The sequence below is a fragment of the Gymnogyps californianus genome, chromosome 7 (assembly GCF_018139145.2).
Source record: "Gymnogyps californianus isolate 813 chromosome 7, ASM1813914v2, whole genome shotgun sequence".
In the NCBI taxonomy this organism is placed as follows: Eukaryota; Metazoa; Chordata; class Aves; order Accipitriformes; family Cathartidae; genus Gymnogyps; species Gymnogyps californianus.
Genome location: NC_059477.1, coordinates 27,935,783 through 28,079,961, shown reverse-complemented (window position 1 = coordinate 28,079,961; position 144,179 = coordinate 27,935,783). Strand labels below are relative to the sequence as shown.

General features: G+C 45.1%; 1 protein-coding gene across 11 annotated transcripts; it reads right to left on the bottom strand.

The window, feature by feature from the left end:
* Positions 1-34,096: 34,096 nt before the first annotated feature.
* Positions 34,097-137,000, bottom strand: BIN1 (bridging integrator 1). 11 transcript variants are annotated; one of them, XM_050899532.1, is made up of 18 exons: positions 136,892-137,000; positions 91,824-91,904; positions 84,091-84,145; positions 83,531-83,625; positions 81,543-81,638; positions 76,831-76,938; positions 74,015-74,107; positions 68,662-68,747; positions 66,708-66,783; positions 64,622-64,704; positions 56,848-56,998; positions 52,686-52,814; positions 49,669-49,776; positions 47,818-47,841; positions 44,102-44,194; positions 43,223-43,333; positions 41,030-41,131; positions 34,097-37,551 (listed from the first exon to the last, which is right to left on the bottom strand). In XM_050899532.1, exons 1-18 carry the CDS (start codon positions 136,973-136,975, stop codon positions 37,444-37,446), a joined length of 1,683 nt encoding a protein of 560 aa, XP_050755489.1. In that variant the 5' UTR covers positions 136,976-137,000; the 3' UTR covers positions 34,097-37,443. The 11 variants fall into 11 exon arrangements, with proteins under 11 accessions (XP_050755489.1, XP_050755490.1, XP_050755492.1 ...); XM_050899533.1 differs by lacking the exon at positions 74,015-74,107; XM_050899535.1 differs by lacking the exons at positions 47,818-47,841; positions 49,669-49,776.
* Positions 137,001-144,179: the final 7,179 nt, after the last annotated feature.

The window sequence follows — 144,179 nt, the reverse complement described above, 5'->3', positions numbered from 1 at the left end:
CAGTTTTTTCTGCTGCGGTAAATCAACACAGCTCCACAGGATCAGACCAATAAAACACGAAGCAAGCTGGGGGTCTATTTCCTCTGCTTGAAGAGTGCTCCATCACACCAAGCTATGATTACTACAGCCCCACGCCAGCAATCTCTTCCATTTCTCAGGTCCAGTCTCGGTAGCGGGGTGTAGGAGCACATGGTTGTTTGTTTTAATCTAATCACCATTTATTTTCAGTTATCCAGGGAAAAGAGAAAATCTTTCACACACACAAAGCCCTGTATTTCTTTTCTTCTGGCTATGAGTGGGCCGACTGCAGAAGGCCACACAGGTTCTGATTTGGGCAAAAGATGGAAAATGTGTTAGTGGGCAAGAAAAGTAGAAAAAAGAGCATAAAAAAGCAGAGAAAATGGCAAAAAAAGGTCTAAGATTTCTTATGCATACATATATATGTATATGACTTCATATATGTAAAGTTGCTGTGTACCTATGTATAAAGGTATGCATCTATGTATAGAAAATGACTCCCTCACCACGTGTGGGGTTCATTAGGAAAGCCATTATTTTCATTCTAATCTGTGAGGGAAATATGCAACCTGGTGTGATTTTTCAAAGAAAGTAGGGGGAACATTTGAAGACGCTAACTCCTACACTGCCTTCTCCCGCTTTCAGTGAGGCTTTTTTCCTCACTCAAAGCTGTCCAAAGGAGTCACACATACACACACACATATGCTTATATCTTTGCTCAGATGCTTGAAAGGCTGTCCTGGCCAGCAGCTAGCATCTCAGTCACAGGGAAAGGTTGTCTTTTAGCAGCAAACTTTGTGAGAGGCTTCTGGATTTCCTCACTGTTGTTTCAGGTTTTGTTACTTTTTCTTATTTAGCTGCAGAAAATGGTTAAAGAGAAGAAGTCCAGCTCCTCACAGTGCCTTTCAAAAGCATTTCAAATGTACCCCACTGGGCTGAGACAGCTGTTTCTCCCTTCTTAGGGAAAAAAAAAAAAAAAAGAAAAAAAAAGGGGGAAAGAGAGTCCTTCTGCTCCTTTTTTCCCACCCTACAGACTCTCCTTTAAAAAGCCACATCTGTTTCCACTTCTGACCAAAGTTTCATGGCAGAAAGGCAGCATCTCCCCCACCGCCAGCAGCCTCCAAGCCTCACTGTTCCATGGGGAAAGGCTGCAGAGCTTAAGGCATTACCTTTGTTTCTCTCTGTACTAGCTGGGGGCAAATCCCAGTGTAGCATCACAGCATGTTACTCCTTGTCACTGGAGAAAGAGAGGTTACGAAGGCACTTTCATTTCAAGGTCACAAAGTCAAGTGTACTGTGCGTCAGGACCGGCTGCTGTCGACTCTTTGGAAACCTATCTGAAAAAGCATGGTGGTTGGGCTCCTAATCCGTACGTCCTAATCCATACCACAACTACATATGCTCTTGCAAAAATGCTCCAGAGAAACGCCCAGGGTCAAGTGAGCGCAGTGACTACCTATACTCCTGGGATGGGCAATCCTGCCAGGTCCTGCCTGAGGGACCCATTAGGTATCAAATGAAGTTTCTCACAGATTTGCAGAAGAAATCAGGTTGTTTGCAAGACCAAGTCCTGTGCAGGCCACTGGATCTTGGGCAGGACTGGATTTGACTGTGGCACCTGATAAGGCCGCAGAACCCAAAAACATATACAGAACCAGGAATCTATCAGCTTACACGGGGCTACCAGGCTGATGAGCAATCTGTCTTGCTGCTATCCAGCTTTCTTTTTTGAGGACTCACTTCTCATCACTGGCGTGGGATGTCCCCAGCTTGCACCAAGGAGATGAAACTCTCACTAATTATGGTTTTGTCAATTAACCCTTCAGACTCCAGTCTTAATGGGGCTGCTGCTGACATCAAGAAAAGGGATAAGGGGTGCTGTGGGATCAGCCATTTCTAAACCAAGGGCCAGATGAGTGGAATTTTAAGGCATTGGAAAATTATATCAAACATGATTTATAACCGTAGCTGTTACAGAGCAGCTCCAATTAAAAAAATAGAACTGTTTTGACAGAAATAAAGGCAACTACAAAATAACCTTTCTGAGGCACTAGCATTCCCATGTAAGAGCCTGAAAGTAAATCGAGACTGCAAAGAAATAGTTTTCTGAAAAACCGTGCCACAGTCCATTGGCTGGGTCATGCACATGAACTGAACTGTGACTCTTGGATCTAAAGGCATCAGTCACTCCTGTCAGAGCAGCTTTAGTTGTTGTGAAGCAGGAACCAGGATCTGATCCCTGCAAGGGGACATAGACAAGTTCGGTCAATATATTATTTGCTGTGTCTACACTGACAGCTGGATCGGATCCAAGCCCCCTGGCCACCCTCTGATTTACCGGAGCTTTTTAGCAACCGCATCTCTGCTTTAGCACAGTGGTGCGCCAGAATTACCAAACCCTGCTGAGATCCCCAAAGAAGGGCTGGAGTAGGTCAGGGCAGCAGTAGCCATGGGGAGAAAATGGCAGGTTTCTGTCAGTGTCCAGTTAGAGGGATTATGGCAGCTCTGTAGGAACCTTTTCCTAAAATGTCATGCCTCTAAGGCTGATTGAGCGTCTGTCCAAGAACGCTGTCACTTGCAATTGGATGTAAATAGTTACAAAGAAGAGTTCTGTAGCTGAATTAAGATCCTTTCCTCTTGGCCAGCAGTGGATACTCGCTTCCTCATCTTCTCAGAGAAACTCCTATACTGGATTGCCGAAGGACCAACATTGTGTTCAGCTACAGTGTCCCTGCAGAGACCTGTCTTGGTTTATTATGTCAAAAAGTCACTCTGGCCCTGCTGGAGGCTGTCACATCCTCCAATCTGAAAAAGAACAGCACAGAGTCAGGGCAGCAAGAAAAAAGATACTTCATGGAAAGTCCTCCACAAGCTTAACTAAAATGCAGCGAGATGTGAATCCACCCAAGGGACACTCAAACCGAATCACACTCAAAGCTCAGGCTCAAAATCAGGTTGGAGCAGAACATCAAGTTGCTGATCAGTACATTATTACGCAGCAGCTGGGCTACAGTAATTGTCCTCCTTCTTAGCCCACGGTAACATCCCAGATAATACAGCATGGCTTATCCCCAGGAAAAAAAAAAAAAGTTACATCATGCTGCACCAGTTGCAGAGTAAAAACTTGTGAACAGAGGGGTAGTCACCAGTGCCCAACTGCCTCCCAGTAACACGCTGAGCTGGTTTAATTTGGAAAATTGTCTAAGCCCCGTATTTCACAGTATCTCTTTTAATATGCATGCTGGAGGCTGTTTCTGATGTTAGGCTGTGTAGCTTAGGGCTCTTCTGTGGTCTCTTATGGAGCACAGTTTATTAAGTTTCCTGACAGCACCCTGTGCAGGTGCTGGGAAGGATCACAGGCATTACTCTCCACGCCAGGAAGACATGCACTGGTCCTCTCAGACCATCTTGCCAGCCTCTCCAATTGTACAGGAGTGGTCCCTATGCTGTTTTATCCATTTTAAAGTCCCATTAAGGCTGACACTTATGCAAATGTAAGTGTCTCATCCTTATTAAAAGGGACATTTAACTCTGAGCTCCTAAAAGAAGAATACGTGTGTGCTGTAGCCATCCGGGAGCCTCTCACACACCTGTCTGCTGAGAAAAATGGGTCATTTCCACCAGCCACCCACCTTCTTCCCTGTGAGACCACGGGCTGCCTGCACAAGAGGCTGAGGAAAGCCAGAGACATATCGACACCGACTGACTTGTTCTGAGCCTGCACCAAGGAAGGACGGACAGACATTTTAATCTTCATTAGCACAGAGCCCTGCATCTGAAAGAGAAAAATTGAACACTAGGAAAGGACAGGAGAAGCCTGAAAAATTAACATAGGGCCACCTTCCCACCCCTTTCTTGTCATATGAGGAAAGGATACTCTGTTCAGGACTGTAAAGGGAGCCCCCCTTTTGTGAGAGATGTCAAGATGAGCAATTTTTCCCCACATGCTGTCTCTCACAGACGCCACTAAATGATAGTAATGGAAAGCTAAGCTGCCATCCCTTTCCTGGAGCGATTTCCAGTTACTTTGCCTACATGGCTGGTTTTGGTCACATTGCATACTTTGTTAAGTGATCTTAAAAACCTTTTCGAAAGGTGACCCCTAGCACTGGCATCCTTGCAGAGAGGAGGAACTGAGGCGTATCATGGTGAGGGACCTTGCCTGTGGTCTCAGGGATTAGGAATAACTGGAGCTGGTTTTGCAGCCAGAATAATTCAGGCTACATAGTCCAGGCTGGTGCTGGGTAGCTGCTGGCACTGTCAGCTTTTGTTCCTGCAAGGAAACAATTCTTTGATCAAGAGATTTCTCATACACATATATCTGGCATGTACACATGGAATTAATTATAACTGCCTCCAATCTAAGCCACATGAAGTTGTTAAAATTCATTCCAATTAATGGCAATGAGCCGAAAACAAATCCAACACCTGCAAGCCAGAGAGAAATCAGCAGTTGCAATACTTTGCATATGCAACCCCACCTTGGAAATTTGGTGGAGCTTTAATGTGCAGGATGTGAACTGAAAATGAGGATTTCTCTGCTCAGACAGATCTTCCCAGCTAAGGAGTCAAGAGTAGAGGAGCCAGTGCCCGGTTAACCTCATTGTGGCACACTGCATGAGCGGGTCCAGAGGTAATTGTCTGGGGAAGTTTAGAAACCTTTCACTCATCTTACAGCCCAGGGAAGTGAAGCACAGAAGGAAAGGCACGATGGCACTAGAAGTGGTCTCTTCTGAGTCCCACCTCAAGGAAGGGCACGCACACAGTTGTTTACCTGATCAGGGCTGGACAAGCAGGCAGACTCTGCAGTCCCACTAGCCCACGCTGCTTTGTCACGGAGCTGGGAGACAGGAATAACCACGAAACCCAGCTGCCAAAAGCAGGCACGTGCTGGTGGTGAGAACAACCCAACAAGCTGCTGAGGTCCAGCTGCAGCTGCCAACCTCTGCTCGAGACCTCTATCGATCAACTACAGCCCCCTGGGTAGGGAAGAGAGCCTGAAAGCACGAGAGCACAGAGGTTATTTGCAACAGACCACAACATTGCAGCCTCTCCCAGCTCTGCATCAGCCTCTGAACTAGCAGGGATAGAGCTGAGTCCCCTCCACACAACCATTTCCCTTCCCAGGGTGCTCCCCAGCTCTGGAAAGGTTAACTCACGGGGACTTCACTTTAGTCTCACCCACATGAATATGCAAACTGCAATAAAAGTACCATTGCTTTGTGTCACTCCATCATTCATAATCTGGGCTGATGGAGCTTTTGGGGAGGGAGGCAGGAAAAAAAGAAAAGATAAAAACTTCTGACATTCATGTGAACTATTTCCTGTGCTTTTGTAACACAGCAGCACTTCAGAGACAGAGCACACATTGTGTTCATTCCCTCTCCTATCTGCAGCACTGATATTTGCTTTAATGATCGTTTTTCATTTCTTCTCTGGGTGTTCAGTGGGAATCATCTGCATCTCTGTTTCCCTACCAGGAGTGAATGAACCACGAGTGCGTTTTGTATTCAACTTAACAGATTGATTGACTTTAGACTAAGTCTCACTATTTCCCATCTGACTTTCATTACCTAGAATAAGATGGTAAGTCAACCTGAACTGAAAGTAATTAAGGGAGCTTTGGAAGAGGGGAAAAAAAGAAAAGAAGAAAAAAGCATTCTCTCTTCAAACACATAATTGTACAAAAATAACACAAAATGCAAATGACTTACAGATGCGCCGATCTGGCTCTTTTATTGTCACTTTAAAGGCAGTAACTACAAAGGGCTAATATATGTAATCTGCCAATACAGTAGTACTGCTAAAATACGTTATTTAGCATCTTCCAAAAACACCTCCTGGATTTGTCTAAAAGTATCTGAAGGAAGTTTAAAACCCCTTCCCATTCAGATGTTCCCCCAAAACAATGAATCAGGCAGGGTAAGGAACAGACTCACATGGGTTAACACTCTCTATCTTGGATTTCACACAAAGTCAAGTACAGCCCTTTTGTCAGTGTGACTGACTGCAAGATCAAAGGCATATGGCTTTAAGGGCTGTGTTCAAGGCCAAAGTACCTTAAATGTACCTTCTCCAAACTTAGGGAGGTTTATGAGCTGGTAGGCATCAGCTAGATGTTAAAGAGTGCTGAGGTAATGGGTAGATGGATGGACGGACAGACAGATGTCTCTTACTGTTTTACTTACTATTTTACTTTTTTACTGTTAATGATGGGAAAGACTGCAGAAGAAAAGCAATACCTTCTAAACTTAAAGACAAGATGTCACAGACATTTGGTATCATCACAGCGAGATCTGCTTCTGGACCTGCACTTGACAGGCAGGATTTATGGTGTAGCTACAATCAGCAGCAGGAGCTTCCAGCACTAGGAGATGACAGAGGTAAAATCCCAGAGAGCTACAAGGGACATCACAGAATCAAGCTGGAAATTATCTAAATGTATTCCAGTTTGGTTTGGAAAAAAAACAGACTCATGGGGACAACATGTGCTGAGAAGGCTGGTGATGTCACCCTGCAGCACTACCTGCTTCATCCCATAAAAAGTCTCTTTTCAACAGGTGCCATTAAAACTCTGGTATTTGAGGGTAAATCAGGAATCATTTTGGTTCAGTAGCTGTTCTACCAAGCAGGGAGAGGGCAGACAGCAGAGCATGGTGCACTTTGCCTCTAGCCCAAGATAAATTATGCTCCTTCAAAAAATCACCTAATGGTGATTTCATCGGAGACATTATGTTGCTTAAACCACAGGAAGCGAGAACAGGCTCCATATATGGTCCATCATTCACGTTAACAGCGAGAGATTAAGCAGAAAAGACAGGGAGTAATGACAGGAAATCCCCAGGAATGAGGCAAGGACCAGAAGCGCAGGAGGACGAATACACGGCACCAGCTTGTTTGAGTCCTTACCTCTAACAGCTGATAAATTCCTGCCATTAAATCAGCTTTTGGTCACTCATCTAAATAATGCTTCCCATAAAGCAGAAGGCTTCAGCAAGACAGGAAGAACTAAGCTCTGATATTAAAGCCTTCCTCCATCTCAGCAGCACAACAAAATGAATTAAAGATAAAATTTGGGTCAGGGCTTTCCTTCGGGGCAGGACAAAACCACAAAGCACAGAGGTTGTCCTTCCCCCAAAACATACGGAGTATACAACAGCCATGTGACTGCTGCAGCTGCTGTGAGATGTCCATGAAAGCAATAGATTTCTGGCCACTGTGTTTTGCTCATGATGCATGGACTAGAACCACACATTGAATGTGCGTCCATAGCCTTTGGGGGCTTGCTTTTGGATAACTTAACATGAAAAAATATTTTCTGTCTTGTTTCCAGGCAAGTGTGCGCTGCAGGGGATTTATCCTCTAAACAAGCTCCTCTGTCACATTAAAAATAGTCAAACCTCTTATATCTTATTGCAAAGAATGCATCTTCAGATAGTGTGTTTAAGCATCTAACATAATGAAAGAGGATAATTTATACATCAAATAAGAAGCTGCCACTTTGCTCTGTGAGAGTGAACAGTGTGAAATTCATCTCTTGCGATACCTCCCAGCAGGAACTGTAGGGAACATGGATGTGAGCAGAGTGCCCTGGGTAGCAGGAGTCTGCAAACCAGCATCCTCTACCGGTTTTCTGTCAGGCTATGAGACTCCAGCATGTCCTTTGGAGGTTTACAAGCAAGAATTTCCATATATGAGAAACAGGCAGGAGATACAAGTGTAGGGTTGTCTGCCCACCTGGTTTGTTTGTAGGCTCTTAGTCTGAGTTTGTTGCTGGTACCTACATGCCTTCCTGTCAGGTGAGAAATAGTATGAACCTCTCTCATGCTGGGTCTTTCATCTATGCTTAAGAAGGAAACGTATTCAATGTGTTGCTTGGTCAAGAATGTGTTTTCTTCTGAATTTTATCAGGAGAGCAAGATCTGGTTTATCAAAGCTGCTGCAGGGCACCATGGTGGTAAGAACATGTTATGCCTGTAGCGGATCTGGCCTCCAGTGATATCAAAGCCATTTATGGAAATCAAGTCTCACAATTACATGGAGAGCCATTATTCTTCAAATCTAACAAAGCAAATAGTAACAGTCCATCCTAACCCTACCCATAGATACCAAATATATCTATTTCTCTACCACCCACCATGAAAAGTCCTCCTGTCCTCAGGCTCTTTCTATGTCACATCTTAGGTTCCAGCTTACATGACAAACGATCTTTGGACAGCATGCCCTTGATACAACACTGCTTGTCCTATGCGGCATGAGAGTGGCCAGCCAGCCCTTTCCCACTTTCTGCTAATTTCTAGTGATGCCAGGTCCAGCTGAGCCAAACGGACATCAGCAATTCATAGCATTAGTTCTGGAAGGAGTGGAGCCATGAATTGAAATTTTTAGCAGTGACTGCCCTCTCCTCCTACCCCTACGGTTGTCCTGTGACCTAAAGGAAAAAGCTTAAAAGATAATTTTTTTTGTGAATTATTTTTCAATTCACTCAGTTCCCTGACCCTGTTCACAGCACCTTTGCACAAGCAAGTTGGCTGTGCAGCAAAGATAAGACCAGGAACAAACAGCAAGGGGAAGGAAGGGATTGAATGCCTCACTCAGTATCATCATGAAAGCTTGTCTTGGGAAATCAAACCTGAATGTTCCCACCTGCTTCTGAGATTTTAGCAACCCTTTCCTCTCTAATTATTTAACTGATTCATGTAATTAAATCAAAGTAGGACAATTGTCCCTAATGTTTATTTGCCTGGAAGTTTGCTGCTTCTGTTTCAGACCCAATGAAAGGCTGTTGTGCCCACAAGTTCCTTAGATTTTTTTTCTTAGGTATGGCTCTTGATCCAATAATAAAAGATATTGTCCCTGTCTGTCGATCTTGTCTTGAGTATTTATGGCTAATATGCTACGAGGAGCTGCAGACTTACTTATTTGTCAATATCTGCTCACTAATTTATTTGTTCATATTTTTCTTAATTTACCTGTAAGGCTGGTTTTTCCTCCTTCTTTATTTCTATTAAGCAATAGATCTTCCCTTATGACAGTGATCTCAAGCACCAGAAGCAGGAAAGAAGGCTCACATATGAAAGTCCCTGGTTTTGGCTGCCTTCGTGATGCAAGGCCAGAAGACGGGGGAGATGTTTCTTTTGCCTGTTGTAGTATAGTAGTTTTTGTTGTTTTGTGCCCTGCTTTCCCTTGCATCCCTGTCCCTATGGTGTTCACTGACTGCTGCACCTACCCACATCTCTCACTGGGCACTTCCCTATAGGGAAATTTGACTTCTTCAGGATTTCAACTTACAACACTTAGCAGAGGCCGGTTAAACTTAAACTAAATGTAGAAAAGCCAGGTTTGGTGCAGAAACACAGATCCCTCCTCCCTCATTCCCTCTAAAGTGTGTAAGTACTAGCACATAACAGCTACAGAACTACATTTATACAGCTGGTTTCATATCCCAGTTGATGCCTTTCGGTGTCTAAATACCTTCAGAAAGCTGTCCCCAAGGCCAGTGGCTGGGAGAAACCCACTGCAGATCACCTTCTGAGCAGGACAGACACAGCCGGCAACCACAGCAGTTTCCTGTTATCTTCATAAAGAACAACCTCAAAGCAATTCCAGGCTAAACAATAGAAAAAATCATGCTGAAAGCACAGCTGGGGTTGAAGGCAAAGGCAAAATGAGACTCCTATGGGAATCCGGTGGGGACAAACACGAAGCCTTTGGGACGATGTTGGAGGATTTGGTAGATCTCTTCCCAGATCTACCAGGAATCTCCCATTTGACATTATGCAAATCTTATACAGTAAAATCCTGAAAAATGAGGTTTATGAAGGTTTAATCAAAAGGTTTTCCTTCTTTTTCACCCTTTAGTGCTGTCTGTGTCATACAAGGAACCCATGGGGCGTTCATAGGCCCTACATAGGCTTGAGCAGAGCCTCTAGCTAGAGTCTTATCGATGAGAAAATGTGGGAGTGACAGGGATATCATCCTTTCAGGTTGCCTAAATTGTACTCGGTGTAGGGAAAGACCTCTTGGCTGCAGGGAGTTTCATCTTCCATTCAGCTCCTTCACATTCCTGGGGAGCTGGTTGCCCTTCCTCCACTCATCCTGTTTCTCAGCCTGATGACTAGTTTGGTCATTTGCGGGATTTTTCCGCACCCTTCCAGGTTCTTTCAGCTGACGTAACAGAGAGACTTTTAGACAAAACCAGCTCAGCAAAAACACCGTCCTCTTTATTTTTTCAAGCACAAAAGCCCCCAAAACCTTTGATTTGGGTTTGCTTTCAGAGGACATTTGCACGTCTGCAAAACACTGCCTGAACACCAGGGCTGAGGAGAATGGACCTGCATGTTGGGCAATTACCCAACTGCTAATTTCAATAAACAGAGCAGTGTCTGATCTGAAATGCGCTGGAAGGACAGAAGCCACCAACCACTTTCGGCGTGCATCAGAGCTGTTGTTCCTTTAACTTTAGAGGAGCTGTTTTATCTCGGCGCCCCAGCAGCGAGCAAGGGGGGGAGCCATGTCAAATGCAAAATAAAAATGAGCAATGCCTATAAAAGAGAGATATCATGAGAATCTGCCACTTGGGAATAATGAAAGGCTCGAGCAGGTTGCGCTGATTGTGCAACCTACCAGAGGCCTGTCAGCTTTGATAACAATGGCAGCCATCAATTCCTGTAAAAATGGCAACAGCGTGAATTGGAAATTGTGAAGCACCATTTAGGGTTGAAATGAGATTTTCTTCAGAATGCATTTGTCGGCATGTTCCCACTCACTTGAAAAGCTCTGGACAGATCAGAAGGAACATGAAGTAGCCAGGGTTGGGAGCTTTATTTTTTTTTTATTCCTCCTCCTCCTCCTTCTTACAAAGCAGTTTTAAATGCCAAGAGCTTTCATAAAACAGCGGTTTCAAATCTGCCAAAGGGCAATTTGAAAGTGAAAGGTATTCTCTTCAAATTACCTTGGAAAATGATACATGTTATGAAAGGGGTTTACTTTTTGGAGTGTTAAAGAGATACCAAAAATCCAATTTTACTGTCAGATTACGGAGGCAGGCAGTGAGGGGGGAGAGCTGTGTAAAATTGCCAGAGCTCCTCTTTAGACTCCACAGATGTCTATTTGCCTTTCACAGACACCTACAATGAGGTATCAGACAGGACTGAAAGAGACAAAAAAGTTGTGATTGTTTGGAAAATCTTTTTTGTTAGAATACTAAGAAAAAAGTCAGAACTTCCACAAATGGTACATATTAATAGTGGGGAAAGCACACAGCTTGAGACAATGCTGGTCAAACTTCCTGGAGAGACAGAAATTCTTGTATTGGCTAAAGGAAGGTTGAGCTAGAAGAAGAAAATAAGTCTGTAACCATCCTTGTCAGCTCTAGATTACAGTATTTAGGATGCAGATTTTTTAAATGGTTTTCTCCCCACACCCTTTGGTGCATGGAAAAGTTTTTTTCTTTTCATTTTTCTAAACACCATGACATCTATTATTCCCCAAGGGAAAGAGCAAATTAAGTCAGCCTCTCAAATGTACATTTTCTAACTGTAAGAGTGGTTGGATGGAAAATAACAGTACAGGCCTTAGAAAAAGGAAGAAAAATTGAGTCTGGAATCTGAACAGGATGAACGTAATCTCTGTGTTCAGTGCAGAGGAGAAGGCAAACCTCAGGACTGAATTTTCTCCCGAGATGAGTAGATGTAAACCAGGGGATGGGTTCAGACCTGATACACAATAGAGTTTTTTTGCTTATAAGTCCCAGTTCTATTTTCCCTCTTTTCTGTTGTCCCAATTTCGGCTGGGATAGAGTTAATTTTCTTCTTAGTAGCTGGTACAGTGCTGTGTTTTGGATTTAGTGTGAGAATAATGTTGATAACACACTGATGTTTTAGTTGTTGCTAAGTAGCGCCTATCTTAAGGACTTTTCAGTTTCCCATGCTCTGCCAGCAAGCAGGTGTGCAAGAAGCTGGGAGGGAGCATGGCCAGGACAGCTGACCTGAACTAGCCAAAGGGGTATTCCATACCATGGAACATCATGCCCAGTATATAAACAGGGGGGATTTGGCCGGGAGGGGTGGATCACTGCTCTGGCATCGGCCAGCGGGTGGTAAGCAATTGCATTGTGCATCACTTGTCTTTTCTTGGGTTTTATTTCTCTCTCTTTTTTTTGTTTATATTCCTTTTCATTACAATTATTATTATTACTATTATATTTCTATTATTATTATTGTTAGTATTACATTTTATTTTACTTTAGTTATTAAACTGCTCTTAACCCATGAGTTTTACTTTTTTTCCCAGTCCTCCTCCCCATCCCACTGGCAGGGGGGAGGGGTGAGCAGCTGTGTGGTACTTAGTTGCTAGCTGGGGTTAAACCACGACATCTGTGTTCTTGAATCGCTTTTGATTCTTCAGAGAAAGAAGAACTGGCAAAAAGAGGCCACTTTTTGAAGAGCCTAGCACACTTAGTGTCCAGCCAGTAGATGTTTCTCCCTCTGAAATTGCAGATTTCTCCTTTCTCTTCCAGGCCAGACTGGCCAGTGACAGTGTTGTCCCTGTGGCCAGAGATGACACTCATCCACCCAAACCCAAATGTGACAGTAATGGATGATGCCCTCGGCCAGTTTCTAGGAGACAAATTCTAACTCAAGTAAATCAGAGCGGTCAAATCCAGCTCCTGCTGGGGTCAGGTGCTCAACACACTGGTTTCAGTCCCTCAGTGAGCACCAAGTAGTCAGACGAGGAGGTAAGACTGGTAAGAACTGGGAAGCCTTTTCCATCTCTCCATTTCTTGAAAACAGAAAGCAACAAGTTGCCTCCTCTTCTCAGAGAGTCCCTTTTCAGGTGGAACCAAATCTGGCGGTCCCTTCCCAGAGGACTGTCTCCCTGCATTCCCCGGCTCTGGCCTTTTGCCTGTGCTAAGTCACAAGCCCCGCTGGGAACTTTTTAAAGCTGAAGTCTGTGACTGCATGTAATTTGTTTTAAGATGCACTAGTACTTGCTTTGCATAACAGGCAAGGAGCCACAACCTTGGTTAGTGCTCGCTATGAGCCCTGTGGAAGGAGAGACTGAAAGAACATTCACCTCTAACTTTCCTCTCCACCTGTGACCCGTAAAAGCACATCTGCAAGAAGTGAGCAAAGTTGGCTTTGTGATTTCTTTGAGCTCCAAGAATTGCCTGCGAGGGAGAGAGACTGCAGTGTGAGCCTATGTTAAACACACTGTATTCATACAATCCAGTATATTGCAAGTAATCATCATGAATGAAACAAGCTTCAGACAGCAATTCACTGCATTACTTTTAACTTGTGCTTTCCTTGCTAACTAAGCTTCTACAAATGCACTAGGATTGACTGGAGAATTTCTTTATGAACCAGAATGGCCAAAAGAAAAAAAAAGGAAAAAAAAAATTGTTTTACACTTCCCATTGTTGCGTGCTTGCTTTGCTATTTGAGCTTCAAGGTTCTTTCATCAAATAGGCTGCAGATCTGCGTTTTCTGAGGATGAAGTGCACATAGGCACACACACACACAAAGTATCAATTCATTGCATCTGTCAACTGCAGCGGGCTCTTCCCTCCTGCAATTTTTGGAGAAGGCTGGGGACCGTGTTTCCCAGCCCACAGTGAAGTAAACAGTGATGTAGCTGAGAAAACAGATTCAAACTAAGGGGGATTGAAAACTTTTTTGTGAATTTGTTACATTAGAAAGATTCGTTCAGTTTACAAAGCCAAACACACCAAAATCAGGCATCAAGTCCTTCTGGAAAACAAACCCTAATTTGTAAGTAACATCTGTGCAGATATGTATCCCCATGAAGATCCTCCTACCACTAGAAGCTCTGATTGTACCTGCTCTTTGAAAGTCAAAGTTTGTTGCTTCACGACTGCAAGGGAAGTTTCTAAGGAGAAACACATCTCACTGCACGAAAATAGCATTCATGATTCACATTAGTGGCAAAATTGTTTCAGCTTGAGGGGGTGGGGGCATGGAGGGGCTGTTTCCTCAGGTGGGATATTAAAAAGCAAGATATTTGACTATTTGTGGCAAGCATGGTTTGCCAGGGGTGTTACCCGGTGAGGGCCTGAGGGTTGGTATTCCTCTGACTGGCTCTCAGCCTCCCTGATTACATGCTGCTCCCCGCTGGCAGCTGCAACTGAAGCAATTTTTTTCCCTTCATATTTTATCCTCAGATGCTGGCTCTTCAGTCTACCACGTGTAGGCAACAGATGCTTCACTTTGTGGTGAAGAACATGTTTGGCAGGTAGAGAGGGCAGCCTGGGGGAAAAAGCAGCTCCTTTTCCAACCAGAGCCCTCGGAGAGCGTTTGGGGCAGGCTGGAGCCTTGGGTACCCACCTTATGGGAGAGCCTGGAGAGACTCAAACGGCAGAGCTGGATCTCGGTGATACACACAAGTGAATGGCATTGGGCTCTCAGCACAGCAGTCATGGCAAGACATTTGCAGGAGCCAGGGACGCGTGCTCATGCCTCTCTGGTAGTAGTTGCACACCACAGTCCTCTCCCAACACATCTCTATATACCCTGGGTGTCCTGTGCCGTGCTTTGGTTGTCCTTTTCAGATCATGGAGCGATGCAGATTCAGCTCCCTTCCTCTGCCAGGGGATTTCTATTCATTTTTATCAACTCCATAAACCATCTTTCAGTGATTCATTGCCACGGGAACCAAAGGGTTTAAGCCTCCCTCCTGCCTTCGCTTCCTCATCTGTCACCCTGTGGTGGCACAGTGATAATGAATGCATTAGAGACTGGGAGATGTTCACATGCTAGCAGGATGGAGGAGAAGGCTGGCGCAGGCTTATTTCAGCCAGCTGGGAAAGAAAAGCCTTGAGAACAGCTTGGGGCTCAGTGTGTGCTTCCAGAACAGCAAGGACATGTGCTACACTATTTGCCCATCTTTGATATTCCACTTCCATCATCGTCACAAAGAAGTAATCGATTAAAAATTAATACCCCAGCTCTGAGGTAGCAGTATTATTTCCTAATAAGTTTCTTGCCAGCCACTGCAAGGCAGTAAATCTGACGTGACATGGTCATAAGAGGAAAAATATTAAATTTCACCTTTTTTTTTAATGTCTATTCAAAATTCACACCCATGCTTGCAGAAGTTTCCAGGTCTGGGGAACCTTGCCGTTCCTTTTTAAGCAATGTAAGAAGCAGTAGCAAACAACAGGTAATTGTAATATTTGGCTTGCTGAAGCCTTTTGCAGCGTTTGGCAACACCCTCATCATTAGAGACCCCTCTGTCCCCCAGGGTGCCTAAGCCTGTTCATCACATCATCATCTACCCACTGCCTGACAATTAGCTTTTATGTTAACTCTTGGCAGCCTTAGAAGGCTAAACTGAAGTGAGAAAGGTCTCATACCTTAAGTTATGGTCCTACTTAGTAGGACCTCCATTCAACCACTCCTCTTAAAAATTTCTTGCCCAGAACATTCATAACCCATAACACAGAATTTCATCCCTTTATTTCTCCTCCCTAAGGTCTCATCCTTCCCACAGCAAAAGGATGCTGGGATCTGATATGTTCTTGCCCCAAATCCTGGTGTTAACACCTAGAGCAGGGTGTTTATCTCTTACCAATCCCATACCTCCCCAAATCTAGCCTCTGCAGTGCTCAGACTGAGTTACTCAACCTGCTGTGACCCCAGTGACTCAATGCTCAGTGTCCTTAGGCCATTTGCTAGGTACAAGCAGACTCTGTTCAAAGTAGGGCATTTCTAGGCAGAGAGGGGATTTAACAATTGAAGGAGGAAACAGCAGCAGTCAAAAGAAAAAAATATTGACTTGTCCATTGTGAGCTGAAAAGTCTAATAATAACCAATAAAGTCCCTCTACTCCCCAGCCTAAAAATCTCTGCTTTTCGGATTAACTCATAGCTACTCAGGCTCCTTGCCTTCATCCCTTTAATGTTTAACCCAAAATATTAAAGCAGAAAACAATGCCCTCGGCTCTTTTTCAGGAAGCACTATGAAGTAAAGTATATCATAATCTGCCTCTTTATCGTTTCTCCAAGGGAAGCTTTGCTCTCCTTCCTTCATAAACCTTCCTGGTAAACTGGTACTGTTGATATCTCCTGCTCTCCATTGGACTGGCTTTGCCATTTGCTTCCATTTAATTCTTTTTTTGCCATGGCCTTTTTGCTCTGAGGTTCGGTCCCCAAACTCCCAACAACACACCTGCAGAGCGCTTTGGTTTTGGACTGGGCACACTGTGTGCAATCTCCTTCTGAAGAGAAGTGCTGGAGACCTTCACTCAGCTCCAACCCCTGGACAGAGTGAGATGGGAGAGGAGGAGCCATACGCGGGGAGAGATCTGACCCTTGCACAAGTGTGTGCACACATGTGGTGAACTCCTTCATCCAACAGTGTGGGCTCCTCCCGGTGTTGCTGGTCTCTGCAGGTGTCTGACAGCCCCAGAAGAAACTGGTTCCTGTTTTACACTGGAAAGTGGCAAAGCTGAAAGCAAAGACAAGCAAGGGCAGAGCGAGCATCCAGCCTCCCAAGTGACAGCCGGGCTGCGGCACAGCAGCGTGCAGAGCCCAGACCCCCTGTCTCTCAGCCCTCTGCCTAAACCACAGGGCTATTAAGCTAATAGGCATTAGTGTATGATTTTTCCCACAGGAGCATTTATTTCCTTGTGTGGTTAACAGCTCTGTCTTGTATTTCTCACTGCCATTGCTGTGTTGGCATTCTGCAAACCTCATTATTTGCTGTTCTTTGCCCTTCTCTCTTGGGTTTCTGTCTGCACTGGGATTGAGGTAGACTGAGGCGTATTTCATCTTGCCTGCCATAGTAATGATGTTTGCCATGAGAGAAAGGGTTTGATCAGGGAGAAGGAGGGGGAGGATTTCGAATGAGAAAAGCAATGAAAGAAACATAAAGGAAAAGCAACTCAGGTAGAGAGAAGAGATTGAAAATGTTGATTTGACATCTGATGCTTTGGAGAAATTCTTGGCCATGTCCACTAAACAGGAGCCTTTGTGCTCCCTTTCTAGCAGCAGCAGGGGCAGCGCAGCAGCAAATACTCGTGCTGCAGACAGTCAACGGAATCTCTCATCCTCCAAAAAAGCAACTGCTGTCCCTGCTCTGAGGGATAAAATGCCTTGCCTGGATTTTGTGGGGTTTGCAAATCCTAGAAAACTGTCTTTGGCTCCATTTTACACATTGCTACTTCTCCTTATTCTTTGTGCTTCGCCTTTTTTTTATTTCAAGCCAAAGAGTCTCGAAAGCCTTGGCAAAATATCCCTGCTGTTTTACGCTTAGGGGAAGCGAGCGCAGGAACAGAAAACGAATCTTCTCTCTGATGGAGCCGTTTCCCCTTGGGCAACACCAAGTTTGACTCCACATAGCCATAGGGTTGTAGAAAACAGATTTGGAAATAAGTGGAGATGGTCATCCACCACCATGACCAGCTCTGCCTAAGCACTGCTGACACTCTGCTTTATAAGCACGATAATTAACCCCCTTATGGCTCAGGTTATTACTTCACTGCACAAAGAGCAGATCCAAAGCACAGCAAGGGGAAAGGAGCTGGCGAGGGAAGCCTCCGGCTGGACGAGAAGCAGAAGTCATGATTCAAAAGCCAACTAACTGCCCTGGGCATTGCCAAAGCTCAGAGGAAGCCCCAATGCTGCCTAGAACAAGCGGAGACGCTTGTCTGCCCAAATCAACAAAGCTTCAAGGGTATTTCAGGCCTTAAATTTGCCACTGCGCCAGGATGGGATGTTACCTCTGAGGCTGAAATGATCCTGAGTGATGCATTACAGAGAGGAAGCACACAGCTGTATATACGTACTCATTTATATGCCGTGCCCTGCAGCAGGATGCCTGCGACAGGACACCTTCCTACCAGGGCTCCTGAAATTGCCCACCGCAAAATTGAGAGCGACTGTAAATGGGGGTGTGTTTGGATTTATGTTTCGTATATAGATACATAAATGTATTTCTATATCTCTTTACACATCCTAAGGGCTGCCTTATTTCCATCTGGGAATCCTTGGACAAATATACGTGCTTTTAACCACATGGGCCACAGGTTCCACATAAACTGCACAGAGCATCCACACAGCAGATCTGCTGTTCAGGGGAAAAGTAACTACATAGCATAGGTACCTTAAGTCAGACTACACCAGAAATCCAGGAAAAATAAGAGAAATTCTTAAAATCAACCTGGACAATTATTTTTGGGTGGATAACGTGGACATGCCTAGGAAAAAATATCATGTCCCATTGCCTTCATATCTATGTGTACAACTGTATCTAATTAGGTAGGTAGGTAGATTGTATTAGATAAATAGATTTCATAGATAACAAACTGCACAGGCAAATAAATGAAACATATTTAGTAGGAAGATTTTGCATCCATATATCAGCTGCTTGAAGTTTCTCAAACACATGAAACACTGTCAGTCATTCCCAGGAGACAGATCAGTGCCGAGAGCACAAGTGGAATAGCAACCAGTGCACCACAAGGCTACGTGTGCCACTGCTACCTCCCAGCCAGACAATGTCGAGACGAAGTGCCGTCCTTCAAAGGCTACACTCCCCTTTGGGACTAGGCAGCACTAATGATCAATGGCGTGGCATTTTACATTGCTCCTTTCCGATGCTTCCTACGGCAGTTATGCGTTTTTTTCCTTCTATCAGTTGTAGCAGAAATGTGTGTTTGGCACATGTAGTCACTCCAAACGCAGAAAATAGAAATAACCTTCTCTTCCTACAGGGCAGTGATTTAATATTGCCAGATGTGAGCCCAAACTCAGCCTTGCCATAAAGCCACTTAAATTCCAACACAGTGTGACTGCAGAGAGGTGTTACTGAATAGGGACTTTTTCAGCGTGCCCTTAATTAAACCCAGCATGGTGGAACACAGATTTCTGCAGTTTGCATCTGTGGTTTTTTTCATATGAAACCCCTGATGCTCACTCTGGGGATACAACTCCCCGTGTGTCAGCAAGAAAAAGAAATCAACCCAGGGAATGGTTCAAACCACAAGGCAGCACTGCCACCCTGAGATGTTCCTGCGGATATGCAGACCAGCAAGGCAGAGCAAGAAGTTTAGCTGCATAAGGCAACAGGATCTTTGTGTTTCCTGGTTTAGGCAGCAGCTCCCATAGCCATGAAGAAAGGTCTCAAACTTCTGGCTTCAGGAAGTCCCTTTCCTCTCTGCATCACCTATGGGTTACACCACAGAAGCCACAGATGGTTCAGGACCTCAGGAAAAACACTCCAGTCCCCTTGTACTTGCAGCAGTGTGGATAATATTCAATGCTCCCAGCCTGGCTACTCACAATGTGCAGACTCTCAGACATCTGCATCTGCGGACTGGGTTGTTTTGGAGACCTGAGCAGGGATCATGCCACTCTACGTATACCCGACTCATTCAAAGTCATCACAATGCCACACATCCAGCGCCCACATGGCTGATCCGTCCTCTGAGGGTACTTGTGTATGGCTGATTACTCATGTGTGGGGACTTACATGAGATTTCAGCTCAATATCAACAAGTGTTGGTCTTACATCAGGTGGCTGAACTGGAGTGTAAACAGGACTATCAGAAGTCACCTTTCTCCGATGATACCCATGGGGCTGAAGGGAGAACAGGTCTAAATTGGTTTAGATCTGAATAGACCTGACATGCCTAATTTGGTCGTGTGTCCACAGAGGTAGTATGACTGCTCTCCTGCTCTGTGTGAGTGCATGTACCTAAGAGGGTGTGGAGATGTTGGCTGAACATGGGAAACTTCTATCCTCCTTTATGCTCATGGAACAACTCAAACAATTCTGTCCACGCATGGTGCAATTCAGCTCCCCACACCTAACCCAGGCTACCTTGCTGGTGCTATCTATATCTGAGCTAGCTGGCTCAACTCCTCTTCAGCCAATGGGGACAACTTTGTCTGGTCTATGCCAGGCATTGTAACCTATAGGTGCTTTTCCTCTCCCCTCCTGGGCACTGGACTGCTAGCTTAGCTGTAGACACCTTCTATAATAAGTTTCCAAAGTGGACTAGATGTATCTCGTTCCTGAAGTCCAAGTAATATGTCAACAAGACATTGCACCCATATCTGCACTGTCTAGATAAAAGCCTGTCAGGTGTCAGCTGTAAAACCAGTCCATTAATCCAGATTCCCTGGTTGTTCTGCATAGACAGAAAGTGAAGAGCAAATTTGACAGACCTGTTGCTGAACCTCCCAACCTTCCTCAATGGGAGAAAGTCTGCAGTTCCAAAACAGATGAAACGTGAAATGTTTAAGGGAAAGAGACTTTGCTTGACACCATGACATAAAGGTCCTTACCCATACCTGGGCATTTAACTATAAGCTGTGGCTGTGTCTCAGCCTTGACTGTAAGACCTCCTCTCCCTCCCCACAGCGTGCTATTCCTCTTCTGCCAGGGCTACCCTTCATGCATCCTTCCCTGCTCACAACCTGCCTCCTGCAACTTCCCCATGGCTGAGAGGCCACGCTGCTCCCAGGGGACCTGGCCACCTCCTGGGGACTATTTGCTTCCTCACAGGGGCTGAGCCATTTTGAAGGAAGAAATATGCCCTTGCACAAGCGTGTCAGTAACACACACAGGTTCCCTGAAGGGTGGTTCATGGAGATACCACCCTGTCTGCAACGTCCTGTGCAACACTCAGCACACTGGCTCTTTAACATTAGGCTGAATTCAGGAGCAAAAAGAATGATATCCTTTATAATGCACAGGTCAGTGCTATAAATCTGTCCTTTTATAAGTGCCTGGTGCAATCAGCTCTTTTGCTACCTTTCAGCGTGGCTATAACCAGTCCTGTGCCTTTCACTCACCGCAGGGTGTTGCAAATGGACTACTTTGGTCCAGCAGCCCGGGCACTTCTACACCACCGAAATTTGTTTTGTCACAGATTCCATTAAGGGGAAATGGTGCTGGGCTGCAAAGCAACTCTTTTGTACCCCCGTAAAATCATATAAATCTACCAGTCTCACTGCCGGGAGCAACTGCAAACAGGCTGAGGGAGTTCTGCGGAAAGCCAGGGCTATTAAGTGCTACCGACTGGACTTTAAAACACAGGGCCCTGCTGGTTCTTTTAAACTCTGTGCTAATGGCTGTAACACACACTCCTTAGCGCCTCATATCCCTCCTTTTCATTGGAAAAGGTGGCCTCATCTTCTATTTTTTGCTGAAAAACCTGCCCAGCTGTCATTATCCTCTGCCCTTCTCCATCTGACGGCCGGACCACACTCCTGGGTGCTATCCAGCCTCAGACAACAAAACTTTTATCCTCTGAGGAGCGGGTGACACAACTCACTTCCCTGTAGTAAGAAAGCAGAAAAGAAATTACAAAGCCGGCAGCTGTAGGGCTTTATCCTAATTACAGAGATCTTTTCCCCAGCTGAGATAAGGCCTGTTAGCTTTCCTCCATCCCATCCCACAGACCAGTGACACCTGCAAGACAATTTCCAGCCACAGCGTGAGGCTGGATGTGGGGAGCGTGCCTCTTGCTGGGGCTCCACAGCCTCCCTCCTGCTCTGATTTTTTCCCCCCAAACGCAGAGCTGAGATCTGCGTGAGATGTTGCTGCTGAAGGAAGGCAACCGCAACATGGTGGCAGCAGCAGGATCATTGCAAAAGCCCTGAATGCCATAGCAGCAAGTCCTACAAGAGCTGTAAAGGAACTGTTTGCAAGCAAGGACTCACCCCTGCCAAAGCCCAGCTCCCAAGCCAGAGGTGACCCTGGTTGTAGCAAGAGAGCAAGATCTGAATGTCATAAGGAAGAATTAAGTCTGAAAGAAGCCAGAAGAGGAGGGCACCGCTTGTTCTCCATGTCTGACAGCTGAAGATGGCCTGTTGCCCTGTAAGCTCATATCTGAAAAAGCAAAGTCATATAGTGCTGTCTCTGGTAACACTGAAAGACATTTTATCCCTTCTGCAATGGCATTTACAAGAGACATGTTTCTTCCAGCCTGTCCGGAAAGGAAGATGAACCCCTAGGAGACACACATCAGCCTAGCATGATACTGGGCTTTTTGTGACAGGTTTCCTGCTGACAAAACATGAACAGCATTACTTCTGGAGACGAGAAGCAGCCCATCGCATCCCAAAGGAAGCCCCTGGCTACTTCCCAACACCAGCCAGCAGAGAGAGAATAACCATCACCCTCAGTCCGCAACAGGCACCTACAGCAGAAGGTGCCAGCATAGGGAACACCATGTCCACTTTGATGCAAAACCCCTGAATGAATGGTGAGAGATGCCACACGCGGCCACTTCCTACACAGGGCTGTTGTGTAGGTACGTTGCTTTTGAGGGGAGGTTTTGCACATGCAAAATGGCTCCTCAGGCTGCTGCCTGCCCAGTCAGGCTGAGCCCAGGCATGGGGCTGGGCTTCCCCCTGCAGACCAGAGGATCGGGGCAGATGTAAAATCTTCTGTAACAGAAAAACATATTTTATCCAAACTTCTAAAGGAGACCAATGCGTTAGTAACTCTTGATGGAAACTGTATACAGTGGCCATCAAAACCTGTTCAGGGACTAAATAGGGCTTGCGGTGAGAGACCTCTAAATGAGCCTCAACTGCTTTGTTCTCAAGAGCCTGGGCCTCCATGATCTCCTGCAATCATGCAGCAAGTCTGGGGCAGGGCAAAGACTGAAGCCAGCTCTCCCGAAGCCTGTTCCAGCTGAACTTTCTTTCCTGACCCATCTACCCTTCCTTAGAGATGATCTCTAATATTTCAAAGGCACCTGATCCAAATCCCTTTTCAATGGCAAGGACATCAAATTATACATTTATCTTGTTTACTTTACCTTGGCATTGAGTATTTTTGTAGGTGCCAGCTCTTCACGACACAAGGTATGTTACCAACATTTCCTCATAAAAATGGGACTTTCCAGAAGCATCTCGGCAGCTCCGACACCAAAGTGCCCATGATTTCAGTAAGATTTAGGCACAGAGGCTTCTAAGGCGTTGTCAATCCCCCCAGGCACTTATCTGAATCTTCCAGCACCTAAACACCTTTGAAAATCCAGCCCAAACATCGTGCTGTAGCCTCCCACTAGGATGTCTGAATCGTTTCACAATCGGCACGAAAATCCAGCAGCCTCTGTGCAATTATCCAGCTGACAGCTGCTTCCACTACAGCAGCGCTAACATTTGTATGAGTGAGTATCAAAGTGGGACAGCTTTTGTACTTCAGCACAGGAATATTTGGCCAGAAGACGACTAAGCAGCCTATCAAAGCTGATGCGTGTAACAACACAGATAACAGAAGATAGTTTCCAAGTACAACACAATGTATTCATTCACCCTTTTTTCTCCTGTTTTCTTTGGGTTTTTTTTTTCTTTTTCCACTCAAGCAACTGCCTAGTGACTATCTCGCACCTGAAGGCAGCAAAGCAGAGGTGCTTTAGGACTGCCACTGCTGTGACACCCCATGGCTGTCAGCAGCAGTGGTGTGTTGCAAAGGCTTGCCCTGGCTATCTGTCCTGCAACCATAAAACCAACCCCTCAGTTTTAAAAACTAGGCTGAGTCCAGTCCTTCCTCCAAGGTCAGCAATGGCTTGTTGAAGCATCCACATCCCTGGTCATACAGACTAAGATGTGAAAACCACTTAAATGTAAAATAAATAGTACTATGCACAGGCCTAGGAACAGCAGAGGCAGGAACTACTTTAGTGCTGTATGTGCATGGTGTATTACACCACACTGAGAAAGCACTTCAGTTGTTACAGGCTCCATACAGAATGATGCAGCCATGATAGCTAATACCTTAGGAGGTTGTGTCTTCTTCAGGCTATGCTCAATCCCTTCAGTGGCAGCATCATTTATACACCCACACATCAATAAAAAGGGGGTGTTGGAAGAACCATTCCTCTCCTTGTGCAAGTGCTTTGATGGAACCTAAATGAGGCCTTGCAGGAGTTAAAGAGCACTAGAACAGTAGAAAGTTCAAGCGGGAATGAAGAAAAGTCATTACAGATTTAACCAGCTGTGTAAAGCCCCCAAAGCTTAGAATTAAAAGGTTTTAAAAAGCCTTGGCTGGACTCACTGAGTCATCAAAATTTAAAGGCAGAATTATTCCAAAGGAGATGTTAACCAGACCTTTAACTCAATGACGGAGAAGTGGGGCAGAAGAGGATTTTAAAAAATAAAGAAGAAAAAAATCCCTTCAAAGCCACTGATAGACTTGGGCTGGTCAAGCTACTGATAGCAGTACTTCTGAGCGGCTGTAAATTCCACGCTTAATCTGCACTGTGGAGTATGAGGAAAATGCACAACTGGAAATTGTACGGGAAGTTGCTGTGAAAGGCTTGAGTGTGCTGGGTCACTCAAACAGTCCGCTTCCAAGCAGTTCGCCTCTCGAGGGCTTGCAGCCACCATGAGGTAGTGGTCCTGTGAGGTCTTTAATCCAATGACCAAAGGCAGCAGTGGACATTTAGGGCTGGGAAGGTCTGCCTGGGATTCGTGCTTCCTATGCTGTATCCACAGCTGTATCCAGGAGTCACAGCGACCAACAGGACTGGTGCTGGTTGTGACGCTGAACATTGCCTTTCATCAATTTTCCCCTGCCCTTTCATGCTCTTTAGCCTAATAAATAACAACTATTGCATTTCAGAGCTGGGTACATCCTTGAGATTCAGAAACATGGCTCAGAGAGAAACAGACGTACAGACAGCCCCAATTTTAAGACCTGAAAAGTCTCCATAGGAAACTGTCATTTGAGCATCCTGATTCATATTGAAAAGCTTGGGGTTTAGCCCTTTCTTTTTCTGGCCATTTTAGTATGATCACATATAATTGAGCAGACAATAACACTTTCTTTGCCCTTGGGTTTCTTAAGACACATTAAGCCCTACAGGATCCCCTCCTGCTGATGGAGGTGAAAATGGTGCAAGCCTGGGGCTCTTCTCCTGAGGAGTGCTCCTTTTATAAGCCAAACAAAGCTGGTCAGCACTTCTCCAGCTGCATCACCTTATGTCAAAAATGTTGATTTAACAGAATCATAAAGTTTTGTAGAACTTCACTAACTTTGCTGGGAATATTTGTCGTAAAAATGTTATGGGCTAGTGTTTTGGGTTTGATAGTACAGTTTTCACTTCCACAATAGCATCATGTAATTAAAATCAGGAAGCAGACGTTTATAATAAAATGGAGAAGTTGAAACAGGAAAATATAGAAAATAGGAGTTCTGTGTTTGGCAGAATGATATTTTGCATCAGCTCATTGAAACCAAATTTTAACTTTTCATCTCAATTTGCTTTTAAGGCAAATTTGGAAGTCTCAGGCTAGCCCACAAGTAGCAAATCAAACTTTCGTGTCAACTCCAATCCACATTCATCCCTGCACCACCTTCATCATCCAGAATTTATTAGATCAGGACAATAATGGCAGAGGAAGACCACGCTTTTGGCTTTTGCCCAAACTTCCAGCATTACCAGGCAATTCCTGTGGATTGAGAAAGCTGCAGTTCCTGCAAAGGGTCTTGGAAAATACACACAGAGCTCTCTGAGTCTGCTGCTATGGCCTCTTCATGTAGTTCAAGTTCTTTGGATTGCAACTAACCCTGTTGCAGATCCCATGAAAAGCCCACGTAAGATAATACTGCTTAGAAAGAGCTTGAGCATCAAAATGAATCATGATCAAGTAACAGGCCACAGGAATGGCACCTGAAGGGAGGAAGCCAACAACACAGTCTAGTTTCAGGCAGAGAAGACCTTCCTGGCTGTCTCACACACACATCAGGAAACCATTTGTTCATACATTATTATTATTTATGATAAATGGAGTGTGCTGTAAACCCAAGGCCGGAAGAAGCTATGCAGCTGGAATAAGATGCTCCTCAGATGGCTGCTCTGGGGAGACTGAAATGTTTTTGCAGAGCTAATTGCCTCATAAATTGGTTTTATTCTCCTGGCTGAGGCTAATGTCTTCTTTTAAAGTTAATAAAAAGAACTCAATTTGCTGATTGTTCTGGACTGGTACTAGCAAAAAGAGCTGCTCAGGGACTCTGGAGGGGCCCAGACAATTCCTCAAAGCCATTGCAGCTTGGATGCTAAGTAGTGACAAGCAAGGTGTTCCCTGCCTGCTATTTAATCTGCTTTCCAGCGATGCTGTCACGTTGGGTGCCTTGGGTATCCCCATAAATGTCTGAGGGGGAGAAATTACAATTGACAGCCTCCTGTAGCAGACCCCAGGGCTTGGGGATTGAGAGAACAGAGCACACGTTTATGCCAAAAGAGCAGGTTATCAGCAGGCATGATATGAGCTACAGTGTCACAACAGTGCTCAAAACCCAGCCTAGCCTCACGCAGCTTAGTTCATAGTATCACGGCCTTCTTGTACCCACCCATTTCATGGGTCAGTGACATCAGCTAACTAGCACACCAGTTAAAAGTGCATCCCTCCAGAGATCAAAGCCTGAGCAACTCTGCAGAGGTCTGTCAAATGGGACCCATAGAGCGACATATAAAACTGATGCTCATTGACAAAACTCCATGCGCAGGCAGGTATTATGTCCTGTCCCACCAGCCCCAGTTTTCACCCACAGCCAAAGCCTGGAAGCAAGTGGAGGAGAGAGCACCAGCAAGCACTCTTTTTTGCCCTGGTCAGGTAAGATACGAGCTATTCCCAGCTGCTGATCCTTACCCCAACAGCCAGAGTGAAGTGTGAGCCCCTCACAACACAAACTCCCTGCCTTTCTAGCCAGGAAGAAAATAAACTCCTTACCCAACACATACCTGAACGAAACTCCCAGTGAGATGACACGATCCAGATTTAAAAATCTGTGAACCTCCTTTTGACTTGTTTTCAGTATTTCTTCTTTTCTGGTGAACAAACTTGTCTTTACAGGGGGGGAAAAAGTGCCAAAACGCTGTGTCACATTGGTGCTCTAAGCAATAGCATGAACTGGTTCAGGGTGAGGTCTTCTTCTGAAGGGACACCAGGCCAATCACCAGCCCTGCCATGGATTCACAAAGATTTCACCCAAATGCCAGTGTGGATAGTAAGGAACAGTGGTTAACTGTTAAGTTAACCTTAACTTAACCTTAAGTGGTTAAGATAGTACATTAACAGCAGGTTACATTGGTTCAGTGACGGGACAGGAGAGCTTTCAACGGGCATCTGTCAGACTCCCAGCACTGCAAATTGTCGGTGCCTTTACCCATGGATGCCACACAAAGGGCCATTTGTATGACACTAAATTTGGCAGTGACCTGTTAGCAGAATATCCATGGGGCCAGAAAGCCTTGGCGGCAAAGGCAAGAGCAGCAAACCCACCATGTCTTCCTGCTGAAGCGGTGGCTGGATGCTCCACGCAATCCTTGCAGCACACTTACACCAGCTGCAGCCACCATGCATAGGGAAGCTCTTTGATAATCTGAGATAATCGGGAAGGTGTAAAACCTACACCTTCTTACACAGCCACAAATTTCTCTAGGGTTAAGCAGGGACTGACTCAGGGAAGAAAACCTTAGCACATATCCAAGGAGACTGCTTAAAACTTGAGCCCCTCGGCATTGAAAGGATCAAGTCCTCTCCTAGTGCTGAGTACAGGGAATTCAGCTCTGATGCTGAGCTTAATTAAATAGAAATATGAAGTAAGAAAGAAAGGCTAATTAGATAGATATGCAGCGTTACAGGATATGAATGCTGATTAACCTAATAATAGACAATAATGCTGTTAAGGGGAGTTAAATGGTTTGTTCAACGGATAGAATTATGTATAGTATATAATGTATAAACTACTTAACAGTAAACATTTAATTACCAACTTCAGTTGCATTTTTCTTCACTGTGCAGAGACAAAGTGTTTCATAAAAGTTACTGGATGGGTGTGGCAGGTACACCCGCCCTGATAGAGACCGAAACTTTTCAGCCACCCAGCCCGTGTGGTGACTGTGCCCACGTACATGCTTTGGTCAGTGACGACCATCACGTATGCACTTTCGTCGAAAGGCAAGGCCCTCAGCCAATGAAACGCTTCAGTTGAAAGAAACTTCTTGACCGTATATGACCACAGATCAGATTCGACTACGGTATAAATGGAGCCCTGCCGGAGGGCAAATTGAGCCAGTCCTCCTCAGAGCAGCGGGTCTGCAGTCAGGGACTCTGCCCTTGGGTCAGGATGCCACCTAAGGAAACTCCTGGAGGCTGAGAGCCCTCGTCTTTTAAGCGAGTGATATGCGCATTTTGGGTCATCATTTCTAAAGCTTAAGAATTCTTAAGTTCGTTGTGCAGTATTAATTTCCCCTTACATCATTGACCCTGTGGTTTACTAGTGTTGTCAGAGTTCTAAACGATTTTGATTGAAGAATAAATTTCATTGAGTTTAACACCTGTGTAATTTGATTGTGTGAGCTTCTGCGACAATGGGAGTAATTTACACTCCTGCAAAAACATCTGTATCATATGGGAAAGAGCAACAACGCTTCGCAGACACAGCAGAAAGCCTGAGACGCAGTAAGCAATGCTGGGAACTGCCAGATCATCACTACCTCTGTAGGGCAGGACGTACAGCCTTCCCTGCCCATGGGAAACAGGGCTTGGGAGGCAGAAGATAAGCACGGGACTTCACAAGACAGCTCCAGGAGCAACTTGCTGAGCATTTAGGAAGGTGGCCACTTATCACAGAGGAGCAAAGCCAGCCTCTGGTGTGGGTTATGGGGAAAGCTCTTGGAGGGCTGAAAGCATCTCTAGCTAATGTGATTCTTCATGTGATTAGCAAGAGCAAAGCCATGGCCCGGCCGCTAAAATTCCCTGCCTGCTCCCAGCACAGATGCTCTCAGTATGAGCTTTCCTCAGATTTCCTTAGAGGGCCCAGAAGTCTGGCATGTGGAAGGTGTTCATCTGACATTCGAGATGTTTTGTACTGAGAGAAGGCACTCGCACATTTCACGAGTGCCTCTGTGTGGCTGGATCACTGCACACCTAACCACAGCAACACCTTCAACAGCAAATACAGCACATTTTGCAAAGTCAATAGTCAGGTCTCTCCTGGAAGCCTCTAATAGAGATGTACAGTGGCAATCCTGAACATCAGAGAGGGGAAGTCACTCCAGGAGACTCTCACAGGTCTCTGAATTGGAGATAGGAAAAATTGGTCTGTGGCACAGGGGTTTCCGAACACGCTTGACTTCTGCCCTAATAGCCAACATTGTGGCAGTCACAGAAGGTGCCCTAAAGGGCAACATGATTCCCCCTTAGGGCACAGGACAACAGGCTCACACTGCTCCTCTTACAGGCACACCAGCAGCCACAGTCCCATCACATTCATTTCACACCTTGGACTGTGTCATGCTGACCAAATGACATGAATGTGTGCAATTTAATTTTAATCCCTTGCACTCCTGCTAGAGCTGTTCTTTCTCCTACCTTATTGTAAAGCAGCTGGGACAGACGTGATGACCTGCACTCGGTGGAGCTCAGCCCCCCACCTGGCAGGGTCACCTGTAAAGCACATCATTTCATCCTACTTAGATTTCAAAAAACAGCCTTGCTTGCGTGTCCTCGTTACTGCACGGCTCTGTCACCCACCCGTGCCTGATGCAGCATAGGTGGTACCTGAATTTCTATATATTAATTCATGAGAAAGTTCTGAGACAAGCAGAGTACATGCAAAGAAGTCACTCAGCCTCAGTAAGAGGGAGCGCTCCCAAATGCAAGCAAGACATGGGATAACGCCACTGCTAGGAAAAGAAAAGCTGATATGAGATTGTGCCCCTGCCAGAGAGTTGGGTACCTGGCTCCAGTAGCTAGCAAGGCCCCTTACAGATCTAGCTCCCCAGCGTCTAAAAAAAAACGATCTCACCAAATACCTATCAGCAGTGCATCAAAACAGCTTGCAAATTCTGCCCATCGCTCCTGGCAGAGGGCTGCGCCTTGCCCAATGAGAAGTGATGCCTACTCCATTACCTGCACCACGGGGCCAAGGAGAGCAGGCTGGCCATTAACTGCCCATGATGAGCTAATTAATCATGGGCACTTGCTGAATTCCTGTTCCTGCACCGTTATTAATGGCTCTGTGGATTGGGCTGTGCAGCAGACCGGCAGCAGAGGCTCCTCCACCTGCTGAAGCAGCAATCCTGCTCTGCAAAAGTCACCGGCTTCACCCAGCCAGCAAACAGGAGAAATTGCTGAGAGCTACCCCAAACTCCCATCTTCTCTTCCTCGGGGTTGCAAAGTGACTCCCAGCTCCACTCTGGGGCTCAAACTCCCTGCCACGGGGTCTTCCCAGGCAGCGTGGGCTGCCACTGAAGGACAGCCCTGGTACCAACTTCTCCCTTCATGTGGGGATACCGTGGAGCGACTGACACCAGTCAATGCCAGTCCCCTGCAGCATGTAATGCCCTGGCTTCCACCTTGCCCACTTCCAGGCACCCCAGCCTCATCTGGTGCCATGTGTGCCTCCTCCATCTGTAGAGGCTTCCTTCTCCAGCTGTGTTCCCAGAGTAAAGCCTAGCTCTCCCCACAGCATGGTGAGGGCTCTCAGGGCTGGACCCACCGGCCCCGTGAGCCTGTTTGTGCTCCAAACGCGCTGCCACAGCTCATGTGGCCACAGCCTGCACATGGCCAACAAGCTCAAGTGCCACTTGTTTGGAGCAAGATGACATCACTGGGAATGAATAATGCAGCTGAGCAGAGGCAGCTGACAATGAATTATGCACACTGCTCCCCCTCAGCTGCCTTCTCCCCTCCCCTGTTTTCTTTATATTTCTGAGTGATGGGAATGAAACTGCATGAGGAAGAGCAAACAGAAGGCGTGCACAGAGCCCCCATGCCTCAGGGCTTCACTCCTGCCCTGCAAGCTCCCAGCCCCGGCAGAACTAGCCCACCTCAGCCTGGCAGGAGCCATCATGCCAAGCTGAGGCAGAGCCTGAGTCACCAACTGCAGCAATAGTTTCAGGGGCACAGCCTGCCTCTTCCCCTCCCTCCACCACAAAATTTGATTCAGGTCCATCCCAGTGCCACAGAGGTGAGAGGCTAAAAGGCACTAAACCCTCCGGGCAGTCTGGAAACGAAGGAACCGTGCAAGCACAGTCTGGCCAGCTCCCCGTGCTGGCTCTGAGGCTTGCACACGCACATGCTAAAGCGGAGGACGCTGGCAGTTCATTCATCAAAGTGCTAATTGGCACCAATTTGCATCAGATCATATTCCAACCTTTGGCCAGCGCTTGCTATTTACACGCCGTGTCCTGTGTCCAGCTGCACCGAGCCTGTCTGGAATAAGGCATCCAAGGGAGTGGCCCCAAAACAGTCAGCTGTGAACTGTGAATCCCTCTAATCCTGTCCCTCACAGGTCCCAAATCACTCTGGTTGAAGGGGAGAAACACTCCCTTTCCACAGGTGAAGAAAACACCCCATTAAAGAGCAGACCCCAAAAGACAGCCTGGAAACTAAGAGCTCACGCAGGTGTGCCAACAGGCCAAAGGCAGCTGGGAGAGGTTTGGCCAGATGGAGTAGGGTGTCCATGCAGTGTCATATTCCCATCAACAAACTTGCCTTAGAGGTTGAAGATCACATCACCTTGGGGGTAGTAGCTATTGAAAAGCAAAGGTCTCAAATCCTTCCATACATTGCATTTGTTTGGTGTCAGGTCCTCACAACAGACTGGAACAGAGATGGCTGCTAGAAGAGTTTATTCTGCTGTTTATTCTGTACTCACTCAGGGAAGGACCAGCATCACCCTCTCCATCCCATGTGTTTGTAAGAACTCCCAGTGTTAATGGTGCCTGGACTAACCAAGCCTCTTTGAAGCTACTCACCTCTTTGAGGAGAAAGAAGTCCTGAATTGTTTCAGCTTCTTAATATAAAGGCAGGGGGAAATAAGAGAGAGAGAGAGAGAGAGAGAAACTGACACAGGACTTAGGATGACACAAATTATATTTCTGAACATTGCCAAGAAACAAAATGGGACAAATCCATCTAGTACTTGTCACTGGAACTGGGCGTCACAGCTCTGAATACAATGGGAATTGTTCAGCTTTGTTTAAACAAAACAAAAATTAAAATTATTAAAAAAAACACTCAAAACCCAAACATTTCTCAGGTCATTGTGGTTAAACTCAGAGACTGAATTAAACAGCAGGAAAAGAGATTGCCAATACATTGCCAAAGTCATTGCCATTTGATTCAGTTAAAGAGAAGCAATAAGCCCAGGACTGCATCTGGCAAGTTTCAAGTAGGGACCATCTACATGAAATGCAGACTAGGGACAGGATTAGCAGAATGCGCTGTAAAAACAGGTGAAGGAATTATAGCCATAAGACACATCAAAGTACAAGTTCATAAAGACCAGTCTTCACAGCTGTAGCTTCTCCATTTAGCTTCATAAAAAAAATTTCTGAAATTCACTTCTAGTTCTCAGCCCCCATGGTTCAGCTACAGACCCCAAGCTTTGTAAGGGCTGGTGCACAATCCAGCTCTGGGCACCACAGAGGACCCCCTTCTGTCAGGACTTTGCTACTCAGAAATGTCTAAACCAGAGCATGCAAGCAGAGAGGTGTCTGCACCAGTGCCAGGTGCGATGGTACCTGTGTGGCAAGGAATAGCTTCCCTTTGGCAGCCCAGAGAAGAAAAGCTGTTGCTTGTTTTCCTGACGTCAGGATTATCAAGCTGCACTGCGTAGGATTTGCTGATGGACACGTTTGTGCATCTTCTAGCTTTGCACTTTAGGCTGGTGGGAAGTGCCCTGTGCTACCGTCACCCCCAAAGAGCATGGGAGAGGCTGGGAAGCAGGAGGAGGTGGAGAGTGGGGGCAGACGCTGAAAGACACAGAGGCTACTGAAATCGGAGGCTACTGTGTTAGAAGCACACAGCCGTTGTCTGTGGAAGATCGGTAGCTCTTCCTAGAAGGGGCTGAGAGAGACACCTCTGCATCCTCCAGCAAAGGACATTCACTGTTTTGGGGTATGGACTGCACAGCATCCAAAACATCTACAATAGTGGCAGAGAGAACATTCAATCTGTCTGGCACAGAGCAGGAAAGAGGAAACTCTGAACTCAGTGGCCTTCGCAGGAGAGAGACACCTGTTATCGTATTGACCATGCACATCTTGACCACTTACATTTTGTTCTCAGCCCTAAATAAAGAGGTTCTGGACCTCCCTGGAACCAAGAGGTGAGGCAGTCAGCACATCAACCCAAAATGAAAAATATAACGTATCATCCCTCCATCCTCCCCCAGCATCTCCTTAGCCCTGGACCTTTTCCCTTCAAGAGGCTATTGAAAAACTTAACTGAGCTGACATCACAATTCCAGGCAGAATATGGAGCCCTCACACCTTCTCCAGGTTATAAAAGAGACACCCCTTTGACTTGGGGGTGTTTGCCTTGGCCATGGTCTTTGGACAGTGGGACAGGAAAGGGTTCTGCAACTGTGAATAAAGCTTCAAGGATTGTGGCAAACAGATCACAAAGCAGGACTAGCTCTGAGCGGCTGGAATGAAGCCTGCACAATCCCTTTTACTGCATCACCTTCACAGCCAAGAAACACAAAGGTGGTAAAAGCAGACAGCTGAGGAATGCCCACGGAAAGTAACACAGAGTATGCAGGAGTCTCGCCTGGAACAACACATTCATCTTTATCCTGGGACTTTTCCCTAATTCTAATAAAGATATATTACTGACATTGCTAAGATTAAAAAAGGGAGAAAAAGCAATGCCTTATTTCTTTCTTATCAGTTGGGCAAATGATAATTCCCACTGCACAATGGGATTAGACTCAAATTGGAGTAGCATCATAAATCTATAGTCATAAATCTGTGACCAAACTGAGACCAATAGAGCAAGAATGTCTTTCTAAGCCAGGCTACAAAACCAGTCAATGGCATGGGATGAGAGATGCTTTTATTGTTCACCCAGTAAAACAATCAAGTGGAAGATTATTAGATGGGGAAACAGCAGCTTTGCTGGGCCAGATACCAGGTAATCCCTGAAATGTGTCCAGTCTACCTGTCAGTGGAGCAGAACTGGGCGATAGGCTTCTTTGGGTTCTCTTCAGTGGATAATGTATTAATCCAAAAAATGCAGCTCAGGGTTAACTGAAACCAGTCATCAGGTTAAGAAAAAAAGGCAAAGGCAAAAAGGCTATTAACATTAAAACATTTTCTTTCAGCATTTTCAAAACAGGTTTCACATTTTTGCTTCAAAGCAACTTGTTATAGCCCAAGTCATAAAGTTTTTTAAAAAGTGAAAAAGCAACACTACAAATGAATGCTTCATTTTGGTTTCAAAGGATTTTTTTTTTTTTTATGTTTCGATTTTTCTCTTTCTAATTCCACTGGGAAAATGGAAAAAAAAAAAATTGTCTCAGGTCACCCTTACAACTTCAGGTCACCCTTACAACTTTTTCCCCCAGATTTTTCAGTTCAGCCCGCAAACTGAAAAACCACTGTGGGCACAACCTACTTCGGAGTTTACTGTCCCTCTTTCTATTTGAATCAGTTTAAGCCAAAGAAAATCAGAAGTTCATTTCACCAGGTAATACCAACCAGAATCAAGGTATTTAGCAGATGTAAAAATACTGAAAATGGGAGGACTTGTGGCTGTTTACAATGGGCTGAACATGACCCAGGAGATAAGAGATCTGGCTCCAAAAAACATTGACATCTACAAGCTTCCTGCTATGCCATCCTACTCTCATATAAGGCAATTTATAAACTGTGGGTCCGATCTTGCATTTTCAGAATCTGACTGAGATGTGCTGACACCACTTATTTGCAAGCAATGCAAGATCCAGGTAACCCACCCTACCTGCTCTAAGCAAGGGGGTTTGGATTTTGGGGTTGGGGGGAAGCGAATGGAGAGGGATGCAACATCCTCCCCACTAGCAATATTTGAGCATCACTCACGTGACCTGAAAACAACATCCCTTTTTTGCAGAGTGTTACCACTTCTGCAGGGACAATACAGTACTGGATAGTTGCTTTGCAAGCTCAATAAAATGAAAAGGCCTTACGAGGATCTTTGTTGGGACAGTCATCTGGTTCAAACACAGCAGAAGACAACAACAACAGCAAAAAAACCCACAATAAATTAGGTATCAGCACAGCTTTCTAAATGCTCTAGAACAATTACTTGCAAGACAAAAAAATCACAGCTCTGGTACTTAGAATCTTGTCATTTAAAAAAAAAAAACAATAATCCACAGGTTTTGCATAAAAATAAACATTTTAAGCTGACAGCATTATGTTAACTGGATCAACCCGCTTTTTAATATATATATTTCTATGTATATTTAAATGCATATTTTTTCTATCAATATTCTTTAAATGGGAGTCACAAATGCATAAAAATAGATATTTTGGAAGAAAGAGTAATAATAAAGACAACCCTGGTGAAAAAGAAAAAAAAAATCAAACGGCAGTATTCTAAAGCAATGGCTCACCATAATATAACTTGCGGAGTCCAGTCCTTCTGTATTGTGAGCAGTTACTCCTAAATACTATTGGGTTTTGTAACAGTGATGTAAAACATAAATTCCTGCACGTTTATTTTAAAAAAAAAAAGAGAGAGAGAAGAGAGAAGGGATTTGGGTATATAGGACAGATTTTGATGCCTGTTACATTGCTGTAAACAACTAGCACAGATCATCTCCCAAGCTGAAAGCAGGAGGAACTCCAGCAATTCTTGCATTTATAAGAATATATTTTCTAATCAAAATCCGATCTGTCCCTCTGAACTAAAATTTAAAAAATAAAATCCACTTTTGCCCTACAATGTTTTTTCTGTTGTCCTACAAATAATCAAAATGGATTGGAAAAGGTAGGATTTTCAGTAGTGTGTGTCACCATTCCGTGCATCTTTGACAAAAGCCAGCTCCTAACAGTTAGGAAGATTATTTCAGAGATTGATCCTGTCCCTTTACAGCAGGAGGTAACCTCACTGTTAAAAATCCCTTCAAGGCAAAAAGATCATGGGGGGGGGGCAGGCAGGGAAAGCCGTAAAAAATTAGAATAGCCCAACCTGCTTGCCAGCTGCATCAGTATTCAAGTAAAGTTTAAAGTACCTTTGTGGGACTTTAGAGTCTTGGAGGGTCAGACCGGCTCATTTTAACAAGTGTAATATGCACTTTGAAACAGCCTTGTCATCTGCTTGTTTAAACTAAAAAACAAAACTCAAAAACAAACAGGAGCAAAGGAAAGGTATAGGAAAGGTCTCAGCATCAGTATTAGACTGCAGAGTGTCTTCTTGACACTGACACTTTGATATTCTTGCCTTCCTTTCTAATGCATTAAAATATCATGAAGTCATGCAGCCATTTTAAATGAGTATTTCAAGAGTCCAGTTTTCATAGAGGTTACCTTGATCACCAGCACAGCACTGGAGAAAGCTGATCTAACAATATTTCACTTACAGAACTCTTTGAAGGAAAATAAGAAATACAATTCCACAAATAACAATGCCAATTAAAAATACAGAAAGCAAAGTGTTTTTTCCTCAGTGTTTTTTCTTAGACATTCTTTCAGAAAAAAAATTTTTCTTCCCTTATCTCTTTCTTTAAAAGCAAATTTTCTAACCAGCCAGATTTTAGAGCTATCTTCCATCTTCATGAATCTAAGCTTTTCTGAAACCACCTACAGGGTTTTGGGGGCAGAGGATTCCCTCTCCTAAATTTCAGAGCCATCTAAATGGCATCCGCTTGTTTTGTCTTGTTTCTCCTCTTGAATTTGTCCCTTCCCCTTAGCATTTCACAGGCCAACACTACTGCGAGAGAATTTAGGTGTCTGCATTTGAAAGAACTTTGGACTGAGCACAGCTTCATATATTTCATCTTCTCCATGCCCTTTCCATGTAGTTTCTTCTATCTTTACATGTACAAAATCACAGTTTGTGTAACATTGTTTTAAAGGAAGAAAATAAAATACACACACGCACACACACACATACATTGTATTGGTGAACACTGTACGCTAAATATTTTTTTCAACAGCATAACAAAAAGTTTGGCCTACTGTAGGTTGAACATGTAGGGAAGGCTGAATTTTTACGGTTGCCATGCAAGCCACCTTCAAGACAAAACAGATGAACCCACCCAGGAGCAAATGCAGCTTCTACTCTCAAGCCATTAGACAAATACTGCCTTTCCAGGGATCAGACTGATGTCTTGCCAATTCAGTCAATGCAGTATTTAGAGAACCACACTGAGTTGCTTCTGCATCAGTCCTCTGAATCCAAATGCTGTTAAAATCAAAGGGGGAAGAGGGTATTTGACTTGCCTTATTATTATTAATAAGTATATATTTTGATAACACTTTGAATTTCAATTTACTTCTGAAACCTTGCCCTTTGAGAAGAACACACCCTTTAAGCTGACTTTTTTTCAGACTTCTGTTCCTTTAAAATTCTCTCTTCTTTTCATTTCACTGTTCTTTTTCAATTATCTACCAGAAAACTTGCTTTCTTCCAGCAGAAACGCAGCTGGTGGGCTTGGACTTTCACTGCACCCGCTCTGTGAAATTCTCGGGGAAAACCCCTCGGCATTGGTCAAGTTCCTTATGCTGGATCCAGTCAGACTCCTTCACGCCCATCAGCCATCCTTCGTCCTGGAGGAGAAGACAGAGATCAGATGCTGAGGGATAGATGTGAGTGGGGATTTTTCTTACAGAGTGCAGGCCAAGGAGGTGTCAAGGCATTATCAAAGCCATGCTCGTATTTGGCTTGGAGACAATCCAGGAAGAGGATGGGGGAGAAGGAAAAAATGCTTTCGTTCCCTTTTAAACAGGGAGAAGGCTACATCCCACCAGAGTTGGTACCAAAACTGCTATCTGACCCAGAGTGTCTAGAGACAGTGAAATTGTAAACAATTAGCAAGTGTAATAGAAACGTCATAATTTACACCCAGTGAAGCAGGAGAAATTCTGCCAAAGAAAGTCTGTAGAGCTACAGGATGGGAATCACCTATCTCACCTTTCACAATCTAAACGTGAGGGGTCTAGCATTCTCCATAGTCATAAAAGAGATGGGCACCTCCACAGTGCAATTCATCCCATTCATCTTGGGCACAGGTCTTTGGAAAGGATGAATCATTCCCTGGAGGTGCTCATGCCCTGGCTCCAGGCAGGGCACCCGTATGATTAGCATTTTAGAGAGGTGGTACAGGCAAAACAAGTCTTGTTTGCTATGCTGAAATTCTGGTCTATGAGAATTGGGAGCTGAGTAGCTCAACCCATCTTCCCAAAACCCAGCAGCCTGTTGGGCTTGATGCAAGGTGAGGTTGGCAAAACTCCCAAACTTGCGCTACACATGAGGTAAGACTCAAGGTCTCTCACAAGGGTCCTCCCTAGCCACCAAACCTATATATCTATAAACAGGGATGAATTTTCACTGAGGCAAATGAAGTCCTGCTTGGTAGAACCTGCTCAGGAGAACCACCAGACTTTCCACCCTCTGCCTGCAGGGTGTCTAGCATGGAGATTTCTGCTCCATTCAAAGCACATGAGGGAGACGAGATGTTCTAGGTGGGAAGGCTGCACTGCTTGCAGCTCAGGTGTGCAACCACCCTATTCTCTGCATGCCTTGGAGCTGCCACCATGGAAGCACCCCTTCAGCATGCAAATACACCCGCTCATGTGAGTCATTTGCAGTGGGGCAGCCTATGGGTTAAGGCTGCAGCATGAGGCAAGAGAGCTGCACGGGGGACTGCTGCCTCCAAACTCAACGGCCTGCTCTGCATCCACTCCTCTGGGCAAAGCATGCACCAGGCTCATTTAGACATATGTTATCACATTCAACTACCTAACTTGCCAGAGCAGAAGTGCTCAGGCAACCAGATGCTCTAAGCTGTGGGGAAATGGGGCATGCGTGCGTGTGGTTCACAGAGTTGTTCTGACTCTTCGGCTTTCCCGGAACTGGCAGGAGTTACCTGGGTATTTACCCAAGGCCAAGCAATGCCTCCCTTGAAACATGTTCTTTAAAAACATACCTGCACAGTGCAGGAGTGGTGCTGCCCTCACCAGAGGTGATCCACGGGGCACGTATTGCTTTCTGCTGCCATTTTGCAGCTTCTGCCCATTTCATGTGGCAGCAGCTCAGACCAGCCATTGTATCTGAGTTCCCTGCTCCTTGCAGGCTGTACTGAGTGCCTGCAGGCTCAGTTAGCCCTTGCTGCTGCCTTAGATTTGAGCATTCAGGGGATGTCATGGGAATGGCATGAGACGGGAGCCCATCTGCAGCAGCCAGCTGCAGGGGCTGCAGAAGGACTGACATGCCATAAATCAGGAAGACAAACGACTACGCGGAAGATGCTGGGCCCAAGTGTCTGGAAGGCAGCTTCCAGCTCACAGCACGGCAAGCACAAAAGCTCATCCATTTGCACATAGCATCTGTGCCATACAGCATGCATCACTCCTACTGCATCCTGCTATGAAGGGTCTCCTCAGCTGTAGGGATTAGACATGAGGACCCAGATTGACCCTTGCCAATTTTGAACCATGTCACTTGAAGTGCCAGCTTAGAAGCGTTGCTGCCCTCAACCCTTTCTTTTATCAAGAGAGATGAATCCAGGCCTGGCTGATGTACCCACAAACTGACACCTAAGCTGCAAGATGGGGACATGGATCAGTCTATTATCCTAAGCTTCCTCCACTCACGTGCACAGTTCATGCACATGTTAACAGCCAACATTTTCTGGCTGGGTATGGTCGAGGTTAGGGAAATGAGCTGTAGTACAGGATACACTGTAAGAGGGTTAGAGGGCTTCAGTGCAGCTACAGCATCATGTTAGCAACACTCAGAGCTCACCCTCTGCAGCCTGGAGAGTCTCGAGTTCATGGCTGTTGCACCCACATCCAGCTAGAGTGCAAACATAGGGCATTGAAAAACTCTGCTCCACAAATGCCATCTCCTACCACAGAAACTAGGGGAGCTGCCACTCATTTCCCATCCAGAAAGCTTTCTGACAAAGAAACGTGCACAAATGCTTGTGCAGGGCCATCCCACTCAGTGAAGAGTCTTGTCTCCAGAAGGAATCACTACCTCTTCCCCATACAACCCTTCCCCCCAGAGCACCTAGCTCTGTGGGAACTGCTGGCACATTATAGCTCCCATTTCACAAGCAGCAGCAAGATCTGCCTCCATAATTCACAAAGCCAACAGCTGAGGCACAAAGATCATCCACATCTTCTGTGGCCAGTGAAATACATCACCTTCCCTTTACAACTTGTGGAATCCAGATCTTGTCTGGGCTTGGCCAAACCCAAAGAGCTGGTGACTACTGAATCAATTTAGAGAACTCCCTTCCTTTTCCAAACCAAACCTGGAGACGTGAGCACGAATTTTATAAAATCATCACCTCCCTCAGCCAAAGTAGTAAAACTGCTGCAGACTATCAACTGGAAGCCCTCAAACACAGCAAGTGAGGAGGATTTACTCAAGGCTTCTAGAAATAGCTCAGATTAAAGAAAAACATCACCAATTAAATTCAGGTTGGAGATGGACAGTAAGACTGTTCTCTGGGGCTGAGCAACCTGCTCCAGCCTTTGGTTCTGCTGCCATCTCCTGACCAAACACTATCTTTTGGAAATAGCCATTGCTATGCTGAAGTGCCAGACATCATCCACGGCAAGCTGCTTTCTCAGAGCTCCAGCATTTCTCAAATGGGGAGAAAACGTCATCATAAGCTGTGGGTGACTCCTGCCAATGCCACAGTCTGCACTGCAGTGGTCACAGGGAATGTGCATCAAGTTTAGGAGCAGTGAGGAGGCAAAGTATGGGCTCTGTTGTGCTCCCTGATCAAGGAAGCCATGCTATTGGCTCAAATGCCCTGATAGGGACAGGAAGCCATGGCTATTTCACATGCTTTATGCAGGATAAGGTCTTCACTTTCCAATCACAAGCAAAGTCCTCCCCTCTGTTGCAGGAAGCCAATCTCAAGCTCAAGGACAACTGGCTCTCCCGCCAGCTCCCAGCCACAATCTGATGGCTCTGCATCCAGCCAGCCGACTGTTAGTGGAGGAAGAAGCAGCTCTGGAAATCCCCTTGGCTCCTCCTAGCCCAGGCTCACACCTTGTCTTCCCCACTCACCTGCTCCTCAGGGTTCTCAAATGGAATCACAAGCACCACGTCCCCGGCCTTCAGCTGCAACTCATCACTGTCAGTGGCTGTGTAATCATGCATGGCCTGGACCTATGGGGAGAGGAGAGGATAGCTTGGGTGAGGTCAGCCTTCTCTTACCCAGCTCTGTAACAGGTGAGAAGGCTTTCCACTTCATTGATTCACTGGATGATTCAGGTTGGAAGTCACCTTTGGAGGCCATCTGATCCAACCTGCTGCTCAAGACAGGGCAAGCTTGGATCACAAATGCCACATCTACGGGGATAACCACTTCCCTTAATCTAATGGCTACATGCTTGTTCATACAGCCTGGCATGCAGCTCACCTTTGCCAGAAGGGCATCCTGGTGAGTCTCATTCAACTTGTTATGCATCAGCACCACCTCATCCTTTCTTAGGAGGGTTGAATTCCCATGGTACGGGCCTAAAAACCTCACAGAGTAGAAAGCCTGTATTCACTTGAATGGTGCCCTGGATTCTTTTTGCAGCTTGTGAGTGACTGAAAGAGTTAACGTCTGTCAATGTCTCAAACATTGTAGCAACCAAGGTACAGTCTGCATAACAAAGAGGGCCATTAGCAAGAAGTTGGCTGGCAGGGACACAGGGGGGGTGCTGGAGGGTGTGCAGTCCTGTCTTCTGGCAGAACCAGCCTGGTAACCCACCAGATATGGCCAGAGGTCACACAAAGCTTATTTGAGGAGGGGGCTTGTAGCTCCTTGGAAAGTCCCTAAGACCACCACCCCAATAAGCCACACGTGCTCAGTAGATAAAGAACCCTCTGGAACACTACTATATATGTTGAGAACTGTCTAGAATGAACCCATATAAGTCTTCAAGAGGTGTGACTGTGGACGGAGATTTAGACTATAAAAGACACAACTGCAAAGAGCCACGCTGCGCGCGCCCCTCACCGGAGGATTGCCACACTCGTCACTGATGCCGTGGGATCCAAGGGTGGTGACTCTCTCTTTTCTTTTCCCCCTCTTTTTTTTTTCCTCTCTTTTCTCTCTTCTTGTGAACGTTTTGCTGCAACCCACACTGCCCACCATTACGCCTTCCACAGTTTGGATTGTTCAAATAAAGCATTCAAAGTGATCGTTTGGTGTCGTTTCACCTTAATTTAGCCCGGGGGGATCCCAGAACCTCTATGACCCTCTGGTCTGTCCGGTCTGAGTCGTAACACAGCTGGACTGCTAGAGTATTAGAGTTATAGCCTCTCATCTCTGTCACAGCAAGCAGGGAGAGGAAACATAAGGAAGAGTATAGGTTTGGATCTTCAAGTGATTGTATCCTGCCATGTTTTCTCTTTGGTATTCAGCCTAATTCCTATCAAAATTTGCGTTACAGCTTTTCTACTTCAAACTGCTCTCCACTTCGAGCACTACAGTCTACAATGGTGCTTGTAACCAGTCTAAATGTGATGAGCCTCCTATTGTTCTTCAGGGTTTTGTCATTCTTCTGCTTTTGGTAGAACTCCCAGAAAAAAAAAAAAAATGATGCATGGACATGACTACAGCAGAAGAAAAGCATTCCTATAGCAGGAGACTATCATTTCTCACTTTCAGGGCATGATGCATCTGTGCTGTCTTGCTACCATATTCCATTATGCATGTTAAATTTGTGGCCTGTCCTCACCCAGAATCACTCCTTCCTCCACACCTTCGAAACAAGCTGCAAGTGATCTTTGGCATATTGAGAATACTCACCAGACTTCCTTGTCTAATCCTATATTTTCCCCTGTTCATCCTGGCTTTCTAATTTCCCCAAACACAAAGTTCTCTGCCCCTACTGGTGTTTCCAACTCTTCTTCATTTGCCACTTGCATCAAAGTTTCACCTTTCCAGTTTGGAGCACAACTTATGTACTGTCTAGAGTCTGTGACTGACATTACCACACCACCAGAGATAAAAATAACTGCAGCAGAGAGAAGGAGAGGATTTGCTATATAGCACAGCCAAATGTTTAGTCACTGATGCTCTTACACAGTCCTTTGAAGCATCTGGAACTGCATGAAGCTGGGCTGCTGAAGAGGAAGGTGTATCTCTCCTTCAACTTCCTTTCCCTTTCAATGCGGCATAGCCCATGGCCATGCTGAGCAAAAGTAGTTAATTCATTACAGGAAAAAAGTCACCAGGAACTCAGTACCCCACCACCACACACTCACCTTGAACAGAAATCCTGGGGGCATGTCAGCTCTTTCAGACGAAGCGCCTCCTTCCACAGTGCCATTGACGGTAGCAGGGAAAGTTTCCACAACAACAGCAGGCAGAGAGCTCTGGTAGGCAGCAGCAGTCAGGGAAGGAAAAAAAAGCCATTGAGAAAAGGTAATCCAAAATTGCAGCTCCAAGTCCACCCCGGAGGATCCATATCCCAACCCTACCCATGGCTTCAGTGAGTTTTCCCAGCACACCAGTCAGTGACAAAAACACCCTAAAGCACAGCAGAGGCAGCAGTGAGAAGGCAGGAGAGGTGACCGCTGTCTTCCTTTGCTTAAGGCTGCAGAAGGGCAGAGAGGATTTAGAGTTTTTCTGGGACCATAATGCCCAGCATTTCCCATTCACTGCAGTCACAACGCAGTTCTTGTAGAGCCCTCGTGGAACAGACAACTCAAATGCGACAGCCTATAGGAACCAAGTGGCCATGAGATGGGACCTACTCCAGTCCCCTAAAAAGGTGGCAGTGTCAGGAAAAAAAGAGGAACCCTGGATATTCAGGGGACACAGGCAGAGCCCAGAGGACAGGGTAAAGTAAATGGTGAGCAAGGAGGAATCTAGCAGACAACGCAAGCTTAGCACAGCATGGGCTGTGGGCTGGCTTCACAACACAGGTGAAGGGGCAGTTCTTTTTGTGGATCTTCCAGCAGAGCTTCTCCCTAAGCATTACACAGATAAAATGCAACGGCTAAGTCTGGCCTCTGAATAAGAGCATTGTAACTGCTGGGGTGGCAGCCACACATCAATTTTCCCAGCCCAGCCTCCCACATCTGCTGTATGACAAAGGGATGTGATTGAGGAAAGGGACTGCTGTCCCTCGAGGTTCTTACCGATCCTGAATCAGCTTCAGTTTTAGATGCTTCAGCTCCAGCTGCTGCTTCTGATGCAGCTGCTTCAGCTCCTGCATGGGCTGCTTCTGCAGGCTGCAATACAAAAGTCATCCAGGTGGACTTATGCTCATTACAGCTACGTGTGTGTACAGAAAAGTGCAGCTCAGTCTGTCCAAGTGCTCTAAGCTGTTGGCTGCTGCCATCTGCTGACAAACAGGTGAGAAACCTCAGGGTCTTGCTAGGTTTCTGTCTCCCTCTTTCTCTGCAACCCACTGAAATCCCAGTAAAGCCTGCATTCCCTCACTCCAGCCACGCAGCAGGCAATACTCCAGAGGAAATCAATGAAACGCCAAAAATCCTGTGCACCTCTTTCTTTTCACGATCTAAATCGCAGACCTACTTTACACTTGCACAGTATCTATTATTACATATAGATCGCCCACTTGTATGTGAATACAAGTCTGCTTGCATGCCGAGGGACAAGGATCTCTCAATATGCTACTTCCAAGGATCAACAACCAAGGAACATTTAAGCCTTTGCATACTCCCAGAAACAGAAGAGCATGGTAATAATGTGTCCAGATAAGGAACTTAGTCTGGACCCAGCATCTACATGACATTAGCACTGAATCAAACTGAACTGAAAACTGGGCTAACTTTCACCCAATTTGATTTTGGATAGGCCTGACAAGTCATGAATTTGGATTCTGTTGTGAATATTCTATTACTAAGAATTTGCTACGAATATTCCACATGGTGCGTGCACACATGCACATATTTGTGTTGGTGGAGAGGGGAGTTTCTAATTCACAAAAGCTGCCACCACCAGGGAGAAATATTCAGCATCACCTCCAAATCGCTGCCTGGCAGAGACTGTTCTAGGAAGCCTGGGGACAGGGGTTTCTGTGCGCAACAAAAGACCAACCAAACACCTCTGATACGCTTCCAATGGTTCAAGTTTTTATTCTCCCTTGCCTGAAGTCAGGCTAACTCTGTTTTAACACAAAATGAAAAGATATTCATTTGCCCCTCCCAGAAACTGCAGCAATGCAGGAAGTAAGTCGGATCTGGTAGCATCAATGCTGCAGATCAGCCCCTTGGGAGACTGGCCAGGCAGCACCTGGGAAGACTCCTGACAAGAATCTCAGGGGTCTAATTCGCAGCCCAAGTGTCTTCATGGCCAGTCTATATCCATTTGTTCTCTATACCAGAGAGCACACACGCCTCTTTGCAGAATCTAACCAGATACTCACTACATACTTGCACAATAGACATTACCATACAGAGATTTCCCATTTTTAATACATGTGAATAAACCAGCTTTAGCATGCCTACATGCCTCATATATTTGGTAAACCCATGTACCCCTGAATACAACCACGTTCAAAGCAAGGCATTGTCCAGATTTCTTAATGTTGCAATTCTCAGTCTCAACCCTACAAAAGCCCAGTGTAAAGCAACAACCGTGGTAACCCTTAACTCTACACCCATCTGGCTACTAGCCACACACTGGCACAATGCTCCAAGTAGTTTTCTAATAACAGCAGCGGCAATGAAGAAATAAATCCTTGATTTAACAAAAAGCCATTACTTTACCTTCAGCTGCTCCAATGGTGCCATTTAACACATGCTTTCCTCTCCTATCACATCCTTCCTCATGTCTCCCCATCACCGTGTCCACAGGCTTATATTGCCAGAGGATATTATAAACAGCAGAGCTGTTCCCATCCTGCATAAGATTCCCACAGCAGCTTTGGTAGCGGTAAGGTAAATGTATGCATATGAAATGCTACAAAGGCTTCTCCTGTTTAATTAGATTCACTCCCAGGTTGCTTTTTATTTGGATTCAGTGAAACTGGAACTGGGACAGATGCCAGCCAAACTCTATCTGGCCAAGCATAGTTTTTATGTGGACAAGTGAAAAGGAACTCAACATGAGCTCCTTTTAAAAAAAGCAGCTGATTTGCAAAACCAGTATTTAATAACCAGAGAAATTGAATCTAAATTAATCCTCTGGATTTCAACAAAGGGCATTTTCATGTCAGCTACTTATTTTTCTATTTCATGTATCTGTGGGCATCCCAAGGCCTATAAAAAACATTTACAATCATGGAAAGATACTATAGGGAGAAGAAGAATTGCTTACTGCTGTTGCCAGGTTCGAAAGCTTTGCTTATTTCAACAGCAGCATCATACATACCAAATGCAAGTTTCCTAGTCTGCAAAACTAAGCAAGTTCTGCTGCATCCAAGTTTCAGTTGTTAACCTCATGGCATATGGGACTATAACCATGCAACAAGTCTCCTCTCATCAATAGCTAGAACGACATTAGAGCAAAAACACTTCAGAAGACTTGAAGAGCAAGAGGAGAATTCCCCAGCTATAGGGAGCTCTGCTGTTTAACCATGTATGTTATGCCAAGGTGAGAACTGGCATGGTGAGGACATCTTGTTGATTAAATTGTCCTTTGGGTGAAATCAGTTTCCAGGATGGGAGGAATGGCCCAAAACACTTTTTACACCCCAGACTGTAAGCACAGCTCAATCAGATACAGTCATACCTCACCCCTGCCCATCCACATGAAAGGCACGAGATCTTTCCTTGTGAAAACAGACTTCTTTTCTTTCTTACTAAGACAGACTGACAATGCACATACAGAGGAATGACAGATGTTAAACACTGATGGCTGATAAAACACACAAGGGAAACATCTTCTCGACATGACCCAAGCTCACGTGAAGGAGAGCACTGGCCACAGTGAGTCCTTGGGCCAGGCTCTCAGCAAGAGTTAAGTCATGGCCTCCCAAGTACTGACTCTAGGTGGTGATCTGGCCGTTGAGAATGGAAAGGTTGGCAGGACTCGATAAGCCAAGGACATGTGCTTACATCTACACCATGGGACATAGCCAGCTCAAGTAGCAGGCTTGAGTACCCAGACCAAGCATTTTCTGTCCGCACTGCTGGCTGGCTGTCCAGAGGGGCTCAAAAGTAGTTGTGCTTGAAATATCTCCCAATGGGCTAATCTGCAGCAATCTGAGACCTTCCCAGGCCCGATATATCTAGAGGGCATAAATGAGGGTCTGGCTTTGGTTCAGATGCAGAGCATGTGTAGGATCTCCCTTGTCAACAAGCTCCAAAGCTGAGGTTGAGGCAGATGCCAGGTAAGTTTTGGGCCTGCACTTAACTTTCAGCGTAGACACAGGCTGAGCTATTTCACATCAGCCTTTCTGGCAACTATGGTCAATGAACAGCAAACACCACAGATAATTCCAAAAGTGTATACCCAATGGTATAGGCAGTAAGAACGAGGGGCAGCTGAGACATTTATGCATCGCACACAAGACCAACAGGATGTACAGAGTTTAGGAAATACTGGGGAGGGGAGGGTGAGGAGGATGCCATAGTGGGACTAAGTTTGAGGAGAATGTCACAGCATCATGCCAAAGGAAAGATAAGTGAGTTAGCAGGGAAAAGCAATGGGGTTGTGTGCTGGTGGAGACGTAAGTTTCAGTGCCAGACCTGACTTGCAAACATGTGGCTGCCCCTGGGGCTTCACAGAAGGTGCAAAAGTGGGTTCAGCAGCACATGGAGCGACTTTGGTTTGGGGTGTGCAGAAAGGAAAAGCAGCGAGCGAAAGGAGACGGGTATGCACACAGAGATGGCACTGGCACATGCACAGTACATGATGAGAGATGAAAGCCATATGAAGTTCTTACCTCCCATAAATCCCAAGGTAAAGACTAAGCATGTCAAAGAGCAACAAAAATAAAACATGTTTATATGTGATTATTTCAGTGAGTACAAACATTACAGATGCTGATCAGACTGAAGCAGACATACACATTCAACAGCACTTATCTCTGCACGTTTTAAAAATTTTTTTTTAGTACCTGAATTTATACACCTCTCCCCACTGCATACTCAAACGTAGCTACCAAGGTATTTGAGTAAGGGTTTTTTCTACCTCTGGTATGAAGGGAGACAGCCAAGCCACATTCTGTTGTCAATGGCAGACCACATAGTCAGAAAAAAAAACCTCATGAGTTTGTGGTCCATCAGGGTTAAATATGCTCCCATATATCCACATCCAATAGAGTTAGTATGATTTTAGAACAAGACTTCAACTGGTGTCTTTGGTTCAGTAGTAAAAGATCTTAACCTCTTTGCCATAGTGCCCACCCTATAGGAAATAAATTTGACTGCTTTGAAAACTATGTGGGTTTCGCTAGGTTTTGTACTGTGGTTACCATTAGAAAGTATTGATTTCGGGTTCTTTCTTTTAATGGCTTCTGAAGCTAATAGTAAATACATTAGAACACCAGATATGCTATTGCTAAGCAGTTTTTAAAAAACCTACTCGGTGTAATATTTGTTGCTTGCTGGAAGAGTAACAAATAATTCCATTTTAAGTCAAATTTATACTCATATCCTACACCAATATACCAAATTATCCAAGTTATAATTGGTGATTCGGGGGGGGGGGGGGGGGGGGGGGATCCCAGTAAATAAATTTTTTAAAAAAGCTTATCCTGGCATGCAGCTTGTTCTGTCAGGCAAGCAGACTCGAAATGCCAATTTGCCCACTTAAAGTTCCAGAAAGTGGTAGCTTGCCATATTGGTGTGTATCAAACTATGATAATAACTAGTATCTTGCAGATACAGTATTTTAATTTAGAAGAATCAAATGCCTAATGTTTGATCTCTCTAATAAGAGAGGTCTTATTGCTACAAAAATCTGTGTCGTACAGGCCTACTTGACATGATGATACTAGAGAAATACTGTAAACATCCCAATTATGTTTATTACAAGTTTTAACGGCAACCACAGGCAAAAAATAACCGTTTCATACATATGAAATGGAAAGTCTTGGTGCGGAGAACAGCCAAATTCAGGATGCACTTCAAATCCTCCAGCCATTTAGACATAAAATGAAGCGCAGTCCTCTGACAGTGGACAGGACCAGGTACAGGCCAGACCAGAATTAGGCATCTTCCTTTCTGATACTGCACTGCGCAGCACCATGCTCAGGGAGGAAGCTACTTCTTAACTATGAACAGAGACTACGTTATACCCAGAAAAAGAAGGGCTTCACATCTTTTGAATATCCATCTAAGCTTTATTCACCTTAAGTAACTGCAGATTATCAGAGTGTCTGTTTATTAAAAATCCCTTTGAGAGCAATTTATAGCAGGAGCACAGAACTGAGGCTGAATTCCCATCCACAAAGTAACAGTTTAAACCCATATAGAATACAGAGGATGCTAATCTAGGGAGGGACATACATTAAGTTGAACAAGTTGTCAATCAGTAGATCATCAGAGCAAAGCACAAGCATCCCACAAACACAAAGTGCCAGACTGCGGCCAGGCTAATAGCCACCTGATTCTCACTGGACTTACACATCCAGCAGAGAAGACCAAGGTGCCCATCTGCAAGGCACAGGTCTGGGCACCCAGCCCAGCCACCCACAGCTCAGGTCCACATTATCATTCACGTGGATGCAGGTCACGCCACACTTGGCAACAAGTCAGTTACGAAGGGAGAAGGAATGGTGATATGAACCAACCTGGGAGGCAGGTGTGGGGGTCTTCCCCACAGTGGCATCTGGTTTAATGGGATCAAAATCCAGATCCAACAGGCTGGCTCCCTCCTGGAAGGGCCCAGGGGCATCAAACTTGGCAGCAGTGAGGAAGAAAAGCAGTTATGAGCATTAGACACACACGTGCACAGTAGAGGGAGGGTATGTGATATCCAGGAGCTAAGGCTGCAAGCGCAGAAGACATGGTGGCAATGCAGACACCTGATGTGACTCCTGACTGCCTGGTACCTATAAATCACGGGCAGTTCGCATGGGTGCCACTGTAAACCAAACCTGAGCCTTTTCCACAGGACTCATTCATCTTCCCACCTGGCCAAATGAGCTGACATGGTGTAAGCACCTGACCTGCTGTGGTCAAAAGGATCACCGCCACTGGCAACTCGGAAGGGCTTCTCTTCTATTTGTATCTATTCTCCATAGCTCATCCAGCTGCCTTTGTACTGAAGGCCCAAGACAGACTCCCTCAGCCACATACAGAAGAGCTGCCATCCATACAACTTATCTCAGGAACATGGATCCAGGCAGAAAACCACTCAAACTGCTGGAAGGCAAGTCTGAGAGACCTCAGAGATAACCCCCAAAGCTCCTAATTCCCTCTTGCCTTCTGAGACAGAAACACAGAATATGGCACAGCTCACCCTAGCTAAGGGATTTGAATCACTCCCCAGTCCAAAAACACTGTTTTCAATGGTTTCCATTTCTGGACATCCCAGAAACGTGCACATACGAGTCTTCTAACAAAGCATAAATTTGAGAAGCTTTGTTACTCTCTTCGAAGTCAGCAGAATAACTCCCTTTGACTAACACTCTAGCTAAAGACAATGAGGGCACATTCACTGATTATCATTAATAAAACAGTCACTACAAAGGACATGAGTCATTAGTATTCAAAACTGAACTATCACTTTTGGTGTTTAGATTTAACCTAGCCACTACAAGACGCTCCTTTCTACTCAGCTTCAGAAGAAGCTGCTCTCTCCAGGAAGTCCAGGAAAATCTGCCCCTGTTTCCACTGACTTCCCAGCTCACTGGCCCTACTGCTTCAGCTACCTTTCCAACAACACACAAAGTGTGGCAGGTTGGTCTCCACAGTTATATCATAGTCCCACAATGGAAAAACTCCTGGAAAGTAGCAAGAGACACCATTTAAGAGAAAGTCCTCTGAATACAGCCCACACCACCATCATTTTCACCTCCTCTAGTTTCGTCTCACTCCAATTCTCTTACAGATTTTTCTCTCCCTTACGAACATCTCTTTTTGAGATCCACAGGGATGAGGACAAGGAACCAAGCTCTCCCATCTCACAATAATAAACCCTGACCAGTATGCAAAAGTCAACTGGCATTCTAGTATGCTCCTCCAGCACATCCAGGCCACCCATCAGAGAGGCTCCAACTCCAATCTTTAGTTTTGTTTGGTAGTGAGACATCAAAGGCTCCAGTCATGGAATAATCTTACCTGCCGTTCAAGACTTACATGCAAGGGCTATCACCCCTTGTCTTTATCCAGATCTCCCACAAGACAGCTCATTGGAGCTAAGACATCTGACAGGAATGGCCCTGGGCAACACACTGAATGCTAGTGGCTGTTGGGTGCTTCAGTGAAGATTGTTCTGGCAACCAGAGTCCTCCCTCAAAACTCCCATCTGATTGAAAGTCACAGCAGATCCCATCCTGGGTCAGAGCACTGATCAGGTGCAGAAGAGTACCTCTGACTAAGGGCTGGCATTCACATGGAAATACATGATACAAACCATGGGGCAGAGCTGTCCATTATGATACAGGAGAAGGAAGTGCAGAAAATTGATAGAGAGTTGCTCAGCTGCCTGTGGTCCCTGCCTTCCAACACTGCTCTCAAATCACCTCTCTGCTCTGCAAGCTTTATGTATTGCAATGCAAAATCTGACATGGACTTCCTTCCCTCCCCCCTCCACCTCTGCTCCTCAGCAGCTGGGTGGAAGGTGGCAAACCAGAGGCAATGGAGCAACATGATGCAAGGAAAAGTTAGGGAATGAGTCACAGATGAGCACTGATAGAGACATTACTTGTGCTTTAACAAGGATTTAGGAAAAAAATAAATATATACATATGTATATATATTAAAAAAAAGTAGATGCAGGTATCTCATGATACAGCCAGAAATCTGGTCAGGCTCCTATATACATAAGGACTGCCATTCTCCTAGATCCAACACAGAATTCCCCACTTGGGCATCCTCTCTGGCAGTGATGTAAATCAAAAGGAAAGTGAAGAGGAAAACATATAATTTGAAAATGTTTTTCCTTTTTCAGGGCTTCAAAAGGTGCCACATGACAAGAAAGAAATATTCTGACGGGAACCACTGGCTGGTGAAGAGTGACAGACTGTGTCAGCAGTCCTGAATTCACAGCAGGCACAGTCCTGCCCATCTAAACTGGAGGCACCTAATCTCTGTAAAGAGAACTTCATGCAATTCCTGTTGGCCTTTGCTGTGCAGGTGTGGGCTTTAAACCACAAAGCCCATGTGTGAAGGCACAGAGGGCACAAAACTGTTTTCTCCCAGAACTGGCACAGATGCCAGGATCAGCACTCGGGGATGTACAAGAGCAGAAAACACATGCTTTATCCACACCCAGGATCAGTGGGTCTGGAGAGAGCATATCATGGGATATGAGGGGAGCCATGATCCACGTGCATTGCTGCTGAACAAATGCAGTGATTACTTTCTGACATCTCCATGTATTCTGACAATCTCCATGCATTTCTCCCATTTCTTCTATGAATGAAAGCTCTCAACGGGCAACGTGTTAGTCAAAGCCGCCTTCTAGCCACCCTCCCCTCTAAGTTAGCCTCCTATCTAACCCTTTGTCTTCTGAGGCCCAATGCTGAGCTTGCCTTCCTCCTTCACCTGACCAGGTTTCATGGCTTGACACCTCCAAAGAGAAGAAAGGTCAAAAGGAAAAGTTCAGAGGCAGACAAATATAAGGCAGGGCATAGCAGCTAACCTGCGAAGGGGTTGTCACACTTATCTCAGGGACAAAATTGTCATCAAACAGACTGATGATGTTCTCCTGCTTGATCTCCTTGGAGGGGGTGACTTTTGGAGGCGGAGGCACCGGAGGCCCTTTCCTCAACTGCATGCAAGTGAGCACACGGCCACAGCACAGACGGCGACACCCAAAAAAACCAGAGACAGGAACCAGATTAGCCACAAAAACTGAAGGTGGGGGAAATCACAACCACAGGCACAGAGCAGGGTCCAGTCAACGCCATCTGAAGAGAAAGGGAGGGAGGGTGAAGGGCTGAATTGAAACAAAACAACCGCACGCCTCCAGAGAAGGTTTGGCATCATTAGTTACACTTCAGCCGTGGGCAAGTTTCCCTCTGCAGAGGAGAAGCGTAACACAATTAATATGCATTGACAGGACATGCATACATAATTAAAGCATGTGCAACCTTCAAAAGAACCACTGGGAAGGGAGCAGATCAATTACTGAGAACACAATTCAATAGACCAGGCCAGCACTGCCTCCCCTTGCCATACTTACCATACCTAAGGGAATAAGAGATCAGACTCAATTTGTCCTATTATGGGTAGGTGACCATGAGGACAGACTCTAATCTGCCCAGTACCGGTTCCCTGGTGCATTGATTACCAGTGTAACATAAGAAACGTCTGAAGGAGCTCTTGATGGCGTCTTACCACTTCTCAGCTTTAGGCAAGAACAATTCAAATTCCTGAGAAGCCATGACTACTCTGGGCCCAACTCTGCTCTCAGTTTCACCAATGAGCATTGACACTAATGAAGTTGTGTTTCCCAAATGGAGATCCCAGAGAATGCATAACAAAGTCTGACCCTGTAACTCTAATCCATCCTAATACCCACCATCATGCTAAAAGACTCAGCCTGACACTGCAACCACAACCCCGTGGGAAGCTGTGGTAGACTGGCCCTAGATCAACCCATCCACATCCTTTTCACATTTTCCTGTGCCCAAGGCTCAATGATCATTTCTAGATCAAATCAAACTGTGAGGAGCTGCTGTGTTGGAACAAAGCAGCCATACAAGTTCCCAGCACCACAGCAATGCTCAGCAATGACAATGCTTTCCATTTACACTGATGTTTTACAGTTACTTGATCTTCTCATCGTACCTAGGATCCCATGGCAGCAAGACTCGGAGATCTGACAACGGGCACCCAGTACATCAGTGTCATGCCCAGATCTGAAACACAGCAATCCCCGACTCCTAGTCCTGTGTTCACACTCCTCCAGCATCTAACTGAGCTCTACAAGGCATTTATTCAGATTGCTAAGGATATGCCCAGTTTTCTAGTGGGTTAACCTACTTTAGAGAGTGTGAGTGAGTATGCAAACACACATTTTCCACTGAATAGCTGGCTAGGGGAAATAATGAAAGTAGTGTGTTCACTTCCAACTTTTCACTGTTTGCAGAAGGTGTGTCCATATTCCCCAAGAACAATCCCTTCCTGAAAGTCCCCTGCTTGCCAGTTGCAAGAAGGGACCAGAAATTTCAGGGAAAAGCTATTCTCAGAACAGAGCCACCATCTGCAGAAATGGGAGGCTCCAATTACAAACTCTGAAGTCAAAAAGATCCCAAATCTTCTGCTGTTTATTTCTCTAAAATAGTCAGTCTCCTTCCTTCCAATGCATTAGTGTCTTGGAGACCACTACTTCCACAGTGTCCAGCATTACCTCCAACAGCAGTCTAAAACCACATTTCAAAGACAACAGGATTGCATATTGATGTTGAGTTACACCTGGAAATTCATCAAGCACAAACAACTTTGCCACCTAGAATAAAACAAATCCTCTAAAATTTTGCTGAATCTAAATTCAACATAGCTGCACTGATTTCACAAGTGTCATTACAGTGTTTCAGTGGTGTAACTGAGAGCGAAAGTCTGACCTTTGAAATTTCACAGACCCCTGAAGTCCTGTGTCATCATCAAATTACTCCATGCGGAGAGCTGATAGCAGTTGCTTCTTCCAAAAGACAGAAATAAGCTGGTTTTGAGAATTAAAGGACAGTAAAAGAGCTATTTTTTGGGCATAGGGAACAGTTCAAAATTTAGTTAGTATTTATTTGGTCTCTCTTGTTTTGCTATCTTACTCTCCACAGCCTTTGCTTATGGTTTGCATTAGACAGGAAGAGGCCAGAGAATTGTACTTGCTTGTTGCTTTTTGCTCTATCCTCCCCCAGAGGATGAGGCCCATAGAACAAATCACTTACCCATAGGTCAAAAGTAATGACACCTGTGAAGATTTCAGTATTAAAGTCGAGCACTCTTGAGAGTAGACACTTGTGTTTTCCAGCTGGCTGGCAAGCTGACACACACTTAGTTTCTAGACTTTACCCATACAGACACCAGGCTTGGCTCTGAGTATGAAACCCCTGTCCTTGTCCTCCCTCCCCCTGGAGCCAGCTCCATCTCTTAGCACCTAGTACAAATATGGAGTGGAGCTCTTGTTCTTCACTGCAGCGAGGCCCGGGAGAATGAATTAAATATAGATTGGGAGAGAGCTGCCAGGCGGTGGCAGCATTAGCTGCAAATACCACTTCAGTCTTGCCTGTGGCCCATCTGAGGTTCCAGCCAGGGCTGCACTGGAATATTCTGCTTGCTCGACAAGGGGTGCCTCCAGCCCCATTCCTGTGGGCAGGAAGGCAGCAAGTGAATGAGAAAGCACTTGCAGGCTGGCAAAAACAAGGCTTATGTGTGCTATTTAAAGGAAAGGAAAAAAGCCGAACTCGGCAAGACAAGTCCACAGGCAGGATAAGTGAAGTCTGCAGTGAACAGCTCAATAAATCTGTACGATTTCTTGTTCCAAATTTCAACCAAGTTATGGCAATCTCTGAAAAAAACAGGAAGGCAATTCTGGATGCACTGTCCTCTCTGCCCCATACATATACCCTACTCCAAGGTCCTAGCCAGGGGGGTGGCAAAGCTGCTCTAGGCTGTGCAATGCTGAGCAGTGCAGAGACCCTGGAGAAGTCCTGAAAAGACACTGCCAGGCATCCACACATCTCGCAGGGCTGGAAAAGACTGTTTTGCCAATGTAGAAACATCCCCTTTTTGTCCCTAGATAATCCTGAAAAATCAAAAATGCAGTGGAGAGAAAAATGCTGTGAGAGGCTATCCAGAAACAGGAGACAGCCTACACCACTGGCCTGGATTAGGAATCACGCTGCTACGTATGACAACAGCAAGGAAGCTCTGGGTTGCACTCATCTCTTTTCAGAAGCAATAGGTTTTCTCTTACCAGTCTGGCCAGAACCCCTCTCAGCTTTAATTCTTCCTGGAAGACTCCTCCCTGGTGTCCCACTTACTGAAATGCAAGGATTGGCACTAGACATAAATTTGGCCTAGTTACTACTTTTCCCTACTAAGCTTTTCCCCCACTCAGCAATAGAGGGATGGGAAGAGGAAGTAAATATTTTATTTTCCTTAAATCCCGAAATAAAACATATCATATAATATGCTGAGTAGCAGGAGCTACATCTGCTATTTTAAACGTGCTGCTGGTATCTCCTGTGTAAGGAAAGGACTAACAAAGGCCACATGGAAGGTACCAGACTCCATATAATGGACAGTCTTCTTCCTGGTACCCACCTAATTTCTTCATAGCATAAGAATATAATGCCCTTATTTTTAGCATAATATTTTATCTTGGGATTAAAGTAAAACATCATGCAAAGTACAGATGTTCTCCTTATCCTTATCAATATCAAACTTTTTTCTTTGAACCCTCCTCAGTTACGGAAGTTCTTGAGAAGAAACTGGACCATTGAATTCCACAGGTTAATTCAAATGTAAAGAACAAATTTCCTCGCCTAGCTACAACTCCATCCTCCCTAGATCTTCTTGGCCATCCTACTGGACAACAAAATGTATTACTGACCTTCCCCCTTAGAGGCATTCAGAGACAGCTTAGTTATTCCCTATATAGAGATGACCAATGAGCAACGTGCATTCTCAAGAACCTCTCAGGAACCAGTGAAAGAGAACAACCATCATGTCATATTCTCTGTGCTCAGTAACAGGAAGAGGTCCAAAAAAGCAACTAATGGATGTCTTTGACTCACAGAGCTTGTGCCATCAGTGGTCATACTGCAAAGGCATGGTCAATGTCATGGGGACACTACCTGAGATGGTGACTTTGGGATGCTTGCCCCAGGCGCTTCCAAAGTGGATGGTTCCAGCTCATGGTTGACAGTCTTGGTCTCAGGGCTGGTGATGGGAGATCCATCTGGTGGAGGCGAGGGGCTTTTATTTGCTTTCGCTGGGGTGCTGTCACTGAAGGAAATGGAGAGAGAAAGGGAGAGAGAGGGAAAGAGAAAGAGAGAGAAGAGAAGTCTGAGCCAGGCCTAGGAGGAGTTGTGCTAACCAGCACAGATCAGTGCTGGTTATTATCTCTTTGCTTCGCTGCCCAGACACATGATGAAGATATTTGAAGCCTCTACAAGCTTCTGAGAAGCATCTTTGCTGGGTCACTTGCAGTCCAACACACTGCAGCAGCATTACTGTGCAGCAGGCTACTCACTAAATTCCTACTGCACAGATATACTTTGCCTCAGACACAGAAAAACAAAAACAAAAAACCAACCAGGCATCCTTAATTCTGTTAGATTCTAACGTAAGTGCCTAACATTAAGTTATAGTCTTTTAATACTGGGGAAGCAGATGGGGGGGAGGAGTTCTGTGCAGCTCATTTAATTTTAAATTCTATAGATAAGAATTTTCCTGCATGGTGGTGTACTGACACCTGCATGGGTTATGACTAATAGATTCGCAACACCTGAACTAAGGCTGTAATCATAGAATATCATATTCCTCTATGTGGTACAAACTGGCTAAGCTGGAAGAGGGGCAAAGCAGCCAGGGGTTTCACAGATCATTCCAGACAGCAAAGAAACAGTGAGATTCTGGCTACTAATAAAGATTTCTCTATTAAGGAAAGTCTCCCCCGCCTTGTTTTCAATGATGAACCCCTTCTGCCCTTGCCTTTCCAGTTGGTCCTTATTCCAAGATTGTTTCTGACACACAGTCATGAGGGATTCTTCAGGGAATTAAGATGCAAGGAGCATATGCCAATGGCACTTGTTGGTTCATAACTTGGCTAGATTTGGACAGATTTTTTTAAAGGAATGGCAAGAGGCACATGCCTTTCCCTAAGGGCATGCCCTGGCCAAGTGTCAAGTCTGTGCTTCAAAGTATGGAATCATGACAGATTTAGTAAAAAGTTGGTTACCAGAGGATTTCAACAGGGATAAAGGTAAAACCATTTTCCCAGCCTAATTCTCAGGAACAGTTGAATCATCTTGGCTGAAATTCAGCTCCCCAAAAAGCAACTAATCAATTTATCTCAAGTCATGCAGAAGCACAGACACTGGTAGGGGATATTTTAGCCGAAGTGGTTACAGTTTGGAAAAACTATACACAGCTGAAAACAGAGTATTACAGAATATTGCAAAAGGGCTGTGCAACCTCATCTACAGGGAGTGATATTTGTCTCCACTTACAAAGTTGCAGTTCTTGCGAAGTTAAAGGCCTTGGGAGAAGGCTGAAAGGAACAGAACCTTTCCTACAACTTGAGACAATAAATCCGGGCATAGAGCCAGGACTAGAGCAACGCAGACCTGATTCTGCAGGGACATCAAGTCAATTATTTCTTTGCTCTGTCCCAAGAGAGCCCAGAGCTCCAGACATGTACATCCACTCACACTTGGATGCCCGAGGTGTGGTGGTCATTGGCTAACATGCATGATGGCCTCATTCCTAAACACTCAGGAGTAGGGGGACAGCAAGAGGAGGAATGGACAGCAAGGCATTTCAACAAACCTCCCCTTCCAAGCAAGCATCTCCCCCTGCTCAGCATTCCAGCTTTCAAGCTCCCCATCCCATTCCCTCTTCGTTCACTTCGCCCTCACCCATTCCCCCCACTTTCTCCCCATATCCACCCCCCCACGCACATTTCCCCAGAAAGCGCTTGTTCTCAGGTCCACATGCAGGTCGGATGTTTCTGATGACCCTGATGCCAGCAGCACACCAACATGATGCAACAAACCCAATGACATTCTCTGCCAGCAGCTCTCAATCAGGGGGGCACACACACCAAGGGAAAAAGAGGGAAAGGAAGAGGAAAAAGGGAAGAGGAGGGACTAAAGAACATGTACGCCAACCCCTGCAGCTCTTCAGTTTGACTGGATATGCCTACAGTGTCCTTCCTCAGAAGTCCTCAGAAATCACTTCAAAACAGTGGGTTGTGTGAAGGATTCTGCAAAATTGACAAGGTTGTGCTACAGATTAAAAGAAGAAATGGTTGGAGGGTGAAGGTGAGTCAGTCCTGCTCTGAACGGGAGTCACCAGGGAACAGCAGAAAATGACAGAAAATGTCCTCTGATGCTAGAGTTGGGGAAAAAAATACATGTTACCTTCCCTAGAGTTGAAAGCACTTTGGAGAAGATGGGGGACACAGTGATCTACAGCTAGACTGCCAGGACTCCTCAAATACCCAGACTACACTGGGAATATTGGGACTACTGGCTATCAGCTGGCCTACCAACACAAGGGTAGGCTTTTCCTTCTAGGGACCTGAAGAGACCATTTCTCCCAGTGAGAAAGGAGTTCAGACTTATTTTCTAAAGGCCATGAAACAGCTTTTTAGTGCCTTATTTCTGGCACCTGGCAGTGATTTAATTTGGAGATATATGGGTAAAAGGCTCCCAACATGAGAGGCAGCCCAGTTTCTTCCCCTCATCCTATAAGGGCTGAGAGGGCCCTGCACTAAAGCCTTCATTAAGTCACTACTGTTTACAGCTTGTTTAATGTTGGCTGATCCCCCTAGGAAAATGCCAGTGCTAATTTTGGCTGAGCCTTTTCCAGCCCCCCAAGCGGTACCTTCATTCCTGCACTTGTTGCTTTGCACGCATTTAGCCAATGCAAGCAGTGTCAAGCAAGCTTGTCACCAGGATCCTCTGTCCTTCACAGGTCCCTGGGGAGCACACACTGCCCACGCAGAGCAAAGTCCTGCCTCCAAACTGACTGCTTGCTCCAGGAAACACAGGGAAAAGTAAGAGTGTGGGGATTGTCCCCACTGACCAAACGTGAGTACCACAGTAAAAGCAAGTCAAAACAACAAGGTCATTGCTCTCTCTTTTTCCTTCCCATGAGCAATTGGGAAGCGATGCCAAATCCAGGAATATCAGGCAGGGAAGGGGGTGTCAACTTTCTTCTGCAAATAGAGAGCTGGGAACAGGGGCTAATGTGGTTACTGCAGCTGAAGGGAAAGCCAAAATCCCCTAGCCTCTTTTAGTGCTGCTGATCTCCCAGACCCCTCACAGGGCTGCCTCATCTGTTCTGGAAGAGCAGAGTAACATTTGCAGATGGGGTTCCCATGTGCTTGTAACAATCCTACATTAGAGGATGAAACCTGCTTTTCAATAAGGTAAAACCAGACCAGTCACCTCCTGCCAAGTTCTCTAGTTAAAAAGAAAAAAAGATTGGCATCTCAGCTAAAGCTCAGAAAGGGCCTTTTAGCCAAAAGTAATTTATTTTTTAGCACCAAAGCAGGCTGGAGAATTATAACAAAAGAGGGGGCAGGAGAAAGGATGAAAAAGCACCTACATACCCAAACATACGGTGGCACAAATGTACATTCTTGCTGCAGATCAAAGAGTGACCGAGTCCCAGACCCTCCTTCCCTGCACCAGGGGTTGCACATTTCTCTGTGACCCCAGCAGCTGCTCTGACAGCAGAAACCCCCAGCACAGCCCAGGTAAGGCACTTAAACAGCTGGGCCAGTTGGACTTTATCAGGGCAGAGCAGGAGGACATTGTGACTAGAGCTCATCGAGATGAGATTTACTAGCTCTCCCTCTGCTGTAGCATCCGTCCGTTCTCAGTGACTGGAAATGTTAGACCTCCTGCCTGGTGCAGGTACAACACTGGTCCAACCAAGGACCAGAGACAGACATCTAGAGAAGTACTCCTGTGAATCCTCCTATTCCTACAGTAGAAAACCTCAGAATAGTAACACCACATTGCTTCACTGCTTTTCACTTGAGGTTGTAAAAATCAAGATTTGCCCATCAGCTTCCCTGTGAAATTACCATTCTCCACCCTCCAACCTCCCACTTTACAAAGGATGCATAGAAGAGACAAAGAGAAGGGTTGTGTGACTTGCCCTAGGTCAGTGGGAAGCCAGGATCAGAAAAGCAAGCATCCCAATCCACCAGCACTTGCTTTTATTGCTGGCAGGACATCATCTTGAGAATTATAATTTTTTTTTTTTCTTCCTGTCAGGACCCCGTGGAGGGAGTACCAACACAAAAACTAAGAAAACAAAAATTAGAGGAAGTTTCCATGCCATTATGAAGCAATTCCCACTTTGCTCCAGAGCATGCTCTTGTCAGAGTCCTTGACCTTGGCTATCATAACTCTAGGCACTGTAGCAATCCAGATATTCAATGCCATCACTGTCTTGAAAGGCAAGATGCTGACATTAGTCTTTATACAAGACAACAGGCTTCCTTTTCCTTCAGCCCTGCACAAAATTTTCAATGGATGGAGCAAGATAGTGAGGATCCTCAAGAACAGAGCTATTAAGGAGCAAAGCTGGAAGTGTCCTCCTCCCACCTCATCATCCTCCCAACTGCAACAGGTAGATAGGACAGGACTTCTCAGTGTGAAAGACCTGCTTCGTGGTCCTCCCTGGCCAGGCAGGGAATGAGAACGAAGCATTTCAGACCTGTTCAAAAGGGCCAACCCCACTAGGCAAAACTAGAAGTTGTTAATCACCAAAATTGCCCATATTTCCCATGGAAAACCCAGCATCGCGCTTTTAGTCACACAAAAACAACTGAACAGACAATGCCTGAGCTTTCACGCTGCCTTCTTAGATAGGAAAAGAAGCAAGGATTCAATCCAGGCACACAAGCAGTTAATGGGATTATCCAGACACAGAGAGATCTCAGCAGGACCCAGCAGGCCATGAACACATCATATCATGCAAAGGACCCCTCTCCCATCACAAGGTTAACACGTGCCAGGCTGTTAAGAGTCCAGCAACAGCCCCTCCAGTTTTAGGAACTAAATCAAACGCGTATCGAAATGCTGCTCTCCGTACCGGTACCTGCTCATCTTTTTCCTCAGCCTGGCGAACAGTTTAGTTTTCTTTCTGTTGAGGATGGCACGCAAATCATTTCCGTTACAGGATGGCACAGTCAAACCAGGGAGGAAAAGTTACGCTCCAAGCACCCATTCACTTGGTGCCACAAAACTCACTGTAATCAAGATGACAAGATCTCTCTCTCTCTCACACACGCAGATACACACACACACAGCAACACATACACACTTCCATTGGTTCCTAGAAAGCTATGGCCTGGTTTGGAGAGGGTAGGAGAGGGCTTTTTGTGCCTGTCAAAGATCTACATATACGTGAGCAAACTAGTGTTTTCCCTGCTCTTTGTAATATGGGGTCAGAGTGCATATGGAGAAGAAAAAGGAAACTGTATAGACCAGCAGAGAACTGTAAATGTCCTTTTTTCACAGGTAATCACAGCTCTTCACTCTCCCCTGTAAATATTGGTACACAAGAAACAAGCTCCCCATTCTTTACTTATGCGATCTGTGTGCAGTCTTATACGTGGAACCTAATCAGCAGCTTTCCTACTATGTCTTTTTCCAGTTTGTCTGATCATACTAGAATAAAGCTACAGCTCTCCTAGGTCTTCTAGGCTTCTGAGCCCTGAATGCTCAAACTCTTTCAGAAACAAATCCCAAACATACGTCTGAGGTTCCCAGAAATACATCAGCTGCTCTGTGCTACTGTGCCACATAGCCAGCATCAGATTCATCAGCCACAGCAATATTTCTGTAGGACCTTGCATGAATGCCATAATGACGTGCACAGATAATTCCCTCTCTTCTCACACCTCTTCATTCATTTCCTCCCATTGTATCCATCTCCAATCCCCTTCCCAGTAGAGAAGGGTTAGGGAAGCATCTGCTCCTACTGCAGACCACAATAAGCAATCAGATCAGTGAGGGCTATTTCCTCCTGCACACTCTCGCTCCAGCCCTGCACCACAATGAGAGGCCAGATGGGCAGGAGAGACAGAAGTGCCTCACAGCATTTCCTGGTCACCGCAGAACATATTTACTACCCTGGCAAACCTTTGCTACATCCTCCTACAACACCCTGCTCCACTGCGCTCGGGAGGAAGAGAGTTGCTCTGGTGCAGGTCCGGCATCTCAGTCAAAATGCAGGGAATAAGTGATGAAGCAGCAGCACTCAGATTGCTACCCGCACAGGGACCTCTGTGTGCGTGCTCGTTTTTGGGTTTTAGGGCCATGTGGTCTTGTAGCCAGCCAAAGAACGCAGAACTGCAGCTGAGACACCCATTACAGCCCCAGATGAAGCTAGCAGTTTGTGGGGGCGGGAATTGTGAGGACAGGTAATTTATTCATTGGAAGCTCTTTCAGGCCAGAAACTTCATGCCACAACAACAATAAACATATCTGGGCCAGGCTGTCACTACAGCCTGCAATCACTTCCTTGAGGAAGAAAGGAAGGAGCTGGACAAAGCAATGGCTACAGCCTTCATCTGTCCTGTTAGCTCATCCTCTTCCAAGGACCCTGGAGGATGCTGCTATCAGAGACAACACGGCACATGGCAGCAAGAGGATGGGCACCATGGCCTCCTTGCAAGGCTTCAGTCTTGTTGGGTTGTGATGATCAACAGACACCACATGCTAACTTGGGAAGAAGATACTATTTTCACAAGAAGCATTCCTACTAGCATCTTGGAAATTTGGTGTTAGCAAAAAATTCAGGAGCCAAATTCAACTCAGACATCCTCTTTCTTTAGAGCTGGCAAACACCACACACATTGCTGGAACAAGACACGCAAGTCAGCTATGCATGACTGCAATAGGAGGTTAAACTGGGAGGAGAGACAAGGGAGCACAGAGGTCTCAACAGTTCATCTAACCCTTCCGAATCAATGCACTCAGACCGCAGCTTGCCCTTACTTCATGCTGACTTCACCTCCTCCCTCCGTCAATATACCAATTGAGGACTTGGGCTGTGCTCCTGCTCACCCGGCACGTGGGATTAGCAGCAGCTGGAAGCCAGAGCCCGACACTTTCATCACTCATGCATTTGGATGGGAGCCAGACAGCCTCATCCAGAGCCCGACCTCTCCCTCCCCTCTCAGTGCTAGAGAATGTGCAGACTTGCACTTAACCATACAGGACTGGACCCAGCTGAAGAAAGAAAACTAAAGGCCTGGAGGACACTCACTCCTTGCATACGTGCAGATTGGAAGTGCTCTGAGATCAGGAGGCCTCATATTAGTGAGGCTGCAACTACTTCCACAACACACATGGAGGAAATGCACCTCAGCTGGGTAAACAAGAGGGGCATAAGGCTTTGGCAAACAGGTGGTTCCAAGTTTGGAGGGCCAAAGAGGAGGCTGGGGAAACAAATGGGCTTTTGGTGCTCAAGCTCACAAGCTGCAGGTACATGGCAGAAGCTTTTGAGGGAAAGAACAGGACAGGTGCTGGGCAACTGGACCCAGAAGGAAGGGCAGCTCAGTATTACATGTCAGTGCATGGAATTCAACTTTAAAAAAAGCACAGCTGAGAGTCAGTTGCCTAAATATCAGCACCTAGTGAAAGTTTAGGCCTCCAGATGCTACTCTAGAAAGGTAAAAGGTATTGCATTTTGTCACCCAGCCCCAAGTGCAATCTTGGGATGTGCTCTAGGGCATCTCAGGAGGGCACTGGCTGGCTATATGCAGGTAGTGAAATCACTCCCCAACTGACAACACAGAGGTTTCAATATCTCTGGTAGAGGCATCCCTGTCCCTCCTCCCCTGCTGAGGGAAAAGACACTACTCCCACAGTTACTGACCTGGGCTGTGCTTTAACAGGGAAGGCATTGCCTGAGTACTGCTTGTCTAGACCCAGCAGGACATCATGGAGGTTTTGGTTCAACTGCAAAATACAAAAACAAAAGAAAGAAAAAGAATGAGAAAAGAGCCCAAGCGCCAGAAGAGAGCCTGGGCTGGCCTACACAGGCTGACCAAACACAGGCTTGTGCCGGGACATGTGCACATACTCAGCTATCCCAAGAGAGGACATCCCTACATCTGTTTCCACTCCTCTGTGGGGTATGAAATGCTAGAGAACTCAAACTCGAAGAGCTGCTGGCACCTCATGGGAATGCTCTGTCTCCCTTACACATCATCCTCTTTGCTTCTCTATTACCTGCCCCCACCGGTGTGCTGCCAGGTACCATTGCAGAAGCAGGCAGAGTATTTACCTAAGGGTCTATGTGCTAGAACTGAAGCTTCACTCTGGATTTGTAGCCAAAACTGTTCTTCAGAGCTGCTTATAAAGCTTAGGATATGGCCATTTCAACTGCAGAGCCAAAGGCAGATGGACTTCCAGTCAACAACAAGCCTTGACTTCACGGGCTGCCTGGGCCGTCTAGGTTTGGCCAGGACTGGGATATCTTTGCAGAAATGCAGTATTAGGGGTTAAACTCTCCCTGGCACTGAAGGCTGCAATATTCACTCCAGACACTCCTATTCTGAAACAGCCAATTCATAAACAAGATGAGATGCCAGATTTATCATTGGTAGGAGGAGGGATCCGATGCAATCGATGTTGGAGGCATCGTGCTGGCAACACCAGCAGTTAATTGGATGCTATAGCAGTAATAAGAAACAGATGGTTCTTATGGAACAAACCAAAAGCCCTGCTCTCATACAAAACTCCTCAGGAAAGAAAAATCCAAGACGTGATACAAGAAGATAATTCCTGTCTAACAAGCATCTTTCTCATGTTTTGCTGAATCTAAGTTAACAGCAACAAACTGATAATTGTAACAATCCTCCCTATTCTTAACAATCAGTTCATCCCTCAGTGGAGAAGAGCAGGCTATTAATTGGAAAGGTCCCCATGAAATGTCAGCAGGGCTCAAAACTGATGCATTACACCCAGGCAGAGGGCCCCTGACTGCTGGGAATTGAAAGACTATAATGTTGCTTGTTGCTTAGCGGCTTACTTGTTAGGATGACATTGGAGAGGGGAGGGAATACAAGAGTTTTCCAGCTGGGCTCTCAGTCGCTCATCAAGATTAACGCAACGGTTACAGAGGGCGTGCAACTCTTAGGAGCAGCGTACAGACCTAAGGAATTCAAGACTTCTCTAGCTTTTAAGTGAAAGAACAAGAACACATTTGTAAATGAAAGTGGCAATGGGGGGCTTTCCCACAGACTGTTCCTGAGGTCTCTGCTGGGCACTGGCACACAGCACCAGGATCCAGCCTGCCACCACCAGGTTACAACACTGCTTACTGCTGTAATTTCCAACTCGTGGCCAACTGGTAGCCCATGCAAGGGCCATGCTAGGCACTCAAATGCCTTCTTTTGGGTCACAGGGCAGGGAAGAAGCCAAAGCAGAGAGGTACTGCTGGGAAGTGCCTTCTTGAGGGACCAGAGTGATTGGTCAACTTGCAGATTGGCAGATTCCCTGCTGTTTTCATCCCCACAGCTAGATAAATGAGGGTTCACAGCGACTTGCTGCCAGGCAGCAGAGGAGGTGGCAAATAGATACCAGGCTGAAAGTGCTCAGATTATAGGTTACAGATCCGTAATGTAGATGAACTAAAAAAAGGCAGCAAGAGATAGGCCTGAAAGTGGCCTCCCTTCCCTCCGTGGATCCGCAAATGAGCCCTGCCAAGTGACACAAACTCCCTACTGCTGCATGGCCCTGTGGTCTCTTCCCTGTGCTCCATCCCTTTACATTACTGTCTCAGACAGCCTTTCTCCCAAGTGGCTCAGAAAAACCTAAGGGTTAACATTTTCCTCTGATGCAGGGCAAGTGTTCTGTTTTCTGTAGCCATTTTTTTCAGGTTTGTGTCATTTGTTTGTTTGTTTTAAATAACAGTGAGGAGAGGGTGTATTAGTAGGATAAGCTGTTAGTTGCCTTACCTTACTCATTTCTTTATGGAAGTTCTCTTCTAGGCCTGCTATACTCTGGAATGTGTTGACGTAGAAACCAACACGACTGCCAAATGAAAAATGAGACAGAAGAACTTAATGGACAAAATGCTCTCCCAAAACCTTTCAATTCTGCCCCTTCTGCTACCTCTCACCCACTATTCCCATTCAAACTCAACTCTGTCAGGTCTGGTACATGCTGGAAGAGAAGGGTGGCAGAGAAGCATGAAGGGGGTGATGGAGCAAAGGCCAGGTATGCGACAAACATGTCCAAGGTGAGGAGGAAGCCAGGTGGGATAGGATTTGAATTTGTGCTGGCTAAAGGGAGAGGGAGGTACAGGGCAGGGAGGAAAGGAAGGAAAAAAGGAAAGAAGGGAAAAAAAAAAAAAGGAGAGAGCCAGTGGTAGGGTGATGGAAAGGAAAAGGACAGAGGCTGTGACACAGATAGAGTGTGGGGAGAGCTGGGGGAATTGGCAGGAGGACAGATATTAATTCACTCTGAAGTCCCTCAGCACCAGAGGAAGTAAAAAAGCATGAACTGTTTGCTGCAGGGGCAGAAGAGTAAGAAAGCACAGAACAGGCACAGAAAGCAACAGGAAAGCAGAAGTATCAGCTGGATAGCAGGAACCTGTGAACAACCTGTGGCACCTTAAAATCCCAGCAGCTGCCTGCCACCCTCCTTCCTCTAGCCAGCCTGCCAGATGCCAACAGAATTCTGTACCAGCACCCAGCTGGAGAAGCAACAGCAGGAGGGAGATGCTCTCTAAGGCCAGCAGCATCACTGTTCTGCACATGGAACCACTCAGATGCCTGTATCCCTCCCAGCTCCTTCCTCAGCCAGGCCTGCATGCTGCTTTGAGCAAAGAGTCCTGACTCAGGCTGGGAAGAAAGAGTGAAGGCAGACATCAGCACTTTGCTTTCCCCGCCCTGCTGCCACCCACTTTCTGCATCCCCCACAGACCAGCATTGCCAACCCAGACATGATTACTGCATTTAAAAAGAAGAAACTGGGACACTCATAGGAGAATTTTGCCTGCTCTCCACTGCGCGCTCCCCATACACCAGCTTCTGCTGCCCTCCAGTTCATCCTCCAAGCTAAATGTTGGTCTGTTTCTTTCTCCTCCCTTTTCATCACCATAATCACTGGTATGGCAAATCCATGGTCTCTCAAGTCTTCCTATTCTCTCAGCCCATTTTCCTCTGCCCAGGCTATGTTTTGTTAGCTAGAGCACAACAGGACAGTTATAATCACTAGTTCCTCACTGGGTCCTGTGTCACATAGCCAGGAGCACGTTTAGGGGCAAGAGAAGGCAGCCACACCAGGATCCTTCCCTTGTCTTTGTTCACCCAACTGCCCAAACCCGAAAGTGGCATCCAAAGCAGAGCAACCTGTCCTCTCATCTTCCCTCTTGTGTTAAACCTGCTGCTTCACCGGGTGCTCATAAGCTTGCATGGTGAGACACAGTGATCAAGGCATTACCTCTTGGCTCTCTCCAGCCCCGGTGACTGTATAAACCCCTCTGACATCTCACCTTCCCTTAATCAGTCAGCTGACATACCCACTCAGCTGCAGATGTTCCTTCCAGCCAGCTAGCTCCACACTCAAAATCTTAGTAACCCAGCCTGCTCTGTCTGCTGTCCACAGCAGAAGCTGGGCCATTGCCCAGGGAAGTTGGGCAGAGTTGGTGGGGCAAAGGGATTAATCAGACAAAGCATAGAAACACAGTTTTTCTTTGTGATAAAACTGAGTTTTTTCATGGGAATCATGAAGCAAAGCACAGAAAGCCCAGGGTGAACCTGGCTGGGGGGAATCCTAGGACAGACTCTCTGAGATCATCCAGAAAACAAGAGCAGACACCCAGCCCAAGCTAAGGAGAACAGTGATACAAGAGCTTGGGTCTTCACTTCCTTCCAACCAGCCCTTGGGAAAACTTCCAGCACTTACCTATTCCACAGTGAAGGCAGCTCCTCCTGCAGATCAACGTTCATCTCTTCAAACACCTTCTGAGCCTTTACTAACTCTTCTTCAGCCTTAATAACAGAGAAGGGAGATTGTCAGCTCCAGTGCAGACAAGTACCCTGCAGGGCTGGGACAACTGTGTCTCTTTTGACTTACTTGGGAGACCAGGCAAAACTCTAGCATGGGGTAATCCCCATCCCAAATGAGTCTCCCAGGAACCAGGGCTGCATCACAAGTGACCTGATGCCCCTTCAGCTTGCATGTGTTACTCTCAGGTTTTCTGTCAATGGATTTCCCTGTTTGGATACTCAGAAAGTAACTCAAACATCCACTAATGTGTTTTAAGTTCTGTAAGTTTCCCTGGCTTCAAAAACTGAATGGAGCTAGTCAGGCAGTTCAGCCTCCAGCTTTGATACAGATGAAGATAATAGTGGCCCCTGCCCCTTGTCAGGTCTCTGAAAGAGTTGAAATCCATCCCAAATGGCGTTGAGGAAGAGTCCTCCCTCATGGGGACTCTCTCTGCTCAGGTAAGGTCACGCCAAAGCCCCATCTCTTCTGAGGAAGGGAGGAGGTCTGCATCCTTGGCTGATACAGCGCTCTCACGAAGCTGACTAGAGAAGCAAGGAAGGGTATGCAAAGCATGAGTGGTGCCAGCAGGAGGCCAGGCTGGAGTGCTTGAGCAGCAGGTCTTGGTTTCAGCGGTCTCACATACTCTCATTGGTGAAGATCTAATACAAGAGCAATCCCTGGCTGGCTGTTGGCCACCAACACCAAAGGAAATATGCCTTGTACAGGACCTCTTTCTCCCAGCTGAGAGTTTAAATTTGATTGGTTCATTTGACCTAGACACTGACAGACCCCAACACTGATGCATGAATTCTGCCGGGTTTCATATTCGTCCTCGGTGACCTCTTCCTCTCTTCAGTGCCCTGACTTAAAACTCAAAGCTTGCTAATTAAAACATTTCTATTCTGTAATTTGCAACAGCACAGCATTCTCCCATAACCCTGTGCAGTGGGATGCAGGACGGCAAATCCCTGCATGAGCAACTTGATGATACATCTTAACAGGAAGGTCAGCACGAGTGCCTACTTATATGTGTGACAACAGCAGGAATGTCACAACGCCACAGGTCTCTGCAAAGAGCCCGCAAGCCACTGGGGAACTGGATCTCTCTATGAGCCTGCAGTCAGATTCCTACTCCTCCTACAAAATGAAGTTTTATCTTCTTTGTGCCAGCTTAATTAAAGAAATCCAGCTTACTGCTCCTTAGTGACAGGTATAGGCAAAGATAGGATTGATGGGAGAAAGGACTTAAAAATATTTTGCAGTTCAGAGTCCTGTTCCTCACAGTGTTGTGTAGGATTCTTACACTCTCCGTTTCTCTCCTGACTTATGAGCAAGCCACAGAAGCTCCTACTTTCCAGCTAGCTCCACCTTTCAGAGGGTCGCTCATTGCTGCCAGAGGCAAGGCTAAGACTTTGTATTCAAAATCAGAAGAGAAAGTTTCAGAAACTTCAAAATCAGAAGAAAAAGACACAATTGGGAGGTATTCAAAAGTTAAGCAGATCCTGTGAGGAACATGCAGGAGGAGAAGGGGCCGTGATGCCTCCACACAGAAACCCCTGTATTTCGCTACTACACTCACTAAAAACCCTAACATTTCGAGAGAGTTTGCACAAAACAAACAAAAAGCCCATTTAAACAGACACATAGTTTATACTGGATCAGAGATGATGATCACAAAGACTCATTCTGCCTTAAAATCCCTCTACGAATGAATGTTTCTAATGTAACCATTTTAAAGGGAGAAAAAAATTCCAGTCCACCCTTTGGCTTTATCTTATTCTGATTTCCAAACTAGACTGGAACCAGAATCAACCCAGGAGATGGGATAGCTGGGAGATGAGGCACCATTGAATACTGTTAAGTTTTTCAGATATAGTGAATATTAGTAACAGTCTTTCCCTCTCTCGTTTACCTGTTCACAATGTCAAAGAACCTAGAAAGCAACATGTGAATATTGTGACATCCCGAGGCAAAGGCAAAATCAGCAACAGGCAACGTTCACTCTAGAGTAGCTGTAGGAACGAGGGCTACATTTAGTGCCTGTGGCTCAGCTAGTGCTCTCAGTCCCAGGTATAGCATTGAATTAATTCTCCACTCCTTTGTCAGCACAGGGATCTTCTCACCAGTGGGATTTATTTTGCTTGGAGGCAGGGGTCCTGACACTGGATAGCTCTGACTGCTTCCAGCTGGAGCCGAAGACAGACATCAACTTGGTCATGAGCCCTACTAGAAGAAAAGCCATCTCATGCAGTACAATAGGGAAAGGAGGAAAGACATAGGTTTCAGGGGCAGAGCCCACTGCTACCGTATCTGTGCACTTTCTATTTCAGCTGTCATCCTTGCCAACCTGATGGAGAACTGAGGCAGAAGGACGTAATGCCCAGGTCCATGAAACGTGATCTCAGAAAATTCTTCCTCTCCTCTCTCTGCCTTAAAGGGGGAAGGTTTGAGCAGGAGCTGGGCAACACAAATGCTTTCCTGACCTTCCCCCTAGCCAAGGCTCAGAGTGCCAAGCACAACCAGTTCAGTTGTGACAGGGGGGCAGTTATTCCCCATTACATTTCCTACCATCATGCATCCCAGCACTCATGAGCGTCTGGCAATATCCAGCCTGGTGCTTTCAGGCAATCCGGTGACCATTTCTCTTCAAACACTATGCTGTGAACTGTGGTTATTATGCACTGCTCAGTAAATAGTTTAGACATCCATGAGGCAGGGGTAAGGAGGAGAGCTGGGCACCCCACCCCAGGCCCAAGCCCCCACCAGTCCCAGCCAGACCTGCCTCTCAGAAGGGCAGCACAGCCCAGGACTCAACTTGCTGGCTTTCTCCTACAGACAGAGAATGATATGTACAGACAGACGATATGTTCTGTTACCACTGCAGCAGCAAGGATGTCGCTTTTTAGTCTGTATTCGGCATTTCAGGGGAGCTTAGCAAAAAGGCAAGAATTTGCTGTTGTAAGCCACTTTCCCTTTTGTTTCAAAAAGTGCAGCCACCAAAATTTTTAACGGAGAGGATGCAATAGCAAACCCCCTAGGAGACTTCACAGAAAAACCCCACTGTATTGTTTTTGTTAGTATCTGCTAAAGGCCTAAAAAGCCAGCAGTTTGCACACTGGAGGGAGGGATTTGGTTTTACAGTAGAAATAACAGGTCTTGCTGACCCCATTTTTGCTTGGGGGTTGTAAAATTATCAGGCAAGAAGAGACAGCAACAGAGCTGCTGGTAAGAGAAAGGGCTTTTTTTTTTTTAAGGCTTAACATTCTGAAGCTCTTCAATAAATGCAGTGTCATCAGCCTTCCCACTTTTATCAAGAGCTTAATGAGATTTAGAGTTGTCAGTAACACCTTCAGTCTTGAAGTCATGCAAATACAAAAACTGAAGCCTTTTTTTCCCCTGCCTGCTCATGTTTGTGAAGAAAAGCTGGGAAACCTACAGGTTCAGAATACAAACTAATCTTCTTTATTGAGATTTTTTTTTGTTAGTCCCCAATCAAAATAAAATAAAATAAAACAAAACAACAAAAAAACCCCCAAAGACTTGCACAATTAGAAACATAAAATTAAGGTTGGTGATAGTATTATTTAGTTCAAGAATGAAAGAGGAAAAACTTAAAGGAGGACTTAACTTGATTTGAAAATATCTGGAGTGACTGAAAATATTAATGCCACGTAGCAGGAGGTTAACACCCCCGCAACACAGCGGGTGGGAAGATTACATACCCTCTTGTCACAGGCTTTAGGGCAAAGTCACCCAGTACAGTGAAATTATGGAATGACTCTCAGTAGCCTAAGATCAGAGTGCAATGGATGAGGGAGCACTCGTAGGTACTGTTTCTCTAGGCAATCTGTGGGCAGTGGTATTACTCCCAGTCACCCCAGCCAGTCTGAGAAGAGGAAAAATGCCCAAGAGCCGATTTATTTATTTGTGGCTTGAGAAACTTCCCATACCTGCTTTCTAGTCCTCCAGCAATACCACCAGCCAAACACCACAGCTACACAGATCGCTCCCAGCACGGCCGGCCAAGACACAGGCAAAGTCCCTGGCAGCCTGACAAATGTCCTTCTCCCTTCAATCAAGAATGAATACTTATTTCCTCCCTTTGCTATGCATCTTAAAGCAGGACTGCTAACAGCTGTTCTTTCCCCAGGCTTTATTGATGTGGTAATCTAGTCTTTTCCCTGATCTGCAGTCATAAACTGACTGTGAAAAACCCAGGTGCTTTATAAGGTGAGAGCGATTTGGTGTTTCTAAACAGTGATTCATTCACTGACAAGGAATGTGAAAACCTAGGAGCATTTGAATGAGAACAGATGAGCTCACCAGGAACTTGTGAGCAGGTAACTGGCACTCTCCCAGGCTGGGTAATGATTTACTATCCCTTGCCCATTGAAAGCATTTTCTTCTCACCGACTGTTTTCTGTCAGCTCCCTCTTATCCCTTAAGGAGCTCCAAGGTAAATACCAAGGGAGATTTCATCAGGAAGCCACGCTTCTCCTATGTAGGATTGAAATTCTTAGGCCCTGCAGTTTCTGAGCTGCTCTCATGTCCCTCAAGATGCTATAACCTAAACGCCAAGTTCTGCCACATGATGCAACCATGACCTCAACCTGGAGTTGTTCAAATATATTACACAGGGTGCAAATTCCCTGGTCTAGGCCCACCTCTTCTCCTCTGCAGATTGAAACTCCGTGTATACGGAAACGGCTCTTTTAGACCACAAGAGCCAGGACCGCGCCCATTTTGGAAACTTGGATTTTACCACAGTAGAATGTTGCAACCTAACTCAGCAGCCATAGAAATTGCTTTTGAAGCAATGGTGGGTTTTTTTTTTCTGGCTTTACTCAACAGCACAAATGCAGAAGCCAATTTTTCAGTGTTTCCTCCCTTTTCTTGTTTTTTTTTTTTTGAAACAGCAACAATAAAAATTGACTGCTTCTCTTAGAAGAAAATGGAAGCAATAATTGGAGGAACTACACTACATCACCCTCTGCCTTGGCATTATTCCATAGCCTTTCTTCATCCACATTTCATTTCAGGGGGAGAAAACAATAGTTCAGTATTAACACACCTGATTAGAAATCAATAGGGCAAGCACAGATTCATTCACTGGTCAGCAACTTCCACATGTCCACTGTGGCTCAGGAGTATCAATGACACACTTAACAGAGAGGACTAGAGTGAACGTTGCCTAGAGATTAGTTGCATGGTACAATCTAGAGCTCAAAATAGCGCATGCAGGGTTAGAGCCAGGTAGATCAGCAGTCACCTGATTTCGGAGCAGATTAGTTTGCGCAACGAGGTGAGCTTGTAGCTTCCCTTGACACCACTGAGGCGCAGCTTTCTCAAGCAGCGAAACAGGCTGGGGGGAGGGAGCATGTTTGAGTGAAAACAGAAAAAAATAAACAGAGAACAAGAGAGACACAAACATATATCTTTTAGGACAAAAAAATTAAAATCACAACAGAGAGTGTATTTAGAGGCTGGGCCAAACCAGTATCACCAAGGCGAGAGAAAAAACAAACATCCCGGGACCAATCAGTTATGAATCCTTTGAAGCATGCCAAGTTTAGCAGTAGTTAATACTCCAGTGTGGGCTGGGACGCTGCAGACCAGCCAGCCAGCTGCAAAGAGCAACAGATATAGTTGTTAGTGAGCTAGCACACAGACAACCCTACTTCGAGTCATGGCTGTGAAGTGGAAGCTCCTTAAAGAGAGGTCAGGATTAATTAACCATCGTAATTATTTGCATGCAACAGCTGAAAGTCCACAGTGCTTTATTTTAATGGCAGCCTGTGAGTTTAGCAATAAGTGGCAGGAGTCCTGGGTGGGAAAAGAACATCCATATATTAGAGAAGAAAAAAAGAGACCATATAGCTCCAAAAAGTATTTGCATTGCTGTTTCTGTTACTATACCATGAAACATCAATCAAGTCAGTTCCCATTTGTATGCTGTGTCATAAACATGATTTCTCTTTCCTAGGGGCCTGTCATCATATTCCAAAGCACCTTACACCAGAACAACCCTACTTCAAAGGTCACACGAGCAAAATCGCAGTCACAGGAACAGAGAGGTGAACTTCCTACATCAGCCTAGTGCACACTGAGCCCTGGCTGCTGCCCACAGCCCTGCAGAGCTGCGTGACTACAAGTGTGGGATCACAGGCTGGGCTGTGAAACCTGCCCATTTGGGAGGAGCATACATACATAACTTTCAGGGATTCACTGCTCCCATCTCTAAAGGATCAGGACAGTGTGATGTGTCACATATTATCCTGTGCACGAGCTTATGGCCTAAAGCACAGAGGGTGGAAAGATCTGATCCAGTGCACATTTTGGCTAACGAGAAGAGACTGATCAAGTACTAAGAGACACTTGCACAGGCTGAATCAGGAACAGAGCACCAACTCCTAAATCTCAACATTTCACTCTTCAAACTGCACTGTTCTTCGTACTTTAACAAAAGAGCAACAAACAGTCCCTTGTTAATAACATCTTTGTGAGCATTTCGGGCAACACGAGCGAGTGCAGCAATGACAAAGGCGGCCAGCCTCTTTGGTGCAGATCACCAGGTACCAACCTGAGTAGATGAATTCCTACAAAAAAACATTTCCACTACAGCAAAGATCCCACAGGCACACACCAATAATAATACCATGCCCCAGGGAAATTCTGCTCTTACCCCCAAACACAGTGAAGTACTGCTTTGAACAGAAGGCACAACCAGCTGGGCCTCATGCCTTGCATACAGAACCAAGACTTGCTTTGCCACACAAATGATGCAATGACACCTGAGCCATCAATCTCCCTCCCCTTTGTCTCTCAAGGTTAATCATAGTGCATGCACTAGGTGAGCCAATGACTGATGACTTGCAGCTTAAAAATAAAAGTACTGTGGCCATTAAATGCAGATCTTTTGCTCGGGGGAGAGATGCATCGTTATTTCTTCCATGCAGGAGGAATACTAGCGTCTCTCACATAGCCCGTATTTCCCCCTACCAGAAATAACTCTAAGCAAAGGATGACAACTCAGCCTGGTTAAAAGATACAGATCCAGGCTCCTTCTTTCCTGCACTGCTTCTAGCCTGAAGAGTCCTAATGTGCCATGGCCCACATGCAAGAGAATTAAAGATGTCTCTCCAGCCCTGGACTATTCTGTTCTGTCAAGACCTGTCCTGTGGAGTGGAGCACACAAGTTCAAATCCACTCAGGGTACATGAGTAATCCACAGCTCATTTTCTGGGCAGGTATTCGAACCATGTACCTCTTCTAGAACAAGGTTAGCACTATCACCTTTCTTCAGCTACATTTAAAAGAAAATCTAAATTTTAATGAAACTTATTTTAATTAAAAATAAAATCCTTCACTTGCGTGTTGGGCATGCTCTGCGGTTAACCCTGGATCAAGCTGTTCACAGGCATGAAAGAAACCACACCCCGACAAGAGAAAACTCTTGTTTTTCCTGCTTTCAGCCATATTTATTAGCCAGTAATTGTGACCAATAGACAACAGAACACAGTCATCAAGCGCGCATAGGGTGCATTTCCACCTATGAACTTGTAACTCACACTCCTAAGGGTCTCTGTCCTAGAATATCAGAGGACTTCACAAACACAACCAACCTCAAGCAACACTGAAACACTTACTCTCACCACTGCTCTAAGATGGGGGGACAGAGCCCCAAGAAGCAGACAAATGGGAAAATTTTTCTGGGGCATTGCAAGGTTTTACTTCCCCCAGAGGCACACGGGCTTTTCTGACAGAGGTTACTGGTCCTGCAGCATCTGAGGAAATGCATGCCTAGGCCTTGGCCGCCGAGAGATGCAGACTGATGATGGTGGGTCTGAACCAACACAACAGAGACCATCCTGCCTTCTAGGAGAACTAAACAGATGAGAAGGAAATACCTAGCAAAACCTCACCAGTTCACGACACCTCAATGACCTTAAAGGTCCTTTCCAACCTAAATGATTCTATGAAAACACACCCAGTGAAGAGGTACAGGTGCACTTAAAACCTGCTCAGTAGGCAAATGCAGACCTTCCAAAATGAAAGGATGGCTGCACATCCTTCTGCTTGCTTTACCTTTGCAATTTTGGTTTCATCCTTCTTCTTTGCAGTTTGCAGGGCTTCAAAGTGGTGTCTGGCACTGTCGTAATCCACAAGCTTCCTTCCTCGCTTCGCTATACGAGACTAAGAAAGAGGGAGAAAAGAGTTGTGACAATCTTCCCCAGCAGCCAAAACCACAAAGCCTCTCAGGAAAACCCCCCTCCCTCTTCACCCAACTTCCAGAGCACCCCATGCTCTGCCCACACAAGGACGCTCACTGGATACTCCACACAGGCTGCCCAGAGAGGTGGCCCTGGGAGCCACCTGTGACAACCACCATTCTGGAGGGAGCTCCTCAGGAGGAGAGCAGACCCAGCCAGGGAAAGCAAAGGGATCCAACCAACAACAGGCCCCATCTCTGGATGATATTAATGTTTTCAGAAGTGTAGCTCCAGTGCTTCCTAAGCCTCCCCATGTGCCTGCATCCTATGGGTACCTGCTTCATCATTTTCAGGGCCTCCTGAGGGCTGCAGCCAGACTCTAACTAACCAGCTCACAGCCCTAGTTCGTGTGGAAGTTCAAGAGATTAAGTTCAACAAAAGATGGCATTTCTCTTGCTAGCACAGCAAAAGCACTCATCCACATGCTCAGGATACACCTAGGACAGCATTTTGGACCCTGCAACAGGAGGTCGAGACAGAAGCGACTGCAGCCACAGGCAGTGGTCCATTGTAACTACCTATTAAGCAAGAGAAGCGAGAGGGAAAACCTGTAGCACTGTGTCACTAATAGGCAAGACACCCTGAAGCAGTAACAAATGCAAGGAGGGAGCCAACTGTGTGCCAGACTCGTGTTCAGGAATGGAGTCTTGACAAGTCCATGGGTGAGAATCCAGAATAGACAGTCAGGCCTGTGGCCTGATCCTCCATTACCCTTCTTCATCTGCGGTGCCTCAGGCTGTCCCCCCTAGCAGAGTTTCACCTCGGCGAGGCTCAGGCCCACTGGGCTGTCCTGTTTTAAGAACCATCCATCCCCCTTAGCCCCTCGCCTCCCACACTCTCTACAAACACCTCAGGCTATCTGGGTTGGGGCACAGGTCTTCCCAGCCCAACCCTAGCACCCCCCCAGCTCAGAGAGCCTGGTCCAGCATCAGTGATCAGCAGTCTAGAGACAAGCTGGAGAACTGGAGTGAAATAGCATGGCAAGAAGCCAGGAGGGTTTCTAATTAACCACAGCACCGAGGAAAATTGAAAGTGCCAGATGAAGAATCAGCATTGGGATTTACTTGCAAAAGCAAAATCCCCCCCCTCCACTGCACTTGGCAGGGAGATGCAGTCTCCTCTCCCTAGGCTCCTGCAGATAAGCTGCAAAACCACACTCAGGGCTGATCTTTCTGCCAGACCAGCTAGGACCAGTTCACACGTCTCCCACACATGCTCCTCTGCACTTTCAGCAAATGCTGGTGCAGCTCTGTGAGTCACAGTGGATCTGCAGGATCTCAGACACACGCACACGCAAACTGATTTCAAAGCGCTCAGCTCACTCCAAGAGAAGAATCACGAAGAAGCTGAGCCACCCCACAGTCGAGGTCACTAGAACACACCTCCCAGACATCACGTTGCCAGCCAGGCACAGAGATGGGATGTCGGAGGGGGCTTCCAGCAGCATGACAATCTCGAAGATGCTAGTTAATGCATCTTACACACACACCAGATAAAACACAGGCCAGATCTGGGATTTAAGAGATAGCACTTTTCCCCCAGGTCAGACTGGTAGAGATAGCTGGAGTTTTGCCCACCTCTGACACGGCAAACAGCCACTTCCAGGTTTTCCTGCCACTACACCAGGGAGTTTGATTCAATGTCTCCCATCTCTCAAACAAGGTCACTCCTGCCCTTTTTTGCAGCTCCCGATCTTCTAGAACCCACCCTCACATTTCTACTAGAGCACGTGGAAATGCTGCAAGGTACGGATACACTGCGTGCGAATCCTCCTGGAGTAACCACTGATCACGCGATTGCCTGTGATGGCAGTAGTGGGACTTAGCCCAGTCCTGGAAGGCCGCAGGGTAGCTTCCTTGTATGACTGTAGGATAGCTGCAGCTACTCACCACTATCTGAAGGTAAAAGCTGAACTCCAACAGAGTTTACTGCTTTGCAACAAACCCATCTTAATTTGAGCCTCCTTTTACCAAAAAAAAAAAAAAAAAAAAAAAAAAAGACAAAAACCCCCCCAAAAAACAAAACAAAAACCAAACCAAAACACCAAACCACCACAAAACACTTTTTCCTCCCCCATTACTGATATCTGGTTTTAAACCTAGTAGAAACAGGGCACCAGTTTCAGTGCAAGACAGAAAATCACCAATTCCACAGCTATTCAGAACTTGGGTTATGGTTTATCTTCTCTGGGTTCACTGCAGAGACCTGTACTCTTATTGCAGCCTCTGCAACCTCAACCAAAAACTCACTCAGAAATATTATAGATTATACAAGAGTTCTACTCCAAGAAGTTATAGATACTGACCTGCAAAGAAAGGATAAAGTACTTTTTGCATTCCCGTTTTTCAAGTTAGAGAACATAGAGCAGCTTTGTTCACCCCTCCCCATCCAACATTTTAAAATTATTCCCTTTAACTTATAAAAATTCCTTACTAAAGGAATGCTATGTTGTCACATTCCTACTGCGGATCCCACTGCAAATCCAAAAAGTTCACGGGAATTTTTCCAGCCCTTCAAGAAGGATTCAGAATATGTTAGAATTTAACAAAAAAATAACGCATGCATGATCAAACTCATCACACATTTGAATTACTGGGCCGTTAACAAAAAACAGGCCTTCAGATAACTAAATTAAAATCATCTTCTCTCCATAAATCATCTTTCATTATCACAGTAATTCCAGAATTCCAGGAAAAGCAGAAAATTTGCTTTTGTGGAAAACAAAAACCAGAAGACTATTACCACAACAACAAAAAACAACTCACATACTCTGTAAATTACATAAGACTGAGGGTTTTTTTGCTTGCCAACCTCAAGAACTCTAATTCCTTACATGAAGCCAAACTACACTTTTGTACAACCGTAGCAACCTTCAACAACAGCACTTATAGGAGTTTCTACCAGTTGAAGAAAACATACTTAATTTGAGCACTTCTCACTGCTCCGGGGTAAGGAGGATGATGCATCCAGCTGAATTACCAATAAAAACATATCAACCTTTTTAAATTCATACCACTGAAAGTCTATTTTAAACAAACAGCCAACTCTTGTGAAATACATCCATATCTTATTGTAGGAACCAACAGAAAGCCAAATTCTCACTCATTTTAGGAAGGGAAAGAGAGGTGAGTAGTGCTCTCTTTAAAGCATTACTTAAGTTGTCCATAAAATTGCTTTAACTTCCCATTTTCTAGAGCATCATCTGAAGACTGAGAAAGGAACATTAGTAATAAACACCTTAGTGGCCCATTCGGAAGTCAGAAAGGATCCATGGGAGCTCAGTGCCTAACACCTTGAGTTTTGGTGGAATTTGGGTGGTCCCAGTCTTGTGCTCCTTTTAAAATCCCACCGTAAAACCTCAGTGGGACCTCAGCAGAATTAAGAAATCCCAAAGATACTCAGCATGGAAAAAAGTGACACTCTGAGGTGACCCAGTGCACATCCGACAAGGCTGGTAAAATGTGATTTGGACTGAAGCAGTGCAGAAGTCTGAGTCTACAGCAAGCCCGAAAATAAAACCTGCTTAGGAAGCAGTGCACGAGCCTCTGCACTGCTAATTGAGGCACATGGCATCACACTACAGGGAGCGATCAGCTCTACAGCCTTGAGCGGGTAGAAAGCAACAGCAAGCCTCTTCGCCCTTCCCCACTTCAGACTTCCAGGGACAGAAGAGGCTGGAAAAGCGAAGCAAAAATGAGGAGCCCCAGGAGGCAAGGACACTGCTGTTCAGGGCTCATTTTACAAGCCTGTGACCTGCCCCTCTTTGATACAGCACGATCCTCTTGAAGCAACAAATATTGACAAACGTTTTAAGAGACATGTGGTGGGGAAAGGGTTGTTTTCACTGGGAAGTAGCCAAGCTGATACTTCCCATATGGTGATATCATTACTAGTGCTTCCATATGGTGAAGACATTTCCTGCATAACCTTCTCAAAACAAATGGAGAGGAGATAACTGTGGGGGAAGGGAAGCTCACAGGACATCGTTCAAACCCAGGTCTTTGGATACGATCTCCCCCAAAAAGACGCCTATCCAGCATTCCCCCTTCCCTACAACAAGCTGGTTATATGCACAGCAGGACTTCAGGGAACACACAGAAATCTGCCTTCCACACCAGCCTCCACCTATAAAGCACATTTGCCACTAACGTCTTCCTCGATGCTTTGTATTTACAAGGAAGTTAAAAAACCAAAGGACCAAAAAGACTGAGAGCTTGTGAGTTATTGCTGACACTGCCCTCCGGCACTGTGAGACAATAGGAAATTTTATGGATCCTCCTGTTTTGCACTTATGTTTTCTCTTCAGCATCTTTCCCCTGGATTCTTCACTCTCATTTCAAGGGCAAAGGAGAACATAACATTTTCACATGACCCAGAGCTGCACAGATCTTGGCTGCTCTAAAAGGAGAGCTTGCAGCAGCACAACACACACATCTTCCTAAAGAAGACGGGGATGCAAGAAATTGATTCTTATGAGGTGTCATCTGCTGTGACTCTGTAGATCAAAAGGTTTAAAGAGAATCTTACTTTAATATCTGGAAATTGGCCAAGGTATGTATCCATGGTCAGAAGTGCCTGATCCACTAGCTTCTGATGGAAATCCGTCCAGAGGAGATCATTGTTCTGAAAAACAAAAGTAATGAGCTAACTATTAAGAACACAGAGCTCTGCATTTCTGTTTTTCTCTAGGAGTGCTACAGTCAACAATTTCAGTCCCCCAGAGCTCTTAAGAAATAGTAATTTCTTTGGAAAAATGAAGGAGCAGAGAAGTTGAAAACAGAGGTCATGCCAGAAACGTAGAAACAGAGAAAAAAGCTTGATGCTGCTAATTCAGGTGACCTCTACAAGGACACAGCGCCCTTTGTGAACCTTCCTTTGAGGGACTGTCTTTTCCCCTGCAGTGCTAGCCCAAGTCTATACAACAGAAGGGAAGATGAAGGTTAGGCTGGCTTTACCTCCTTCTCCCAGCAGCCACAAAAATGGGACACCTGACACCATTTTCTGCTTTTCATTACAACACAGCTTTCTGGAGGATAATGAACAACAACAGAAAGCTATTCCAGCAGTCTTCAGCCCTCACACCACCTGCCTCCACAGCCCAATGGAGGTCACATCCAAGGCTTACACCCTAACCTGTGCACCCTTTATCCCTGATCTTATCTTAGGCTCAGTAACTTCCCATCAACACCTTACCTTAGGTGGAAATTGCCCCTCTCTCTTGTTTTTCCAATTGAATGAAGAGTTTTGGCTAAAATATTCAGGAAAAATGCCTACTTTATGTGGGAATTTATTACTTTTTTGGGCAGGAATAGCACTTTTCTCCTGCCTGTCTTTTCCTGAAAGACAGACACGTAAACAAAGGCATTAAAGGGGGAGGTAGAAGGCTGGAAATATTCCTGCAGACCGCCAGAGTAGCTACAATTAGTTCTCAGGACTCATGCTCCCTTTGACCTCTCTGGCTCGAACTCTCTGAAGGGACAGTCTCCCAGGAGGCACCACAGTAGCTCAGGAAGACAAAAAAGGCCAACAGAGAATGTGAAGCCAAACTAGATGAATTACAACTCCATTATTTACTGCAACAGCACTTCCTAATGGAAAGTTTCCATGTTAATGCAAGAACTGACCTGGAAACGTTCAGGTTCTTTTTGATTTATCTGCATTGAAGTCAGTATTTCCTGGGCAAAATGCAGATGTTATTTCAGGTGAGATTTTCTGCAGGGGAAAGCAGAGGAAGGGAAGAATCCTTCCCCTGCTCTCCTCTCTATTCCTTCCCCACTGCTCCAGTGCCACAGACAGCTGCAGATAAGCCCAGTCCTGCAGTGTCATGGCAGATGGATCCACAAAGCTGAACTGCCACAGCTGCTGCTCAGCAGAACAGCTGAGCAAGAGAGCAGAGGGCACCTGCCTCCAGCTGGACCCAGCCACACGCACAGGCCAAGGGGGATCCAAGCTGTCAAATGACAGGCTGTGCCCTAAGCTCCACAGAAAACACCTGGGCAAGTTGGACAGGCATCACCTCACCAAGGGGTGAGAAGAGCAGCAGGTTGGGGTGACATATGGCTCAGCCAAACAAGGTGGCAACTGAAATATGGCAGCTGGTGGTACTGCTGTGAGTGGGAGGTTGTTGCAGCTACACAATGGCTGCTCTGACCATGCTTTGGCCATAGCTTCCCCTTTCTCTTGCACAGAGCCTAAGCAATACACCCAGTTGATCCTATTGACTCTCTTTTGGCATCCTCTGTCCCTGTTTAGCCACTGTTGGGGGAACAAATTGCTTGTGGGCATAAGCATATGGCTCTATGTAGCATTCAAGCATCCGGGGACAGTGCCCTACACCGACAAAAATACAGGCCACATCCCTTCAGCTTTCCCTTCTTCCCAATGCTGAGTTTGTCTCTCCAATTCTTCTGCAAAGCCATATGCCTGAAGAAATGTCACACACAGACACAGCTTCCAAAGCTCATCTCCGCTGACAGACCAAGCCTGGTGACCCCACATCCTGGACAGAGTCTTACCTCTGCTATTTTATTTGTGTCATCTCTCCCAGGCCAATCCGGCTCATAAACTTCCTGCAAACACTCTGTCAGCTTCTTGGAGGCCTCATGCATGGCTAGGAAAGAAGAGGGAACTGCTTCAGAAAGAGGGAGATAGTGTGTTCCTCACAGTTTAACCCTCATCCTGAGGAGTGGGGACACAGGAGGTGTTGAATGTGTTATAACAAATGCTAAGCTCTTCCTTACAGAATGTCTGACCCTTGATAATACAGAGATGGAAGGTAACCAGAGGGAGAAAGGAACCGAGGATGCAGTCGCATCAAACCCTTTGTGTTCATCCTCCCCTAGCAGAAGATATGAGAGTCTATCTGCTAAGACAGCACCACCTGGTTGGCATCATAGCACAACCCCATTCCATCTCAGCTGGTCCTGAAGGATTCTGAAAGATCCCCCACCCAGACAAGGCTGACCTTTCCTACAAGTCATGCCTGAGGAAACACCAGGAAGAGGATGGCCGCAGAAGCCTCACTGCGTAGGTAAGCACGAGAGAGGAAGTGATTCTCTGCTTATGCAGACCTTACCTTTTACGGAAGCCAAGTAAGTTCGGAGGTCCTTCTGCAGCCGCGTGCCTTCGGACTGTGAATGTAAGGAGAAGACCATCAGTTATTCTCCCATATAAAGAGAGTGTAAGGAGGAGTCAAGCACCTCTAAAGAAAAACGGTCTTGCAGATGGGCTACACACCAGCCCTATGACCACAAAAAACATAAATGTTAACAGGGAGACCACACAGCCCTCTGACGTGGTAAGCCCACAGACGGTGACCTGCAGGCATGTTTGGCCAACAATACCACCAAGGTACCAAGTAACTTGATGGGGGTAGAGCTGTGATTTACTCTTCCCAGCAGAGCCAGCTTTAGTGTTTTGATTTCATACAAGCAATTAGAGAGGGTCCTAAGGGCAACAATTAGTTTATAAGCCAAGGGCTAGTGGGTCTATGTAACAAATGTAACTGAAGGGAATGTGTAAGATATAGAAGATAGATGCAATTGATTTATTTTCTACTGGTTTGGGAGCAGTTTAGCTCACAACTTTTTCCTGCCACACTGCAAACCAAAACCCCAGTGCAAAGTGGGTACAAGGGACCTCTGACCTGCCCAAACATCCTGTCTAAATTGTCCTGTGCAGCAGAGCTTGCAAATACAGAATTAGTCATCTCTTTCTTTAGCTTCACTGTGGAGGTGTGATCACTGCCAGCAGCAGATCTCACTCACTAGGAAACAAAGGATTAAAACCAGAAGCTGGGCTGAGTTTTGCCAGTTTGAGCCTTCAAGATGACACAGGTGAGTGCAGTACAAGAACCCAGATTAGAAAGGGTCGTGGAGATTTTTACAGCAAAGTTGTCTCAGACATGCACACATACATGCACTCCCCATACAACCGCTTTACTGCACTAGGATAAGCATACTAAGGCCCACCTCCCCTCTACCTTGCCATATGTCATTAACAGTGGTGCAAAGCAGACAGGGAAATACTCCCAAATCCAGACAGTGACATTACACAAACAGAAACGAAAAGAAAAGTAAGGCTTGAGAAGTTGACCAACACCACCATAGAGCATGTCAAAGCAAGGGCAGGAGCAAACACTGAGGACACCTGTGCAGACAACCTCTGGAGTACGCGAGAAGTACAGAAAAAAGTTTGAGACAAAGATCTCTATTATAAAAGGGTTTCTCTTACCCTGTGGGATCTCACTGGGTCCTCACTATCCCCCAAATTAGCTGTAAAAACAAGAACGCAGGAAAGCAACAACTACACCTCACACCTTCCTCAGCCTGCTGCCATTCCTCCTTTTCTTTCCCAGTTTGTGTCCCATTGGAGGGGCCCCCAGCATAATGAATTTTGACAGCTGAAGGCAACTCCAGAGACAAGGAGCTCACAGGACATCTGACAGCTGCCTCAGAGCTACTAGCTTCAAAAGCAGACGTTTCCCATCAGCCCTCCCCACCACTCAGGCACCTCTTGCCTCAACCGAGCTCATGCTGTGATCCTTTGTGCTCTCAGTGCAGCTGCACTCTCTAAGCAGAGGCTAAATCTGCCCAGCTGTTGAAGTGGCAGTGCTAGCATAGCTTTGTGGAGAAATCCATCTGCTTCCAACCCTATGGCCCAATTTGTTTTCCTTGCCTCGAAAGTTATGGATGAGTTCACATTTGTTCTTTTCCTACTGTCATCAACAAAGGAAACAAGGGATGGGAAAGAGCTGGCCCCTTTTATCAAAGAAAGTCAGACTCCTAGTCTGGAGAAGCATTGGTGTCATGGTTTAACCCCAGCCAGCAACTAAGCACCACACAGCCGCTCACTCACTCCCCCCCTCGGTGGGATGGTGGAGAGAATCAGAAGAGTAAAAGTGAGAAAACTCGTGGGTTGAGATAAAGACAGTTGAATAGGTAAAGCAAAAGCCACACATGCAAGCAAAGCAAAACAAGGAATTCATTCACTGCTTCCCATCGGCAGGCAGGTGTTCAGCCACCTCCAGGAAAGCAGGGCTCCATCATGTGGAATGGTTACTTGGGAAGACAAACGCCGTAATTCCAAACATCCCCCGCTTCCTCCTCCTTCCCCCAGCTTTACATGCTGAGCATGACGTCCTATGGTATGGAATATCCCTTTGGTCAGTTGGGGTCAGCTGTCCTGGCTGTGTCCCCTCCCAACTTCTTGTGCAGCCCCAGCCTACTCGCTGGTGGGGTGGGGTGAGAAGCAGAAAAGGCCTTGACTCTGTGTCAGCACTGCTCAGCAATAATGAAAACATCTCTGTGTTATCAACACTGTTTCCAGCACAAATCCAAAACATAGCCCCATACCAGCTACTATGAAGAAATTTAACTCTATCCCAGCCAAAACCAGCACAATTGGGAACTGACCCAAAGAGAGTACAAGAGGAAAGGAATAATGACCACATCTGCTGCAAAAGTCCTAGGAGTTCTTAGAACACAGAGCAAACAAATGTAGAGCTTTTTGCTGGCTTAAGGTGAATGTGGAAACCTGGGCAGATGAAACTTTCCTAATAGTGCAATCAGAAGCCACCAGGGAAGAGGTGCCAGAGTAATCAAAGAGCATACACACAGAGGGCCATCAGGGAGGCTGAGCTGACAAAGCAGCAGTTCAATCAAGTTGTAGTATGTGTTTACGTGTGCCCAATGCAGGAAGCAAGAAAGTCTTAGAGGAAAGCAGTGCTGTCTGCCTAGAATTGGTCCGTGCTAGAAATCACAGACTGGAACTGGCAAGATGAGATGTCAGAACACAAGAGGAAATGGCACAGAAGAAACTATCACGCAAAATCCCTCAGATGGATACATTATCATCCTGCAGCTGTATCATTTTTAAGAATGACTAAATTTGAACACACAACTTTGAGGTTATCAGAAACTAATCATCAGGGAAGGTCCTCTGCAGAACTTGCCCACCACACACTTGGGCACTGCAATGTCTAGAACTGGAACTCCGAAAATTATAGCATCTAAAATCAGAAACCACCTCTAAAATTGTGCCCATACTTGCCTGAGTCCTGCCACAGCAGCACACAACACAGCCCAAACTCATGAACTCTTCAAGTCTTGATACTCAGTCCCAAAGTCATGGGGACAAAAGTATTCTCTGAGAGGTACACCAGCATCACAATTAAACATCAAATCAAGATTTTTAGATACACCACCTGAAAAACCTGCAAGTCAGGGCCTGAATACTGGAGCGTGCAATTGCAGCAATGCACAGCTAGCCTTCTGTGTTCTCCAGGCATCCTCAATACCACTTGTCTCACCACGATGTGCAGTCAGCCAATATGCAGTGCTGCATCCTGCAACAGGAGTGGTCTTTCTCAGTCACCTCTTGCTGATGTTTGAAGTCAGAGTTACAGCTGATCTCTATGACTATGGGGTTATCTAAGCCTCTTAAAAGTACCAAGCCTGCCAGGGAGAGTGAACAGACTTTACAGCCTGTAAGATCTGCAGGCAGAAAGATTTTTCAAAGAGAGGCCCATGTTCAGAGTTTTGCCATGAATCCCATTTCCCCAGCTCCCCTGGGGTTCCCATCCAAGTCCCTCTTTGGCATTTCCATTGCTTTATTTCTTGTCCACCAGTAAAGCAGCTCCCTCACTTGCTACAAAGGTTTCTTTTTATTATTTTAAGCATTAATGCTTTCCCAAGAAACTCTGGCAATTGCTTTCTCTCTGTGCATGCAGCACCTGCTTTCTTCAAGCAGGCTATACTGAGCTGTCAAGTAAAGCCACGATTCTGCATAAACACCTCTCACAATGCAGTTAGACACTGTCAAATACTGTATAGAACAGAAGCTTTCAACACCCTTGAGCACACATTTAAGAGATGCTTCCTAAACTCAAAGGTAAAAAAAAGTAGGGAAGAGAGTTAAACTGGAATCTGGAAAATTAATCCATTTCCAGTTATCCGAGATTTTAAGGGTATGCAGAAGGAACTTAAAGACGTATGGTTGAATCTTCTGTGCTATTAGATTTTTTAACACCTTTAATTTTTAAATTGCAGGAACATAAGAAAGAAGAAATGGTGTGTGTGTGTGTATATATATATCAGAGTAACAAAACTCCACAAAAGGCAAGTAAAACTAGGAGAAAAAAATGGAAGATCAGTGCCGATTCTGAACCCCACATTCATTTCTCAGCCCTGCACTAACAAACTGACTTAAAACCTTCACACAGGGACAATTACACCGTGTGTTGATGTAGAAGTGACCACAATAAGTTGTTGTTCTCAAACACACAAGTGTCATCTTGTTTGAGCAGATACTGCCATACTTGCTATCACAGTGTAACTGAACCCTGTGAGCCTATAACACAACCAGGTCTAATATGAAGGACCGCATGTACAGGAAGATGCATATTTAAAAATAGAAGTGCTATGCTTGGGAGGCTGGAAGAGCTCTCTCCAAAGACCTAATGAACCACCTATTAATTATAGCTCTGTGAAAGAAAAACACAAGAGCGGTTTGGTATCTTTTTGTGCTTTCTTGCTTTGTTGGGGGTTGTTATTTACAATACCATTCACCAAGCCCTAGTTAAGTATGTGATTTTCCATAGAGCTGTTTCTTGGTAGTAGACAGGTTCCCTAAAATCCTTTTTTCCCCAATCTTCAAAAGAATTTTTTCATCTTAATATTAGACTGCAACCCCTTCTTTACATAACCTCCTTGGTTTTGCAGTTCCAATGGGAAGGAATTTTATTATCAGGAGGGACGTTCTATACCTGAGAGGGGCAGGTAATGTCCTGTTCCAGATTAGATTAACACAGGGCTAGAAGAGCAGACTGTGGAATTATTAAGGGGGGGGGGGGGGGGGGGGGGCCACCATTGAAACAACAGCTCCAGATAAGCCCTACTCAGCAAAACTTCAGAGCTGTTAAGATACAAAGCATGAACAACTGGTGAGAAGCTCCCATCCTGGGGTACCAGGCAAGCTGTTAAATTTGTTTTGCCATACAGGGCTGAAATGGAAACTGCTGGGCATGAAGGGTTCTTGCCTGAAAAGAAAGTCTCTCTCCGAGCTACTGACTGTAATGGTCCACAGCCAAATCTACGCTGCAAGAGCAAAGATTAAGTCCACACTACCTGCCCTGCAGGCTGAGGCTGTGCCGAACACCATGGGGTACGGGCAGAGATGAATACAGCCCGTGCCAGCAGCAGCTTGCCTCTCACATGTTTGGTGTGAAACACTGTAAACCAACCCAGAACTTCCACGTGAGTGACAGCTCATGAAGGGTATCAAAACCCAGCCGCTCTGCCAGGCAGAAACACAACACAGTGCCAGGTGTAAGGGCTGCCACCAGCCTCCTACTCTGTCTCTTCAGTGACTATTTCAAATGCAGTGGAAGAGAAGCTAAAGCCTAGCATGCCTCGGGCAGGGGCTGTGTTGCACCTTTGCAGCAGGTCTCTTGCTCCCAGGTCTGCAAGGACAATTTTCAGGACAGATCCTCGTGCCGGTGCCTGAACACAAGTGACACCGGGAAAGGGAAGGAGGGGGGAGCCTTCAAATGAACTTTTTGGGAGGTTAATTGCCAAACATAATCTGTCATGAGGGAGTAATATGGGGGCCAGTTGTGCTGCTTGTCAAGCCTTCAAGAGACACAGGCAAGCCCTGGAGCCCTGCAGAAGCCTGGTTATATCCAGCTCATTTGTCACACGGCAAATCCATCTGTCTGAGCTAAAAAGCTCCTACCGTTCAGAGACCTCAGAGTGATGCTCTCATATGAACCTGAATGGACAGAGGGCTAGGAAGTGCAATGCTTTCCCTTATGTCCACTCAACTACCATTTGAGAGAACCACAAGATGCCTTGGCTGAAAATGAATAAGTGATTTTTAGACCTGCTCTCCATTCATCGACAGCCCATGCATGGGAACACGTGTCTGGCCCAACACAGTCATTAGAGTCAGAGGAGCCTCTAAATCAAGCAGCAAACAAGGCCACTGCCTGGTCACACCCCAGCCAGTTCCACAGGAGAGCTGTTCTGTCAAAAGCACAGCTTTCCTCCAGACTTACATTTCCCACTGGAGCAGACTTTGTAAGGAAAGGCCATAGAAATCTCACACATAGCTATACTACACACACATATCATACATATAAAAAAACGTGTGTATATATGCACATATAACTGAAGTTTTTTCCGTAGTCTGCTTGGCATCATAATAACTCCTCAGCCCTGGATATCCTAACAATCCAGCTAACTCACATTTATGGTTGGCCCTGTAAAACAGGCATTGTTTGCATTTATTTCAGTAATAGGGAAAGCAAGGGCCAAAGCAAAACCAACAGACCCCAAGCAGCAAATGCAGAGCAGCCTCCAGCTCCTTTGATAAATTCTTTGGAGAATTTAATTCATGGCCTGCCCCTGCAAGGTGGGAAAAGAAATTCAGCTGTAAGGGGTACAGAGGCAGCACTTCTTTAACAGGCTTCTCGGTGCACCACTGGAACTCGTGGGTTGGAAATTGAAAAGCCATCCCAGACAGCAAGATCAAGAAGTTTGGGCTTGAGTTTTTTGGTATTTCTCCTTTTAAAAGGTTATTTCCTGATTGATGATACTTAAAAATGATATAGAGAAGTCACACCTGGTAATGTCATGTTGTCAGAAAGAAGCCAAACTGTATTCCTCTGCGTACAAGAGAATATCATTGGTGGACATGTTATAGAGATGTTGCATGAACTTCTGGACCAACAGCTACTATCACTGCCAAGAGAATGAGCGTTAGTCTCCAGGAATCTGCAGTTAGCTCCAGTTAGACATGAGTCAGTCAGACTGAAAGATTTTCATTACATTCAGCTGTGGCAAATCCCTTCTCAGCTGGTTTTGCGACACATAACCACGTCTGCTGAGTCTTAACAGACACAATGCAGCTGCCGCTAACAGCTCCAGAAAAAGGTCCTAAATGTGTCAGGGCACAAAGGGGCTAAAAGATTTCTTCAGCACCACTTGAGCTGTGGTGTGGCACGCACCTCCTGCCATGAAACAGAAGCAACACTTCCCCTGACACCAAGCACCACGGTGCAAATCCCCTGGGTTTACTGATGTTTTCCCCTCCTCTGGGTGGCTGAAAGCTCCAGATTTAAAAAACAAAACAAAAAAAAAAAACCCCACACACCCAGTTCAAGATATAAACCCACTGCTGTTTAAGTAGGAGGGTGGGGGAAAATTGCTACACTGTTAAAATATTTTTGTGCGCTAAAATACAGGGATGAAGCAGACATATGAAAAAATAACGACTCAGGCCTGACACAGTGACTGTGCAAGGATGAGGAGGAAGTTAGATGTAGATCTTAGCCATGAAAAGATGTTCCCTTTTCACCAATTGCTTTCTTTGTCTCTCTTGCCCTCCACTGTGCTTAGGAAACTGAAGCTGCCTTATTCCATTTTATTTTTTCTTTGTAACCTGTTTCCCATCCTATCCGTCTTTCAGAGACACAATGTTGCTCTTATCTCTCTGCTTCCAGCCCAGCAGGAAAAATTACATTACAAAGCAGCTGTTAACTGAAGAAAGTGTTCTGGCTGAGCTATTTCTTTTCCTAAACTTACGTCTAGAACAAGTATTATTTTTCAGCATACACTCTCACTGACTCCATGATAGGGGCACTGGAAGACACAGTGTAATTTCTCATAAGTGAACAGCTATGAGTTGTGGGTCACTTCAATAGGCCTATGGCATTATTTAATTTAATGGGCTTTAATTGCATATTGCAGCAGATGACTGGAAGCTAGTACTGAAACCCAGGGTGTAATTACATATCGCCAATTATCTTACCAGCTGTTTGTTGAAGTTCTGCACGCACTGTTCGAACTGTTCATCTTTTGTTTCATCTGCTTTCCCAAGCTTCTGAAGGACCTGCAGAAAGAGAGGAGAAAGACAGGAGACTTCAAACACAGATATAGGAAAGCAGAGACAAAGAAACAGCTGCAAGTTTTTGCTCATGAGGCTGAAAGAAGGAAAGTTAAAAAGTCTCCCTTATTCTTGCACTCTGAATTTCTGGAATATTTCTCCACACAGTCATAGTTTGAAAAAGGACTTGCAGACAAATCAGAATGAACTCAGACCTCTTATACTTTGCTGTACCGAAGAGCGTGACTGAGGTTTGTCCTTCACTGGTCTAATGCTTTTTGCAGACAAGGCAATAGCAACCCAGTTGTTTATCTCCTGGATCAGCAAGAAACAAACCACATCCCTAATATGCCTTGTGTTGCGTGGTTACACTTATCCCGATTTAACACTAGGTCCCTGGTCCAGACAGGGTGGGGTTTTTTTCTCCCAGAACAGCTGGGCTGTCCTCAAATACAGAAAGCCACGCAGAGACCTCCTTAGAGCAAGAAGGTGGCTGGAGCAGTGAAAGTCCCACCTTCTTTCCACCTTGTCTCACTATGCACGTGCTTGGCAGGAGCTGGCTGTTGAGAGCAACTGAGGACCTTACACCATGAGTCTATGTGACACTCAGTCTAAGTGTCACATCTGAGAGTGTCAGCAGCCAGTCCTGTTCCTCTCACCGCCTCCCTGCGCAGGACAGCTCCCCACAGCCTGTAAAAAAAGCCTTATCAGACTACTTCCCTTATCACCCTTCTCTCTTAATGATCTCTCCATGCAGCTAAGTGGATCGATCCCAGGCTTTGAACAAAGCATTTCATTTTCTTGCCAGGAAGGTAGGTCCATCACAAGACAGCTGGGCAAACTGCAGCTGTGGAGGAGGGCAGCAGTTATTTGTCATGCCCCAAGCAACTCCAGCAGCAGGGAGACAAGGATGCAAACTATAGCTGGTTAAGCTCGATTACAACATCTTTATTAATTGGAAATAAAACCTGACCTTGCCAAAAAAAAGCCTTGTCTTGCAGGGCCAGTAAAAATAGAGAAAAGCCCACCCAGTCCTCAGTCACAGGAGGTTCTGGGGAGCCAGAGGTGGGCTAAAAAGTATGCTGAGGGAACACCTCAAAAAGCAAGGGAGTCCTGGCTGGCAAGAGCATGACTGCCCAAGAAGCAGAAAGCACTGGAAAGCTGAAGTCTTTCTTGGTCTGCTAAGCACAGCAGTCCTTTAGCCACAGATCTCAGCCATCATGTTCAGCCCCTCTTGGGGAGAGGAGGGTCCGGATGGAAAAGCAGGTGCATGTTACTGCCATCAGGTCTACAGGAAGGCCACTAGTAAGCGTCCCCAGACCAGCCTCTCTGAGGGACTGCCAGGTGGCCATGACAGCCACCCAGACCAGCTTCCTCCAGCTCCCTTTGCTACCTGCGGATCTTCTCAGAGAATGTAAAGAGATTTTTACCCTGCAGGGCAGGTATCAGACTTGCATGTTTGGTCCCCAAAATTGCATTGAGAAGGTCTATGCAACAGGATGTAGAATAGAATATTTTCAGTTGGAAAGGACCTACAACGATCATCTAGTCCAACTGCCAATGCATCTACTGGCCCACTCTCATCTTTTTACACTGCCAAGGTGGAGGATGTTTGTGTTATTTCTATCTGGCTAATCTCAGTTCCCCTCTCCCCCATATAAGCATGAATATTCCCAGCTCACCCCTGACCACAATAGCACTAGACACGATAGATCGGCGCAGTCATTCAGCACCCGGCTCATAAATCCCCTTATTTAGGCTGGGATTCAAAGTCTAGGAGGGAATCACTGTTTTTCATTCTCCCTTTGCTCAACAGCTTCTCTTCACCTCCAGGAATCACTGAGGTATTCAAATGTCAGCAAAAGGAGGGGAGAGGACACATACAGATAAAGAGTGCCCTCTCTGTAACCAAGGGCTGAACCAAAAACCTCCAGAGTTAGAAGCACAACTTTCTACAGCTCAAGCGACAGCAACAAATACTGCAGCTACAAGTGCCTAACGTGCTTGGTAAACCCGTCTACGCAGCAGGACATAGACAGCACAAATATTCCCTTCTTCCTCCCAAATCTCCCAAGCACGTAAGAGCTTGTTGGAGAGCAGAAGCAGCAACACTGGTTGGACAGGCAGAATCCTGTACATCAGCCACCGGTGCCTCCTTTGCTCATCTGCTCCAGTGAAGGGGAACGCATGCCACAGCAACACTGCTGCTGAGGCTACATATTCCTCTGCCATGCCAGCAGTAGAGAAGGATTCAGCATTGCCTCATCTTTCTCATCAGGTCGTACAGTGAACCTCTTCCAGAAAGGATGGTGTCAAAGGCCCTGTGTTCAGCTGCACTCCCCTAGGCTACCAGATCTATGGAGCATGGATTTCCCACCTGCTGGCTGGCTTCCTAGATGTCCACAGAGCCATCACACCAGTAGCACCGACCACTGATAACAATAAAGTACGCAAGCTGCATATTCTGAAGCAGAATGATGTTCCCAATGTGCAGACCAATAGAATTATTGGGGATATAAAGGAGCTTTTTATGGGGCAATGCATCTGTCTGGCTAGTCAGGAGACGCAGTGCTTTCAGGCCTGGAGGGGAGGGAAGGAGACCGTTTAACTGGGAGGAATCTGGAGTATGTCGCCAGGGTCAAAGGTTTAGAACAGCCTCAGTGCTTCCTGGTGTAAAACACTGAGCAGCACCCACAGACTATTCATTGTGGCGGCCACACGCCTGCTTCCCACACATCCATCAAGTTAATCTGCAGTTCCACTGCTCCTTGGGGTACATGAACACTGAGTCTGGGGTCATCCAGCCAGCTGGAAGATCTTGTTCCACTGTGCTGAGGTGCTCTGCACAAGTCCTGCAAAACGCTGGGCACTGGAAAGGGCTCTAACTCACAGCCTACCTCTAAGGAAAAAAACTCCTGCTGCAACAGCGATGCTCAGCTGAGGAGCAGCTCTGAACGAGGGGGGAGGAAGCAAGAAGAAACCCTGCATTTTTCCACAGTGATGACATGGGGCGGGTGAAACAGGACTCGGGGAAGCCAGCAGAAGAACAAGGCAAGGAAAACAAAACCAGTTACAAGAGAGAGGCTGTGAGAAATGAATCCCTGGCTACACCAGAAAACCTGCTCTGGCTTCCTACACTATTCCCCCATCTGGTAGATGAAGGCTTGTGCCCCACACCTGCTGGCCCTATAGGCGAGTCCCAGCCATACAGCCCACTCTGAACCCTTTATCACTTGCTATGACACAGTGGAAGGACAACAGCCCTGGGCTGCAGCAGGGCAGGGGTTACCTTCTCATACCGCTCTCCCTCAAAAACAGATCTGCCCCATACAAACAGCCCAGAGATCAAACCCTAAGTCATTTAAGGAGCATAAAACGATGGCTCCACAAGGCTGGCCCTCAATCCTGCTCCCAGCTCTCCTGTCAAAGAGCCGTACAGGCAAGCTGTAATAGCAAATCCCTCTGGACCCCCTAAAGCAGCCAGGGATGGAGCAGATGGCCCTGGGCGTGCTGCTGACCGCAGGCATGTCTGTGCTTACTGCTAATAACCCGTGAACTCACAGGACAACTCCCCTCCCCAGGCTGGTACGTGCCGTCATAGGTCAGGCTATTCAGGGTGAGCCACGGCTGCTCCCTCCCTTCGCCTGCAACAGTCTTTAATCCTCCAGCTCACTGCAAAGCCAGATAAAGTTCAGATGGAAACTTCAGGCTCTTTGATAGCTATTAATGGAGCAGATTTACCAGGGTAGGAGTCAGGACCCCATCGCAGCTCCCAAATCTCAGGGCGGATCAGAGATGGTGTGATCTGTCAGCTGCTGTCTGGAGGCAAACCACACCAGGCAGCAGGCACGGATCTGGCATTTAAAAGATTAAAAAGCAACCATGGCTAGGCTCCTTGGTCTGCCCTTGACCTGAGAAGTCCTGGCCCTGCATAAGGATAGGGACCATTTCAAGACAGTGGAAGTTAGCATGAAGGAAGGAATACTTTGTATGAATCCCATAAAACACCTTGTGGGATGGTTTTCAGAGGGGGCTCCAGCGTTGCTGTGGCTTCCAATCTTGCCTCACTACAGATTCACTATGACAGGATGGGGATGTCATCCCAGCCAACGTTTTTGGCCTCAGGCACTGGACACCATTTTCCAGTGTTGCTCAGAAACCAGGTCTCTTCCAACAATTAGCTAGATCTGCAGGTGCTCTGCATTTCTCATAAACTAGGACCACAGGCACCTGACCAGCTACTGCAGCATCTCCAAACAGAGCCAGATTCCACCCAGGGAGTCTCAGTTTTCCCTGCATTTGAATAAAAGCAACAAGGAACGAGGAGATTCAGAGTTTGACTGAAGTTTTAAAAGCACTTTAAGATCCTAGGAGGCACGATGCTATTAACAAATAATTATCACATTCCTCTCATATCATTGATGTATTTGTAATCTGCTCTTGCAGGCAGAACTATTTGCAGCAAGCTTTGAATTGCTATACTTTGAGAAGTGAGATAACACAGAAGAAATGACAGAGGAATCTGGAAATCCTCTGTACCAGAGATCTGGCATTCTGCTAGCAATGGTCAGAGAAGTAAAGGCATGAAATGGTCTTTAAAAACAGCAACTTTTCCCAGCAAAACGGAAAGTTTGCTTAGCGAAATCCGAGCTGCAGGTTTTTCTCAAAGGCAAGATTCACAGGATGACTGAGCATTACCCTAAATACCACAGCTTTGTAGGACTCAAAAGGAAGCATCTTATCTGGCTGCAGTTTACCCTCTTTTTTCCAGGTGTACAGGAGGAAGCATTCCTGAAGGGCAAACCCCCACACTGCTTAGCACAAGGTCTCCCATGCTCTGCTTTGAGCACTGAGCATGAAGGAAATGGAGATCTGGAGATCAGCCCTGTGACCACCAAACACTGATGTAGAACAGCAATCATCACTAAGGACAAACCCTTGCCGGCAGTGCAGCAGCAGCAGCTAGCATCAAGAAGCAGTATCAGACCAACTAAAATGCAGTTCTACTTTGCTCTAAAAAGCAACTGTAACAGATTCACATTTATGCTTTCTAATAGAGAAATATGCGCCAGCTGCTTAATGCATCCACAGTTCTCCCTTGCTCTTTTCTGAAATATCAATGCCACAACAAAAGCCCTGAAAACCCAAATATTCTCAGCAAACCCCTCGTACACCCATTACGTGAACCAGTGACCTAATAAAACTCTACTTTTCATGGCATATGGGTCACCCAGGCCAAAGACCAGTTTAGGGAATGCAAGTGATGAATAGAAAGGCAAAAAATAAATGCAGCTTGTGGATCCCAAACAGAGGTAAATCTGCATCTGAAACATCTGAATTTAGGGTGGTCCAGCCCTGATGAAGGGGGAGTCATTAAGTCCACAGCCAGAGAACCTGAGCCCTGCAGGTCCACATCTTACTCCCCACTGTATCAGAGAAGGGGCTGCTGTTACATCTTACTGATATGGGCCCAATGCTCCTAAATCACTCCATCTCCTGACCTCTCCACCCCTCATAAACGACACCTCTGACTTTTGCTGTATTTGCCAACTCCAGGGCATAATCTGCAACTACCAACTGGGCATAGAGCCAGTAAATACTGTGACTAATTTTGAATTGCAACAAATTGGTGTGTGCCAATGGGTCAACTAGCAACAGAACAAATAAATCTTTGATCTCAGGCTGCTGCCTATTCTTCCATGGAAGACATACTCGGAAGAGAGGGAGAAGAAAATAGTACCCAAATCAGATGGAAAGCACAAAGCCACGTAACTTAATAAGGTACAAACAAAGGCAGTTTCATAAGCTTCTTTATGCCTGGTTTCTTCTCTGCCCAAATGAAATGTGACTTGCTCAATGAAGTAGGTTTGTGCTCATGGAATAATTTGTTTTTTGCACTCAGACTCAGGGATAAAAGCAAGAGTGGCAGTGGGAGTCCTGCTCCCCCTCCGACCCTCCCCAGGAGGGGGGCACGTCCTCCTGCCCTCCACGCCTGCCTCTAGGCTGGTTTTGGGGACAGCCTGGCTTTACTCATGCAAGGCTGGCACAATTAAGTCTTTCTTTGAAACAATTGGACAAAGGAGGATGGGGGTGGAGAGGAAGAAACTCCAAACATATTAACGCTTCATTTTAAATTGAGAAAATTATTCCCGTGGCCGAGACATCAGCAAGACCCTCGGATCACTGGAAGATGGGAAAGGGCAATGTCACACTTGGCACAGACAGAGTGGTTCTTGTTTGCTTCTTAATTGCTAACAAGGTTCAATAGATCCTGCGAAGACAGGACATTGCCTCCGTCACTGGGCTAAGAGTTGGGAAATCAGGGTTCAATACGGCATTTTGTTAGAGACTTCCTGAATGACCTGGAAAAGCCATGTCCAATATCACATCCATCCAGCTGTAGAGAGGAGTGTTTGTTCAGCATGTCACAGAGTCACCAAATTTATCCCTGGCATCTCCAGCTGGCAAATGGGAAAGAGAGGTACAGAGAGACAAGATGACCAGTTTTGAGTGCTCAGCTCAAGACACATTGAGTTTGATTTTCACAGGTGTCCCTCTAATTAAAGTATGTGAGAGTCTGCATGCTTAGCCATATTCTAAAACCCAACTTGACTAGGGAAAACACACCCAAACAACTAAAAATATAATTGTCTGGTCACACTGCAGTGTTGAAGTCTCAGAACATCCCCCAAAATTATGCTAACAGTGAAGAATTTAAATCATTCTAATAGATTGCATGGAGATTCTTTGCTAATGAAAGACTTTAAAAAAAAAAATTAGACAAGCATCTCAAGTGTGATTTAAGCCAGACTGATCCCACTCCACATACAGGATGGACCTTGTAAAGCCCTTCCAAAGCTAGTCTTCCCAAATCCTGAAGATGACAGCAACAGAAGGTCAATCACTTTGTCTCCAAACAAATATCCTCTGCAAAAAGACCTCACATCTTCCTCCATATCACAGTCAGAAGTGTAACATACATCCAACCGTGACTAGATAATAATGGCATGTATAACCTATCGTCAAAGAAACACACATCACTGCCACCTTCCCTAAATGGCACTATATTGCAAAATTTCTGTAGGAGCAAGAGTCATGCTGCAATGCCTTGAAGGCTGAACTCAAATATCTGCCTCTGACAGCTACTAAAGAGCAGCCTCACCATGACCTGCACCTTCAGGACACACTTCGAGTTTAACGTGACTCAGTGTGGTCACACTGGGTTGCTTTACAAGGTTCATCCTTCTCCCTCACTCTGTAGTCAACAGAGAAAAAAACAGGAGCTCCACTTTCTCATTCCGAATTATTTCCTGGAGAAATCTGCTTCCCCATAATGGGCTCAGAGAGAGTTCATGGCAACAAGTTTCACCAGGCTGAAGTCAGCATCTTAAGAATATACCCCTGTTTCTGATCATGCCAGGTGTAAGACAAGACATAGAAATAAACACAGCAGGTGCAGGACTTGAAAAAAGTCTGGTGGCTTGGAATGATGGTCAGCTTATCCTTAAGGCTGAGTCATAAGTAATGAGTAATATCCCCAAGAAGGGGGTACACAAAGGACCTGTCCCACTTTTGAAGACGCATGTTGCACCATGCTCATCTAAGAACGCCTGCTTTATTTCAGCTTTTTCCTTTGAATACACTGCTGAACACTCCCCTTTTTCTATGAAGCATAAAAAGAGGATTGTTTGGCTGCAGTAGATTCTTCTGTAGCAGCTGCCATCCTTGCTCCAAACTCAGAGGCCTTCCTTGAAGCAACTATAGGGTACAAGCCTGTAGCAATGGCCCTATGGGACAAGCTATTCCTAACTGCACCATGTGCTTCACCCAAGACCTCAAGCAAATCAAAGTTACTGTGCTCAGTTTCTCCCCATGGGGCGAGGCAGCTAGTATCCACCATAAATGGATGCAAAGACTCAGCTAGCTGCTGCACTGAAACATCTCAAAAGCAAAAACATGTAGAAATATGTTAATCAATACTACTACAGAGAGGGTATAACTTCCATATTTGCATTCTCTGTTCTGTAAAGGTACTTACATACTTCACAATATTCACTATGAAGACTAATTGGAGCAAGCTTGTGAAATCTTTCACTCTTAAGATGCTTCCTCTTGTGCTTGGCTCCCTTTGAGGACGCTTTTCACAAGTTACAGGCTATCAAACAAGGCAGTCGCATCACTCATACTACTGGTTATCAAACAGTACATCATTATACACAGTACGTCATTATCGAGTGTCCTTAGACCGTAGGTAAACACAATAAGAAGAATTGGGCCTAACCCTCAGACTTGTTCAGCCCAGGACAGCCAGCAATGGGAGAGAGAAGGCTCTGGGTACTTTAGCTCTGAACATTGGTCAGTCTCCCATGTCCACCCCACAGCCTAAAGATAGGGAACGGCACAACACAGAGGTAGCAAAATTGCAAAGAGTGCCCAAGGTCCAGAGACTCACGTTCCTCCCACCCTACCTCCATGAGTCTAGCAGATCTCATGCTGTTCCTGCACCTGGAGCTCAAGAAGCTGGCTTCCATGCTGTTGTTGGAGAACTGCTGTCTTGCTTTGCAAGTCAAAATTGCTATGTCATGGGTAGAGCCCTGTGCCTAAGATAAAGAGCCCTCTTGGACATGGGGCCAGAACCCCAGTTAATCTTCTGCACTAGGAAAAAGACCAGGATGATTTTCATTACCTTGGTTACCTCTTCCTCTGTTTCTACTGCTCTCAGCATCTACAATAATATCTGCTGACCCCACTCCCTGTCTCAGCAAGACCAACATCTCTGAGGTCCAGCATAAAGAGCCTCTTTGTTTCTGGAGTATAACCCACAGCAGGTTCGCCCCCAGCCCATTCCCACCCTACTGACAATACTCAGTTCTTTCTGAGGGAGGTACTAAGCACTTTGCTTCCAGTTTCCACCCTGTGACCAAATCACTTTTCTAAATTGGGCTTTGACATTTCCCTGCTTTAATGCCACTCACTCTGGAAAGCCTTCGTTACCAGGATCTGCTAACACTGTCTCTAACTATAGTATATTGTCAACAAGTAAACTAAAGGAAGAAAGTAGGAAGGAAAGAAAAGGAGCAGCACAACGGGACAGGCTAAAAGCTCCATATCTGGCTGGCACAAACTTCTCTGCAAAATCCCTGCCTCTTAGAGGAAGGAGTCTGTTGAGGACCACCGCCTCCTAAGCAGAGCATTTTCCTCCAAAATTTGAAATTTCCTTATTCAGAAGTCAAGTATGATGACTTCAGAGGATGGAGAGAATAATTTTGCCAGCCTCATTCTGTTTCCTGCTTCCCCAAGTCAGGAGAGTAATTCCAGAAACCTTGTTCTTGGATACTTACCCAGGTTGGAGGTTTCTCCTTCACCACCAAAATTTACAACATTCTGCCTATGTAGCCTTTCCGCATGTTGCATACAGGACAGCCATCGCCTTTTTGCAAGCTCAAGTCATATTGTTCAGACGGTAAAGTGTAACTGCTCCAAACATCAAAGACAGAAGCTGAGGTTCTGTAGGTAGGCGCTCTCCTCCCCTTCCTTAAGGCAAAATCCTGTATGCCACAAGAGTCGGTCACTGCGTGGGTGCCCATGTTGCTCAACTTTTCTAAACTTGCATATATTCACACATGTATATTTCTGTACAACTCACCAAGACTTTAGGACCCTAACCAATATGAACCACTGTAGGTGGCTGCTAACAGAAGACACTGGAGAAGAGACAGTCCAGAGACCTGTAGTAACTCACTCACGCACATACTATCATATGAATTTAGTCTGTCCACAGACTATACCAGCTGCATTGAAGGCTTGTCAGCATTTAACAACATTGATGAACCCATGAAAGGTTATGCAAACTGTTATGGAAAGCAAAGCCATAATATTCCAGCACATTATACAGAATAATACCAACAACATGCAGAGTGTCTCTATTTATTTTATCCAGCCAGTCTTCAGAACTTATCCAGCCAGGTTTCAGAAAGACCAATCCTCCAAAAGAAGGCAGAACCAGGCAAGTCCTCATGATCTAGAAATAAGCAGTCATATATTGAAAACAGTAAGTTAAAAACCCACTGAGAACCCTGAAATCTCCAGTCTCCAAGTGTCTTCATTTTTTTTTTCCTTTCTTTGCGTGTAACTCTGGACTACTACTTATGGGAAGCCTGGGAGCCCACTTGCCTACAGGTCTCAGCACTGGGAATTAACTGTCCAACGCTTGTGCATTTAAAAATAGAAAACAAGACATGGCTGCAACTTGCACTTTAGCTAGTACCCACTAGAGAACTGGGGTTTTGTCAGGAATTAGGGTGGTTCTGAAACAGCTGTCTGCTGACTGATTTCCATGATCCTCCTCTCTCCTAGGCGTAGGCTTGAGTACTCCTTTGCTTCTTTAATTTACCACACTGCCTGGAGCACTCCAAGAGCAACAAGCCAACAGCTTCTACCTCACCTTTCTCTGAAAACTTCATACTTACAGCAGGAGCATCTCTCAGGCTACTACAAGACAGTCCTTTTTATCCTCCCATCTTTGACCATACAAGTACCTCATATCCAATGCTATTTGGCAAGCACTACACAAGTAGGCAGGAAACCAAGGTTAAACCTATCACCTACCCATCCTGCCTCCAGTGGCCAACTACTCCCTGCAACACCCCTGCACCTTCCTACTGCTACTGTACGAACAGTTTTGCATTATCCATTAGAAGCATCTGATCTGTGAAAACATGTATAATGCACAGACACTTCTGAAATTTGCCTTTATTCCAATAAATATGGTTTAAAGGAGCAGTGTAGTGTTTGGTATTTTGGGGGTATTTTTTTGCTTTTATGCAGAAAGGTCATTTACTGATCTAGTCCTCTTCTTTTCAGTACTTTCTCCAAGTTCCCAGGATATCATCAGGAACCTGAACTAACAGACAGTTTATTCTATACCTCTCATATAGGATTCACAGCATGCTGGCATCCAGATAGTTTAATGACTGCAGTACAGATAGCCAGCCAGCACAGAGATGCTTTAAAAAAAAAAAAAATGTTCATAGTCCTTTACCTTATTCCAAAGGCTCACTGCTACTTCCCACGCAACTGGGCTACAATATCTAAATCTCAGCAAGTTTGATGAGTTGATTCCTGACTTTCCACAAAACAGCAGTGGGACTTGTTCTGCAAATCAGAGTTCTGAAACCAAAAGGCACAGGAAGTACTGTGCAGTTAATCTGTGCTAATTCCAGCCTCATATAGACTCATTAAGGAAAGAGATAAAGATGACATTCAAGTGTACACAAAGCCCAGGGGCCCAGTCAATTTTTTGTGGCATCAGCTTTGGCAAAAAGCCTATAAATAACAAGATCTTTGAAGAAACGGGCAAGCTCTATATGCACTTCCTTAATTTTACTTCAGATAGCTCTTTAAGTGAAAAAAAGCTTGTTCATAGTACTTTTGAATGGATCCAGCTGAGTTTAAGAAAAAAAAAAAAAAGTCAAACAGAAAAACAATACAAAACCAAAACCCCCAAAACCCCAAACTCAGATCTTCCCAATATCCCTGGGATGTATTTAAAAGCTACACCACAAGTACATTGTTCCACCTAAAATTTTACATAATTTTTTTTTTTAAGAAAAAAGTCACAAATAGAATTGCTCCCCTAACAGTAGTATGTCCAGTATTTTTTATTAGCTGTCCTAGGAAAAGTCAAAAAAATGCTTGCAAGGACTGTTACAACTGGCAATGTGGAAGCCTTCTTTTATGAGAGACCCTACAGTAACACCCTCTCAGTGGTCAACAGTGAAAAGACATTTCTGAACAAATCAGCAGGTTTAAGTCACACAACCAGTCCCCAGATTTTCTTCAGAGTTTAAGAGCAGGTTGCCAAGCACAAGCCCTCTCCTTCCAACAACAACTACTGTGAACACATCCACATCAGGCAGGTTTGCTTTATTAGCTACCACCAAGACAGACATTGAACTTGGAAATCTTTAGAGGGAAGATACCATGGAAAGACTAAGCCAGGACCACCCAGTTGGCCTGGTAGCAAATCCTTCCATCACTCCAAAGGTCAGATCCAGAATGCTTCACTCGCTTCTCCCAAAAGCACAAATCAAAGGTGAAGGGCACAAGGACACCTGACATACCTGTATCAGGTACACTACAAATTACACATTGCTTGATACCACCATTTGTGGAGAACAGGGCCCTTCCACACTTCACTGTCCTGCCACATCAGGCACAGATTTACCGGCAGTGTGAAAGGGGATGCTAACCCCATGTAACCAGTCACGTATGTGTTCCCACAGCAGGTGATGACATGAGGAGTTCAGCTGCCCCCTCTTCCCAGCTGATCACACTATGTCCTCTACACAGTGCTGTGCAGACTTCTCAAGTGTCTTTTTCTTATGTGGCAGAAGATGTAAAGACCAGCCCAGACAGCCCAGCTCAGCTAACATTACCACAGGGCAGAAAGGGTGATGTGCTGAAGCTCTGTCACACTTGCATCAGACAACAGGGATTACAGAGCATCTGTATCTGAGTTTGGCATATGAAGCCAGAGAGTAGGAGAGGCACCTCAGGGTGCTTTTCTTTTAAAAAGGCAGGGGGAGCAGAAGAGAGGTCTCCCTCATATGCTAAAGCAGCAGCATTGCTTGCTAAATCCTTAAACAGGGTACAGGATGCAGCAATTCAAGGAAAATAGTTTTTCATGCTCACCTCTCCTCTCAAACCTTCACATCAAGATCTCCCAGCCAAGGCAAAGCATTAAGTGCTCCTAATTATCAACTCAGTCGCTTCTGTCCTTCACGCAGTTTCCAGTTCTCAGATAACCAAATCTGATTCAAGCTCAGCAGCTTTTATTTTTGACGGCAGTCTCAGAGCTCAGTTACCAGCCTTGGACAAGAAGGCCCTCTGCTCAGCTCCAGGCTGGAAGGGTGTCGACAGATGCTGAATATATTACAAACAAGTGGACGTGAGCTGTCACTCCCAAAGGAGAAGGAAAAGGCACACTGAGGAAACTTTGTCACCATAAATCAATTGGAGGGGCGTCTGTTAAAAGATCTTCAGACTGCTTTTATTCCTGCTATGCACCATACATTCATCAGCATTAAAAACAGGTCCATGAAACAATACAGGGGTGATCATTTAAAACTGCTGCAAAAGATTTCAAAGGAGAGCATTAGCGAGGTACACAGCTACTGTGAAATGGCTCAAAACATCTCTTTAATCTGACGGGGTGTGCAACGAAAAAAAGTTTGCCATTCCATCTTCCTCCAAGAAAGGCAGTACCAATCCACCACTCATATCTTTATAGATGTCACACGGAATACCTAGGGATTTTAATATTATCCCATAAGTAGCTACTGAAATAATAAGATTCATCAGATCAGCAGAGCTCTGCACCTTTCATTCACAGGAGTGCTGATGGATCGACTCCTCCCTCTCACCCGCACCTGTACACTATGCCCCAGAAAATCCCAAATCCAGGCAACCAGGATTGCTGATTACAGCACCAGTGCAGCTGCAAGCTTGGTCTGCTTTGCTTCATCACTCATTGTATGCAACCGCAAGGCAAGAGGTCCTTCTTGTTCCAGATCTGTTTGATTACAGCAGGATCCCGACCCTGGGGTTTTACCCTTCAGAACTGCTGCAGTACTAATGCATTATCACACTAACAAGAATGAATCTGGACCACGTGTCCAGCTTAGCAAAGGGCAGAAGGGTTCCAATGCACATGGAACTGAAAATCCCCAAGTCTCCTTCAGATAAAAGATGCAGCTCACTCGACAAATATCAAGTGACAGTGTAAAACACTGCTAACACTGCTTATGTAAGTGTAGTTTTGCAAACTTTAAGAGCAGGGAGTGAGGGAAGTGGAAACAGAGAGGAAAAGGAAACGTTAAAGAAAACCCTTTCCAGCAAATCTTTCCCCACCCATCACTGTAGCCAATTGTTCCTGACAAGGAACTCAGAAGCGAGATAAGGTAGATGCAAAGACATGTGGACTGCTGACGTGACAGGGCAGTTCTGAAGGGGCTGATGCAATCAAGCCCCTCTGCCCTGATCATACATTTGCACCTTCATTTTAGATGAAAAAGGAGCCAAACCCAGGAGATTTCCTTCCCTATAACGGATGGCGGAAACTACTTTTCTAAACGCTAGTGTTGTTCTGAAATGGGTTCATCTGGTTTACGCAGACGGCCTTTCTGGACACTACTTGTCATCAGACCCTTCTGCCTAAGTAACTCTGTTAGCACTGTCTGAAGTCACAGGCAAACTCTCCAGAAACACATGGCCAGTAAGTTGTTCATGATGTTCATGAAGGGTTGAGTTCCACCAGCTTTCACAGTCCACTTTTCATCGTAATGCCAGGGGAACATAGGTGCAAATCCTTCATGCATCTAGTGGAGGATACAGAGTGTCTAGCCCTCGGGGCCAAGTCTAAAATGCAGTTATTTCTATTTGGGTTATATGACCTGCTGCCAGACCAGGCCTTGGAGAAGACAGTATCAGAAGAAAGTCATGTTCCTGAAAGAATGAAGGCTTACCAAAGGTCTGTAATGGGAGACAAAACCATTCCCCTTTAGGTCATTCATCTGAAATAGGCTTCTAAGTGATAGTGACCAAAAGCTGTTCCCACTCAACCACCATGTAACAGCGTAAAGTTATGCATAAGCTCAGGACACCTCTGGCTCAGCCATCACTGGGCAAGGATCCGCTCTCTCACTCACACTGTGCTTCAGCACTACTTGCTCGAGGATCAGATGGGACAGGCTTCCCTGACAGTGCTCATCCTTCAAGGCAGGGCTGAGAAGCACATTGCCAGCTCTGTTCTCCTGGGCTTCTCTGCTGTGGGAGGGAGGAGGATTTTTCTCTTGTGAGGGGGTTCATTAACAGGAGAAGCTTTTGAAAGAGTAATATGGATGCAGGGCAAGAAATGAAGTCTCAGCAGTCAGCTAAGATCACATGCTATTTCCAGATGGCTTATGGACATACACCCACAATACATGTCATTAGCTGTGCACAGGTGGGGCTAAGTCTGCCAGCCAATTCCAAGTGCAGCTTGCCCAAAAAAACCAAAACCACCCCATCAAACAGACAGCCCCATAGTTATGAATATTTACCGCGTATTTCATGAGAGCAAACCAAAAGTGCCAAAGTAGGTAATAACCCTTCAACACTCAAATATCTTGAACAAGGATCCACAGCAACCAGTCCATGAAAATCCCTGCAGGTTTAACGCCTCCCTCTTCCACATTCAGCCATGGTATGAAATTCCTGTTCCATTTTTATTTGCGGAAACCCTCTCCTGCTTTTTTATCTTCTTAAGTACACACATGCAGACAAACACAAAAATCACCATCTAAACTTAGACTGGAGAAGTTAGCTCTGCTGTAAATGTCACTAGGTTTAAGCCATGGCTGGGAGGAGAGCAAGTTTGTGTTACTGTCAGTCAAAAGTCAGACAGAGACATATTGCTGTATTAAACACCATTGTCAGCTGTCTCCTCTAAAGCAAACGCAGAGTCTATTCTCAGAACCTGCGAGCCCTTGCTGTGGCCATTAATAACCACGGGAACCGTCAGCAAACTGCAGCTCTCCCAAGGCCCTGCTCCACACGCCACCACTTGATGTTACAGCCTCACTCGGAAAGGCTTGAAATTGTAAATGGACCTGCATCACTCATGGAAAACAAAAACGTTTTGTATATGAGTCAATGTGTCTGCCTCTGGTCTGCAGAATCATTGCGCAGGTGTGTGCCGCAAAGAGCCAGCATCTGCTTTTCAGCATCCCGTCCCCCCAGTTGCACCCTGGGGGTGAGAGAGAGGCAGCCTTGCACCCACAGTCTTTCATCTCTCAAAAGGGCTCTCTGAGAATGTAAGATTCTTCAGAAAACAGGTGGATTCTCAGTGATCCAGGAGCAAACCCCATTGCTTTTGGATGAGTGATTCCATGTTTGCAGCAGTGCTTGTGGACAAAACCCAACCCACTCACTTCCGTTTGCACCTCAGACATGAAAGGGTGTAGAGAAGGGGAGGTCTTGTTATACACTACGGACTTTAAATTTCCAACACAAACCTTTTAAGCAGAGCAGAAACAATCCCTAGAGAAAAAGTAGAGTAACTGAAAAGCAGACGTGATTTTTGGCTTTCTGCATGGAACAAAGTCTGGCAGTACCTAAGGGAGGGGAGGTATATCCCACACCCTGGTCCTTAGGCATGCATATCACTAGAACTACAGCCACCAGAGCCTGAGCACTCTCTGCCCACCACATTACTAATCATCTTTCTGTTTATCCAATATCTGAAGACCATCCACTGAAAAGCACTTGCATGTCTACAGACATCATAGTCATTCCTTCAGTCCTTCTCTGTCATCATAAGACTGATACAAATATCAGCCAGAATCATAAAGGTTGCTAAGACACCCACGTGCTCAAGTGATGCCACACAGCTACTCCCTTCTGGCCTCCCTCTTGCTCTGTGATCTTCTGTTCACCATCCTCACACGCTTTTATTACACAACTGGTACAGAGAAGTAGTGACACAGTTATAACGGTCCCAGCTCCTGCAAAAAGAGTCAAGCACACAGTTCTCGCCCTTCCTGTACGGCTGACTTTGCCCTTAGCACATTTTCAGAAGTGGTTCAAGGGGCCTCTTGGAAATTCAAGGATCAGAGTCTGGGCTTCTATGTTCCCTCCTGCAAAAGTTGTGCAAATCAAAGTCCTTTTTAAACCTCTTGGGCTGTTACAATGCAGGACCATAAACTTATCATGGCCAGAAAATAAACAAGAGGGGAGAGATGTAAAGTTACAAGGAGGGTAAGTTACCTTGCCAGAAATTATTAACTCCAGTCACATTTTCATTAACAAGCCAGGATCTCCGCTTTTAAAATACAATTCCCTTTCCTATCCCATCACACTACTTGATAAGCTAAAGCCACCTGGTATTTACATAGGTTAATGTTTCTCATTTCAAAAAAAAAAAAAAAAAAAAAAAAAAAAGATTAGCTTCACTTCAACATAAGGAAAACTCCAGAACATTTTCAAGATGACTTATAAACCAATATTTGCAGGGTGGCTCTGATTTTATTCCTTTGACTGTGCCAGTTGTGTTGTTTACAGGAAGCTTGAAATGGAGACAAAATAAAGGTATTCTAGTCTGAATCCTAGCCCTACAACAGGAGCAAACTCTGGTGTGCCTCCATACTTGTGGCATAAAGGCCAGCCACGATCACAGAAGCAGTTAAGAGAAAGGGAAACATCTGTGTTGCAACACACACTTTATTTAGCATAGATTTCATTTATTATGGAGATTGACCTACTTATTAATACTATGAACACTAAGTCCTCATGCTGGAGCAATTGTTAGCAGCTTGCAGCCTGTAAGTACACAAGTGAAAGCAGCCCAGGAGTCAGAAAGGAACTTGCCCTCCAGAAGAAAATCTGGTATAACTTGTAGCTTCAGCTGTGATGTCCATTGCCCCCTCAATCAGGAAGTTCAGGACCACCTCTGGGTTCACCACAGAGCTAAGGAGAAAGCATCGCTTTCTCTCCCACCAAAAACTTCAACAACAAAATCCTTTTCATGGGTTCTCTGTGGGAATTTTCAGCTTTTTGTTTTAAAAAAAAAAAAACAAACAAAAAAAACCCAAAAAAACCAAAAACCCCCCAACACTCAAACACACTCTTTCAATGTTTGGTTTTGATTAAAGTTGAGAGTTCCTACAGAAAACACGTCACCGAAGACCTGATTTTGTCAAAGTTTTCAGCCACATTCTGTCATGATAATGAAAATGCCTTCATACCAACCCAGTTACAAAAGATTAAAGACCACCTGACTTGTTCTGTGAGTCATTTGGAGCTAATCTTGTTATACAGGCTAACAATAAAATCAGATGTCTGTCCAGAGCCTAAAGGCCTTGCTGACCTTCTGTGGTTAAAGCACGCTTATTCTATAGCTGGCAGTACTCACGGGAAAAGGAAGGCCAGAACTGCATCTAGTTGCTTTTATCTCCTCTTGCCCAACAGCTTGTTTGCAAAGGGTTACCAGGAGGCAGCCGAGAGCAAGTCCAGGTAAAACTCAAGCTCAGTCTCTGGATCACAGCAAGACTCTTTAACCACATCACTGCTGTTTAGTAGATGTCATGCCCATTCACTGTTGCCCACCCTTGGCTATATCACCACCATCTGCACATCTGTGTGAAGTCCTCTCTATTACTCAACATGGGCTGTGAGAGCACCACCAGAAGGATATCTTTATCTCCTGTGACTAAATCTGTCTTAGATGCCAAGATTTCAGTATTTCACGAACTTTTTCTAGATTCCCTTTGCAGTACCAAGTGCCTTGAAATTCCAACTTACACAGCTTAAGTCACATAGGTTTTAATTTGGCATGTGTATACTAGGGTAAATCAACAGATTCAAGGTGGATCTCAGTGCTTCTATCCAACTATCTGAGGTTATACAGGCTGTAAACCCTCTTTGCTCTGCATTACAGGAGAAAAGGATGTTTTCATGACTACAGGCCTTCATGATTTACCATGCCACACAGATCACTGTACATCATCTGGCTCACTGGCTGCTACAAAGCTGTCTCACTGCAGATGAACCAACTTGTTGGACTACCTGAGAGCTGGTGTATGAGCATGCTTCCTGCCTAGGACAGAGACCACAGGAGTCGCCAGCCATAAAACACCACCCAAAACTCTCAAGCACAGAAACAGTGCTTGAACCAAAGAAGCCCCTCCCCATATCTGAGAGCATTCATAGCCTCTCACATTTCATTTCATATTCAACATGTTAAAACTGACACGCAATAGACACCCTGCACTACACCAGATGACCAAGAAGGATTCAAGTACACAATCTACATAAGAATTCAGACCAAGGCACCTGCTAACACATCTCTAGTCCCGGACTCACTCTGCAGCAATACGGCCACTCATGCCCCAGCTACTCACAAAGCCTTGCAGCAAGTTGCCCTAAGAGGAAGGCAGCCAGACTCCTTTTCTGTTCAGTGCTGCCACAAGACATGACAGCACTGTAGGGAAAACACAAAGACCTGATTGCATGCATTGGAACAAGAGCAAACTTAGTGTAGTATACTTTCTGTTTCATATTTGATACGTTACAACCACGTCCACTAACCAGTCAGGCTGTGCTCTGAGACCAGCTCATCTTCTGTACTGCAAAAGAAAAGCCAGTTCACCACCACAGTGACAAAAGCACCAAGCTGTGATCTTGAGGTAGATTCACCAGTGGAACGCTTAAACACCACCACTCCATTCCACTTGCTCTGCTGCACAATCATCATCACAAAGTTTAATGTGAAATGCAAACAGCAAGAGAGGAACAAACAAGCTTTTGTGCTTCTACCCAACAGGATGCATTTAAATACTTTGTTACAACTAACAGGGCAAGTTATCAATTTTAAAACCTGCCTCATTTAAACATTAACTGTCTCCAGACAGTCATGTACAACTTTGGGTAATAATCAGTCTCCCAAACAGCTTTTTGAAAAGCTTCTGCCTCTGGAACAGGGAGTACCATGTTTGAATCTTTACTATAAAGTCAACATTTTAAGCATTTTTATTCCAGATTATTATATGCAAGTCAGTTTGTCCTCCCTTGTCCGACACATGAAATACAGCAGGGGCCTTTTCCACTTGCCCAGTTCCTTGCAGTGGATTTGCTCCATTGTTAACTTGAGATTGTCTTTTGTTTTGACACAGTCCCCCTTTATCCTGGTGGTTCCTCATTCTGTTCCTGTTCTTGCTGCTGCTGAAGTCAGGGAAGAGGCAGAACCAGCAAAAGAAGGGAACTAAGATTTCAATGACTAGAGTGATTTAAGGTTTTGTTCACCTATTCAGAAAACGAAATTCCCACAGAATGAACCCTGCAGAGCAGAGTCCAGATCTGTGCTGAAGGGGAACAGGGAGGGTAGTGGTCGAACACATGAAATAAGGTAGAAACAGCAACAGATGATCTGGCACTGTAGGAAGCATCAGAAAGTTGCCACAGTTGACACATGGGAGTTGCTGTAGAAGTTAGTTACTGCTTCTCTGATTGCCCCTGAAAGCAATTATCTAGCAATTTTGCCTCTAATTTAGAGGTGAGATGAACCAAGACAGCCAGAAAGACACAGGCATCAGCCAAGCAACCTCCACCATGCATTGCCAAAAAGCATCCTTCTCGGAAGAGACAAGGGGATCAACAGGATGGGTGTTTAGTGAAAAGCCATCTCACCACTCTGGCAGCCAGAACTGAGCAGGCAACTTAGCTTCGCCCATGTTTGGAAGGGCACAGTGACAAGCTCTCACCAACCTACTGTGCTTCTAGTGGCTCAACACGGCCTGGATGGGGGTCACCACGTTTTAATAAAGCAAGTATCTCCAAGAATACAAAGGACACATGAAAGGTACGGGGTCAGCATTCATCTAACATCTTCAGAGTGGAGAGAAAACCCCACTGAGGTTTTAGACCATCGCCACAAACAAATCTGCTACATCAGGTGCTGATCACTGCAGGACTGTGCCAAGAGAATTCCAGATGCAGGAGACCATGTTAGGAACCAAATAAAGGTCCAAGCTCACTCTGCAAGTCATGCTAGGTTTTGGGATGGTGGTTCAACCTTTTTCAGTTTGTAAACCCCTAAAAACTTTTCCCCATAAGGGTACAGACCCTCTAGAGTTTTCCTGTTGTCGTGGTCTAATCCCAGCCGGCAACTAAGCACCACACAACTGCTCACTCACTCCCCCCACCCAATGGGATGGGGGAGAGAATCGGAAAAAAAAAAAAAAACCCAACCAAACCCAATCAAAACTCATGGGCTGAGATAAAGACAGTTTAATAGGACAGAAAGGAAGGAAAATAATTATAATAATAAAATGACAATAATAATACTAAAAGAATTAGAATATACAAAACGAGTGATGCACAATGCAATTGCTCACCACTCGCTGACTGATGCCCAGTCAGTTCCCGAGCAGCGATCCGCCCCTCCCAGCCAACTCCCCCTAGTTTATATACTGGGCATGACGTCATATGGTACAGAATATTCCTTTGGCCAGTTTGGGTCAGCTGTCCTGGCTGTGTCCCCTCCCAGCTTCTTGTGCCCCTCCAGCCTTCTTGCTGGCTGGGCATGACAAGCTGAGAAATCCTTGACTTAGGATAAACACTACTTAGCAACAACTAAAAACATCAGAGCATTATCAACATTATTCTCATACTATATCCAAAACACAGCACTCTACCAGCTACCAGGAAGAAAATTAACTCTATCGCAGCTGAAACCAGGACACCCATACATAGAAATTTGTCAAGCAAAGAAAAGCAAGTTCACTTGAGTGACACACAGCATCATGAGCTTTATGCCTGGATCAAGGAGGCCATACCAAATAGCAGAGTTTGAGAAGGAGGCCAGGAGCAGATCTGTTCCCCCATGCATCATCCTCAGGGCTGACGCATGCTGCTTTCGCGTCCTGCTCCATGCCTGCTTTCACCCCGATCCCTGGCCAGCTCAGCACCCATGGCTCCACCAGTACAGCATCTCTGAGGCACCTTTGTCCAGTGATCAGGCTATTCTGCAGAGCTATTGCTGCCAAGCATTCAAGCCATACCCAGTTCTATATCCCAAAACCTCCTGCCAAAAAGAGGACAGCAAAGCTGACACTTCCACTGCACTCTCCTTCCTTTTTAGCTGAACCAGGAGGGAAGAATTTAGGGGAAAGGAGGGGAGAATTATCTTGGGGGGGCGGGGGGAGGGAGAATTGGCAGTGGAAGCAGCAGTGGAAAGAGAGGCTGCCTGTCCTTGAGATCCCCCTGCAAAGTGAGTAACCAGATACTGTATGTGCTACAGAAGCCATCAAGTGCTGCTGCTCCCAGCCTGATAATGTTCAAAGAATTGCCTGTAACCCTAACCAAAGGGAGGTAAGCTACTGCTTCCACTGAGTCCTAATCACAAGGTGACAGGCCACCTGGAACAAAGAGAGGTGGGAGAGGAGCAGGGTGAAGGGAAGGAAAAGCTCGTACCTACCAGCCAGCCTGCGTGAATTAGAAGAACAGTTATGTGCACCGAGAGCTGATCTCAAGATCCAGGCTCAGAGTAGGGGGGGAAGAGAGCTCAAGTGGAGACACACAGAATCAGCACCATATGCACAGACTTCGGCTTTAAATTAAATTCCCTTTCAGAAGAGGGAAGCTGAAAACTCTTTGCTCAGAGAAGCAGGCTGAGGACAACTCAAGCACATGTGGAAGGACTATAGGCTATAGCCTATGCGTTACTATTTGCTTAGAATCTCAAAGTGTAAAGAGCACAGGGAGTTAGACAGCAAAGCCAGAAGATATAGGGTTGAAATTACAGATCTGGTAATAAACATAAGAGAACATTGCGTGATTTTCAGCATGTGGTCTGCAGGCTTCAAGGCCCATGAAGAAGAGCCATGGAAAACAAGCTGTATATTTGGCATTTACAAAGAAGGCCAAACCCCTGGAAAAGAAAATTAAGGCCCCATGATTCAAGAAAAGATTTGAAGCCCTGCTCTAGTTCATCTAGAGCATGGATGAGACTGTTTTCATGAGGTATATTCCTCATCATGATTTTAAGGGAGCCTCCTTCAATCCCACTGACACATTTGCAGACCACCCAGCTAAGGGGATGGGAAAAAAACCTTCACCTTAGACACAACTCACAATCTGTCAGGTCTAACCCCTCCAACAGGAGCCAATACCTGGTGTGTCTGACAAAAGAACAAGCACCTCATTAGGCCAAGACAAGACAATCTACTCCAATCTACAATGAATAAAGGACTTAAACCTGGAGTGAGCGGGGTAAAAAACAAAAGAACCATAGTGATGAGGAGTTTTCTTTCCAAAAACCTTACAAAGGTTTCTCTGTTTTCTATAAATCCCAGGCAGAAGTCAGGGGAATTGAGTAACATCCCTTTCTTGATCCCCAGACACAGAGCCATGCCAGGTCTGCCAATACAGCTGTCCAAACATGGCACATCTGATGTTATACATCCAGTAAGGCTCCTAACCCAGCCACTAACCTTCACTTTCAGCAACACACGTGTTGTGACTGCAGTGAACCGCTGCGAGCAGGCGAAGACGTACCTCCCTCCTCCGTACAGAGTGTGTCAATGTGACACGTGCTAACCCACACAGATGTCTTTCCAGTACAGTCACATCAGCCTCCTGGGCATCTCCTACATCCTAATTTTGGCCTGGCAAGATTTTAATAAAAATGAATCATGATAGCAACCAGCAAGTGTTCCACGGCTGCTGCTATCCACACTAATAGCTCAGGAAAACAAACATGGCATGTGCACACCACTCTGTGCCTTCATTCCCATAAGACAAGTGCCATCACCTGAATACTTCTATCATCACTTGTGAGAAAGAGGTGTAGGCATTGAGGCTGCAGTCAACAGTTGCTGCAGCAGCTGCCCAATTCCCCACCATGCTGGATGATGCTGCAGATACCTGCTGGGCAGGGGAGACTGTTTCGAAAACGTGAGCTTTTGAGATCTCACTGTCAAGAGACATGCTCTGCCGCCTCCTTTCCCCATCAGTCATGGACACAGAATAAAACCTCCCTGCTGGATCCTATCCTGCCACAGGTTTCACTTCCCCCTCCCCTTAAGCAGCTCTGCAACCACAGCCAAGCAAGGACAGGAACTGGAGTGCTCCCACCAAGGGGAACAGAAACCTGAGAAGGGAGGAGAACTTCTTCTACCAGGTGGGCATTCCCCAGCTCATGCCTCCAATCTCAACTCCTCTCCCCAGCAACAACTGCACTTCAGTATTAGTGATGTGCAGCCTGCAGAGCTTCAAAAGTATTAAATGCTAGTAATGCCTGAACAAAGACAGGTTTTAGGAAAGAAAAAAACAAAACAAAACAAAAAACACCACACAACACAACTGAGATTTAGCTGCATAAAGTCTCTTCAAGAGTGAAGATAGAAGAGAACAGGGAACAAAGTTTATTTGTCCCTATTGATTCACTGTTTGTTATTTGCACCTGGCTATAAAGGGTCATGTTCACCCAATATTTAGCTTCCTCCTGTGCAAATCTCAACTGCCACTTGACTCATGCCTTTTCTCTCCTCCCTCTCCCAGAATATGACAACAGGAAACACTCCCTGACCAGTACGGCAACACCAAGCTGAGGGACACGCATCCCAGGAGGCAGTGAAATCACTGTGTGATACCCCAGGAAGAGGCAAGTGCCGAGAAGCACGTCCATGCGCCTGGCTGCAGCTCCCAACAAAAGGAGCTTTTGTCCCCTGGTGGCTTTCAGCACGGCTGCGACAGAATCAACAGGGATCTATTCCAGCAATGCTAGGAAACAGGATGGGGCAGGAAAGAATAGGCTGGGCTGCTCCTACCTTCTCTGCACCTCTGACTTGCACTGAGGGGGGCTGCATGTCGAACGGACCTGGACTCTTAAGACGGGTACCATCCTAAAAACCTTCAGGCACTGGCTAGAAGATGTGGAAGCCATCTTCTGTAGACAGCTTATATATACAAAACATTCAAAAGTACTGCCACCTAATTACTTCCAGGTGAAAGATCCGATAGTCACAGTTTACAGGGTGAAAGCTCCGCTCTAATTCATCTCCTGCAAGAAACAATAGGACCTTCCTTTGAAGTACATTCTCCAGCACAGATAGAGCATCTCCTCCATCCTCATTTCCAGAATGCAACTATCCTGCTCGGGGGATGAAAAGAAAATTTGCCTTGGACTGGAGAATTCCACAAAGCACAGAGGAGTCTTTGGAGAGGCCACAGTTTCACGAATACTTAAAGCTGCCCCAACAAGGACACTGAAGAAGTCTCATTTCCCACTCTCTTTCCTGCCTCTACATCACTGTCTCCCCTTGTGCTAACCCAAAAATTTGAGTGGCCATATGCTGAACAGGATTGAGAAACGAGTCTCAATTAAAAATAGCAATACAGATCAGGTTAAAAGTAACCAATGGTTTCTGATGTCCCAGCCTGGCTCACAAGGGGTGGAACTGATTTTCTCAGCAGCAGTGCCTACTTCTGCCCTCTTACAAAGTGTTGGGCCATTGTTTTCACTAAGTTTTCACCGACTGTGAGGGTGGATCTTTGGCTAAAGGACTAGATTCAGTGGCTGGGCAGTTTGAACAGAATGTGTCCCATTTCTACCCATGAAGTCCCTGGAAAACACCAAGGTTTAGACTTGCCAAACTTGTATTTCGACAGAACTAAAAATTCACTCCCATTTCTAAAGAGGGAGAATCACAGCCAAGCCTTTTTCTATTTCAAGATAAGCTGGTGAATTCTGGTCTTGGCATTTCAGATTTTTTTAAACTCTTACTTACACAAGGGAGATGCAGGGAAGTCAGCCACATTTTCAGACAAACTCACTCAAATTCAAAGTGTTTTAGGAACTAGTTTATTTACTGAAAACTTTGGCTTCACTCACCAAGAGTCATTTCCAAATCTCAGTTTTTGCACACTTTCTATAATGCTTCAAGGTTTCACTGAGATTCAAGTGTTAAAAAAAAAAAAAAAAAACAAAAAAAACAGAGAGAGAGTGGGAATCTCTTGTTCCAAGCCACATACAGTATGACCCAAAATTATGCAGATAAATTATGCAGATAAATCTGTAATGGCAAAACTCCAAAGCACTTCTATGTGCCCAGTTTCCATCTAGCTGCTCCACAGAAACAACACCCAGCTCTGGGGCAGCCAAAACTGGTTGGATTGTGTACCAGAACGCATCAAATGTTCCCAGGAAAACAGGAAAACTTATGGGAAGAAAAACTCAAAATCCAGAGGTTTCACAGGTATCATGAACTCAGTGTCATATCTACCACATACCTTTCATTTAGGTAGAGTAAGTACCAAGAGTAACAGGTATTAAAGAGCAGGAAATGCACTCCTGAGTATCCAGGGTCCCTAATTCCATACAACCACTCCAGAGCACAGAGACTACCGTATATTGCCCAAATCTCTAATTAGACTTCTGGATGAGAGAAGAGCCACTGCACCTTCATATGTTATTTCCTCAGTAACAACCACAGCCCTATTACTAAATGCAGGCTAGGATCAAAGAGGCAACTTCATTTGGATTCTGGTCTGATTGCACAGCTGCCACAGGCAAAGGTTAAAGATGATGGGAAGAGAAAGAAAAATTACAGCAAGAAGGATCTAGAACAACAACTAAATAGATATTACTGTGGAACATGGATCCTGAGAAAGAAGTCTTAGCTTGGAAGAGGAAGGGTTGCCTGTGTTTTGGCTAGTCTAGAATTAGAGGACAGAAAATCTGCAGTGTTGTTTGATGTCACAGCTTAAGTTTTTCCAAGAGCAGGAAAATACAGTCAAAGCAGGGGCACTTTTTCCTACAACAAAAAGGAGCTGGGAGCACAGCAACATGACCAGGCTTCTAGGGCTTCCCCTGGAAAGCCCTAGGAAAAAACCCTGGGGAAAGCCCTTCTTCTTGGGAGCTGTCTGATGAAGGCATCCAGGCCATTAAAAACTTGGCTTCCTGCCAAGTACAGTGATGGCCAGAGATTACTGTGTGGGATTGAAAGGAAGATGGGATTGGAAGGAGAAACTTTAATGATGTGCAGCTGATGCTGTCAAGAAGTTAGGTGCTTTGCTAAGCAGATGAAAGGAGAGAAATGTATGCAGAATCAGAGCTGATCACCAATATCATATGAAGCACAAGTATCCAGCTGCAGCTATTTTTCCACATGCACCTCCCAGTGTGCGTGAAATGCTAGGAAACAAACACAGAATGTTCTTCTGTCTCAAAAGAAACAAGTGCATCACACAAGAGCACTGGTACTGCCCCAGTGCACTGCAAGCACAAAACACAACTCTTTCTCATCTCAGACTCCAGAGCAGGCACATCAATAAGCCAAAGATGCTTGCTGAAAGCAGGCAGTCTGTCTCTGCCAATCTTCACCACCACAGACAACACAGGCCTAATAAATTTCTGCTACAGAGAGCAGGGCAGTCTTATCCACGTTATAACAGCACTGTCAGGAGGAGAGCAGGCTATGTGCGATGGCTTGTTGCACGTATGCATGTATTCAAAGATTTTTTTTTTCACCCCAACACAGAATCACTTCCTCTTTATCATTTGCCGATATCAGAATGAGACCTCTAGAGAACAAGTAACTTCCCTATGGCTATACAAGGAATCTGCAATAGTGGTACGAAGCAACCCTAAATTACACGTACGTCAATACTAAACATTAACCTTTATTACAGAAGGAATGGAGAAACTGTCACAGTTCCCTTCAAAACTAGGAAAAGCTGCACTGAAAAATTGCCTTTGTTACAGATGCTCTGTTTGGTTTAGTACAAATCATGATGTCTTTCCATATCATTACCTTTCCTTTCTATCGTAGTGGGGCTAGTATTCTCATATAGTCCCTGAGGATGCATGATAAAAATCAAATGCATGATTTCACAACTCCTGAACATTGCTCGTTACCGTTGCTGAGACCATTGTGTTATCAGTACACACTTGCAAGATAAGATTTCTGACACATAGGCAAGCCCAGCTATTGCTGGAGGAGACAAAGATGTTGATGGTGTTCCTGGCTCTCTTTCAGCCTTCCAGGTTTCAAGAACTGGGTGATGGTGAAGGCAGGATGAAAAACTCTGTTTACTTTTGCAACCTTGAGTCAGCTTTGTGTATACTGAATCTCAGCCACACAGGGTCTTTTCCTTCTGAAAAGCAATGACACCAACTGCGCAGTGAAAGCCAGTCTAAAGGGCTCAAAAGAACATTCCCACATGGTAATTCAGACAAAGTGAGATTTACTGCTTGAGAGAGACAGGATTGGAGCATCCAGGATGCACAGATATCAGTCCCAAGACATACTAACACAGGTAAATACACAACAGTTTCTCCAAGCCTCTTTTTTTTTTTCCATCCATGTGTTACTAGCTAGAACTAGTTCTGAAGCCCAAAGAAATGAGTTGCATAGGTCCAGCATGCCTCATAGACAAAGCACAAGGACAGGGGAACTGACTGACCTCACATCATCTCCTCCTTCTCTTCTCCCCCCTGCAAGACTCTCCCAAAGCAGCCACAGCTGACTTCAGCAGAGGATATCCCGACTTGTACGTTTTTTTTTCTTTACACAAATGGCAAAATCAATCCAAGCCATCCCTGACTGACAGCTAGAAGAAACACTAGAGAGAATGACAGCAACAAACAGAAAGCAGATCAAAGGATTTTAGTAAGGAAGCAGTAGAGCCAGACAGCAAAGGCAGCAGAAAGCATTATACATGAATTTTCATCTCTCAGCCTATCACCATGAAAACAGATTCTGTTTCCATACATCTTCCTCAAGTATCCAGCCACTTGCTAACATCCCTGCTTATCCTGGCCACAGCTTCAGGATAACACACTAAAAAAATCTATCCAGGTTGGCACATGCACACGGGGTTGGTAGAAGAGCTACCATTACCACTGGGGACAATATTCTATGATTAAAAACATCGTCAGAGGGTTGCTACAGTCAGAAAATTAAGGAAGGTTGCAGCGGGGGGAAGAAATGAAGGAAGAATTTGTTCTCCTGCCACACGCACCCTTTTCCATTTTTTAATCTTCATCATCCAGAGACTCTTTACAGGTGAGTGCTTAAGCATAGCACAAGAGTCTACACATCTTTCAGACCCCAGGTTTCCCCTTCCCATATCTTTCCCAGCTGCTTCACCACAGAAAAGATCTTATCTTGGGCAGTGGGAGGTGGACAGACAACCACTAATGAGACAGGAAAGGCCTAGATAAATACTCGTAGCCCAGCTCTGATAAATAACCCTACAATAACAAACCAGAGCAATTGAACAATGCACTCTACCTGAACAGGGTTCCTCCCACTCCAACTTTTTTTTTTTTTTTTTTAAGAGAAAGGGACATTACTCAAGTCTTCGATTTTACAATGTGCAAGGGAGCTGAGGTTTGCATTAAAAAGACATGTCTTAGTGCCACAGATCCACTAACAGCTCAAGGGGGAACAGAGAAGGAAGCTCTGAAGGCAGCAGATTCCAAGCACAACAAATTTACCTCCAAAAAGAAGTACTTGTTTCATCACTTGTTTCATGAGGAAAAAAAATGCTTTGCTTTCTGTTCTCCTCTCCATGAAACAAGGAATTAGTCATCCCTTGAAGAGGACTCAGCATCAGGAGACTGAAAATGCAAGAATAGCTAATTTTTTTCTGGCCCCTTCAACCCTCGCCCCTACTCATTCTGGCTAAAAATATTCATCAATGCTTTTGATACCCTTTCCACATCTACAGCATGACTGGCTTCAGACCCATGCCATCCCCAGGCTTGAAGAATGTGCTGCAGGGTGCCTCCCTCAATAGAGCATTCAGCTGTCCCTTTGCCTCCCGCTGCCCATCACCAGAGGCTGGCAGGCAGGTACTGCAGGCTCTCAAGAAGGACTTTATTTCCAAGGCCTGCCACTCCACTGTCCCATCCTGGTTTTCATTCACAGCCCCATTCATGATGGTGAAACTTTAACTCACCCAGGAAACCAACTTGTGTTACTGTTACTTCGCTGGACCAGGGGGCACACATATCTGTGTCTCCAGGGCTTTGAGGACAGAAATGGTTAGCACTGCACATGCAGGCTCTGCCCAGGTCAGCAGTAGCGTTAAGAGCCTGTTCCAAGGCAAGACTCAGTCCCTACAAACACGTGCTCCAGAAAGACAAAGCAGACCATCTCTCTCTAGGGATTTCTTTGGCAATCTCTTTCTTTCCTATCCTTTTAAAGTAGCACTTTTTTAGGTAAGAACTGGCACTAGTGTCACTTCCCCTGCAGAAAGTCTCATTTCTTCCTCTGGAAGCTCCACTCCAGCACTCGCTCTCTGCCGTTCTTCATTACTTCTAGTGCAGTTGGATCCTGTTCCTGTTCAGCTCGCTAAAACACATTTGTTCCTTCTACATTATCAGATCTTATCCTGTGACCAGGAGAACATTTCCATTCCCTTCCTCAGCAAACAGCTTGTACAACTCCCAACACACTGTTCTCAGCCACTGGACATCAAAAGGTTTCTGATGGCCAGGTCATTCCTTCATTCCCTTCCGCCACACGGCCTCCTCTGTCCACCACAGAGAGGGACAACTCCTCATCAACCCTGCCCACTCATGGCTGGTGCAGAGATCAGGCCGCTGTGCAACCTCTAACTGCCTCCCATTTGTGATCCCAGTGTCCCACCAGGTAGGACTCTGCTCCTCTTACACCATGGGAGAGGGCTGGAGCTAGAAAACACAGAGGTTTTAGAGCAATTCCAGTTTAGCTGCCAAGATCTGGAGGGACTGAAGGATCTTTTATTTTTTCCTCATTTTATTCCAGAAGACTTTACTGAGTACCTCAAACACCACCACAACTCACTAGTGACAACTTTAATGACCCAACTTCCCACGCAAGCACCTTGCTATCTGCCTCCTCAAGCTCTTCAAGGCAGGACAGTTCCCCCAGACCTGTTTCTTTGGTTTACTTTTTCACAAGCAGACTGCACTGTTCTGCATAACAAGTCTGCCAACTCAAATTCACCTCCCGAGCACCTCTCCCTTCCTCCAATTATCCATCAACTCGCATTAATCTGCCTTCCTGGATAATCAGAGTAATGCTCTTTAAGCATATAACTATGACAGGGCAAAGCCACTCTCTGGCTACAAGCTGCATTAGAGGGCACGGTGACCCTGCAGGTAATGTAATTGGGAATACTACGCTCCGGAGCCTCCAAATAGTCCATTTATGGAGTCAGCTCCCCAGAACAGGACATGAGCACTGCAGAAAGGGCACTTTTGCTGCAAGAGTTCCCTGGCACATGCAGGGATACCTGGCTGGACAGCAACTTACTGCAGTCCTGAATCTTAAGTGTTCCCTACCCCAACCACCCTGGGCATCTTCACACCTAATTTAAGAGTGACTTTGGATGAATCATTTATCCCCATGTGGAAGAAAATCATCTTGAGAAGTGCTAGCAGCATCATTTTCCCCTCCTTCCCTGGTAAGTTGTTCAGGTCATTGGCACCCATGCTGCACTGCAGTTGTCAAAGTCAATACATTGGGATACTGAAGGAGAAGCCACTCAAGACTATCATCACAACAGACTGCTTTTCAGTAAGTCACAGTCAGCTTACCATGCACATGAACGGGCTGGGGGGGGGGGGGTGGGGGGGTGGGGGGGTGGCAGGGGTAGATTTTTCATGCATGCCTGCCAGCCAGAGCTCTGAGATTTACTGTGAATTCAGCCAGGAGTCTGGCAATCGAGGGTAAAGACAAAGTTTTTTCATTTGACAGTAACAACTGATTTTTGCTGCCACTTACATGAAAAACAAAATGAAACAAAATGAAATGTGGGTGATGGGAGAGCCTTACCTGTTAAGACAAGGCACTAACATTAAGGATGTGGTTACTTAAATACAGATAAAAATCCCTCAAGTGACTTTCAGAAATGAGCAAGATGTAGCACAAACCTCTTTGAAACTGCTCTCACAACAACAAAAAGGCCAGTACAAGTGGGAGACTGGCCAACACCACAGCAACAAAAAGCTGGCCATGGAAATATGTGAATATTAGTTGTTTGATCTAAACTGAAATCTGAGTAGAAGCAAAGATCTAGCTTAAAAATCTGTATTCATTGTTGCAAGAGAAAATTAATGCACCTTCTATATTTCCAATATCAGCCTTTAGAAGGACTGCTTTCCACAAGAAAACAGACATACTGGCAGTTTAGGAAAATACACAGTACATGTCCAGGATGCAAGAGCTATTTTCCTCAAGGCAATTCTACAGCATGTTTACAAAACCCCACAAATAAATCCTCAGGTCTCTGGATGTTTTGCAAGCATTATCTCTCACCACCTTTACACACAGCAAATCAGTTAAGCAGAAAGGTTCTCTTATCTACATAACCACAGGCTCAAACCAACCATCTCCTCTCCCACAGAGGGCACTTAGAAGAGAGACAAGTCTTGACCTGGTGAACTGGCTGGGGCCCCCGGTGTGCATACAGCACTGACGCAAATCCTGACATTCCAGGATTTTTCTATATGAAGATTTTAGCCTCTTGACTGTTTTCAACATTTTAGGTTGTTTCTCCCTCCCCCTCCACCCACAGTTTTTGCAGTTTAGCTTCTAGCATCATTCAAGCCTAAATTAAGCCACGATACAGCAGGAGTGGTGCTGTGACAGACAGCATAGAACAGCAATTTGTCTTCTCACTGACATGATGTCATAGCTTGGTCTCTGCAGTCACATCATGCCATGCTCACGCACTTGCATGCAATTCAGTGTCTGTCTACCCCTAGGCCATCCAAGCACCTTCAAAATCAGGTTCCTTTTAAAGGCTCCTGCTGCATTAGCTGATTTAGTCTTGTTATGTTACTCCTATATCTCTCTCATTTCTTTAGGTAATTTTGCATTATGCCTGCCCTGTACAATAGGTACAACCCATGCACTAAGCTTGTACCCTAGCATAAATTCAAAGGTTGGTTCTTGGCTATAACCAACAGTATACAAGAAACGGAAACAAGAATTATTTATTGCTTTTTTCTTCCTTAGATATATCTATGTTCCCACCCCCAAACATTCAACTGATACAGTCCTCCAGGTCTAACTCACTGTGTTATTAAGTGGACTTTTTTTTCCCCTTCTATAAATGCATGAGCCTGCCTTCCTTTATGAAAGTTTATTAGGAAAACATATTGGGTTTTATTTACTTATCTTTTCCTTTGCTTGACAGATTTTAGCAGTTAAAAAGAAAGCATAGATATCTCCCTCTCCTACCCTTTACTCTTCAGCCCTCTATTTATCTTTAATAAGAACATGGAAATGCCCTGTTTTTTCACCACCCAAGCTTCTGAGAATAAAAACAAACTCTGGCAAATGTTATTTAGACTTCACTTTCAATTTTTTCCTCATCTATTTTATATCCTTCAGTCGGGGGTTTCAGAGAGTCAGAATATAAAGGAAAGAGAATGTAAAATTAAGAAGTCGGGTGCTAGCTCTAGGTCTAGTCAAACTGAGCTGGGAGAGAGGCCAATGCCCCCGCTCAGGCACCCCCCTATTGCCCTGTGGTCCTGCTGATTCAACCATACTTGCATCAGGTCAAACTTGGGTTTACTTCCACTTTACCCTTACCTCAGGGCAGATCCTCTCTTGAGCACCCCAGATTGCTATTCTTTCCCCTGTCCCTGTACTTATTGCTGCCCCTCTAGTCTCCCATCCAGAACTTACTATCAAATGCACCTATTTCTGAGGAGAGGCTTGAAAGAAAAACAGGTAAAGCAGCACAACCAGACAGATGGTAATGGGGCAGCAACATGCAGAAAGGAGAAAAGAAGCAGCTGGAGATGACACATCTCAGTGGTAGATGTGGTTTAAGAGTGATGTGAAATTGCGGCCCCGGTGGGAGTAGCTGCGTCAGTTCAAACTGTTGGTCTGACAAAGACAAGATTTTATCTACAGGCAAGTGGATGGAGACTCGCACAAAGTGCTCCAGCAGCAAGTGCAGAGAGCAGGAAACAGCAGCAGGATATCCATTCAGAAGGGGTGACTTCTTCCACCAGAATAAACTCAGAGCCAGAAGCAGGCACCTACCTCAAGAAGTGTGGGAGATTAAGAATCTGAAGAGCTTAAGCCAGAGTTTTCAGACTTCGAATGCTTCAACCGTGACACCTTAAGCAGGTCGCCTGATACCAGAGGTGCTGAAAACTCACAGCTTCACCAGAAGACACATAGGCTCTATTAGGGTCATCTTGACCATTCAGCCTTGGTTTGTCAAGTCTGGGGTGCACCAGCTGCAAATGTCTACCACTCTACCACATAACTGCCCAAGAGACAGACCACTGAACACACAGCTGTTAGGCGTACTTGTGCAACCAAGCCGTCTTGGCTGTATGTGGTTGTATGCCTAATTCATAACTTTCTGAGCAATTTTTTTTCCCACTTAGTTTGCTCTTATTCAAAGCAGGCAGGTAAAAACACTCAATTCCCTAGAGTTCCTGCCTTTCAGCAAACCAGAGACTGGGGTGAATATGTATCTATCAATACCCTGAAAATAAAGAAGCACAAAATACCAAGAAAGCAGGTAAATTTCCACCCTACCTTCTGTCTGCCCCAGCCTTAAGCAGATACCAAATCAGAGACCAAAAAAAGTGGGCACAACTGTGGAGCTGGATAGTAGCTACATCGTAGCTCTGTAGTTAATAAGGCCAAATGGCATCAGTTAACTCAGCTGGCATCAATGTGACATTCCGGGCAATACAACTTCAGCGACATCAATGTCTATTACTTGGGCAGGCACTTAACATAGCTTAATTAAACCCTATCTATAGCCAACAGTAACACTAGTAAGAGGAATAGGTAGCATAAATAGTGCTGTTTGCACAAATCCCCCTTCTCAAGTCCTCAGCCTCCTCCTCTGCAACACTTATTTTAAATGCTGATACATTTGCAAGAAGTATTTTTATTTTTACACAGGTCCTAATGCAAAATGACGCAACCAAATCGGGACAAAACGTAAAAGGCATTTGGGGCCATGCCTGAGCTGGAGAAAGAGATAAAGGAGCAGGTGTGTGCTAGGAGGCAGAGGAGCTCTTTTAAGGCAGAACGATGCAAGAGAGGGACTCCAGAAGGGACAGGCTGGATGCAGAGCCCTTAAGAGGCTAGGAAAGCTCCAGTACAGATTCACAACCACCTTGCTGAACAAGGATGGGAGTTTCTCAGATGCAGGACAGATCTGGAACACATAATATGCACGATGGGGCAAAGGGAAAAGACATGGAGATTTGGATCAGCTGTTGGGACTCCCTGAGCCAGAGGGCGATAGCTGCAAGGGATCAGACATGGGGGAAAGATTTAGGAACGGTGCCCTCCACGGCCAGGTTGGGTTACAGAGTGTGGCTTGTCCCATGAAAGTGGGAACATAGGGAGCAAAACAGATGATCCGCTCTTGTTGGTTCTTCCCAAGCAGCTTTTGAACAGCTGTTTTTCCTTTCCACCTGAGAGGACTGCTTCTACTTCAGAAGAGCTGAAGGACGAGTAACAGCAAATTTGAGAACTGGGCTTGATGGGCCAAGTTCTCCTGCTGTGAATGGGTGTAAGCCCACCGGCTTCTTTGCCACAGTACTTGCTGACAATCTGGGTCACATTGTCTTTGGAGAGGAAAAGCATCACAACGCGCTCCCCAAAGAGCCTCCTCAAAAATTAACGCCTCAGCTAGAGACTTGGGCCTGACAGCTTAGAAGACATTCCAGCTAAAACCACCCCAGCTCTAAGTCAATCACCTTCATCCAGCATGGCAACACAGCTCTTTTCACCTACTATACCACAGCCTCATCGTAAGGGCATCCAGCCCTGATAACGTACACTTCCGCCCCAAATTACTTATGTTCACCAAGGGTCAGGGAATAAGGAGAGCAAAAGCCTCCAGCTTGGCAAAAAGTTCTAGTCTAGCAACTGACTCTGATACCCATTCACAGACAAGTCCCAGACCATGAGCAACTGGATGCAGCGTACCACTACAGGGCTCTACGATCGACTGATCACGTCACCCCTCTGACTTTCTCTGACCCCCCTCACCACACCATAGTCAGTCTCCAAATCCTCCCCTCCCAGCCCTGCACATACAGCTGCTCTTTCTCTCCAAAGAAAGCCAATCTCTTTTTCCAATTTCTTCAGCTTATGTATTTTCATAGAAATTTTGCTGTTCAAAAATAGCCCTGCACCCTTGCCTACAAAAGCATCCTCACCAAACCTCTGCGAAAAGATATGAAAACCCTTTCAAGTCTTCTGGAACACAGAATTTTACTGAAACAAACCAGAAGTATCTTAATTAATTGAGACTGTCCAATATTTACATTGGAATTGTTTCAGGATAGAGAATGGCCTTTTTTGGTATTATATAATACAATCACACTGCAGATACTAACAAATAATCATACTGTCTGTATGCATGATCAGGGAAACATTATCAGAGTGGGTACATTCTTTCAATGGCTCAAGTTTATTAACACACAGCTAGGCTTGGCCTTTCGCAATGGCTGTTCAGTCTAAACAGACAGAAAAGAGAAAAATCCCTACCTAGTATTCTCCTATTGTGGAAGTCAGTTCAACACACAGAAGTATCGTCATTTCAATTCTCTGCTGAGGAACCTATACCTCAAGGAGTGTTTCAATGCAGAACCCAAGTATATTTCTCCACCTGAACGAATTTGAACTTTTCCTGAGCACTGTTTCTCTCATAGAACCTGCCATCCCTCTCACCAGAATTTTTCCAAAATATATTTTCAAAGCAACCTTTGAAACATGCTGTCCCCTGCCACAATAACTCAATCCCCTTTTTGGTCTCTTGTGTCAGAATCAACATTTGGACCAGAGGGGTCATGTTGCACCCACAGACAGAGGAGGAAGAAAGTATCTCCCCAAGACACCACTTCAACCGCCTGAAAATTCGAAATTAATGAGCTGAACATTTAAATTCCAGGAAAGGAATTCCCTGCATTTTTTAAATATACTGTTTTTTCCCCCTCAAGTTTTTGCCCTTTTTTTCTCCACAATGGCTGAGGAAGTAGGAATGGAAATAAGGTTGGTCCTTCCACACTCAGACTCCTGGAGCTGATAGGATCAAAAGACTTACTATAACTTACAGGAATGGGTAACATTAGCTACAAGGGTACTAGAGAGCTACAGGACCAGCATTTCTGTTAAGGAAAAAGATGCAGAGATCTAAATTTTCTTCAAATGTCAGTCCTTATACCTTATTCGGTATACGTTCACGTCTGTCGCTGGCACCATTCCAAATAAATCCAATGGGACAGAATTGCTAATTCACTCTGCAAATAACCAGCTCAGAGCTGAGTTTGAAGGTAAGTCATGCATTATTGTTTCTGGCCTGATAAAATGTGCAATCAAGCCAAGTAGCATAAAGGCAAAAAAAAGCGTAAACACTTGTAGCTGTGTTTTCAAACACTGTAGTTACTGTACCATTGAAGTTCCCTTTCCATCCCTGCTGGCAAACAAGCATTGCAGTTCTATCTAACACAGTTTCAAAGCAGAGTATCAGTAATTGCCCAGTGAAAAATGTTCGTACTTCAGCTATATCAACCTCTAATCTCCCTCCTGAAAAGGTAACTTTGAAAAGAACTGAGAAACTAGTGAGGCTCTTAAAGCAAGTTTAACAAAAAGTTCTAAACCTACTTAAAATAAACAAACCAAACATGATCAATGAAGAATTACCAAAAAATAAATCATTTCAGAACAAGTTACCAGCTTTCTGAATTTGCATGTCAAATCCTTGCAGAGAGGCCAGTACTTCAGACTTTGATATCTGTGTATCATCAAGAGATTAAATTCGGCCCATGGTTTTCACAGAGGGATTAGTTCTTGTTAAGTACTGCTTTCCTCCTTATTGGTAAAGTTTGCACTCTCCACCCTGCCTGGCAGCCTATATTAAGAACAAACTGCCACCCAGACTTCTCCTTTCTTCTAAAGAAAGAGACAAAAAGAAAGGCGACACTGTCTGGCTTTTATGACTCTCCTAACTGCACCCCTCTGGAAATGCTGACTTTCAAAAACTTTACCCTGCCAGCCACAGGTCTGAGCAAAGTTTACTCCAGCGCAGCCTAAAGAGTAGAAAAATCTATGTTATACATGTGTACTTGCAGAGGTCTGAGCAAACACAGTACCTATTCCTCATTTCATAAAGCTGCTTCATTGCGATTCTACGAGACCCCTGTCTAGGTCTGTGTGATGTCCCAAGCTCTGGCTTCCAAATCTTCCTCAAACCATAACTAGTATCCAAATCCTTCCTGAATGCAAGTTCCCAACATAATCAAGGAGAAACTAGGAAAAAAAAAGGGGGGGTGAGGGAAAAAAATAATTAAACAACTGTCCAACCTATTCAGGTTGGACAGTTTCTATTCCCATTTACCAGGGCTGATCCTTCAGACCACAGAACTACAAATCTAAAGAGAGGTACTTTCTGAGTAGTAGCTAAGAAACAAAACTATGCAAGCAAGTTGACATAATGTAACCTAAAACAAACAAACAAAAAATTCATTAATCCTATTTTCTGCTAATAACTATATTTCCAATTTTTCTCCAGGAATGTGGGACAGAACCTACCGTACAGTACTTGCCAGCTTTGTGAAGATCAAGCAGCTTCAGAGGCTAGCAAAGCCAGGAGATGTTCCAAGGGAAACCTGAACTGTCTGAAGTCCATCAGTCACTCGCATACACCTGCTGAAAAAACACCTGCCAAGATTTATTCATCCCTTGCACCACTGCCAACAGTTCAGGCAAATCTGCAGAGGTTCCTCACTCCTGTTCTGACAGTATTAAATAGTCAACTAATACCACATATAAAATTTAACTAGCAAGACAATGTAAATTACTTTCTTTTCTCTTCCAATCCCTTCCTGTGAGAGATGCCCCCTTTTAGCTCAGTAGTATGAATGCCAGAATGGTACAGGTTTGCTGACACTCATGCATTCAATATTGCGGTTGTTGGAGAAAAGCAAATATAGAGTCCCTCAAGAGAAGGCTAAAACACAGGCTGATGTCAAAATGGACCTTGATGCACTATTCCACCTGCCAGCAGCTCTCTGAGGAGGCTTTATTCATATTTTGATATTTGTATCCATCTCATTGCTCTGGGGTAGAGAATGCACAGTCTCCTGGTCAACATTAATAACGGTCTTATCCCACAACAGAAGCAGCTGGTCTGCACACCCTGAATTTGCCAGCCCACTTAGGGAGCTGAGCTGTGGCCAGTTGAAGACGACAGGGCTACAAGTCTGTTCTGCTTGGGCAAACTGAGTTTATCTTCATGATAACGTCAAGTTGCCAGTACAGCACTTCTGGGAAGACAGTCTGATCCCTGCATGTACAGGTAGAGAGCCAGGACTGTAAGACAATCCTTGCAAAGTTGCAGAACTCACACAGCAGGCAGCTCAGGTGTCTGGTCACCATCACAACAGCAGAGAAAAATAGCCACTCTAATATCTGTCAACCTAAGCTACCCTCTTGTCACTCCAAAAGTTTCTAGAACCAGAGCTTTATGACACATTTGGTCCCAAGCAACAGGGTCTCGTCTCTGTCCAAAGAGTCAGGAACAAAGGAAAACTTGCATTGTTCCCGAAGACCCCAGTCCAGCTAGATGCTGGATACCTCAGGCTGCACACAGCTTTCCCCAGTGGCTTGGCTAGCCTTGTCATTTGCTAGTCACGTGCCAAGAGCACTCGTGATGTTGCAAAAAACATTTGTGCCTGGAAACACAAAACCTTGCTTAACAATCAGCATGCACAATGGAGGGAGAGGACAGAGAAGTTTGATGGCACCCCCCTGGCAGATAAGTTCTGTAACACTAACTCTATCCTGCCTAGAGCCTCACCACAAGTCTTCACTGAAAAGAGATCCTCCAGATCCTACTTTATGAACCTGAGCTCACAGCAACTGCACTGAAGAGGACTAGCTGTAAGACTAGAACTTACAGGGAAGATAAAGTGACCAGGAATAGGGCTGGGCCTTTTCCAATCAGAAAATTCATCCATCTGTGAGATTCTGCTTCTTAAAAGAAATCTGTTGCCAATACCCAGGCAGAGGGGCACCTTCAGCAGGGCACTGTAAGCGCCCTGCCAGTCAAACCATTCCATGGGCAAGGAAACATGTGGAGCCTGGTTTCCTATTTCACCTCCTCCCTGCCCCACGCAGATTATCTGACACTCAGCCACACAGTCTGAGTTTATACTGGAATAATCTGTACGTTAGGGACACTAATTCAGATCTCTCTCCTCTATCCAGTGCCTGTTTTCCAACCTTTAGGCACAAAGTACCTTTGAGATTCTACCCGTCACCTAAGCCCTGCATTCTTGAGAAAGCAAACAGATATAAAAGCCCTTTCCTTGTCATCTAGGGAGTCCTCCAGGAAAAAAAAGAAAGTTTCATGCCAGATCAGCAAGAGAACAACTCTTGTAGCTCTTCAGGCTATTTGTACTTCACTGGCACAACAAGGCAGGTTGCCACCAAACCATCCTACCCTGTGCAAAGCCAAGCAAAAACCATAGAAGCTTTGAAGAGACAGAAGGATCCCGAAGGAAAACCAGTAAGGAATGTCTCTCCTCCCAAGTAGGTACTTACTTGTGATAAGTGATACTTATCACAATGTGATACTTACTTCTCAATAAGAGAGCTTTCTGCATCTACCATTTTTTATGTAAAGCCTCCCTCCCCATCTGCAGAGGTTCTACAGATCAGGCAGCCTCTGACAGCTGAACCCTGAAGACAGCTGTACTTAAATTTGGTTTAAGATTCTTGGGTGCTGCACATTGGTATCAACTCCCACCTGCTTCAACAGGGCTGAGATTTCATTCTAGGTGTTCTCACCTGCCATGCTCCACCTATTGGAGCATGTCTTACAAGGGGAAAAAAAAGTCTTACCAGGGCAAACTCAAAATGCAAGCCATGCCTTCTGCGAACCCTGTTCCACCCAAATCACAACCTCCTCATGTCCAGCAAGGGATTACAAGGGAAAAGAAACAAAGCCTAAGGTTCTGGGAAAGGAAAAGATCTTTTCTTGACACAGTCTGTGCATTGCACAATTGTTACATGAGACAAATTAATTGGAAAAAGCATGCACAATTGTTACATGAGAAATTAATTAGAAAAAGCATTGGGACATCAGGCCACAGCAGCCTGCCAAAAGCAGTCCTCCGCCTTCCTTTTCAGGGCCAGTGTCTTTGGTTATTTCTCCTTGCTGGGCTGCAAATTCTTTAGCAAAGCCTTCGGTTTACTGGCATATAAAACTTTTTTTGCACTGTAGCAGGCAGGGAATAAGCATCAGCAAGCCTGGCTACCAACAGCTATGGTCATACTAGCCCCGTGAGACAAGGACTACAGCCCAGCCTCCTTGGGACTGTGCAGCCAGAGGAGAGCAGAACTTTGCTCTGACAGAAAGTTTAATCAAGGAAACTTTGCAAACATAGATGTGGGTAAACATCGGTGGGATAAACAAAGTAAGCCAAGAACAGAAAGCGGAAGTGACATCTCATGGCAACACAGCAAGTCAGTGGCAGAGTCTATGACCTAAATGATCCCCCCCCAACACAAGGGAGTTTGGATGTCCAAACTAAACTTTGCCAGGTCCTGGAACAAAGCCTTCCCCTTTGGTTAGGCACAGAGAGGGAGAAAAGAGGATGCCTTAGTTTGTTGGTACATCTGAGTAAAAACATTTTAAAAAAAATATGACAGCCTATTCATGTCACAGAACACAGCCTCCTCATTTTGCCAAGCTTTGTAATGAAAACAGATCAAGAGACCACCACTCCTATAGGACAGGAACTTCCCATGCTCAGTCTAAGTCTAGAAAGGGAAAAATAAGTTCATCCCTTTCTACTCCTCTCCACACAAAAAAGCTCCAGAGGAAAAACCTCTCTTTCCAATGTCAACTTTACAGTTCATGTCCTCAGACGTGCCTATTAATCTGTACGCAATTTAAATCGTCAGTCGGTGCCCGCACAGCCAATACCATCTTTCTACCCTGAATCTCTGCCTAAGCTGCTGGAGGAAAGCAAAGAGCTTGATCCTGTGACGAGGACCCTCACTGCCAGCCAAGCAACAAAACCCCAACCCATTTGCTCCTTGAGCTCAACCTCCTCCTGGAACCTCGCAGAGGAGTTACCCTCGCACCAGGATTGCACCAAGTCACCAAGACGCCATTTTAACTTGTTCAAAGCAGAAATGTATGTGCAGACTGACACATCCAGAAACAGGACACTCTAAGAAAAATGAGAACTGTGGAAAGTGGGAAGATTTTTAAAAATTTCAGAAGTATAAGATAAAAATTGATCAGATAGCAGAAACAAACTTTAACCAAGATGAGGGATTACAGACATAAAGAAAAAAAACTTCAAATCCTTACTAGCATAGTTTAAAAGAGCTTGCAAACACTAGGCTCTCTCCAAGACACCATGACATTGGAGGCATTACAATTTTACTCCATTTTAAGAAGTTCAGAATTATGAAAGGTTCAGAGCTCAACATCTTGGTCTGAAAATCCTTCAGCTAACTACAGGATGAACAAAGTGCGACTTCCAGCCTAAATCTCCTAACTGTTAGTTGCAAAGGATGATTTATGAGTTAGTGATGGTTGCATGGGTCCTTTCTGCTACAGGGTTCCTCTGGACAGAGGCATCAACTTATTTGACACATTTCACTGGACAACAGGCAAATTATTGCCAAATATTGTACTTGAGGCTACCTTTGAATAGGGAGAGAGGTTAAAAGGATGCACAGCCCATTTGCAAACAGCATAGTCAACCATTCTGCCCCATATTTCCTGTGGAACTGAGAAAGTGCCTTCCAAAAATAGCCAATAGTTTTGCTGAAAGGCTCAAAACAAATAGTACTTCTGAAGGAATATCTTACATGCTTTACATAATAGCCATCTCAGAAGGGGAAAAAAAGATGTGTACAGTGTTTCAGTGTGAATTCTGCATTGAACAAAAAGACATCATTCTTTGCTTAACATAAGGCTTAAATTCACCACAAAGGAAACTGCTGAAGTCAAAGCCTCAGGGCTCAAGTTGGGAGGGATATATCACTCTGAAGGGAAAAATTTTTATCCTAGATTCAAATCAAAAGAAGATACGTAAAAGGAACTCTGTCAGCTTGTTTAAGCCTCAAAAAGGAAAGTTGAACCCCAGTCAGCATCCCTTCACAAAAATCTAACACATTTTTAAGTGCTTGGTCTGTTGTGTACCCAGATCTACCTCTGTACACTTCCGTTTACCTTTTTTTATTTTTTAAACACCTGGTCCTTATCTCCAGACACGTGGTTTACCCATCCTGCTAAACATAGTATCACAGTTTAAAACTAAATACTCCACGACTAACACTAGTATAGTGCCACAACCACTGGTGCCTTCCTCATCACTTCGTATTCAGCTGTATCTTTCCTCGCAAGCTGAAAGTTAACATTCACACATTTGCCTCAGTGAAAGTTTGTCCCTTAGAGACAAGCGTAAAATACCTAACACTCCAAGAAAGAGGAACTGTTAGAGATGAAGCTGTAGCAGTATGAAGGGGCAAGTCAGACAATGAAGCAAGCAATGCCATTTTTTTCTTTCTTGACAGCCTAGAGAGCAAAGTTGTTCTGTTTGCATTAGGATAACAACAGCTGAAGAGCCTAGAATTTGTGTTAACTTATTAAGCAAGTGCTCTGGGTTTTGTTTTCCTTTTCTCATGGGAGGGAAATGAGCTGTGCTTTTTCTGTGTAAAGAGACAAACAACTGATTTCAGATCATGCAAATCACCTGCAATACACAGCTAAACTCTTGGTTGTTGTTGTTCCCACATCCCCAGTCACCATCGGGGAATAAGCAAGGAAGTGAACTGGATCTCCAGTTGAAAGGAATTTGTGGAAAACTCTCCCTAGGGAAAGAACCTGTGTGCATTCAGATAAGAAGCCAGGGAAGGGCCTGGCAGGCCACACTTGGCTCCAAGCTGCACCAATAAATACAATACCTTCATCAGCAGGCCAAGAAGCTCAGCCTTTACCACCTACCTTAACTAAAAATATGGTTGCCATCTGGTGGCTAACACAGAATGAATCTAGCATCTATGATGAGTTTAGGGTGGACCAGATACCAGGAGACAGATTCCCTCTCCTGTCCCCTCCTGGAACCACAGTAAGGGGAAAAACCACAGACGTGGCCATGCTCACTCTTGTGTATGGAGCGAAGCCAGGACCTTGTTGCTGCAGCCAGTTCCATACAGGATCTGCTGTTCACTTGGGGTTTTTTTCCAAGCAGTCAGGCAAGTTCAAATCATGCCCCTAGTCTCAGTAAATGAGTTTAAACTAGTGGAAGCAGCATGTGCAACATTAGGCCCAACAGGTTTGGGTTGCCATTCTAACCCAGCAGCATTTTGTAACAGCGTCGGCAATTGGTACAAGGCTCAGGCCGGCACTGCATCCAATCCCAAACCTCCTAGATTAAATCTAGCTGCTAAAGATAACTCCCAGGGAACAAGAGCAGCAGTGGGCAGATCTGTTCACCCTCCCTCCCTCAAAGATGCACCAGTCCTTATTCAGTCAATGTCATCTCACAGCAAATCACTGAAAACCAAGATGAGCGTGCCTGAGATAAAAGCAGCTGATCAATGTCCCTGCGTAAAACATCCGATAATCCCTACACAGAGCAGGCATCTGGCATCAGATGCAGCATGCCAGAGAGATGAACATGAAAAGTATCCATTGCATATTCCTGGCACCTTTTGCTGGCACAGGGGTGGGTGGAGAGCAGCGAAAGGGCTCTCGGGATTCAAAAAACACCCCTCCTTCAGCAGACGTCGGCACAATCTTTAAAGACCGTATGGCTTTTGCTTTACTACAATTCCAAAATCGAGAGCTCAAGGTCAGTAAAGCAAGTAGCGACTACCATGCTATGCTGTTAGAAGATAAGGAAGCAAGTGCCCATCTCCTTCTCCTCACCGTCTTTGAGGTTACATATTTAGCGCTATCGCAAAATACTATACTGCTCTTGAAATTGCCGCATAAAGCACAACCTAAATACCATAAAAAGAAGGTCTTCTCCTGCTGAAACAATAAGCATCTACATATTTGAAACAAACGTGCGGCGCTCTGTCCTCCCTCCCCTCTCCCAGCTGAAGCCGATGCCATGTTTCTGCTCATCCTGAGCCTGCAGACGGATAGTAAACCCTTACAGCTCACAACAGCGATATTTTGCATTCTCAGGATGCAAAGGGGCCCTAAATCCGCAGGCAGAGAAGAGAAGGCAGCTGCCAGCCCCCCGGGAGCCCGGGGGGGGGGGGGGGGGGGGGGGGGGGGAGGAGGAGGAGGAGGTAGGGGCGCCGCTGCACCCACTGCGAGACGCATCTCTGCTTTGGGGAGGGGTGTCATCCCCGGTACCCGCATCGCCCCCCCGCATCCCGGGGAGAAGGAGGCGGCGGCAGCAGCAGCGTACCCCCCCACCCCCCCATCCCTACCTTCTCCTGCGCCCGGGTCAGCTTCTTCTGGACGTTGCTGGCGATCTTCCCGGCGGTGACCCCCTTGCTACCCAGCTCGGCCATCTTGCCTCCTCTTTTTAACGGGCGGGTTGCGAACGACGGGCCGGCAAGAAGGGGGGGGGAAAAACCCCGGCGGGCAGAGCGATAGCCCCAGCCGCCGCCACCGCCTCCCGCCCGCCGCCTTTTAAAGGGGCAGTGCGCCCCGCGCCGTCTTAAAGGGACCGCGCATCTCCCCGGGAGGGGGCAGCAGGAGCACAGCTAGGCATCTTGTCTGCGAGGGGTTGCGATGGTGCTGCTGCTGGTGGGGGGAGAAGAACCGGGGGCAGGTGTCTGTCAGATTTCCCCCACCCTGCCCGCCGCCTCCGGGCCAGGCTGCGGCGGGACCCGCCGCAGCCTGGCCCGGAGGCGGCGGGCAGGGTGGGGGAAATCTGGGAAGCATCTCAAGGAGGGAAGTGGGATGAAGGGAGAGACCCCGAGGGGCCTCCCGGTGATTTGCATACTCCTAAATTTATACAACCAAGGTACTTTTCAAATTGTTCCCGGATCTTTACAAACCCAAAGGGAGAAATTTACATTCTTGGGGGGGGGAGGGTATCTGTAAGTGAATCAAAACCCTGATTTTAAAAAGCGAGCTGAAATTTCAGAAGATTTCATCCTTTAATGTACCAGCCTATTATGGGACCCAGGTAAATGCCTTCACCTCAGCCCTGTCTCTTTGAAAACTGGAATAATCAATTGACCAGCTTGTCTCACAGGAACATTAGGGTGGCTAATTAGTTGATGTTTGTACAGAACTTTGAATGTGCTGTGGTAGCAGCTTTTTACATGTTTTTGGACTTGCACAAGAATTTGGATTCATCATGGCTGCACATGATGGCTGTTCCAGTTAGGGAGTAATGGTGACAGTGGAGCGAGGTGCTTTGTGTGTCTCCGCTGCAAAAGACATCCCAGTGACAGGGCATTTACCAGAAGAAACCCAACCATGACTGCACAGAGTGCTTCATATGCCTAACTTCCACTGAATTCCTGCTACCTTAGTCTGTATGGTATTATTTGTCAGTTGTGACTCAACTGCTTTTCAGTGTTGTTCCTCCTGGCCCAGATACGCACCCTGCCCCTTGCCTGCCCTCATCCCCCTTCAGTGAGCGTGGACTTCCTGCGTACACTGCAGTTATGCCACCATTTTCATCCCAACAGGGCTTCAGTCGTGCTTTGCTAGACCTACTGTGCAAATACCTTTCGTGAAACTCTATTCCTTTACAAGACAGGACAAAGTTCTGCTTCCTGGAATACAGGAAGCCACCTCAGTGCTGTTATTCATATCCTAATACTCGGCCCCAAAGCTTCCGTCAGTTCCACACACTGGGGCTCAGTCAGGTGGTGGGGAAGCTTCCTTCCTGGCCTGCTTTTGCACACTCGTCTTTCTTACTACTTCTTTGTGGGAGATTACATCTGCTCTGTGCACACACAGTACCCAGTACAGTATCAACCAAACCAATGCTCTGCAGACAATTTAGATATTTAAGGAACTTGCATTTGCCTTTAAGATGGAGACTTGCATCTCTTACACCTATTTTAATTGAAAGATGGTACCAAAACCTACCTGTGTTCCAAGACAATTTCACACAGTCTTTATTTTGCCAGATGAAGACTGTTATCTCCAGAGTTTCACACATACAGGGAGTAGTGTAGCACTCACTATTGCGATCTAAAGCAACAGAAAAATGTTGAACATGATTACTTGAGAGAGCTAGGCCAGATTTTTCATCTTATATTTCATTTATTGTTTCCCATTTCTGCTTCAGTACTATTTCTGTTCATTCAGAACTTGGAATAAAAAAAATTGTCTTGCCAGAGACCTTAGAAACTGTGGGCAGGGAACCTGTCAACACCTCTTTGTGAGGCTTCGTGAGATAGTGCCTCTGCATTTCTTGCCTGTTATGACAATGATTTTGTTTTTTTAATGACAAAAGCCCTCATTCAGAAACCAGTTTAAATCCATGCTATACTTCTATTATGTTGGTAGACATACTATTCCTATTTAATAAAATACTTAGGCATGTGCTTTGGTTGTGTATGAGAAAAGTGCAGTGATATAAGACATATTCAGACTCAAGCATGTGCATACCTGTGATGCCACACTGTATTGCAAACTGCAATTTTATTCAATTCCTTTCTGGCTTTACATTTAGTGTTTATATTTCTGTGTGTTTTTCTGTAGATACACAACTGTGTATTTGTCCCAAATGCATCTCATTTTGTCCATAATTTCAGCCTTACTAGGTATTTTCATATTACTTTTCTTGTCCAGTATCATCTATAATTTTGTATCATCTCACTGTTCAGTGTCATCTGGAAACATAATTAATATCCCATTTTCTTTGTCTCTTACTCCCCATCTCATCCTCCTTAGCTGAGCTTTTAAAAGTTAGAGGCACATGTGGTTAAACATTTGTAACATCACGTTTAAAAGAGCAGATGTTTCAGGGTCAGAACACATTCCTCTCCATCCTACCTCATATATTTGCTTCTCCTGCTTAGGTATTTTCTTCAGTGAAACTGGTTTTGAAGGGATTTTTGTCTGATTACGTCCTTTCAAGTGAAAAGCAAATGACTGCAGCACACGAGCTGAAAAGAGAGTCCATGGCAAACATCAGACAATTGTGAAACAAAAGTGGCCAGACGCACACATTCACCACAATGAAAAATGATGACAAACTGTGTACATTTTAAAAGCTGGGATTAGCAGCAAGCATCCACCTCTCAGCATGAGTCATCTCCCAGTTATTTCTGTGCTTGATTGGATCAGCACCAAAGCTGCAGAGCATTTGCAGGGCTCCAGGTGTGTTGCAAAAGGTATTCCCCTAGCATGACCCAGTGAACATCACATACTATGAGTGGCTATGTATTTAAATGAACATATACGCCATTTTAGCCAGGTTGTTGCTTTGTAGACAGGAGAGGTTTCCATCTCACATCTATCCACCATTGTGCTGATCTCAAGCTTACAGTTTTTTACAATCTTATAAATGTAAACAATTTCATATGTCAATAGGACTGCACATGGTAATAAACATACAGGCTAGCAACTTAATGCTTATATTCATTTGTGCTTTGTGTCATTGTAAGGCAGAGCTGCCTAACCTTTTAGAAGCTGTGACAGGTTCTGCACAATTGGAGTTAAATAGAACTTGATGCTTATATCCATCTCCTGCAATGAGATTCATTAAGTTCAATATGTGCATAGTTGTCTCATTTATTCTAACACTAGACCCTAGGGTACTTCATTTCACCTAACTGTAACCAGCTAAATGTATCTAGTTTAATTTAATCTGAGTCACCTAGGCTTCTTTTATAGTCGAAAGAGAGAAATCAGTACCTCCAAAGGATGATAAAAGGTAAGACAGCTTCTAGAAACATCTCCCTTCCCCCTTAGCTACAGAGGGAGATTAGATGAATAGCTTAAATAGCTAAAGTTAAGAAAGCCAGGTAGGTTATGAAACCCACCTGTAGTCCATCTCCCTGGTGACAGTATGATTCATTTACACAGTTCATAGGGAAGAAGCAAATCTGTCAAACACGATAGCACAAACACACATTTTTGACATGTACTTACCTACCATTGCTTTTTTATTGCTTTCTTAATTGGTTAATACTCTAGTCAATAATGCCTATGTTAGGTCTCAGCCCTGTAAGTGCATTTCATTTCTCAGTTGTCTCACTAGAGATGAACTGCTCATCTGTTTACAATTAAGCATATGCTTAAGTGCTTGCTGGGTTGGAGTCTATTATTTTGTAGTTTAGGTACAATTTATTCCCTTCATTGCACAAATTGTTGTTACATCTCTTTTTTTTATTGTTATTATTCCTGTTTTGCCAAGTTTGTCCATCTGGGAGCAGGATGTTTTCTTCATGATTCCTAATTTAAATTGGTATAAAATTTTATTTTTTAAAGAGTGATTTCAGCAATGCATCCATTAACATATCTTTATTTTTTCTGACTTGAACCTTTTAATTGTAGCTTGTGTGTTTAGAGCTACAAGCTGTGATAATCAAAATGTATCTGCTTCCCTGCTACTGGTGGCAAAATCTTTCATGTATAATCCAATTCATTTAAATAAAATAATTTTAAAATGACAATAGTAGTGGTCTTTACCATTCATGGAACTAGAAGTATATATTCTCTGTTCCAGCTACAGAGAAGATTAAAACCCAGTAAAATTGATTTTTGTTTCTTTTCAGCAAGGAGTTCTGATTTTAATTTTATAATTATTGGGTTTTTTAAAATATTTAGTAGAGCTCAGTTAATTAAAGGTGTTTCTGGTAAATATAAATATATCATTATTGAATTCTTAAAATGTTTATATTCATACTAAATAATATTATTTGCAATAAATTATTCCTAGAACGCTAAAGCCCTTCTCCCCAAGTACTAATATAATGCAAGATGGGTCTATTTCAATCATGATTTCTTGTTTGTATTCAAAGATGAGGTTCACATTTTAAACAACCCCAAAGCCTCTGGTTGTTTGGATCCATACTCTTGTTCCGGCTCTAACTCTAGCCATAACACTACAAGTCAGTTGGCCTCACTCATTGCCAGCACCACTCCCTTGCTTTAGTGATGTCAGTTGAAGGATTAATTTAAGACAGTAAATCCAACGCCTTGAAAACAACAAATTAAACAAAATGTATTATGTAGCAAAATCTTACCGAGTGCTGACTCCAATCTTGCTTGCCTTAAACAGGCTGCTCGCTTTTTTCTTTCTGTTGCAGATCATGCATTCTTCTGGGACAACATTCAGGAAGAGCTTGCAAAGGTGACTTCTATCTTTCCTTTTAACATGATAACATTATCAAGGGTAGTTCAGACATCAATTTCACCGTTATCTAGTTTGCCTTAGCAGTCCTTTCTGCCTGACTATATTCTCATGCAAACTCTCCCTTTGTTCTCCCACAGAAAGGTGCTGGGAAGGATTAGGAAGTCTCTGCCATAAAAATAATAGATAAAACCTTGCTGATTATGCGTTCTGTCCCTTAAAACAAAAGCAAGATGAAACAACTTTGATTTAAAAATAGTGTCCAGAAGGTGTTCTTTCCCACATCTGTCAAACTCACAACTTCTGTTGAATCTCTTCACTATCTTGTTATGAGAAACAGAAGATGATACCTAAGTGACTCTTCTCATGTCCCAAACACAAAAAAGTACCTAATGCTATAGCACAGGGAAGGCTCCAAAGCCGAGAGCTTTGCCAGTCTAGTTCAGAAAGACTCACCCACTCAGAAAGCGGGAAAGGCAGGAAATAAAATGACATTAAAACTTTGTCTCATATCTCACTGAAGACTGTCCCTTGATTGCAAGCTTGCTTGCATTCTTGAGAATTATGTGTTGTTCATGATATATTTTACTGGGACCTCAAAACTTTGGCAGATTTTTCACTGAATTTCAAAATTCAGATCAAATTTCTTTTCCATCCACGTGCCATTTTGGATGCTTGATTCAGCTGCATGTAGCTATTTGCTGTTTTCTGCCTGTGTGGATTTGGCCACCATAAAGTTATCTTAGGCCCTGAATTTGTGACAGATTAGCTACCCTTCACTAGTAAATGAAGTGAGTAAAGAATGGGAATAGTCCGTAAGCTTTGCACAAATATACTTCCAAGAAGCTCACCAAAATTTCTGTGTGCCCCATCGTGCAGGAGAAGGGAGTTGGCACATATGAAACAAATTTTTTTAGTTTTTCATTATCATCGATCAACAAGGGAGCAGGTAAGTGGATTGTGTGCTTGCTTTGGAAATTATTCTGAGAATTCTGGAAGCCTTCTACTATTTATTAAAATATTTTAAAAATGGAAATTACCTATGTACTTTAATAGATGGGCCAGTTTATCCCTGTCTATAGCTATGGTAGAACACATGGCCCATCTGGTAGAATCACACAAAGGGTATCATATCACCGGGATACCATATCAACAGCACAAAACATCAGTGAAATCCAGAAAATATTTTCTATAAAACATACCTCCACAAGGTTTCACATTAGTGATAACCATACCAGGTAGACTTATGTAATGGTAACGGTTGCCCCAGTTGCAATGTCTTCCTCCTTGCTTCCCTTTACCAATAGCATCATTTCATTTCCATGGTAATGAAATTGAGTGACTCATTCAGTACAAATTATTTACAAGAGCTACCTCACCTTCATTTACTGTAAGCTCACTATCACTTCAGGTTTGTTCAGTTTTCAAAATTATCCAACTCTTTGCTTTTGGTGTTTGGGATTTGATTTTTCAGAAAATGAGGACAGTAACTTTTTGATTTGGGCAAGTGCAGTTTTCTGCATGCATTCAATACACCATTACTATACAATCTATTCTAATTAATAATTACTGACATTTGCAATAGTGTTTTCCTAGTCATGGACAAGGACTGAACTGCAGAAAATACAACACAGACAAATGCAAAAAAATTATTCTTACCTGTAACAACTCAGCCATTTCCACCAGCTGGCTTTATCAACTCTGTTAAAGACTTTCATAAAGATTCAGTGAAAAACAGTGAAGACCTCAAAAGAATTAAAGATCCACAGTAAGTAATTTAAAAGTTAACTGTACATCTTTACAAAAAACACTCTCGGAGTCACTAGTTTTTGTTAAAGGTAAATGAATACAAATGGTTGCCTTTCTAGTCAAAAAATCCGATATAGGAAAACAATGCTTCTGGATGTTATAGGGACTTCAAGGAATTTTTCAAACTATGCATGTGCTTTGCATAGTTTGATACCATATGGTATGATACCATACCACCAAATGATACCATTATTTGGTGCACACCGAAAGGTTAATTTCTAGTGGAAAGAAAAGAACAGGCTCAAGAGAACTAAAGTAGATGTTTACTGTATGTAAGCCTTCATGCATTGGAATTGTTTATACTGTCTAGATGCCAGCTGCATCACTCAAATATTCCTCCTTAAAAATAATGTGGGTCCATGTATTGTGATAGTACACGCTTAGAAAACCAGGAATGAAACATAAGCCATTCTGAAAGAAATTATGTCATCAAAATGTTTTTTAATGTGAACAGCTCTTTGCTGTTCCAACCTGGATTCTTACCTAAATTCTAAATACTGTACTTGATTGCTGCAGATACTTAGATGTTTCCAACTTTGGTAAATTACCAGTTTTCTTTTATTCATAGACAAATATTTGATCCATGATTGACAATGGAATACTATAGAGACTTAGAATTGAGGGTCACCTAGTTAGAA

Coding starts and splice junctions, on each gene's coding strand:
- BIN1 (XM_050899532.1), bottom strand. CDS start 136,975: ATGGCCGAGCTGGGTAGCAAGGGGGTCACCGCCGGGAAGATCGCCAGC. Junction 83,626..84,090: donor TTACTTGGCTTCCGTAAAAG/GTAAGGTCTGCA, acceptor CTTCTTTCCTAG/CCATGCATGAGGCCTCCAAG. Junction 74,108..76,830: donor ATGAAACCAAAATTGCAAAG/GTAAAGCAAGCA, acceptor CCCTCCCCCCAG/CCTGTTTCGCTGCTTGAGAA.